The 139,867-nt window shown below is 46.0% G+C and overlaps 19 protein-coding genes across 21 annotated transcripts; 9 read left to right on the forward strand and 10 right to left on the reverse strand.

Moving 5' to 3' along the window:
• Positions 1–25,829: 25,829 nt before the first annotated feature.
• On the reverse strand, positions 25,830–26,195 carry LOC134046940 (scale keratin-like). The gene has a single exon (XM_062497812.1). It carries the CDS (start codon positions 26,193–26,195, stop codon positions 25,830–25,832), a length of 366 nt encoding a protein of 121 aa, XP_062353796.1.
• Positions 26,196–27,593: 1,398 nt separating this feature from the next.
• On the forward strand, positions 27,594–27,959 carry LOC134046945 (scale keratin-like). Its single transcript, XM_062497827.1, has one exon. The coding sequence runs from the start codon at positions 27,594–27,596 to the stop codon at positions 27,957–27,959; it is 366 nt and encodes a 121-aa protein (XP_062353811.1).
• Positions 27,960–30,003: 2,044 nt separating this feature from the next.
• On the reverse strand, positions 30,004–30,369 carry LOC134046951 (scale keratin-like). The gene has a single exon (XM_062497839.1). The coding sequence runs from the start codon at positions 30,367–30,369 to the stop codon at positions 30,004–30,006; it is 366 nt and encodes a 121-aa protein (XP_062353823.1).
• Positions 30,370–31,767: 1,398 nt separating this feature from the next.
• LOC134046958 (scale keratin-like) lies at positions 31,768–32,133 on the forward strand. The gene has a single exon (XM_062497851.1). It carries the CDS (start codon positions 31,768–31,770, stop codon positions 32,131–32,133), a length of 366 nt encoding a protein of 121 aa, XP_062353835.1.
• A 1,329-nt stretch (positions 32,134–33,462) lies between these two features.
• On the reverse strand, positions 33,463–33,828 carry LOC134046965 (scale keratin-like). Its single transcript, XM_062497864.1, has one exon. The coding sequence runs from the start codon at positions 33,826–33,828 to the stop codon at positions 33,463–33,465; it is 366 nt and encodes a 121-aa protein (XP_062353848.1).
• A 1,398-nt stretch (positions 33,829–35,226) lies between these two features.
• On the forward strand, positions 35,227–35,592 carry LOC134046973 (scale keratin-like). Its single transcript, XM_062497877.1, has one exon. It carries the CDS (start codon positions 35,227–35,229, stop codon positions 35,590–35,592), a length of 366 nt encoding a protein of 121 aa, XP_062353861.1.
• A 1,933-nt stretch (positions 35,593–37,525) lies between these two features.
• On the reverse strand, positions 37,526–37,891 carry LOC134046980 (scale keratin-like). Its single transcript, XM_062497889.1, has one exon. The coding sequence runs from the start codon at positions 37,889–37,891 to the stop codon at positions 37,526–37,528; it is 366 nt and encodes a 121-aa protein (XP_062353873.1).
• Positions 37,892–39,289: 1,398 nt separating this feature from the next.
• LOC134046984 (scale keratin-like) lies at positions 39,290–39,655 on the forward strand. Its single transcript, XM_062497904.1, has one exon. It carries the CDS (start codon positions 39,290–39,292, stop codon positions 39,653–39,655), a length of 366 nt encoding a protein of 121 aa, XP_062353888.1.
• A 1,317-nt stretch (positions 39,656–40,972) lies between these two features.
• Positions 40,973–41,338, reverse strand: LOC134046994 (scale keratin-like). The gene has a single exon (XM_062497916.1). The coding sequence runs from the start codon at positions 41,336–41,338 to the stop codon at positions 40,973–40,975; it is 366 nt and encodes a 121-aa protein (XP_062353900.1).
• A 1,398-nt stretch (positions 41,339–42,736) lies between these two features.
• On the forward strand, positions 42,737–43,102 carry LOC134047001 (scale keratin-like). The gene has a single exon (XM_062497929.1). The coding sequence runs from the start codon at positions 42,737–42,739 to the stop codon at positions 43,100–43,102; it is 366 nt and encodes a 121-aa protein (XP_062353913.1).
• A 1,909-nt stretch (positions 43,103–45,011) lies between these two features.
• On the reverse strand, positions 45,012–45,377 carry LOC134047012 (scale keratin-like). Its single transcript, XM_062497940.1, has one exon. It carries the CDS (start codon positions 45,375–45,377, stop codon positions 45,012–45,014), a length of 366 nt encoding a protein of 121 aa, XP_062353924.1.
• A 1,398-nt stretch (positions 45,378–46,775) lies between these two features.
• LOC134047023 (scale keratin-like) lies at positions 46,776–47,141 on the forward strand. Its single transcript, XM_062497949.1, has one exon. It carries the CDS (start codon positions 46,776–46,778, stop codon positions 47,139–47,141), a length of 366 nt encoding a protein of 121 aa, XP_062353933.1.
• A 1,347-nt stretch (positions 47,142–48,488) lies between these two features.
• LOC134047033 (scale keratin-like) lies at positions 48,489–48,854 on the reverse strand. The gene has a single exon (XM_062497960.1). It carries the CDS (start codon positions 48,852–48,854, stop codon positions 48,489–48,491), a length of 366 nt encoding a protein of 121 aa, XP_062353944.1.
• A 1,398-nt stretch (positions 48,855–50,252) lies between these two features.
• LOC134047040 (scale keratin-like) lies at positions 50,253–50,618 on the forward strand. The gene has a single exon (XM_062497974.1). The coding sequence runs from the start codon at positions 50,253–50,255 to the stop codon at positions 50,616–50,618; it is 366 nt and encodes a 121-aa protein (XP_062353958.1).
• Positions 50,619–59,375: 8,757 nt separating this feature from the next.
• LOC134047049 (scale keratin-like) lies at positions 59,376–59,741 on the reverse strand. Its single transcript, XM_062497979.1, has one exon. The coding sequence runs from the start codon at positions 59,739–59,741 to the stop codon at positions 59,376–59,378; it is 366 nt and encodes a 121-aa protein (XP_062353963.1).
• Positions 59,742–61,139: 1,398 nt separating this feature from the next.
• Positions 61,140–61,505, forward strand: LOC134047065 (scale keratin-like). The gene has a single exon (XM_062497982.1). The coding sequence runs from the start codon at positions 61,140–61,142 to the stop codon at positions 61,503–61,505; it is 366 nt and encodes a 121-aa protein (XP_062353966.1).
• A 1,964-nt stretch (positions 61,506–63,469) lies between these two features.
• On the reverse strand, positions 63,470–63,835 carry LOC134047074 (scale keratin-like). Its single transcript, XM_062497995.1, has one exon. It carries the CDS (start codon positions 63,833–63,835, stop codon positions 63,470–63,472), a length of 366 nt encoding a protein of 121 aa, XP_062353979.1.
• Positions 63,836–88,986: 25,151 nt separating this feature from the next.
• On the reverse strand, positions 88,987–122,593 carry BLVRA (biliverdin reductase A). Of its 3 annotated transcripts, none has more exons than XM_062510227.1 (8): positions 122,492–122,593; positions 120,698–120,784; positions 101,559–101,686; positions 99,864–99,983; positions 99,141–99,238; positions 97,587–97,694; positions 97,015–97,186; positions 88,987–92,183 (listed from the first exon to the last, which is right to left on the reverse strand). In XM_062510227.1, exons 3-8 carry the CDS (start codon positions 101,675–101,677, stop codon positions 91,910–91,912), a joined length of 891 nt encoding a protein of 296 aa, XP_062366211.1. In that variant the 5' UTR covers positions 101,678–101,686; positions 120,698–120,784; positions 122,492–122,593; the 3' UTR covers positions 88,987–91,909. The 3 variants fall into 3 exon arrangements, with proteins under 3 accessions (XP_062366211.1, XP_062366221.1, XP_062366229.1); XM_062510237.1 differs by having other exon boundaries at positions 120,698–120,804; positions 122,492–122,531; XM_062510245.1 differs by lacking the exon at positions 120,698–120,784 and having other exon boundaries at positions 122,492–122,584.
• Positions 122,594–126,304: 3,711 nt separating this feature from the next.
• Positions 126,305–127,804, forward strand: LOC134051427 (inositol 1,4,5-trisphosphate receptor-interacting protein-like 1). Its single transcript, XM_062505167.1, has one exon. The coding sequence runs from the start codon at positions 126,305–126,307 to the stop codon at positions 127,802–127,804; it is 1,500 nt and encodes a 499-aa protein (XP_062361151.1).
• Positions 127,805–139,867: the final 12,063 nt, after the last annotated feature.

Consider the following 139,867-nt stretch of genomic DNA (forward strand, 5'->3'; position numbering starts at 1 on the left):
AGCCTTCTAGCACCTAAAGAGGGATTGTAAGAAAGATGAGGAAGGATTTTTTACCTGTAGCAATAGACCAATGGGCAATGATTTGAAGCTGAAAGAGAGTCGATTTAGGTTGTACATGGAAGAAATTTTTTACTATGATTTTGTTGAGACACTGGAACCAGGTTGCCCAAGAAGTTGTGGGTGCCCTATCCCAGGAAGAGTACAAGGCTGGGTTGGATGAGGCTTTGAGTAACCTGGTCTTAAGGGAGGTGTCCCTGTCCATGGAATAATCCTTGAGAGTCCTTTCAAATTCAAATAATTCTGTGGTTCTGTGATTCTATAAGGTGTTCCCTCTGCCAGCCCAGGATGGGAACAGGAGCTGTGTGACTAGGCTTAGCTCCCTTTGCCTATGCGGTAACCTTTGGCATTTCAGAGGAGAGGTCTGGTCCTTCATTTCCTCAGCATGCTTGGTAACAGCCCTGGGACATCTACCTGTAAAGGTTTCATGACAAATCCTAAACTGGAGTGGAGGTACTCTTCAACTCTGGTGCTGATCTCAGCTCAGGTGGCTGGTGTAGTTATGCCTTGGGTGTTTCCTTCACCATGACCATCTTGTCCTGGTGCTTTGAGCCTTCTTTTCCAAGCCCATTGCTCCCTTACCACAGCTGGACCCTGTATGCAGTTGGAGGGAGGCACAGCTCTTCTCTGAGTTGAGGAGGGTTAGCGGTTCCTTGCTCTTGCTTTGTAGGTAAGCTAGCAACTTATTCCTCAGGGAAAAATCAAAATAGATAAGGGGGAGAACTGGCCCGTTTCCCTCTGGATGGCAGATCTTTCCTGTTAGCATTTCTGAAGGAAATACACCTCTCACTATCCTTTTGTGGGCTACCTATTAAAAAAACTACTAGCACATCCTCACAACTGTACAACAACTCACAACTCCTTCATCCACCACTTCCCTGTTGTCATAGTATTCAAGCAGGAAAGTTGCCATCTCCTGATGCCACCTTGCAGCAAAACATCCCCAGGTGGCTATTTTTTCCATACCATGAAATTTGGGTGAGTTTATGAGCATCTTCCAGCTGGCACCATTAATCATATTTACTCTCAGGCCCAGGTCATATGCTTTAAGTAAGAAGTAACTGTATGCATGTTCCCCCATGCTGTATGACACAGTATACTCAGAAGCAGCTTGCACAAGTCCTTCTTGAGGGCAACTATTTTGATACTTATTTTTGTCTCTGTTTGATGCCAGCCAATCTGAAGCTATGAGACTACTTTTTCAGATGAATGCTTACATGTCTAGTTGAATTTGTTAGAAGGTGCCTAAGGAAATGTCATGGCCATCGCTTTGTCCAACAGTGAAGTCTGAATAAGGCAAATATGCACACAGGTGTCTATGTAATCTGAGTTGAAAAGTTATGTTTTCTTACATCTGGCATATTGAGAAAGACACATTCTACACTGGGTATCACCTAAGAGGGATCAGCTTATATTGTCTCAATATAACAATTCAAAGTCAGGCATCACTTCAAAAAGGCTCCAATTTTTAGAAGTTTGAAAAGGATGGTTTTCAGAGCTCTGTCCTGATGTGTGGCTAACCTTAAACTCCCTCCCCATTCCTAATTTCTCTGTTGCACGGCCTAGGAGACAGCATTTTGCAGATACAATGACTCTTCATAGAGATGAAGAAGAACACAGAAGATGTTTAGGGATGTCAAATTCATCTGAATGTCAGTGCTGAGCATGAATGCTCTGTGCCACTGCTGTATTTCCCAGCAAGGATGCTCTGGCAGCCCGGAGACCGACAGAAATCCTGATAGCACAAAATCTGGGGGAGCTGAGAAAGTACTAAGGCATAAATAAAAGTTAGGAAAGAAGTCTGGAGTCTTGCACCCTAAGACACTACCACCCTTGAAGGCTGATCCGGCCAAAACTTTCAGCTGATGGCCCACTATCAAATATGCCTGGGAAAGAACAAGCTCTAAAATACATTTCAGTTAATTATTAACACATACATCACTACTGACTTTAGCTTGAGAACTAATAAAGTGTTAGATTTTTTTTTCTCAAAAAGAGATGTCAGCTAAGGCAAGAAAGGCTAAAATAATTAACAATTTTTAATCAATAAGCAGATTAGCAAGAGTGAGATTGAAGCAGCAGTAGGCTGGAGGAAGAGGAAGCTGCCCAGTGTGGTTCCCAGTCCATAGTTTATTATCCAGCCTAGATAAGGGTATGGATATCCCATGCTATAACATTCTTTCCAGGCTGACATAAGCTGAAAAAGGAAAAACATCTCCTGACCTAGGAATAAACAGTTTCATATTCTTTTTCAATCATGTCAGCTCCCCTTAGTGATGTCTTCTTTCATTTCCACCTAGCTTCAAGAAACCACCCCCAGGGAAAGTCCATTAGCTTTAATGGAGTTCAAATACAAATGAACTTGGCTCAGCACGTGGCATTTTCTCAGCAAAAGTGTGAGTTGCAGCAGAGCCCCTTAGAGCTTGCCTAGGTGAGAAATGAACACTTTCCCTCCACCGTGCTGCAGCTTGGTGGGGAAGCAGCTTGTCACAACAGTGAAACAAGATAAGGCTTTTGTGGGAGGCAAGGTCCCTAGCTAAAAAAAACCGGCCTCGTCCTTCACATCCTGATTCTAGTCTCTCTTCAGTTACTGTGTTCAAAAAGCTTAAAACTCCAGAGCTTCCAGAATCTGTGTATAGAAACAAATAAATATATTTTAAAATAAAATAAAATAGTTTCAGGAGCATTAACACTAACAAAGCTTTATTTTATCTGATTGAGGCATGTACTGCAGATTAAATATTCATAAAATGCTGCTTCTCTGTGGAATCTTAGGTGTTCTTCAATAATATTGCCATAATTCTCTGAGCAGAGGTTGCCAATATTAACATATTTCTTTTACTCAGCTACCTCTTTCCTGTAACATAAAAGCATACATTGTTTTTGAGATAACACTGCCACTCCTTTGTCAAGTTTTCTTTTTAAAACTGAGTAACAGGTATAAAAATTCCCATGGGGGGCACTCACAGTGCATACAGATGCATGTATTTTGTAGACCTTATTTATTTTGAACACTTGAGTATTTTTAAATAAATAAAAAATAAACTGGTTGCATTGAATGCTTTCTTGTTTATGTTGAAACAGTTTTTTCTAATACTATTGAGAAATATTCAATTCCACAAGGACTGTGTGCGAAGCAGGTAACTGCTTTATTATGAACAAACAAATACATTATTTTCATTTACTTCCCTGCATGAAATGTAAATAATTATGTATCTCTACAATTTTGTACTTAAAATATTTCACTACCTTCTTCACAAGTGATATTAAAAATTAGCCAAATCCTTGATTGTTTTCCAAACTCTCTATTTTAAGTGTAGGACCACCTCAAATGTATTTTGAGAGTTTGGAGTGTTTTTTTTTAATTATGTAAATGGCAAAAAGTTTATCAGTAAGTTAAAAGAAGCCCTTTAAAAGTGCATAAAATATTCAGTTAATGTCTAAAGCCTTCAAAAATCCTCACTGGTATCTGTTGAGGACCTACACTAGCATTATGCATTTTAAAAAAGGTAGGAAAAATCTTAATGAATGCAGTAATAGCCAGCCAAGACAAACACATTCTATTTCTGCAGCTTCTGTATCTTGTTCAAAGCAATTTATTTATCCAGGGTGTGTACCACACCATTTTTTTCTAATTATCTAGCAGTTTACATAAAAGTGTAGTCTCTCAGATTAATAGTTATATTATTGTGATTGACTTTAAATGAGCCTTTAAAGGGAATATGACACTGGACTTGATGTTTCAACAACTTACTCTAAATTCAGTAGCATATTGATACCAGTGCCTCTGTCTTCAATAATTATATTTCAGCAAGAGTCTGTGAAGGTTTAGAGAGAGATGATCCAGATGTAGTAGCCCTCTTTCCAATGCTAATGTAAGAGTTTATACCTCCTACAACTTATTTTTTTGTATGGAAGGATATTACTGAACTATGTGGCACTGGCTAAAAAAAATGTGCCAGATTCACATTTTAGTATTCTAATACATCCATTGATCTTCATTAATATCTGAAAACTGCATGAAGAAGTCACTTTTCCATAACTAATGATATTAAGTATACCTCACTGAACTGAAACAGAATGACTGCTTACTGGATTATATCTTTAGACCTCCAAATAAAAGTCCAAAGTAGCCATAGCCACTATTGCACTGGAAGTCTGTATCCACTTGAAAGAAAATACAACATATTTAGCAGATATGCTAAGAAATGAAGGGTTCTCTATAAACTATTCTACCTGGGCTCCCAAAGAACTGTCCCACTGCCACACACTGTGACTTTCAGGCTTTCTTGATGGAGTTGGATATTTGTCCCTCGTATTAAACAAATAATTCTATAGCCAACAGTATTTTGAGAAGCAGAAACTACAAGATAAGCATTAGTATTCTGCAGGGCAAAGCTTATTGATTAAACATACTACCCAATTCAACAAGAAAAGCTGTGTCAATCAGATCAAATGCGTTTTTGTTCAGTTTCTCAATAATGAGTGAAGTTTTATCCCCTCAGCAAAGATATTAATGCTTTGTGTTAGAGAACTCAGGACCTGAGAAGGATTATCTTTTTCCTAGAAGATGGATCATTTGTAAATGCAAACTCTTTGCAGACCACGGTGAAACAACAAACATGCTTGCTGGAAGGATTAAGGAAGGTTAAGTTCATTCAGAGTATTGCTACAGCACCAAAGCTCATCACCAATGAAACATTTAGGCTTTGAATTCCTATCTGGGCTCCTGTTATTGATTTCAGTTAATAGTTGGAAGTCTAAACACATGCTGTTGAATCTAGGTGTAGTGTGCACTGCCTCAGACCTGAACATGGTGAGTACCAAATGCTGTCAAATTAGAGCAGTAACTTTCCAACCTGCCTGCAGATGGTTTGTAAGGACACTGTAGAAAAAGATCTCTGAGCAGGTGGGAAGGACAGCACTGAATTGCACATATAGGAGACATGGAGATCAGATGAAGAAACCTGTCTTTGGCCAGGCAGAATCAGAGACAGAAAACAAGTAAGTTTTTGTCAGGAGGATCTGAAAGCCACAAGAGGATGACAGAGCAGGGTGGGACTCTGAAGAGGAATACGTGGCACAACAGAGCACAGTGAACATAAGACAAGTGGGGCACAAGGGTAGAAATGGACTGAGGCAGAGATTCATAGTGGTGATATGTGTACCACTGATGGCCTCCAAGCCAGAGGGAAGTAGTGGTGTGGGGCAGATAAATGCAGTTTGTGTCCTCCCTTGGGAATGTGAGAGTCTGCTCCAGAGGCAGAGTAGGGGAAGAGGAGATAGTGCTTCTCCCATTATGGCCAAGGACCAAAAGCTACTGCCTGTCATCACTGAGGTAGAATAGGTCAGCTGTAATTTACATATAAATATGTAATATACCAAGCTGCTTTTTGTTCCAGAGTCTTTATCAGGTTGCACAGTAAACTGCAAATGGAAAAAGGGATGGTCTGGCTGAATGTCTATGTGTCCCTATCAGTGCTTGCTTGCCTCCTGCATTGCTCACCACTAATTTCTTCTGCAGTGAAGCCACTTGATTTAAAAACATGGTTATTCTCCCCAAGTGTTAAAGTAAAAGGGATGAGGAGAGAAAAGGGATGTTGGCAGAGACTAAGAACAAGAACTGATCACTGCCAAGAGTATATTGTGCATCTGGACACTGTCAGTGAGCTCTCTTAGCACTCTGGAGAAAACGCCTGGGAAATGCAATTCCAAGAACATGGTAGCTTAATGGAAACGTAAAGCTATCCCCTGTGGCCTGTGAGGACAAGCCCCCTGGAATGAGATCGTCTGAAGCGCTTTATTTTTGTTTTGTCTTACCTCATCTTCCTGTCTGTGCGACAAACAACCTCTCAACTCTTACAGCATCCCCCTAGCTAGAAAATTAAAATCACTACCAGGGCATTGGTTACAGTCCAAAGTAATGAAACCTCAGCAATCCAGTTTTTCTCGTACCAGTGTAAATTAGGATTAATTCCACTAAGTCAATGAGACAAATATAAAACCAGTGCAAATGAAGAATCAGGTTTTAGATTTCAGCTTTAAGTCAAACAAAAAGATGAAGTTGCTTAATAAGGGTTTTCTTTCTTTCTTCATTTAAAATAGTAACCATTTCCTCTTGGATTTTTTCCTCTTCAGTGTGAATTTTTCTGTAGCATTTCTTCATTGCTACAGCCTGGGTATTTCAATGTGAAAAACAGAATCCCATTAAATAAAGATGGAAAAATGCAACAATGGTCTGGGAATTACAGGCAATGGGTTTATTAACTAACGTCTCCCAGGCAATCTCAATTTTCTCATATTGAAATGAGATAGCAAGAGGATTAAGCTGTTGCTGTACTGAAAAAAAATATCAACACTAAATATATTCTAGAAATCACAAGGGATAAAGTGCAATTGATATCAGAATGACAAGAAATCCTAACTATACTAATAGGGCATCTGACCTGTAAAACAAATAGTTTTCAATGTGGAAAACACTAGGACTGTTAAAAGAACTGTGCAATGATGTTGTTCACTTAGTCTGTTGTAGCAACCTTAGAAAGCCTCATGAGGGCCATTATTAAAAGATTATTTAACCTTTCATCAACCTTCTTGGAGATGTGCTGTCTCCATCTGCAGCCACACACACCCACACACCCACCATGGCTAGGCAGGAAATATTTGTCTTTCTGTTACCTCCAGTGCCATCTCCATCCCCCTATTCTCCCATGTTTTACTACTGTTAATTCTATCAGCTCCACTACCACAGTTGCATACAAAACCAAAAGAGGGGATCAAGCATATCTCCTGTCTTCCTGAAAATTCCTCAGGGACTAAAACAGAAAACAGATGGTGGTAGAAGGTGGAAAACATGGTGGTAGATGAGTAACCTTTCCTTCTCACTTGATAGATGGTCTGCAAGCGTTTCTGTGGGGATACCCTGAGCCCTTCAATAATACAAAATCTAACTACCAACCAAAGTTGTAAAGCAGTCTTGACTGCATAGCTTAAATAAAAATGTAGGGCAAACAGCTCTGCAAAGCTGGCTGACATAGACAGCATGAGGTATAACAGAGTCATGACTCATGCTCTTTAAACTCTGTATAGGGTTGTCCACATAAGCTCATGTGAGGTAATAAACTGACAGGCAAGGAAATTTTCAGAAGAGACGATGAGTCAAGGAGGGCAAATGTGGAATTCAGGAGGTTGAATGTAGGCTTTGTCCCTTGGGCAGGGTTTTCAAGCACTTGTCTCAAAGTTTCATAGTGCTAAATCATTCAAGCACAAAATGCAGTACTGATATGAGTGCTGGCATCTGAATGGGTCTCGCTGTCTAAATGGATCCTGAGAGGCTGTGGACAAGAAAGCTTTGGGTTTGCTGGAATATGAACAGTGAGGTGATTTCTGTGTCAAGAGTGAAGAAAGAAACCCAAAAAATAATGGATTCAATAGGTGTAAAATTTCTTCAGTGGAAATACTAGATCGTAGGATTTTTTCACACTTAAAAGGAATAAATAACTCCAACCCGTCTGCTATACCTTCTTCCGGAAACTTCAGGACCAGAGCCAATTCCTCCCTGGCGAAAGTGCAAAAGGGAGTGTGTGTACAGGCACTGAACCTTGTAAGGCTCTGCATGAGGAAACCACCTTGGTTTTCTTAAAGTGTGCCAACTACTTATCACATAAATCAAGACAATTCCTTCAGCTGAGGAGCACCAACTCACTAACTCAAGATGCACTCTGGCAGTCTGGTTCACTGTGTAAATCTAAATGTAAGGACTTAGTAAATAGTAAAGTCTGTTGAAGTCAGTGATTTATTTTTTGCTTGGCCTTAACAAGCTGCTAATGCCATTCAGCACGAGAAACATCTCACACCTGCCTAAACTCCACTACAGCATTTATTATTTCAGACACTCCTTCCTGGCTGTTCTTCCACTGCAGTGTGCTCTGCATTGTTAAATAACTTTCAAGCTGTTCTATTTTCACCTATGTTAGATTTTTCAGCTGCCCAACTTGCCTTGTGTTAGCACACATTTGCCTGATTCTCAGTCAATTTCAAGTCGCCTCATTAAAATCTGTATTTGTGCTCCCATACCCATCTCTTGCAGTACTTCCTCATCCAGCTAGCCCAGCTGAAGAAACCCCTCTATGACACCCCATGCTTCAGGGTGTCTTTATGTTTTATGTCCTTATGATGTCTTTATAATATTTAAGAAGAGGAAGTTTGTGTTCATCTCTAGAAACCAAGCTCTTTCTGGAGCATAGGGGACAGCACTACTGGGATAGGGGGTGGAAACAAAGTGATCCTTCTAAAAGCCAAGGGAAGCTGATAATCTTACCAGGCATGCTATAGCAACCACTCTTACACAATACTGGATGCTAAGAGGGACGAGTATCTCATTAATGCTTTTCTCTGATAGTAAGAACTACATGACATTCACATAGAGATATCCCAGGAGCATAAATTCATGGGACACTTGAGGCAGAAGCCCAAGATGATACATACATAATGCATTGAGAAGCAAAAACTTTCTTCTGCAGCCACACAGAAATGGTACAAACATAAGATCAGTTCCTCCAAAAGAAAAACCAAGAAAAACTATTTCCCTGTTCATTGTCACAAGCCTTCCCATCCTCACTTATCTCATCCCTTTCTCCCTACTCTCTTTTTACAACAGCAGCTGGCCATACACAAGGAAGAAAACAACAGATCTGAAGTAGTGTCCTAATCTACCTTTAAGATGATGTCTATAATGCAACCATAGCCGCAAAAATAACAAAACCATCCCACAAACAATGCAAAAACCATTCTGAGGTGCATTTTTGAGCAATAGATTGAATTCTTAGTAAAAAACAGCATAGTATGCAAAAGAGCAGAAAATAGGTTTAAAACAATAGCAGTTTACACATTGAGAAATGGACCCAAAAGTGAGTCTCTTTGGGCTACAGCTGTGTTAAAAATTGTCTTGATAAGAAAGAGCTGTGGTCTGATACAGAGTTGTGGGGAATTGCTCCCACATATCAGAGAAGTGTTGGCATTCTGCCATTCAGCATAACAATCACTACACACCCATCCATTAAATACTGGAGTGACAGACAGCTGGATATCAACAACCCAAAGAGCAATGCAGCTTTTACCAGAGGAGCCAACCACTCATCTTACCATGCACACAGCAGAGCCATACACAGCATCAAATGGCAATGTCAACATCAATTATTTACTAATAATTATCTATGCATTATTGCTAATAGGCCTAGTTTTGACATTTACAAGGATTCTGCCTGCAAAGAGTGATGCAGTTCCCAGGGTGAAGTGCTTCTGGGCTCCATTCAGGATGAGTATCCATTATCCTCTTGTCCTTTTTTAGCAGTGATGAGAGGTATTTACAGGAACAATAAGACTGACAGGAGACAATATCCTTCTTAAGGAGACATTTTCACTGTACAGAAAACTCCCACAGGTTTAAGGGCAAGCATAAGAACTCTGAGCCAGATGGTATTCCAGCAGTAGCTCAGCATCAAGGTATTTGCACTGTGCCTAGGAAGAGTCAGACTTAAGATGTTTTTGGTAGATGAAGCTGGTAACATTTATCACTCTTCAGATATCTGCTGTATTCATAGCTCATTGACAGAGACCTTGGGCCTATGCTCAGGTATGATCAGCGAGTTATCCACTTCTTGCAATCTCCAAAGCTTGGGATAAGATTTTTTTAATCTCAGGCTTGAGAGTTTTCAGTATAGACAGTCTTAAGAAGGTAAAAATATCCTTGCTATTGCTTTATTACTAACTAGATTCACATGCATTTCAAATGAAATATGAAATCTGATAGCTAAAAATAAAACAAAATTATTATATTTCTATTTGAAATAGCTGATAATTTGGTCTTGTTGCATCCTAATAGGATATCATTAGACTTGCAGTTATAACAATGTAGACCAAGTAGCTCTAATAACTGTTTTCACCCAGCCATTCTTACTGAAAGAAACTAAGACAAGCACAGCATGTTACAGCACTTTTTCAGACCACTAGACCATCCTAATCTAATTTATGCTGGCAACCTTTAATTTTAACTAGGTCAGTTCACTCTCTGAAACCATGGAGAAAAGTATCCTGACAATGCAAAATTAAAAAGTGTTGGAAACAATACAGATCTGAACTTGTAAGAGAACAGCAGTGTTTGAATAAAGGTAGCCACAATGGAAATACTGTATGAAGCTGCCACAGGAAAAAGAAACTCGCTTTAGAAAGAAAAAGGGAATTACTTGCACTGGGTGAGATCCAGCAAGCTGTTGAACTCAGCAGGGAATCTTCGTCTTGATTTCATCGGGCTTTGGCTTGGAGCTGTTGTTTCTCACAATTCAGAGAATCAATTTGGTTCTTTGACTCTTGAGACTGAATTGAATGAGTAATACTTATTTTGATAATCTGGAAAGCCTGCTTGACTGATTTGAGGATGTTTAGAGCATTTGTGTGCACCCTACCTCCAATGTTGTCTTCACTGATCTTTACCGAGTTGAGATCCCTAAGAACTCCTCGCTCCTTCTTCTCCCCCCTGCTCTCTGAGAAGCACAATGCATGGAGGGATAAGGTACCTGATGCTGCTTCTTCCAGAGACTCATTTTAACTGATACTTATTGCAATATTCCTAAATTTCAGATTTTAATTAAGTCAAATGTCAGTGGAATCATATTATTTTCAGCTGGTTAGATTTTAATGATGTTTTAAACTAATCCTTCACTTTAATGAAATTATTATATAATGCAGGGATGTGTGGTAGTATTCATCTGAATTAATAACATGATCACTTTTTGTGCTGTCATTTGTTGCTGAGGAGGGAGAATATCAAGCATCTTTCTCAGTCTGCAGATAAATGAGGCAAAATTTTCCCTGTTTGTGTTTACTGATATGCATTCTCCCTTGCAGACCATGTCTTACTTACCTCGATTATTCTCTTCACACATCTTACACCCAAAACTCATGGAGTCTGTTTTGTTTCTGGCTGAAGATGCCAAGTTAGCATTGTCAGGGCAGATGGCCATTGTCTGACTGCTTGAAGCAATGCAAGCAGAGTACTGAAAACTTACTCAGTTGCAAGGAATGAAAAATGAAACATTAAATCTTTCTGTTGCAGGCAGTCAACAAAAATTATTTTCAAGAAACATTGTGAATTAGGAGAGTTGTTAGGATAAAAAGTTGTTTAAAGGAAGTGGACATTTAATGCTGAGATTAAAGGACAGGTCAGCAGGAAAAGGAGATGGCAGCAGTGTTTTAACTGGTGGCATTTTTTCAAGGGCCTCTATACTTCATTTAGGTGTTCCTTCTTTTCTATAATTATTGTGTAGACAGTAATTAGAAAGATGTTTGGTGCTCTGGTGATGCTTCATAAGGTATTCAGCTCCTGCAATAGTACTGTCTCTGTGAGGGGGGCATACTCTCCCGAGAAATTATGTGGAAACAACATGAGGGGCACCCCGGGGAAAATTTCTCCCTGTCCTGGCAGCCACACATAGTATGTGTCACACTTTTTAGATTTTCATCTCTAACAAAAAACAGAGTAATCAAAAAATAGACAGTTTTGCAGTCTGGGTACACATAGAAAGCACTGTCACCTCATTTCACCTGAACGTGGTTAGCCACTCCATATGCGTGTCAAGGGGATGTACCTGAAGGATCAGATTTTTACCTGACACCAAGCAGAAGTATTCTCAATCTAGTCTTATTGCATCACTGAACGCAAAGATTGCTTTCCAGAGCAAAGCGGAAGTTGCCTCCTCTAGTGAGCTTGGTGTCACAACTGATTATCACTCCATCAGTGCTGAGGCCAAGATATTCTCTCTACTCCTTCTCGAGGTCACGCCTCCCTTGCCCTTTGTTCTCCATCGAACTCACCTGCAGCTAGTCATCCTCCGCCCCAGGCAGCTTTGGTTAGGTCAGCTTTTAGCTGGTATTCTCCCAGCCCCTGCTGGTTTTACTGCACAAAGGGACTTGCTTGGCCCAAAAGAGCAGCCATTTGGCCTCGGGATCTAAGGTCTCCATTGCCACCTCTACATACCCAAATGAGGCAAATGAAGTTGCAGCTCCTACACTTAAAACATCAGCAGACCCACTGACCTCCTTACAGGTCTTCAGGGTACATCATCCACCCAAATGAAGGAACTCTCAAGACAACTCGCTGTCAGGTAAGTTTAGCATGGCTTCAAACATCACCAAAAGACATTTATCTATTTATATTCCATGCTTTATCAATATGTGTGGGCTATAACTGTTAATCTAAAGGGATTTCCTGAATGCTCAAACCTAATTTCTTGCTATATCACTCAGTTCAACCATAAATTTACCAGGAGACATCTTTCCTCTAATCAAATTATGTTGAAAAACAGCGAAGAAATCATCATTTTAAAACATTATACAAACTCATCACTTGATGTTTGTCTGTTAGGAAAGTCACCTCAAATCTTAATTATCTTTCAAAAAAATATCCAGCAACTTTTTGCCATTTGAGCAAGTCTGTGTTTCAGCCAAGGTGGGGATAAGTGGGTGGTAGTCCACAGTCCAGAACATACCTGTATTGGCACTACCCAGTACATTACAGCAGTTACATATAACCTTGCTTCTGATAATGAGAGGAGATGCTTTTCTGCCACGTCCACTATTTTAAGGGTTTCTTTCAGGATTCACTGAAAGAATTCCTAATTATCACGCCTATTTTCAAGCTGAGCTGCCATCGCTGCATTATCAGTTTTCATTTGCAAGAAGCTGAAACATTTTCCATTCTCAGGAAATGTTTGAGGTCTTGAATTGAGATTTTCCACTGTCTGTTAAGTTTTTTTTCTAAATCTTCACTGAGTAGTTTGAAATGTGGGAAAGTTAAAATGAAAACTTTATCAAGAGGCTTTTTTTCACTGTGGTAAATTCTGGGTTCCCTTTTTTTATAACCTATCACAATGTTTTTTGCAATACTGGCAAAGGTCTTACAATGTGAGCCCTGTGTGTATATGATGTGAGTATCTGGGGAGTTGGAATAATTTGTGCATTCTTGCATTTTTTTCTAGCAGTAGAAAGTCTCTCTTTACTGATCATGGTTGATATGCAACTTTTACTGTCCCAGCTCTCACATTTCTGATCTCATTTTCAAGAGAACTCCATACCTTTTTTCACCATTTGTAAATATATCTATTCCTACTCCCAGCTGTAGCCCATGGTAGAATATAGGTACAAAGAAAGCATTTTGGTTTTGCTGTGGAGCCGTTGGCAATGTCCCCTTAAGGACCATTCTTGTATTTATAGAAGCATATCCAAGTGTTGAGTTTGGAAAGGAGAACCAAAAGCTTTTCTGGATGCTGAAAAGAAGTGGAGACCCAATTGCAGTGTCAAAGTATGGGTGAATCAGTATATGGCAAGCAGAAGTGGAAGAACTTGCAAAAGTTTCCTAGGAGGATGGAGGAAAGTGGTTGATCAATGAAGCAGGAGGAGGCCATGTTCCAGAAAGCCAAGAGCAGCGCTTGTAAGTGTATTTTGAATGTACGTATTTTGTGGTTCTAGCTGCATATGACCAACTAACTCTTGGAGTAGAGGATTGTAAGTGCCAAGAATTCTCATTATCTTTATTTCAACTTCTTACCTGACAATCATTTACTGTCTGCTTCTCAGTTGTTCTCTTTCCCGCATTTTTCCAGCAATGGTGTGAAAGGAAGAGCACAATCAGCCTAAGCCATTTTTATGAACTGGCTTGTTCAGACATTTTCCTTTGGCTAGCCAACAAAAAATACTTGCAAATCCATCTGGTAAGAATCTGCAACTGAACTGCATGACACCTGGGTGGGAAACTGAATAAAGTAGTTTGCAGTTACATACATTTCAAGAAGTTCCAACATCAGTCAAAGAACTCTCTAAAATTAAATCCTATTCTTTCTCTTTCAGTTCCTGATGAGTAGCTACACAGACAATCCAGATGTATTCCTGACATCCTTTTGACTGAGCATCATTTTTGTTAATTCAGCAAGTTTATACTCTTAGATTACAGAAAAGGAGAAACAGAGGAAAAAACATGACTTTAATTGTAAGAACCAGTAATAGAACTGGTTTGATACATTTCTATTCTTAGCTGAGAATTATGAAATTCCACTCACTTAAATTTGTATTCTGGATTTAGCCAGAAAATGGCTAAAACGGCCTCTTGATGAGGGCTTCCCCTGTTTTATAGGCTGCAGTATTCTTCTTCCTCCTAATGCCCTGCATCAGGTTGCACGAAGAGAGGAATTCATCATGTGGACAACTGGATACTATTTTCCAAGTGGTGTAAAAAAAAATAATGGTTTGAAGGTGCTAGAGGGCTTGGCCCTGCTTGATTAATTTTTTGAGTCATCCCGCAAGTTAGTTCTTAAGCAATTAAATGCCTTTGCCCATCATCCCTAGGAGATAATCCATAGCTAATCTGGGCAGAGGAGCAAAGGACAAAGACTGAGAGTTGTCTGTCTGTATCAAAATCATATCTTAACAGATTTCTTGTGTTTGAATTCATGGCAAATTTCAGCTATAATTCGTCTGAGACACCTCCAAGATACTTTTGTCTCCTATTGCTGTTGGAGATGACCAATTAATCTCAGCTTGTTACGTACAAGTGAATAAAGGATTTGTTTTCAGATTTGGGTAAGAACCAAGGGAGCTATCACAACTTTCCACAAACCATATGGTTCTCAAGTGCATTTCTGTCTTGTACATTTTTCACTTTTAATGAAGTCCAGATCAATTGTTTGTCTGTCAAGTGTTCTTTCTCACTTGACATGGGCATATAGTCCTAGTACAGTTTCCTTATTTTAAGCAGACTCAAAATCCCCACTCACTCTTTCCCCTTGCAGAGAAATAGGTTGTTTATTTCTTGTTCTCCTAGTATTGTCACATTAATCTATGTGTATAAGTAAGACTCCAAAACTCCTGTGCATTTCATGGCTCCAAGTTCTAACCAGGTTGATATCAAGTTTGTTAGCTGCCTCAGCTTAAGCAAGACCTTACTTTCTGTCTGTCCCATTTTCCACATTATTTTGAAGGACTTTTCCCTAAGTGCTTGTGGTGCTTATTCCAGGCTTACTTTATATTTCAATCAATCCTCCTGACTGTGACTAATTTTGTCACAGTAGAAGCATTTACCTCAATTTCTTATTTCTGCATTTTCTGAGTGCCAGCTTCCTGGTTTTAACCAATTTTAACACTCCTCTCTAGCTGCCTCAGGCACCATAAAACAAATGAGAATCCCTCTTTTCCACCCAGCTTGGCACAGCACTGTGCTTACAGGGTTGACTGTAATGGGGTCCCATACTCCCTCCTTTTACAGGAGTTTCCTCTTCTCTTGCCAGTGCAAATACTGTGATGAATATCCCAGGTTTCTAAAACCAAACTTGTCCTGACTCCCACACTGAGCTCCACAGCCTGTCTCCAGCTACATTTGCCTGTTAAACTACGTGCAATCCCTCTGTCACTCCCTAGACCAATATATCTCAGGCTGGTCTGAAACTGCCCCACTCATCCCTGTACAGAAAAGAACCAGCCATGTCCCATTGTAAGAGGTACTTCTAAAGGCACAGTAAAACACTCAAACAGGTCTCCTCAGAGGCCAAGCCCACAGGGAATCTCTCCCTGACCGTGTGCTTGGTGCATTTGGACACACGTACTGCTGCTCAGTGAAGCCTCGCAAGCAGCATGCACTGAACCTGAGCTGGCTCCTCATGAATCAGAAGAAATTTGCTGCTGATTCTTAAATCCAGCTGAGCATTTATTACATTATATATTATTAGTTGGTCCAATCTGAGATGCCCAATATAGTCTATATAGATATATGTGGGCACATGAAGGGTGCAGGGCTGCTCACATGCCCTGTTGTTGCCAGGGGATCATTCCTCTCTGTTTTAGCAGACTGAAGTTGCTCAGCATTACAGGAACATAACCAACCTATCCCACCTTTGATGTTCAGTCTGAAATGAATGTAAATAAGCATTCATTTTCAAAGAATGAAAAGGAAGTGTCTTTGATTTTCTAATTAAGCATCGATTGCCTAATGTCACTAACATGGAACATAAGTGTGATTTTTCAGCCTTAGAGTGTTCTTTCATTTTTCAAGCATGCAGCTCTAGTTAAAAGATGAACAAACAAAAAATGACAAGTTTTTACTAGGAACAAAATAAAAGACCGTATCATGCATAGTCTGCTAAAAGCTACCTTATTTTTTTTCTCTGTGAGTGGGAATTCTACTTGGAAAATATTTCAGAATTGTATGAATGAGAATTGACTTATTTACCCACATAGCCCTTTCCACACAGGGTCAAATAATTAACAACATAATTTGTCTTTTCTTTGATCAAAGTTTAATCAAACAGTAACCATGGGGATTTGAGGATGTAAAGGCAGAAAAATCAAACAGCATGAATAATACCTCTTAATAGAGTTTCAGCAACCGTAAAAAAATAAATAGACTGTCACTGTTTCTAGGTTCCTTGATCCAAACAGAAGCAAACACAAGATTTTACTTGCATTGCTAATTTCACAAAATTGCAACTAGAATAATACCTGGACATGGGACGTTCTGTGGTAATTATTATTTTTGTCTACTTTCTGTGTTTTTCCGGAAGAGTGAAGGGTGATTTCCATTTTTTATTTCCTGCCCAAGGTCTGTCAAAAATAAATACAATCCTGGTATTAGAGACAGAGAGGTTTGAGTTACACACTCAAAGGCTAAACCCTGCAGTCCTTATTCAAAGGAAAATATTTCCTTATTGCATTGGGAGCTGAATTTAATAAGGTAGTCTCACTTTTGCCACACGAACACATGTAGAAACACAGAAATCCTCAAGCTTTGTCCTGAAAACTGAACCACAGACTCAGCAAACAAACAGCACATAATTATTTGCTCAATTACTCTCAGAGTACAACATCCCATTACCCTTGAGCTGGTGGGGGAAGGACAGTGCTCAGTTCTGATTTTTTAAAATACTTTCTTCCATAGTTTTATAATATTGCCAAATCTTGGCAGATCACCGTGGGACAGCAAATATTACCTGCCCAACTTCTTCAACACATTTTAAAATTTAAAATTTTAGCACAGACAATAGAATGCATGTTCCCCAGGTAATGATTTAAAAAAAACCAACCAAACAAACAAACAAAAAAAACCCAAAAAAACAAAACGGAAAAAACCCTATACACAACAATGTCTTGGAAATATTCCAAACCTACTTGGTCTGAGCCAAGTATCTGGTGTGGAAAATTACAGTCCAAATGGCTAGGAATTGCTAGAAGCAATTGGAAACAGCTTTTCCCAAAGGAAAATGTTGGGCAACCTTACTGATATGCAACCTTAGAAGTTCTGCATGAAATAATAATAAAAAAAGGAATACTGAGTAAATAATGCTTCTGTTTACATTGGTCCTATCTCCTTCTGAGATGATGAATGTTAACTGTTTAATGGCTTGTTACAGCTACTCAAGTAATAAATAAGAACTGATGGCTTTCCCTTGGAGTCAGTTGTGAGATTTCATTGTCCACATGGATGCACCCTCTCTCACTTCACCCTCCTCCAGCATAGCAGAGGGGACACTGTGCAGCTCAGTCTCATTAGCAGCCACATCCTGACAGCAATTTGTACCCTGGCTTTTTGAGGCAGGGGGGAGGATAAAAGAGTCAGGCAATTTAGTTTAATTGCAGTAGGCATGCAGAGGAGCTGCACCCTCCTGTCCCCGCTCATTTTGCCCTGCTCCAGAAAGGGGCTGCTGCCCTGTGCCAGCCTGACACACATCACCCCAGCTGGTTCTTTGCCTTTAATTCTGCTATTTATTAACTGATGCCCGCAGATAATTCCAGTGTACTCTGGCCTCATTATGAGAAGGCAGACTCTCAGTTCAGTAATCTCACAGGATAAAAGAAAGCAAGGAAAGAAGAAGAGAAAGTAATTTATGTTCTTCAGGAGTTGCAGCAAGGCTTGAGAAACAGGGGCTGCTTTCTCAGCTCCTACAAAAAGATCTCCACGGGCAGGAGGATGACTGGCCTTAGTCAAGATGTTCCTCAACCTGCCTTGGTTAATACCTTTGGGGTAGCAAATCCATACTTTTCCTTTCAAGCTGGGCACTGTCTCTGTTGTGCTTGGTCATACCACTGCTACAAAGAGATGGTTTACCACAATGATGGCACCCTAAATTATAAAGAAACTGGATTAGTATTGATTTCAAAGCCAGGATTTTACTTTTACATGAGGGAGGGATGGAGGGAGGGAGGGAGGGAGGCAGGAAGGAAAGGAGGAAGGGAGGAAGGAAGGATTTTACCTTTTCCCAACTTAAAAGTCTTAAAAAATAAAAGTGGGAATATGTTTCCTGGAAAAGCAGCAGCCTTAAACAGTTACCTTTTCCAGTTCAAATCCAGAACAATGAGTTGTAAAAATAAAAGCCGTAGAGCAGAGTGAAACCTGCCATGTTTGCAGAAGCTGAGCTCCCAGCAGAGGCTAAAAGCCAGACCCCACAGCCCCACCTGAAGCAGCTGAGACCATACCCTGCTCTGCAGCATACTTCCTGCCTGCATTTGCGTTCCTGACTTGGTAAAGCTCTCCTGTTAAGCATGAATAATGAACCGATTTGGGTTAAAAATAACTTTTTTTCCCCCTCAGCTATTTTTTTTTAAACCAGATCATCCTCACAAATCCAGTCCACAAAACTTCTCTGCAAATCATTCATCTAGCAGAAAGGTTGCTGCCAAAATGCAAGGGCAGAGCAAGCAGTCCTGGACTTAAGATAGCATTTGCTGGTGATCCTCTTTCAAGAAAATATTACTGCCTGCAAAACCCCACAGGTTAGCTGTATAGAACTACTGTGGGGCACTTGGTCAGAGGAGAAACTGCTCTTTCAACTGCTTATGTTTTCTTTTTTATTATTACTCTTAAATATCCCTCTCTTCATCTAGTTCTGCATCTAAAATGAAAAACAGACTCTCAGTGTTTGTGTACAAATCCTCCTTGCATCCATATTATATAAACAGAGCTGCAGCTTTTGGGGAATGCCAGGTCCCACAGTCACCCTTAGGAAGGACCCAAGGCCATTCTTTTCTGCATGGCACTGCCTGGCAGAGTTGATGGCCATATTTCCCCTTTCAAGACACACATCCACATCCCACTTGCACTTCCATACACTGTAAGGCCTTCCCTAGGAAGGCATAGGGGATGGATTCCCAAACAGAGCCCTGCCTGCCCAGTGTTCCTGTGCTAAGCACAGAAATCTGTGGAGCTCTGCTGGGAGATGTGTTAAGCATGAGGCTGCTTTTTCTGGCTCCTGTGATGATTACAAACATGCCTTCTCATCTCTTCATGCTTATTACTTCCCAGTGCCACATCCTTGTTCCCTCTTGCAGCTTATGAAAGCTCGTGACCATTTTTCAAGAACATCAGTGTGCATATTCTGTAACTATCCTCTGGTTTTATCTGCAGGCAATTATTAAACTGCCTCTTTTTTATCTCTCCTTTCCTCTACTTCTAAATATGTCACCCATCCCAATATCTGCTCTACCTTACTGGCTTACTGCCTCTCTCTCCCTCCTTATAAGCACTATCTGCTCTGTGCAGCAAAATGAGGGGATATCCAGATTATAAGTCCTTTTTTTTTTTTCCCTATTTGCCATTTTCACCTTTACTAAGTCCTTTGCTAAGTCTACTTGCAGGAAATCAAACCCTTTCCCATGGTATAAGCACCTCTTTGCTGGAATAGTCTCTGGGACTGATGGATTCCCTATTGCCTTTGTATAACGCCCTTCTCAGAGCCTGTACAAAGTACTTTGTTCTCCAACGTGAGGCCGATTTAAATATCCTGTGCTGTATAAATAACTGTCACACTTCAAAGGTATGTGGTAGACCTTCAAGCAGAAGTAACTGTACTGTCAACTCAAAACTGATACTGCTTCAGCTAATTTTACAGGAGAACTTCCTTTATAATATGTGCCATTTCTGGCCAGAAAGAATATCCAACATCCAGCACCTGGTACAATTGCTTATTCTTCCCAGCACCAGCACTTCTTCAAGCAGTATTTTCCTTTTCTATTCACACACACTTTATATTTTCCTGAGGTGAGGCAAAATGCAGGACTTCCATCTCAATTTTATAAAAGTCACACTCCTTATTTACCCCTATGCCATAAAACACCAGGCAGCAATGTTATACTGGAAGTCATGAATCCATTACTCTTAGATATGAGCAAATGCACTGACTATGCTATAGGGTAATTGCTCACACTGAAATAGTCTCTCATGTACGTTCAATCTCAGAAATGCATTCAGTTCTAATTCCAACCCTCTCTTTAAAGAAACACAAAGCAAGCACAGTTTAGTAAGCTCTGCCCAGCCACCAAGTTCTGCAAGTGAATGTATTTAGGAAGAAGATATTGATTCATTTCAGCTGGGATTCACAGTGGCTTTATTGCACCCACGGCACCTTAAGCTGCCATCAGTCTTTGGAGTACCTGCAATCAGTGCAGCTCTTTCCATAAATGCCACAGATGCTCCACTTTTACTATTTATCCAAATGCTTTTTTGCCATACTTTTGAAGCACATGTACTTCAAACTCAGATTTGAGGAATTCAGAAATTAGTTTATCTGTATGTGACTGCACTAAATACAGCTCAGCATTTTTCTTTTCTATGTTCCTCATGTCCAGCATATTTGTTTAAATCCAATTTCTATCTCATTACCTTTACCTCTAAATACCCTTGAACATGTTATCCTAGCAGGAAAACTGCTTAAGTTTTGCTTTTTGCTCTGGTGTTGTAAAATTATGCTCATTTACTTTAAGTTTGGCCTAGGGCCTTTGCCCACTGTCTTCTGGATCCTTGAAAGACAAGAGCTTTGTTGCTCCTACATCTGCTTCCATTTTCAGTACCATACTGTGAATCCTCAAGTTAATGACACATAGGCATATTGTCTCTATACACATAGAGCTCCAAGGAGCAATGCTGTACCTTTTCAGCCAAGAAACACTCTTCTGTTATGCATTTATATTTTTGTGTCTTGGCTGAGTAGTAAATAGGGTCAATCCCAAACTTGAGCCAGCTGCTCTACACTGCAGCCTTTCCTAAAAGTGCTATCAAAGCTCTTAAGTGCGAAGCTCCAACTCCTAAATAACATGGTTTCTCCCATTCTTCCAGAGCTCTTAGAATATCTTGACCCATATCCTAATCAACTTTTTTTTGTATATGAAATCCTCTTGCCGAGCCCTTCATGAAACCTATGATATTTCACTGTTGGAGCCTTCTGTGTGTAGCCTCAATCAGAGCTGTCTCCCCACCTTCTGCCAGTGACAGCTTCCTTTTCTATACAGGACACTTAATTGTCTCTCTATTCCAAGTATTTTAGTCCAAACTCCAAATGTCATCTTCCTTAAAAAAAAACAGTAAAAAAAGTTTTAAAAACCACACATGGCTGCTGGCAGGCAGTTTGGTAAGCCTGTCAGAACTAATTCCAGTTTCATGTTGTTTGAGACATTAGTCTTGGGTTGCTATGCGAAAACCTGTATCAGGCACATCAAATATTATACTTCATTATTATATTTTGTTCCACTCCAAATTCACTGTTGTTGACAAAAACATGTTTATAGTTTGAGAAACTTACATTTTCCAGTCCAAATAACAGCTCTTTCTTTGTCTGCATCTTCCATAAGGTGGTTTTCCTCCATCTGCATGCCAGATCCACACTCACAGCTTTTAATCAGTCAGTTATAATCATACCACATTGAGTCAATAGATACCTGCCTCTCTCTGTATCTCTCCCAAATATTGAATATTTCCACCTCACCACCTATTCTTCTAGCATATCCTACTGCAAAACAAGCCCTACCTACATTACATATATATTTTCTTATCCTCTTCATTCTCCTTGTCTTCTTATTGAAAATTTCATGAGCGTTCGTATAAGATGCTAAAATAACTTGACAGGTATTTTGCTCATGTTAAAAGAGAAAGTATTTCTGGTAACCAATCCTATTATTACATTATACCTAGTGGGATAATCGTATAAGCTTTTCAACCTTTTAAGCAATGGGTTTTTTTTTCCCTTCTTTTTCCCTTTTAATCATCTTTTTTACTCAATAAAAGCAGGTGAACTAAAGCCCTCTGTTTTTGTACTGACAAAATGTGATGTCAGGTGAACTTTGCAAAACTTTGCTCCCTCCCCATCCTGGCCAATTTAACTTCAAAAGGATCAATGCAAATCAATCCAAATGCTTGGAAGATCTCTTCTCTAGGTTTTCTACCTACATTGTTTAATACAAAACGTATTTTCTTTTAGGAACCATAAGGAACAAACAATGTTAGATAAATAATTTCATAAATGATGACACAATCTTCCACATTTATTATGTTAGCAGTTTCTCAGGTAAGATCTTAATTTACAATTAATATGTTTCCTTTGGCTGCCAGCATAACAAATGCACTCTGTAATGCAAGAGCAGCCTGACTCTTGGTGGCGATTCTTTTGTCAATAAGATAAAAATGTAGCAGATCAGACTTTGCTTCCAAATGAATTTGTGCATGAGGAGCTTGCTTTCATCCTGCAATTGGCTGTTAGTTGGGTATGTTATAACAAGGAGACCATAAGTCTGAAAGAAAATCTTATAGAAAGTTTGTAATAAATGAAAAAGTTTATTTAAGTCCACAGCTTGAATTAAAATATACACAAGAGAAGGAAAACCTTTCTTTAATAAATTTCACATAAACACTAAGGTAAGTATTTGAATTACTAAGATCTGTGTTTATATTTGGCAACATAGATCCATCATTATTATAACCTTTGGTAGTTTCTAAATTGTTGAAAAATATTTTTGCTACTGTTACGTAGTGCAACAAGAAGAACCTGAAGTTATTTCAAAATAACATATTGCTACCAAGTGAGAATACTATAGAAAATAAAATACCTTTAGAGAACATGGCAAGAGTCTCCAACACAGTAACACAAGTTGGGCATGGGCTCTAAAAAGTACCTCCCCTGTGGGTTGAGTAGCTTCTTATTGCTGGTTTCTACTGCAGGGCTCAAATGAGAGCACCATGTGAAACATGATTTAATTTTTTATCGTCTAAAGTAGAGAAAGGGAAACTATACTGGTGAAATCTGTTCTGGAAGTTATGATAGAAAACACACTACGAAGAAGGTACCTGCAAAGCATAGAGAGGCAAAGATAAGGCAAGTATTAAAGAAAATGGATAAGACAGAGAAGGAAGCAGCATGAGGAATCAAGATTGTTAAAATAAAAAGCATTCATATATTTTTATTACATAAGTATGTTCAACTCACAGTCACATTTCAGTTGTAGTTCCACTGTAAAATAGCAGAGGATTATGGGTTCTGTCAAGGTCTTCATACTGCAGGCAGGGAGCCGTGTTTGCTTGTGCCAGCTGAGCAGATGCAAGCAGAATGTGCTGTATCCTATCCCATGTCTTCCTCCCCACCAGTGAGGTTCCCTCTGCCATTGCTGAGCTGCACTTTCATTGGCTTGTGTGTGCTTGCACAGAGGTACATGTGATGCCAAAGCAACAGAAGACCCCACCACTCCAGCACAAACTTGTCCCTGAATAGTGGCCTGAACTACTATTTTCAAGGTTAGAATAAAATCTTTAGAGAGGGTTATTTTTGAGGAAAAAGTTCTGATTAGTGTAGCATCTAGGTACCAAACATCATAGAAAGTAATTTCAATAATCCAATAGTTTATATTTGTAAACAAGATAGCCCCTCACAAACAGAACAATATACTCTATAGAGTTCAATCTTCAGGATATCAATTACTGTACACATTGCTCCTTTCTTTGTGGGGGTCTTCAGAGCGCTATTTTCCAGGGTGGCACTGAAGGTTTAGCTGGCATACTTACACGATACATAACTCCATGGTTTACCTATCCTATGTGTGGCTCAGAGTTAACTGTCTAAGGGAGAGGTTTAACAAAGTTTAGCAAGTTTTTTCCTCCCATGAGGTTGTGATGCTTGGCAGAAGTCAGGCCTAACCTGGTGATTTACTGTTTATGAACATTTTACATTGCTCACCCCTTCCAGGTCTAGCAAAGCTTGGTGTCCATGTTTTTATGTCTGCCTCTGCAGCCTCCTCACCTCTGGCAGTGACTCCATCCTGACTGCTGGGAAGACCTGGGATTTATTCCCAGACAGGAAAGCTGAGCTAGTGACTGAAGAATTAAGTATTTCCTCTTATTCTAAATTTAGGAGAAATGTTTGGATTTCTGCACCCTGTAAACTGATCATTTCTATATGCCTCATATCTCTGCCTTTTACTTTTCACCTGGTCAATGCACCTCAAACTTCTCCTCAGGTGGCCTCCAATAGAACGAATTGTAGACATTGATCTCAAGGTCTGAGGGGACTTAAAAACACTCATTTATAAAAGGCGCTGTCATTTAAAAAAAAATATTTTTTGCTTCCGTCAAATCATATGAAGGCTACCATCTTCTGTCTCAGGCTCTTTAAGCTGAATTTCTCCTCTGGCTTTAAATTAGTTCAGTGTACATCAGCAGCATATAAGTGATGAAGCCAAATTCCCTTTTTCTTTGCTGCAGCCAGGCGCCAGGCTGCTAGAGAAGCCAGTACTTTGTCAAACTGCTATTTAAAACCTCAGCCCCTACTTCATAGCTGGATCCTAAAACTCATCCTGAAGAAGCTGAGCACCACTGTGCAAACCCTCTGTGAGATAAGGCCTTTGCTGTGCACATCAGAGCAATGCAGTTTCTTTCTCCTACTCCAAAACCTGCAGGTGTTCCTCATACCTGAGGCCACAGAAGGACCCAGCAATCCTGTCACTGGCCACGGCATTGGCAGCTGCACAATTTTTCCAAGTAATCCTTCAATATTCATGAATAGAAAAATGAAAGGGCAACTGCATGTGATTTTTCAAATGAAGAACGCCTGGCAAGTCTTCCTAAAAGCATCAAAACCTAGAAAAATAAATTCAAAATATGTTCATTCTCTCTAGCTTAAAAAACCCAAGACCTTAAATCATCCAGTAGATTCATCTCCCCTTCTTATTTTTGGTATTTCCAGTCAGATTGTATATTTCTCAAATTATCATATTGTCCGTGGTTTTGGACAAATTTAAAGCTTGAATCTTCTAAATTCTGAAACTCATATCACTTAAATCATGAGAGCATCTTTAACAGTGAAAATGGTTTTAATTTGGTATTACGAAGAAAAAAAGTAAATCTCAGCTAACAAGTATGTCATACCATGTCATCCTTCCTGATATGAATGAAAACTCACACAATTATTCAGGACATAAATGTCTGGCAATCAAGCAAATGTCAGGGCACACCCAGCTAACAACCTAAGCAGAATACAATTAAGACTATATTCTACTTCTCCTTCACCATTCCTGATCCATTCCCACTGATGAATTCTCCTTCATATCCTCCCACTCTCCCCTTGATTCAAATTTCTTCTCCACTATAACCTACACTATTCCCTTCTCTTTTCTATTTTACAGTTCTTTTCCAATTTAATTTTCATTTCTGCCATTATGGCAATTTCCCCTCCCTCTCTTGCAAATCCCCCATCCAGACGGTCTTGCTCACATGGGAGAAGGTGACAGAGACAGTCATTCAATGCAGGAAATCTTTATTGGAACAAGAAGGGCAGGAATGGAGGGGAGCAGGAGGATAGAAAGGCCCCAAGCACAGCGGGTGTCACGGGCTGCAGGAGGACGGGGCAGTTCCTGTAGGGCTCAAGTGCCCCATGCTGGGCCAATGTGACCGTGGGGGTTTGGGCTGGGCTGTGGTGGCTCTAGCAGGGCCCGCAGGTGTCCCAGAGCTTCTTGCTGTAGCGGGGCAAGGCACAGGGGTTGTAGGCGGGAGCAGCGCAGGCCCTGCCAAAGGTGCAGAGACCACCCGAGGCCTGGGTGGCACCGGCGCCATAGAGGCCGCCCAGCCCCAGGGAGCCGCCAAAAGCCGGTGCTCCGGAAGAGCCCACCACGGCTTGCTGGGGGAAGGAGGTGAGGATGGGGCCGGGGAAGGTGACCACCACGGGGGGCGGCTGGATCAAGGCCGTCGAGTCGGGGCACTGGCGGGCGCACAGCTCGTTGCAGCTCTCAGCGATGGGCTGGGGCACAGCCACGCTGGTTCTTGGGGGGCACAGGTCGTAGCAGGACATCTTGGCGAGGGATCCGAGGGTGCTTCTGCAAGAGAGGGCAGCCGTGGCAGGAGAGCTGCAGAGGCAGCGCCCGTGCCACAGAGGCTGGGCATGGAGCTGGGAGTCACGAGCAGAAGTGCTCGCACACTTACCCTTGTCTCTGAGGAGGAGAAGGTGGCCAGGCCAGTGTTTGGCCCAGTGTGGCCCAGACAGGGCTTTTATAGCAGCCCCAGCATTGCTCAGCTCCAGCCAGGCCAATCTACAGTGGGGACACTCCCTGCTGCTGCTGCTGACACCAGGGCTGTGCGGCTCCTGGCCCTCCCTGAGTCAACATCCCCTGGGTACCACCTCAGCACCTCGCGCTGCCCAAAACATGTTGTCCATCCTGCCACATCAGATACTTGATACCTGAAATGACACCCAGGAATTTTGCACCAGAGGCACATATGAGAGCTTGGGGGGCCTTGGGCAGTCCTGAAATAACCGTGAACTCTGCTGTGCTTTTTGGGGTTTCTGATCCTTGTGCCATGCATCTCAGGCCTGGCACGAGGGCCCTTTGTCCCCTGTGTCACAGAGCTTCATGGAAGTGCCTGGGGGGGCATAGATGGAATCCAGCTGTGCTGGACTGGCCAGTGCTGCATGGTGCTGGCCGGGCCCCACAGGAGCTGCCTTTCCCTGGGCGTTGGGTCAGCTCTACTCTCTGCCCATTAGGGACAGCAGGTGGCACAGAGCAGGCGCTGCCTGGGCCTGCTGTGGCCCAGGAAGTGGCACTGGCAGCGTCCCAGCAGGGTAATTGCAAGGGCTGATGGTGCAGCTTGAGGCTGGCCAGGAAAGCCAGGAGTCAGCAGAAGAGCCCCGTGGCAGCAGAGCTGAGGCCCGGCCTTGTCCCCGCACACGTGCCACCATCATCGACAGCTCCTGCCCCGCCTCTGCAGCCACCCATAAAAGCGTTGTCCCGGCCCAGGGCTGCATCCACTGCTGCGGTCTCGCTCTGCTCAGCCCAAGGCCAGGTGGGTCCTGCGGGGCTCTGCCTCCTGTCCCCAGGGCTGCCCAGGCCCTCCACAGCCACCAGAGCTGCCAGGGCAACGGCCGTGCTGGCACCAGCTAGGCATGGCTAGGCCTGGCTCATCCTCCTTGGGAGAGCAAGGAACGAGGCGTTTGGCCTGGACAGACAGAGCCAGGCTGGACACAGGGACTCGGGCGGGACGTGTGAGGTCAGGGGGTTTAAGGATCAGGCTTCTGAGGGGGCTGCCGAGCACAGGGCCAGTGCTGGGCAGTGTGGGCAAGGTTGATGACTTTGGCCAGTCTGGGTCTGTGGGAGGTCTGGGAGCAGGGCACTGCTAGATCTGGAGATCCCCATGTCTCTTCTAAGCGCAGGTTTTCTGAATTTACTTTCAGCCTCATCTCTGCCACTGCAAGATGTCCTGCTACGACCTGTGCCCCCCAAGAACCAGCGTGGCTGTGCCCCAGCCCATCGCTGAGAGCTGCAACGAGCTGTGCGCCCGCCAGTGCCCCGACTCGACGGCCTTGATCCAGCCGCCCCCCGTGGTGGTCACCTTCCCCGGCCCCATCCTCACCTCCTTCCCCCAGCAAGCCGTGGTGGGCTCTTCCGGAGCACCGGCTTTTGGCGGCTCCCTGGGGCTGGGCGGCCTCTATGGCGCCGGTGCCACCCAGGCCTCGGGTGGTCTCTGCACCTTTGGCAGGGCCTGCGCTGCTCCCGCCTACAACCCCTGTGCCTTGCCCCGCTACAGCAAGAAGCTCTGGGACACCTGCGGGCCCTGCTAGAGCCACCACAGCCCAGCCCAAACCCCCACGGCCACATCAGCACAGCATGGGGCACTTGAGCCCTACAGGAACTGCCCCGTCCTCCTGCAGCCCGTGACACCCGCTGTGCCTGGGGCCTTTCTATCCTCCTGCTCCCCTCCATTCCTGCCCTTCCTGTTACAATAAAGATTTCCTGCATTGTATTCCTGTCTCTTTGACACCTTTTCCCATGTGAGCAAGACCGTCTGGATGGGGGATTTGCAAGAGAGGGAGGGGAAATTGCCATAATGGCAGAAATGAAAATTAAATTGGAAAAGAACAGTAAAATAGAAGAGGGAAGGGGACAGTGTATGTTAAATTGGAGGAGAAAATGGAATAATATGGGAAGTGGGAGGATATGAAGGAGAGCAGTGGAATGGGCTCTGGGAAAGAGAAGGAGAAGGAGAAGGAGAAGGAGAAGGAGAAGGAGAAGGAGAAGGAGAAGGAGAAGGAGAAGAACAAGGACAAGGACAAGGACAAGGATAAGGACAAGGACAAGGACAAGGACAAGGAGCTCCAAGCATTCTGTCTGAAGACAGAGAGATCCCACTGCTTACCCACTCTGAGACTAATAGCTCTAACACACTTGCCGTAGTGCTGGAAATGGGGTTGGCCTCAGAGCTGGGAGCCCTCCCGGGGCAAAGGCTGCCACAGCTCTAGGCCTTGTGTACCCCCATGGCTCTGCTAAAGGAGCAGGGACAGAAATGAGAGAGAGACTTCCCCATCTCCATGCCATGTACATTGAATTTCATTGTCATCAAGTCCTTCCATTTCCATTACTATGTGTTAATGATTTTATTTATAGCACTCAGTTTTTTTCTCATCTTTTCCTTCTCCATCTCCGTCTCCTTTGTCTGGTCCTTCTTGTTCTCCTTCCTCTTTTAACCTCATTCTCCTTACTCTTTTCCTACTGATTCCATTCCTTCTCCTTCTCCTTCTCCTTCTCCTTCTCCTTCTCCTTCTCCTTCTCCTTCTCCTTCTCCTTCTCCTTCTCCTTCTCCTTCTCCTTCTCCTTCTCCTTCTCCTTCTCCTTCTCCTTCTCCTTCTCCTTCTCCTTCTCCTCCTTCTCCTTCTCCTTCTCCTTCTCCTTCTCCTTCTCCTTCAACCCCTTCCTACCATTCTCTAGCTTTTGATTCAGTTTTTATTTTAATTTCATTTATATCTCCTCATAAACCTCCACTCTACCATTCCTTCTTCTTTTTTTATTTTCCCTATCCCCTTCAAATTTCCATTGCCTTTGGCCATCTCTGCATCGCCATTTCCCCTCCCACACTGACAACACCCCATCATGCCTGGGGTGTTCATGACTTGGGAAGAGAGATTGAAAGGATAGTACAGAAGGCAATCTTTCCTTATGAATTGCACCTTTACAGATTACTGTGGAATGGAAGCATCCGTGCTTGCCCAATTTGTTTTGGTGTTATAAATGAGTTGACTTGCTCCCCACAAGTTACAGTCACTAATTAGAGTTGTAGTTTGAGTTGGGGCTTGAGACTGAGCATCTGCAGCAATTTGAGATGGAGTCTGCTGGCTGTTCTGTGAGGAGGTAAGGGACATGCGGTGATGCAAGAGACACGTAAGCAGATGTATGAGGGACAGTCAGGGTAAGGCAGCCAGGTAAGGGACAGCTTGGGGTATAGCCAGCTATGCAGAGAGGAGAGTAGGGGTCAGAGCTGTGCAGATCTACCTGTAAGTAAAGGAGTCGGAGTTGTCACAAAGAAGTATGCTGAAAAAAGGCTTGAAAAGTTAACAATAAAGGACTGGTGGTGATGCAAGTCCAGTCTGTCTCGACACAATAATTACAAAACTTCATGACATGGGAAAAAGCAGACAAAGAGACAGATGTTGGATGCCAGAAAACTTTATTGTAAAAATAAGAGCAGGAGAGGCCAGGAGAGAGGTGATGAACAGCCCAAGGCACACCGGGTGTCACGTGCTACAGCACGCACGGGCAGCTTGTGCAGAGCTCAACTTCTCCATGCTGGGCTGAGGTGGCCGCGGGGGTTTGGGCTGGGCTGTGGTGGCTCTAGCAGGGCCCGCAGGTGTCCCAGAGCTTCTTGCTGTAGCGGGGCAAGGCACAGGGGTTGTAGGCGGGAGCAGCGCAGGCCCTGCCAAAGGTGCAGAGACCACCCGAGGCCTGGGTGGCACCGGCGCCATAGAGGCCGCCCAGCCCCAGGGAGCCGCCAAAAGCCGGTGCTCCGGAAGAGCCCACCACGGCTTGCTGGGGGAAGGAGGTGAGGATGGGGCCGGGGAAGGTGACCACCACGGGGGGCGGCTGGATCAAGGCCGTCGAGTCGGGGCACTGGCGGGCGCACAGCTCGTTGCAGCTCTCAGCGATGGGCTGGGGCACAGCCACGCTGGTTCTTGGGGGGCACAGGTCGTAGCAGGACATCTTGCAGTGGCAGAGATGAGGCTGAAAGTAAATTCAGAAAACCTGCGCTTAGAAGAGACATGGGGATCTCCAGATCTAGCAGTGCCCTGCTCCCAGACCTCCCACAGACCCAGACTGGCCAAAGTCATCAACCTTGCCCACGCTGCCCAGCACTGGCCCTGTGCTCGGCAGCCCCCTCAGAAGCCTGATCCTTAAACCCCCTGACCTCACACGTCCCGCCCGAGTCCCTGTGTCCAGCCTGGCTCTGTCTGTCCAGGCCAAACGCCTCGTTCCTTGCTCTCCTAAGGAGGATGAGCCAGGCCTTGCCGTGCCAAGCTGGTGCCAGCACGGCCGTTGCCCTGGCAGCTCTGGTGGCTGTGGAGGGCCTGGGCAGCCCTGGGGACAGGAGGCAGAGCCCCGCAGGACCCACCTGGCCTTGGGCTGAGCAGAGCGAGACCGCAGCAGTGGATGCAGCCCTGGGCCAGGACAACGCTTTTATGGGTGGCTGCAGAGGCGGGGCAGGAGCTGTCGATGATGGCGGCACGTGTGCGGGGACAAGGCCGGGCCTCAGCTCTGCTGCCACGGGGCTCTTCTGCTGACTCCTGGCTTTCCTGGCCAGCCTCAAGCTGCACCATCAGCCCTTGCAATTACCCTGCTGGGACGCTGCCAGTGCCACTTCCTGGGCCACAGCAGGCCCAGGCAGCGCCTGCTCTGTGCCACCTGCTGTCCCTGATGGGCAGAGAGTAGAGCTGACCCAACGCCCAGGGAAAGGCAGCTCCTGCGGGGCCCGGCCAGCACCATGCAGCACTGGCCAGTCCAGCAGAGCTGGACTCCATCTATGCCCCCCCAGGCACTTCCATGAAGCTCTGTGACACAGGGGACAAAGGGCCCTCGTGCCAGGCCTGAGATGCATGGCACAAGGATCAGAAACCCCAAAAAGCACAGCAGAGTTCACGGTTATTTCAGGACTGCCCAAGGCCCCCCAAGCTCTCATATGTGCCTCTGGTGCAAAGTTCCTGGGTGTCATTTCAGGTATCAAGTATCTGATGTGGCAGGATGGACAACATGTTTTGGGCAGCGCGAGGTGCTGAGGTGGTACCCAGGGGATGTTGACTCAGGGAGGGCCAGGAGCCGCACAGCCCTGGTGTCAGCAGCAGCAGCAGGGAGTGTCCCCACTGTAGATTGGCCTGGCTGGAGCTGAGCAATGCTGGGGCTGCTATAAAAGCCCTGTCTGGGCCACACTGGGCCAAACACTGGCCTGGCCACCTTCTCCTCCTCAGAGACAAGGGTAAGTGTGCGAGCACTTCTGCTCGTGACTCCCAGCTCCATGCCCGGCCTCTGTGGCACGGGCGCTGCCTCTGCAGCTCTCCTGCCACGGCTGCCCTCTCTTGCAGAAGCACCCTCGGATCCCTCGCCAAGATGTCCTGCTACGACCTGTGCCCCCCAAGAACCAGCGTGGCTGTGCCCCAGCCCATCGCTGAGAGCTGCAACGAGCTGTGCGCCCGCCAGTGCCCCGACTCGACGGCCTTGATCCAGCCGCCCCCCGTGGTGGTCACCTTTCCCGGCCCCATCCTCACCTCCTTCCCCCAGCAAGCCGTGGTGGGCTCTTCCGGAGCACCGGCCTTTGGCGGCTCCCTGGGGCTGGGCGGCCTCTATGGCGCCGGTGCCACCCCGGCCTCGGGTGGTCTCTGCACCTTTGGCAGGGCTTGCGCTGCTCCCGCCTACAACCCCTGTGCCTTGCCCCGCTACAGCAAGAAGCTCTGGGACACCTGCGGGCCCTGCTAGAGCCACCACAGCCCAGCCCAAACCCCCGCGGCCACCTCAGCCCAGCATGGAGAAGTTGAGCTCTGCACAAGCTGCCCGTGCGTGCTGTAGCACGTGACACCCGGTGTGCCTGGCGCCTGCTCACTGTCCCTCTCCCAGCCTCCCCTGCCCTTCTTGGCACAATAAAGTTTTTCTGCATGAAATCCCTGTCCCTTTGCCTCCTTTAGCCAAGTCTGGCGGGCCATGTGGATGGGGATATTCCATGAGTCAGAGGGGAAACGGTGACACTGGCAGAAGAGAAAATGGAAGTGGAACCAAACAGGAATATAGAAGAGGGAAGCAGAGAGTAGAGGATAAAGTGTAGAAGAAAATGGAAACATGAAAAGTGGGAGGATATGAAAGAGAGCTGTGGGACTGGCTTAGTGAAGGAGAAGGAAAAAGCAAAGAAGGAGGAGTCTAAGGAGAAGGAGAATGAAGAGAAGCAGAAGGAATCGAGTAAGGAGAATGAGGTTAAGAAGAGGAAGGAGAAAGGGAAGAAGAAGAATAAGATGAGTGACAAGAACAAGACAGAGAAAATGAGAAACAAAGAGAACGAGAGCTATAAAGAAGAAACACTAAGACATAGAAAGAGAAAGGGAAGGACTTGATGACAATGAAATTCAATGTACATGGCATGGAGATGGGGAAGTCTCTCTCTCATTTCTGTCCCTGCTCCTTTAGCAGAGCCATGGGGGTACACAAGGCCTAGAGCTGTGGCAGCCTTTGCCCCGGGAGGGCTCCCAGCTCTGAGGCCCACCCCATTTCCAGCACTACGGCAAGTGCGTTAGAGCTCCTAGTCTCACAGTGTGCAAGCAGTGGGATCTCTCTGTCTTCAGACAGAATGCTTGGAGCTCCTTGTCCTTGTCCTTGTCCTTGTCCTTGTCCTTGTCCTTCTCCTTCTCTTTCCCAGAGCCCTTTCCACTGCTCTCCTTCATATCCTCCCACTTCCCATATTATTCCATTTTCTCCTCCAATTTAACATACACTGTCCCCTTCCCTCTTCTATTTTACTGTTCTTTTCCAATTTAATTTTCATTTCTGCCATTATGGCAATTTCCCCTCCCTCTCTTGCAAATCCCCCATCCAGACGGTCTTGCTCACATGGGAAAAGGTGTCAAAGAGACAGGAATACAATGCAGGAAATCTTTATTGGAACAAGAAGGGCAGGAATGGAGGGGAGCAGGAGGATAGAAAGGCCCCAGGCACAGCGGGTGTCACGGGCTGCAGGAGGACGGGGCAGTTCCTGTAGGGCTCATGTGCCCCATGCTGTGCTGATGTGGCCGTGGGTGTTTGGGCTGGGCTGTGGTGGCTCTAGCAGGGCCCGCAGGTGTCCCAGAGCTTCTTGCTGTAGCGGGGCAAGGCACAGGGGTTGTAGGCGGGAGCAGCGCAGGCCCTGCCAAAGGTGCAGAGACCACCCGAGGCCTGGGTGGCACCGGCGCCATAGAGGCCGCCCAGCCCCAGGGAGCCGCCAAAGGCCGGTGCTCCGGAAGAGCCCACCACGGCTTGCTGGGGGAAGGAGGTGAGGATGGGGCCGGGGAAGGTGACCACCACGGGGGGCGGCTGGATCAAGGCCGTCGAGTCGGGGCACTGGCGGGCGCACAGCTCGTTGCAGCTCTCAGCGATGGGCTGGAGCACAGCCACGCTGGTTCTTGGGGGGCACAGGTCGTAGCAGGACATCTTGGCGAGGGATCCGAGGGTGCTTCTGCAAGAGAGGGCAGCCGTGGCAGGAGAGCTGCAGAGGCAGCGCCCGTGCCACAGAGGCCGGGCATGGAGCTGGGAGTCACGAGCAGAAGTGCTCGCACACTTACCCTTGTCTCTGAGGAGGAGAAGGTGGCCAGGCCAGTGTTTGGCCCAGTGTGGCCCAGACAGGGCTTTTATAGCAGCCCCAGCATTGCTCAGCTCCAGCCAGGCCAATCTACAGTGGGGACACTCCCTGCTGCTGCTGCTGACACCAGGGCTGTGCTGCTCCTGGCCCTCCCTGAGTCAACATCCCCTGGGTACCACCTCAGCACCTCGCGCTGCCCAAAACATGTTGTCCATCCTGCCACATCAGATACTTGATACCTGAAATGACACCCTGGAATTTTGCACCAGAGGCACATATGAGAGCTTGGGGGGCCTTGGGCAGTCCTGAAATAACCGTGAACTCTGCTGTGCTTTTTGGGGTTTCTGATCCTTGTGCCATGCATCTCAGGCCTGGCACGAGGGCCCTTTGTCCCCTGTGTCACAGAGCTTCATGGAAGTGCCTGGGGGGGCATAGATGGAATCCAGCTGTGCTGGACTGGCCAGTGCTGCATGGTGCTGGCCGGGCCCCACAGGAGCTGCCTTTCCCTGGGCGTTGGGTCAGCTCTACTCTCTGCCCATCAGGGACAGCAGGTGGCACAGAGCAGGCGCTGCCTGGGCCTGCTGTGGCCCAGGAAGTGGCACTGGCAGCGTCCCAGCAGGGTAATTGCAAGGGCTGATGGTGCAGCTTGAGGCTGGCCAGGAAAGCCAGGAGTCAGCAGAAGAGCCCCGTGGCAGCAGAGCTGAGGCCCGGCCTTGTCCCTGCACACGTGCCACCATCATCGACAGCTCCTGCCCCGCCTCTGCAGCCACCCATAAAAGCGTTGTCCCGGCCCAGGGCTGCATCCACTGCTGCGGTCTCGCTCTGCTCAGCCCAAGGCCAGGTGGGTCCTGCGGGGCTCTGCCTCCTGTCCCCGGGGCTGCCCAGGCCCTCCACGGCCACCAGAGCTGCCAGGGCAACGGCCGTGCTGGCACCAGCTAGGCATGGCTAGGCCTGGCTCATCCTCCTTGGGAGAGCAAGGAACGAGGCGTTTGGCCTGGACAGACAGAGCCAGGCTGGACACAGGGACTCGGGCGGGACGTGTGAGGTCAGGGGGTTTAAGGATCAGGCTTCGGAGGGGGCTGCCGAGCACAGGGCCAGTGCTGGGCAGTGTGGGCAAGGTTGATGACTTTGGCCAGTCTGGGTCTGTGGGAGGTCTGGGAGCAGGGCACTGCTAGATCTGGAGATCCCCATGTCTCTTCTAAGCGCAGGTTTTCTGAATTTACTTTCAGCCTCATCTCTGCCACTGCAAGATGTCCTGCTACGACCTGTGCCCCCCAAGAACCAGCGTGGCTGTGCCCCAGCCCATCGCTGAGAGCTGCAACGAGCTGTGCGCCCGCCAGTGCCCCGACTCGACGGCCTTGATCCAGCCGCCCCCCGTGGTGGTCACCTTCCCCGGCCCCATCCTCACCTCCTTCCCCCAGCAAGCCGTGGTGGGCTCTTCCGGAGCACCGGCTTTTGGCGGCTCCCTGGGGCTGGGCGGCCTCTATGGCGCCGGTGCCACCCAGGCCTCGGGTGGTCTCTGCACCTTTGGCAGGGCCTGCGCTGCTCCCGCCTACAACCCCTGTGCCTTGCCCCGCTACAGCAAGAAGCTCTGGGACACCTGCGGGCCCTGCTAGAGCCACCACAGCCCAGCCCAAACCCCCACGGCCACATCAGCACAGCATGGGGCACTTGAGCCCTACAGGAACTGCCCCGTCCTCCTGCAGCCCGTGACACCCGCTGTGCCTGGGGCCTTTCTATCCTCCTGCTCCCCTCCATTCCTGCCCTTCCTGTTACAATAAAGATTTCCTGCATTGTATTCCTGTCTCTTTGACACCTTTTCCCATGTGAGCAAGACCGTCTGGATGGGGGATTTGCAAGAGAGGGAGGGGAAATTGCCATAATGGCAGAAATGAAAATTAAATTGGAAAAGAACAGTAAAATAGAAGAGGGAAGGGGACAGTGTATGTTAAATTGGAGGAGAAAATGGAATAATATGGGAAGTGGGAGGATATGAAGGAGAGCAGTGGAATGGGCTCTGGGAAAGAGAAGGAGAAGGAGAAGGAGAAGAACAAGGACAAGGACAAGGACAAGGATAAGGACAAGGACAAGGACAAGGACAAGGAGCTCCAAGCATTCTGTCTGAAGACAGAGAGATCCCACTGCTTACCCACTCTGAGACTAATAGCTCTAACACACTTGCCGTAGTGCTGGAAATGGGGTTGGCCTCAGAGCTGGGAGCCCTCCCGGGGCAAAGGCTGCCACAGCTCTAGGCCTTGTGTACCCCCATGGCTCTGCTAAAGGAGCAGGGACAGAAATGAGAGAGAGACTTCCCCATCTCCATGCCATGTACATTGAATTTCATTGTCATCAAGTCCTTCCATTTCCATTACTATGTGTTAATGATTTTATTTATAGCACTCAGTTTTTTTCTCATCTTTTCCTTCTCCATCTCCGTCTCCTTTGTCTGGTCCTTCTTGTTCTCCTTCCTCTTTTAACCTCATTCTCCTTACTCTTTTCCTACTGATTCCATTCCTTCTCCTTCTCCTTCTCCTTCTCCTTCTCCTTCTCCTTCTCCTTCTCCTTCTCCTTCTCCTTCTCCTTCTCCTTCTCCTTCTCCTTCTCCTTCTCCTTCTCCTTCTCCTTCAACCCCTTCCTACCATTCTCTAGCTTTTGATTCAGTTTTTATTTTAATTTCATTTATATCTCCTCATAAACCTCCACTCTACCATTCCTTCTTCTTTTTTTATTTTCCCTATCCCCTTCAAATTTCCATTGCCTTTGGCCATCTCTGCATCGCCATTTCCCCTCCCACACTGACAACACCCCATCATGCCTGGGGTGTTCATGACTTGGGAAGAGAGATTGAAAGGATAGTACAGAAGGCAATCTTTCCTTATGAATTGCACCTTTACAGATTACTGTGGAATGGAAGCATCCGTGCTTGCCCAATTTGTTTTGGTGTTATAAATGAGTTGACTTGCTCCCCACAAGTTACAGTCACTAATTAGAGTTGTAGTTTGAGTTGGGGCTTGAGACTGAGCATCTGCAGCAATTTGAGATGGAGTCTGCTGGCTGTTCTGTGAGGAGGTAAGGGACATGCGGTGATGCAAGAGACACGTAAGCAGATGTATGAGGGACAGTCAGGGTAAGGCAGCCAGGTAAGGGACAGCTTGGGGTATAGCCAGCTATGCAGAGAGGAGAGTAGGGGTCAGAGCTGTGCAGATCTACCTGTAAGTAAAGGAGTCGGAGTTGTCACAAAGAAGTATGCTGAAAAAAGGCTTGAAAAGTTAACAATAAAGGACTGGTGGTGATGCAAGTCCAGTCTGTCTCGACACAATAATTACAAAACTTCATGACATGGGAAAAAGCAGACAAAGAGACAGATGTTGGATGCCAGAAAACTTTATTGTAAAAATAAGAGCAGGAGAGGCCAGGAGAGAGGTGATGAACAGCCCAAGGCACACCGGGTGTCACGTGCTACAGCACGCACGGGCAGCTTGTGCAGAGCTCAACTTCTCCATGCTGGGCTGAGGTGGCCGCGGGGGTTTGGGCTGGGCTGTGGTGGCTCTAGCAGGGCCCGCAGGTGTCCCAGAGCTTCTTGCTGTAGCGGGGCAAGGCACAGGGGTTGTAGGCGGGAGCAGCGCAAGCCCTGCCAAAGGTGCAGAGACCACCCGAGGCCTGGGTGGCACCGGCGCCATAGAGGCCGCCCAGCCCCAGGGAGCCGCCAAAGGCCGGTGCTCCGGAAGAGCCCACCACGGCTTGCTGGGGGAAGGAGGTGAGGATGGGGCCGGGAAAGGTGACCACCACGGGGGGCGGCTGGATCAAGGCCGTCGAGTCGGGGCACTGGCGGGCGCACAGCTCGTTGCAGCTCTCAGCGATGGGCTGGGGCACAGCCACGCTGGTTCTTGGGGGGCACAGGTCGTAGCAGGACATCTTGCAGTGGCAGAGATGAGGCTGAAAGTAAATTCAGAAAACCTGCGCTTAGAAGAGACATGGGGATCTCCAGATCTAGCAGTGCCCTGCTCCCAGACCTCCCACAGACCCAGACTGGCCAAAGTCATCAACCTTGCCCACACTGCCCAGCACTGGCCCTGTGCTCGGCAGCCCCCTCAGAAGCCTGATCCTTAAACCCCCTGACCTCACATGTCCCGCCCGAGTCCCTGTGTCCAGCCTGGCTCTGTCTGTCCAGGCCAAAGGCCTCGTTCCTTGCTCTCCCAAGGAGGATGAGCCAGGCCTTGCCATGCCTAGCTGGTGCCAGCACGGCCGTTGCCCTGGCAGCTCTGGTGGCCGTGGAGGGCCTGGGCAGCCCTGGGGACAGGAGGCAGAGCCCCACAGGACCCACCTGGCCTTGGGCTGAGCAGAGCGAGACCGCAGCAGTGGATGCAGCCCTGGGCCAGGACAACGCTTTTATGGGTGGCTGCAGAGGCGGGGCAGGAGCTGTCGATGATGGCGGCACGTGTGCGGGGACAAGGCCGGGCCTCAGCTCTGCTGCCACGGGGCTCTTCTGCTGACTCCTGGCTTTCCTGGCCAGCCTCAAGCTGCACCATCAGCCCTTGCAATTACCCTGCTGGGACGCTGCCAGTGCCACTTCCTGGGCCACAGCAGGCCCAGGCAGCGCCTGCTCTGTGCCACCTGCTGTCCCTGATGGGCAGAGAGTAGAGCTGACCCAACGCCCAGGGAAAGGCAGCTCCTGCGGGGCCCGGCCAGCACCATGCAGCACTGGCCAGTCCAGCAGAGCTGGACTCCATCTATGCCCCCCCAGGCACTTCCATGAAGCTCTGTGACACAGGGGACAAAGGGCCCTCATGCCAGGCCTGAGATGCATGGCACAAGGATCAGAAACCCCAAAAAGCACAGCAGAGTTCACGGTTATTTCAGGACTGCCCAAGGCCCCCCAAGCTCTCATATGTGCCTCTGGTGCAAAATTCCAGGGTGTCATTTCAGGTATCAAGTATCTGATGTGGCAGGATGGACAACATGTTTTGGGCAGCGCGAGGTGCTGAGGTGGTACCCAGGGGATGTTGACTCAGGGAGGGCCAGGAGCCGCACAGCCCTGGTGTCAGCAGCAGCAGCAGGGAGTGTCCCCACTGTAGATTGGCCTGGCTGGAGCTGAGCAATGCTGGGGCTGCTATAAAAGCCCTGTCTGGGCCACACTGGGCCAAACACTGGCCTGGCCACCTTCTCCTCCTCAGAGACAAGGGTAAGTGTGCGAGCACTTCTGCTCGTGACTCCCAGCTCCATGCCCGGCCTCTGTGGCACGGGCGCTGCCTCTGCAGCTCTCCTGCCACGGCTGCCCTCTCTTGCAGAAGCACCCTCGGATCCCTCGCCAAGATGTCCTGCTACGACCTGTGCCCCCCAAGAACCAGCGTGGCTGTGCCCCAGCCCATCGCTGAGAGCTGCAACGAGCTGTGCGCCCGCCAGTGCCCCGACTCGACGGCCTTGATCCAGCCGCCCCCCGTGGTGGTCACCTTCCCCGGCCCCATCCTCACCTCCTTCCCCCAGCAAGCCGTGGTGGGCTCTTCCGGAGCACCGGCCTTTGGCGGCTCCCTGGGGCTGGGCGGCCTCTATGGCGCCGGTGCCACCCAGGCCTCGGGTGGTCTCTGCACCTTTGGCAGGGCTTGCGCTGCTCCCGCCTACAACCCCTGTGCCTTGCCCCGCTACAGCAAGAAGCTCTGGGACACCTGCGGGCCCTGCTAGAGCCACCACAGCCCAGCCCAAACCCCCGCGGCCACCTCAGCCCAGCATGGAGAAGTTGAGCTCTGCACAAGCTGCCCGTGCGTGCTGTAGCACGTGACACCCGGTGTGCCTGGCGCCTGCTCACTGTCCCTCTCCCAGCCTCCCCTGCCCTTCTTGGCACAATAAAGTTTTTCTGCATGAAATCCCTGTCCCTTTGCCTCCTTTAGCCAAGTCTGGCGGGCCATGTGGATGGGGATATTCCATGAGTCAGAGGGGAAACGGTGACACTGGCAGAAGAGAAAATGGAAGTGGAACCAAACAGGAATATAGAAGAGGGAAGCAGAGAGTAGAGGATAAAGTGTAGAAGAAAATGGAAACATGAAAAGTGGGAGGATATGAAAGAGAGCTGTGGGACTGGCTTAGTGAAGGAGAAGGAAAAAGCAAAGAAGGAGGAGTCTAAGGAGAAGGAGAATGAAGAGAAGCAGAAGGAATCGAGTAAGGAGAATGAGGTTAAGAAGAGGAAGGAGAAAGGGAAGAAGAAGAATAAGATGAGTGACAAGAACAAGACAGAGAAAATGAGAAACAAAGAGAACGAGAGCTATAAAGAAGAAACACTAAGACATAGAAAGAGAAAGGGAAGGACTTGATGACAATGAAATTCAATGTACATGGCATGGAGATGGGGAAGTCTCTCTCTCATTTCTGTCCCTGCTCCTTTAGCAGAGCCATGGGGGTACACAGGGCCTAGAGCTGTGGCAGCCTTTGCCCCGGGAGGGCTCCCAGCTCTGAGGCCCACCCCATTTCCAGCACTACGGCAAGTGCGTTAGAGCTCCTAGTCTCACAGTGTGCAAGCAGTGGGATCTCTCTGTCTTCAGACAGAATGCTTGGAGCTCCTTGTCCTTGTCCTTGTCCTTGTCCTTCTCCTTCTCTTTCCCAGAGCCCTTTCCACTGCTCTCCTTCATATCCTCCCACTTCCCATATTATTCCATTTTCTCCTCCAATTTAACATACACTGTCCCCTTCCCTCTTCTATTTTACTGTTCTTTTCCAATTTAATTTTCATTTCTGCCATTATGGCAATTTCCCCTCCCTCTCTTGCAAATCCCCCATCCAGACGGTCTTGCTCACATGGGAAAAGGTGTCAAAGAGACAGGAATACAATGCAGGAAATCTTTATTGGAACAAGAAGGGCAGGAATGGAGGGGAGCAGGAGGATAGAAAGGCCCCAGGCACAGCGGGTGTCACGGGCTGCAGGAGGACGGGGCAGTTCCTGTAGGGCTCATGTGCCCCATGCTGTGCTGATGTGGCCGTGGGTGTTTGGGCTGGGCTGTGGTGGCTCTAGCAGGGCCCGCAGGTGTCCCAGAGCTTCTTGCTGTAGCGGGGCAAGGCACAGGGGTTGTAGGTGGGAGCAGCGCAGGCCCTGCCAAAGGTGCAGAGACCACCCGAGGCCTGGGTGGCACCGGCGCCATAGAGGCCGCCCAGCCCCAGGGAGCCGCCAAAGGCCGGTGCTCCGGAAGAGCCCACCACGGCTTGCTGGGGGAAGGAGGTGAGGATGGGGCCGGGGAAGGTGACCACCACGGGGGGCGGCTGGATCAAGGCCGTCGAGTCGGGGCACTGGCGGGCGCACAGCTCGTTGCAGCTCTCAGCGATGGGCTGGGGCACAGCCACGCTGGTTCTTGGGGGGCACAGGTCGTAGCAGGACATCTTGGCGAGGGATCCGAGGGTGCTTCTGCAAGAGAGGGCAGCCGTGGCAGGAGAGCTGCAGAGGCAGCGCCCGTGCCACAGAGGCTGGGCATGGAGCTGGGAGTCACGAGCAGAAGTGCTCGCACACTTACCCTTGTCTCTGAGGAGGAGAAGGTGGCCAGGCCAGTGTTTGGCCCAGTGTGGCCCAGACAGGGCTTTTATAGCAGCCCCAGCATTGCTCAGCTCCAGCCAGGCCAATCTACAGTGGGGACACTCCCTGCTGCTGCTGCTGACACCAGGGCTGTGCTGCTCCTGGCCCTCCCTGAGTCAACATCCCCTGGGTACCACCTCAGCACCTCGCGCTGCCCAAAACATGTTGTCCATCCTGCCACATCAGATACTTGATACCTGAAATGACACCCTGGAATTTTGCACCAGAGGCACATATGAGAGCTTGGGGGGCCTTGGGCAGTCCTGAAATAACCGTGAACTCTGCTGTGCTTTTTGGGGTTTCTGATCCTTGTGCCATGCATCTCAGGCCTGGCACGAGGGCCCTTTGTCCCCTGTGTCACAGAGCTTCATGGAAGTGCCTGGGGGGGCATAGATGGAATCCAGCTGTGCTGGACTGGCCAGTGCTGCATGGTGCTGGCCGGGCCCCACAGGAGCTGCCTTTCCCTGGGCGTTGGGTCAGCTCTACTCTCTGCCCATCAGGGACAGCAGGTGGCACAGAGCAGGCGCTGCCTGGGCCTGCTGTGGCCCAGGAAGTGGCACTGGCAGCGTCCCAGCAGGGTAATTGCAAGGGCTGATGGTGCAGCTTGAGGCTGGCCAGGAAAGCCAGGAGTCAGCAGAAGAGCCCCGTGGCAGCAGAGCTGAGGCCCGGCCTTGTCCCTGCACACGTGCCACCATCATCGACAGCTCCTGCCCCGCCTCTGCAGCCACCCATAAAAGCGTTGTCCCGGCCCAGGGCTGCATCCACTGCTGCGGTCTCGCTCTGCTCAGCCCAAGGCCAGGTGGGTCCTGCGGGGCTCTGCCTCCTGTCCCCGGGGCTGCCCAGGCCCTCCACGGCCACCAGAGCTGCCAGGGCAACGGCCGTGCTGGCACCAGCTAGGCATGGCTAGGCCTGGCTCATCCTCCTTGGGAGAGCAAGGAACGAGGCGTTTGGCCTGGACAGACAGAGCCAGGCTGGACACAGGGACTCGGGCGGGACGTGTGAGGTCAGGGGGTTTAAGGATCAGGCTTCGGAGGGGGCTGCCGAGCACAGGGCCAGTGCTGGGCAGTGTGGGCAAGGTTGATGACTTTGGCCAGTCTGGGTCTGTGGGAGGTCTGGGAGCAGGGCACTGCTAGATCTGGAGATCCCCATGTCTCTTCTAAGCGCAGGTTTTCTGAATTTACTTTCAGCCTCATCTCTGCCACTGCAAGATGTCCTGCTACGACCTGTGCCCCCCAAGAACCAGCGTGGCTGTGCCCCAGCCCATCGCTGAGAGCTGCAACGAGCTGTGCGCCCGCCAGTGCCCCGACTCGACGGCCTTGATCCAGCCGCCCCCCGTGGTGGTCACCTTCCCCGGCCCCATCCTCACCTCCTTCCCCCAGCAAGCCGTGGTGGGCTCTTCCGGAGCACCGGCTTTTGGCGGCTCCCTGGGGCTGGGCGGCCTCTATGGCGCCGGTGCCACCCAGGCCTCGGGTGGTCTCTGCACCTTTGGCAGGGCCTGCGCTGCTCCCGCCTACAACCCCTGTGCCTTGCCCCGCTACAGCAAGAAGCTCTGGGACACCTGCGGGCCCTGCTAGAGCCACCACAGCCCAGCCCAAACCCCCACGGCCACATCAGCACAGCATGGGGCACTTGAGCCCTACAGGAACTGCCCCGTCCTCCTGCAGCCCGTGACACCCGCTGTGCCTGGGGCCTTTCTATCCTCCTGCTCCCCTCCATTCCTGCCCTTCCTGTTACAATAAAGATTTCCTGCATTGTATTCCTGTCTCTTTGACACCTTTTCCCATGTGAGCAAGACCGTCTGGATGGGGGATTTGCAAGAGAGGGAGGGGAAATTGCCATAATGGCAGAAATGAAAATTAAATTGGAAAAGAACAGTAAAATAGAAGAGGGAAGGGGACAGTGTATGTTAAATTGGAGGAGAAAATGGAATAATATGGGAAGTGGGAGGATATGAAGGAGAGCAGTGGAATGGGCTCTGGGAAAGAGAAGGAGAAGGAGAAGGAGAAGAACAAGGACAAGGACAAGGACAAGGATAAGGACAAGGACAAGGACAAGGACAAGGAGCTCCAAGCATTCTGTCTGAAGACAGAGAGATCCCACTGCTTACCCACTCTGAGACTAATAGCTCTAACACACTTGCCGTAGTGCTGGAAATGGGGTTGGCCTCAGAGCTGGGAGCCCTCCCGGGGCAAAGGCTGCCACAGCTCTAGGCCTTGTGTACCCCCATGGCTCTGCTAAAGGAGCAGGGACAGAAATGAGAGAGAGACTTCCCCATCTCCATGCCATGTACATTGAATTTCATTGTCATCAAGTCCTTCCATTTCCATTACTATGTGTTAATGATTTTATTTATAGCACTCAGTTTTTTTCTCATCTTTTCCTTCTCCATCTCCGTCTCCTTTGTCTGGTCCTTCTTGTTCTCCTTCCTCTTTTAACCTCATTCTCCTTACTCTTTTCCTACTGATTCCATTCCTTCTCCTTCTCCTTCTCCTTCTCCTTCTCCTTCTCCTTCTCCTTCTCCTTCTCCTTCTCCTTCTCCTTCTCCTTCTCCTTCTCCTTCAACCCCTTCCTACCATTCTCTAGCTTTTGATTCAGTTTTTATTTTAATTTCATTTATATCTCCTCATAAACCTCCACTCTACCATTCCTTCTTCTTTTTTTATTTTCCCTATCCCCTTCAAATTTCCATTGCCTTTGGCCATCTCTGCATCGCCATTTCCCCTCCCACACTGACAACACCCCATCATGCCTGGGGTGTTCATGACTTGGGAAGAGAGATTGAAAGGATAGTACAGAAGGCAATCTTTCCTTATGAATTGCACCTTTACAGATTACTGTGGAATGGAAGCATCCGTGCTTGCCCAATTTGTTTTGGTGTTATAAATGAGTTGACTTGCTCCCCACAAGTTACAGTCACTAATTAGAGTTGTAGTTTGAGTTGGGGCTTGAGACTGAGCATCTGCAGCAATTTGAGATGGAGTCTGCTGGCTGTTCTGTGAGGAGGTAAGGGACATGCGGTGATGCAAGAGACACGTAAGCAGATGTATGAGGGACAGTCAGGGTAAGGCAGCCAGGTAAGGGACAGCTTGGGGTATAGCCAGCTATGCAGAGAGGAGAGTAGGGGTCAGAGCTGTGCAGATCTACCTGTAAGTAAAGGAGTCGGAGTTGTCACAAAGAAGTATGCTGAAAAAAGGCTTGAAAAGTTAACAATAAAGGACTGGTGGTGATGCAAGTCCAGTCTGTCTCGACACAATAATTACAAAACTTCATGACATGGGAAAAAGCAGACAAAGAGACAGATGTTGGATGCCAGAAAACTTTATTGTAAAAATAAGAGCAGGAGAGGCCAGGAGAGAGGTGAGGAACAGCCCAAGGCACACCGGGTGTCACGTGCTACAGCACGCACGGGCAGCTTGTGCAGAGCTCAACTTCTCCATGCTGGGCTGAGGTGGCCGCGGGGGTTTGGGCTGGGCTGTGGTGGCTCTAGCAGGGCCCGCAGGTGTCCCAGAGCTTCTTGCTGTAGCGGGGCAAGGCACAGGGGTTGTAGGCGGGAGCAGCGCAGGCCCTGCCAAAGGTGCAGAGACCACCCGAGGCCTGGGTGGCACCGGCGCCATAGAGGCCGCCCAGCCCCAGGGAGCCGCCAAAGGCCGGTGCTCCGGAAGAGCCCACCACGGCTTGCTGGGGGAAGGAGGTGAGGATGGGGCCGGGGAAGGTGACCACCACGGGGGGCGGCTGGATCAAGGCCGTCGAGTCGGGGCACTGGCGGGCGCACAGCTCGTTGCAGCTCTCAGCGATGGGCTGGGGCACAGCCACGCTGGTTCTTGGGGGGCACAGGTCGTAGCAGGACATCTTGCAGTGGCAGAGATGAGGCTGAAAGTAAATTCAGAAAACCTGCGCTTAGAAGAGACATGGGGATCTCCAGATCTAGCAGTGCCCTGCTCCCAGACCTCCCACAGACCCAGACTGGCCAAAGTCATCAACCTTGCCCACGCTGCCCAACACTGGCCCTGTGCTCGGCAGCCCCCTCAGAAGCCTGATCCTTAAACCCCCTGACCTCACATGTCCCGCCCGAGTCCCTGTGTCCAGCCTGGCTCTGTCTGTCCAGGCCAAAGGCCTCGTTCCTTGCTCTCCCAAGGAGGATGAGCCAGGCCTTGCCATGCCTAGCTGGTGCCAGCACGGCCGTTGCCCTGGCAGCTCTGGTGGCCGTGGAGGGCCTGGGCAGCCCCGGGGACAGGAGGCAGAGCCCCACAGGACCCACCTGGCCTTGGGCTGAGCAGAGCGAGACCGCAGCAGTGGATGCAGCCCTGGGCCAGGACAACGCTTTTATGGGTGGCTGCAGAGGCGGGGCAGGAGCTGTCGATGATGGCGGCACGTGTGCGGGGACAAGGCCGGGCCTCAGCTCTGCTGCCACGGGGCTCTTCTGCTGACTCCTGGCTTTCCTGGCCAGCCTCAAGCTGCACCATCAGCCCTTGCAATTACCCTGCTGGGACGCTGCCAGTGCCACTTCCTGGGCCACAGCAGGCCCAGGCAGCGCCTGCTCTGTGCCACCTGCTGTCCCTGATGGGCAGAGAGTAGAGCTGACCCAACGCCCAGGGAAAGGCAGCTCCTGCGGGGCCCGGCCAGCACCATGCAGCACTGGCCAGTCCAGCAGAGCTGGACTCCATCTATGCCCCCCCAGGCACTTCCATGAAGCTCTGTGACACAGGGGACAAAGGGCCCTCGTGCCAGGCCTGAGATGCATGGCACAAGGATCAGAAACCCCAAAAAGCACAGCAGAGTTCACGGTTATTTCAGGACTGCCCAAGGCCCCCCAAGCTCTCATATGTGCCTCTGGTGCAAAATTCCTGGGTGTCATTTCAGGTATCAAGTATCTGATGTGGCAGGATGGACAACATGTTTTGGGCAGCGCGAGGTGCTGAGGTGGTACCCAGGGGATGTTGACTCAGGGAGGGCCAGGAGCCGCACAGCCCTGGTGTCAGCAGCAGCAGCAGGGAGTGTCCCCACTGTAGATTGGCCTGGCTGGAGCTGAGCAATGCTGGGGCTGCTATAAAAGCCCTGTCTGGGCCACACTGGGCCAAACACTGGCCTGGCCACCTTCTCCTCCTCAGAGACAAGGGTAAGTGTGCGAGCACTTCTGCTCGTGACTCCCAGCTCCATGCCCGGCCTCTGTGGCACGGGCGCTGCCTCTGCAGCTCTCCTGCCACGGCTGCCCTCTCTTGCAGAAGCACCCTCGGATCCCTCGCCAAGATGTCCTGCTACGACCTGTGCCCCCCAAGAACCAGCGTGGCTGTGCCCCAGCCCATCGCTGAGAGCTGCAACGAGCTGTGCGCCCGCCAGTGCCCCGACTCGACGGCCTTGATCCAGCCGCCCCCCGTGGTGGTCACCTTCCCCGGCCCCATCCTCACCTCCTTCCCCCAGCAAGCCGTGGTGGGCTCTTCCGGAGCACCGGCCTTTGGCGGCTCCCTGGGGCTGGGCGGCCTCTATGGCGCCGGTGCCACCCAGGCCTCGGGTGGTCTCTGCACCTTTGGCAGGGCCTGCGCTGCTCCCGCCTACAACCCCTGTGCCTTGCCCCGCTACAGCAAGAAGCTCTGGGACACCTGCGGGCCCTGCTAGAGCCACCACAGCCCAGCCCAAACCCCCGCGGCCACCTCAGCCCAGCATGGAGAAGTTGAGCTCTGCACAAGCTGCCCGTGCGTGCTGTAGCACGTGACACCCGGTGTGCCTGGCGCCTGCTCACTGTCCCTCTCCCAGCCTCCCCTGCCCTTCTTGGCACAATAAAGTTTTTCTGCATGAAATCCCTGTCCCTTTGCCTCCTTTAGCCAAGTCTGGCGGGCCATGTGGATGGGGATATTCCATGAGTCGGAGGGGAAACGGTGACACTGGCAGAAGAGAAAATGGAAGTGGAACCAAACAGGAATATAGAAGAGGGAAGCAGAGAGTAGAGGATAAAGTGTAGAAGAAAATGGAAACATGAAAAGTGGGAGGATATGAAAGAGAGCTGTGGGACTGGCTTAGTGAAGGAGAAGGAAAAAGCAAAGAAGGAGGAGTCTAAGGAGAAGGAGAATGAAGAGAAGCAGAAGGAATCGAGTAAGGAGAATGAGGTTAAGAAGAGGAAGGAGAAAGGGAAGAAGAAGAATAAGATGAGTGACAAGAACAAGACAGAGAAAATGAGAAACAAAGAGAACGAGAGCTATAAAGAAGAAACACTAAGACATAGAAAGAGAAAGGGAAGGACTTGATGACAATGAAATTCAATGTACATGGCATGGAGATGGGGAAGTCTCTCTCTCATTTCTGTCCCTGCTCCTTTAGCAGAGCCATGGGGGTACACAGGGCCTAGAGCTGTGGCAGCCTTTGCCCCGGGAGGGCTCCCAGCTCTGAGGCCCACCCCATTTCCAGCACTACGGCAAGTGCGTTAGAGCTCCTAGTCTCACAGTGTGCAAGCAGTGGGATCTCTCTGTCTTCAGACAGAATGCTTGGAGCTCCTTGTCCTTGTCCTTGTCCTTGTCCTTGTCCTTGTCCTTGTCCTTGTCCTTCTCCTTGTCCTTCTCTTTCCCAGAGCCCTTTCCACTGCTCTCCTTCATATCCTCCCACTTCCCATATTATTCCATTTTCTCCTCCAATTTAACATACACTGTCCCCTTCCCTCTTCTATTTTACTGTTCTTTTCCAATTTAATTTTCATTTCTGCCATTATGGCAATTTCCCCTCCCTCTCTTGCAAATCCCCCATCCAGACGGTCTTGCTCACATGGGAAAAGGTGTCAAGGAGACAGGAATACAATGCAGGAAATCTTTATTGGAACAAGAAGGGCAGGAATGGAGGGGAGCAGGAGGATAGAAAGGCCCCAGGCACAGCGGGTGTCACGGGCTGCAGGAGGACGGGGCAGTTCCTGTAGGGCTCAAGTGCCCCATGCTGTGCTGATGTGGCCGTGGGTGTTTGGGCTGGGCTGTGGTGGCTCTAGCAGGGCCCGCAGGTGTCCCAGAGCTTCTTGCTGTAGCGGGGCAAGGCACAGGGGTTGTAGGCGGGAGCAGCGCAGGCCCTGCCAAAGGTGCAGAGACCACCTGAGGCCTGGGTGGCACCGGCGCCATAGAGGCCGCCCAGCCCCAGGGAGCCGCCAAAGGCCGGTGCTCCGGAAGAGCCCACCACGGCTTGCTGGGGGAAGGAGGTGAGGATGGGGCCGGGGAAGGTGACCACCACGGGGGGCGGCTGGATCAAGGCCGTCGAGTCGGGGCACTGGCGGGCGCACAGCTCGTTGCAGCTCTCAGCGATGGGCTGGGGCACAGCCACGCTGGTTCTTGGGGGGCACAGGTCGTAGCAGGACATCTTGGCGAGGGATCCGAGGGTGCTTCTGCAAGAGAGGGCAGCCGTGGCAGGAGAGCTGCAGAGGCAGCGCCCGTGCCACAGAGGCCGGGCATGGAGCTGGGAGTCACGAGCAGAAGTGCTCGCACACTTACCCTTGTCTCTGAGGAGGAGAAGGTGGCCAGGCCAGTGTTTGGCCCAGTGTGGCCCAGACAGGGCTTTTATAGCAGCCCCAGCATTGCTCAGCTCCAGCCAGGCCAATCTACAGTGGGGACACTCCCTGCTGCTGCTGCTGACACCAGGGCTGTGCGGCTCCTGGCCCTCCCTGAGTCAACATCCCCTGGGTACCACCTCAGCACCTCGCGCTGCCCAAAACATGTTGTCCATCCTGCCACATCAGATACTTGATACCTGAAATGACACCCAGGAATTTTGCACCAGAGGCACATATGAGAGCTTGGGGGGCCTTGGGCAGTCCTGAAATAACCGTGAACTCTGCTGTGCTTTTTGGGGTTTCTGATCCTTGTGCCATGCATCTCAGGCCTGGCACGAGGGCCCTTTGTCCCCTGTGTCACAGAGCTTCATGGAAGTGCCTGGGGGGGCATAGATGGAGTCCAGCTCTGCTGGACTGGCCAGTGCTGCATGGTGCTGGCCGGGCCCCGCAGGAGCTGCCTTTCCCTGGGCGTTGGGTCAGCTCTACTCTCTGCCCATCAGGGACAGCAGGTGGCACAGAGCAGGCGCTGCCTGGGCCTGCTGTGGCCCAGGAAGTGGCACTGGCAGCGTCCCAGCAGGGTAATTGCAAGGGCTGATGGTGCAGCTTGAGGCTGGCCAGGAAAGCCAGGAGTCAGCAGAAGAGCCCCGTGGCAGCAGAGCTGAGGCCCGGCCTTGTCCCCGCACACGTGCCGCCATCATCGACAGCTCCTGCCCCGCCTCTGCAGCCACCCATAAAAGCGTTGTCCTGGCCCAGGGCTGCATCCACTGCTGCGGTCTCGCTCTGCTCAGCCCAAGGCCAGGTGGGTCCTGCGGGGCTCTGCCTCCTGTCCCCAGGGCTGCCCAGGCCCTCCACGGCCACCAGAGCTGCCAGGGCAACGGCCGTGCTGGCACCAGCTAGGCATGGCAAGGCCTGGCTCATCCTCCTTGGGAGAGCAAGGAACGAGGCCTTTGGCCTGGACAGACAGAGCCAGGCTGGACACAGGGACTCGGGCGGGACATGTGAGGTCAGGGGGTTTAAGGATCAGGCTTCTGAGGGGGCTGCCGAGCACAGGGCCAGTGTTGGGCAGCGTGGGCAAGGTTGATGACTTTGGCCAGTCTGGGTCTGTGGGAGGTCTGGGAGCAGGGCACTGCTAGATCTGGAGATCCCCATGTCTCATCTAAGCCCAGGTTTTCTGAATTTACTTTCAGCCTCATCTCTGCCACTGCAAGATGTCCTACTACGACCTGTGCCCCCCAAGAACCAGCGTGGCTGTGCCCCAGCCCATCGCTGAGAGCTGCAACGAGCTGTGCGCCCGCCAGTGCCCCGACTCGACGGCCTTGATCCAGCCGCCCCCCGTGGTGGTCACCTTCCCCGGCCCCATCCTCACCTCCTTCCCCCAGCAAGCCGTGGTGGGCTCTTCCGGAGCACCGGCCTTTGGCGGCTCCCTGGGGCTGGGCGGCCTCTATGGCGCCGGTGCCACCCAGGCCTCGGGTGGTCTCTGCACCTTTGGCAGGGCCTGCGCTGCTCCCGCCTACAACCCCTGTGCCTTGCCCCGCTACAGCAAGAAGCTCTGGGACACCTGCGGGCCCTGCTAGAGCCACCACAGCCCAGCCCAAACCCCCGCGGCCACCTCAGCCCAGCATGGAGAAGTTGAGCTCTGCACAAGCTGCCCGTGCGTGCTGTAGCACGTGACACCCGGTGTGCCTTGGGCTGTTCCTCACCTCTCTCCTGGCCTCTCCTGCTCTTATTTTTACAATAAAGTTTTCTGGCATCCAACATCTGTCTCTTTGTCTGCTTTTTCCCATGTCGTGAAGTTTTGTAATTATTGTGTCGAGACAGACTGGACTTGCATCACCACCAGTCCTTTATTGTTAACTTTTCAAGCCTTTTTTCAGCATACTTCTTTGTGACAACTCCGACTCCTTTACTTACAGGTAGATCTGCACAGCTCTGACCCCTACTCTCCTCTCTGCATAGCTGGCTATACCCCAAGCTGTCCCTTACCTGGCTGCCTTACCCTGACTGTCCCTCATACATCTGCTTACGTGTCTCTTGCATCACCGCATGTCCCTTACCTCCTCACAGAACAGCCAGCAGACTCCATCTCAAATTGCTGCAGATGCTCAGTCTCAAGCCCCAACTCAAACTACAACTCTAATTAGTGACTGTAACTTGTGGGGAGCAAGTCAACTCATTTATAACACCAAAACAAATTGGGCAAGCACGGATGCTTCCATTCCACAGTAATCTGTAAAGGTGCAATTCATAAGGAAAGATTGCCTTCTGTACTATCCTTTCAATCTCTCTTCCCAAGTCATGAACACCCCAGGCATGATGGGGTGTTGTCAGTGTGGGAGGGGAAATGGCGATGCAGAGATGGCCAGAGGCAATGGAAATTTGAAGGGGATTGGGAAAATAAAAAAGAAGAAGGAATGGTAGAGTGGAGGTTTATGAGGAGATGTCCTGGGTTGAAGGACAGTTGTTTGCCAAGGAAAGCAGAAGCTTCCCCTTGGACTGAAAGAAAATGTGATTCTTCCGATTATTATAATTTTGGAATTAAGAGAGCTCTCAGGCAAAGATATGGGGGTAGGAATAACAGTTCTTTACTAGTGTATCTAACAAGACAAACAAGAACAACAACAGCTATGAAATTACCCACAAACAGAACAGTGACTCAGTCCCAGTGTTTTTTGGCTGCAGGCACCTTTTCCCTGAGCTGCAGTTTCCGGTGCTGGGGGCGGGCAGGTCCCGCAGAGCAGCAGGAGGGCTGGGGGTGATGGCAGCGCTGTCCCAGGGGGAGAGAGAGATGGAGAGAGAGCCCTCCGCTCACGGTGTCGGTCCCGATGCTCAGCAGAATGCTGGATGGTGGTAGTTCACAGCGAGAAGACAGCCGGGCAGGGTCCGATGGTGGTTTCCCGACGCTGGGATGGCGGAGATGGAGGAGAGGCGGCGATCGTCCTTCTCGTCCGAACTCCGCGGGGGAAATGGGCCGAGGCCCAGCCTTCCACTTCCTCTTCTGGATGTTTGAATCTCGCGGGGCTTGCTTCTTCCTTCCCGTCCCCTCCCCCTTGTCACCAGGGCCCAGTCAACAGGTATCTTAGCATGACAATGGGGAAAATTCCACAGAGGGAAAAAAAAAGAAAGAACTAACCCTCAACATTATCCACCCCGAATTTTCCCCTACCATCATGCCAAATCAAATTAAAAATCTTCAAATTATAGACATCCATACAGTTACAGATACAGGCACAGTATTGTAGGTAGTTGATCCTAAAACAAGGTCTCCTTGGGGTATGCATCTGGTCTTTCCATCCCTTTGCATGATCCACCAGGTACAACCTGGCCCTTGAGCAAAAACCACCCCCCGAATTGGATTGTCTTTGCTGGAGGCAGGGTTCACCCAAACAGTTTTTCCTAGCATGCCTCTCATATGCACCACTGGAACCTTGTCCCCATCTGGTGTTCTCAAGGGCTCAGACTGGGCAGGGCCTGCTCGATTAGTGGAACCTCGGGTGTTCACTAACCATGTGGCCTTTGGTAGATTAATCTCCCAGTTCTTGAAAGTCCCCCCACCCAGTGCCTTCAAGGTGGTTTTAAGCAGCCCATTGCACCGTTCCACTTTCCCAGCCGCTGGTGCGTGATAACGAATGTGGTACACCCACTCGATGCCGTGTTCTCTGGCCCAGGTGTTTATGAGGCTGTTCTTGAAATGAGTCCTATTGTCTGACTCAATTCTCTCAGGGGTACCATGTCTCCAAAGGACTTGTTTTTCCAGGCCCAGGATGGTGTTGCGGGCAGTGGCATGAGGCACAGGGTAGGTCTCCAACCATCCAGTGGTGGCTTCTACCATGGTCAGCACGTAGCGCTTGCCTTGGCATGTCTGAGGCAGTGTGATGTAGTCAATCTGCCAGGCCTCCCCATACTTATATTTGGACCACCGCCCCCCATACCAGAGGGGCTTCACTCGCTTGGCTTGCTTGATGGCAGCACATGTCTCACAGTCATGGATAACCTGGGAAATACTGTCCATGGTGAGATCCACCCCTCAGTCTCGTGCCCACTTATAGGTAGCATCTCTGCCCTGATGACCTGAGGCATCGTGGGCCCATCGAGCCAGGAACAACTCTCCCTTGTGTTGCCAGTCTAAGTCTATCTGTGACACCTCTATCCTTGCAGCCTGATCTACTTGCTCATTGTGTTGGTGCTCCTCATTAGCCCGAGTCTTGGGGACATGGGCATCTACATGACGGACCTTTACGGGTAGCTTCTTTACTCGACTGGCAATGTCTTTCCACTCATCAGCAGCCCAGATTGGTTTTCCCCTACGTTGCCAGTTAGCTTTTTTCCATCTTTCCAGCCAGCCCCACAGAGCATTGGCTACCATCCATGAATCAGTGTAAAGGTAAAGCTTTGGCCACTTCTCTCTTTCAGCAATGTCCAGGGCCAGCTGAACGGCTTTGAGTTCAGCAAGTTGACTTGATCCACCTTCTCCTTCAGTAGCTTGTGCAACATGTCGTGTGGGGCTCCATACGGCTGCTTTCCACTTGCGGTTCATCCCCACGATGCGACAGGAACCGTCAGTGAAAAGAGCGTAGTGAGTTTCATCTGCTGGCAGTTGGTTGTATGGCGGGGCTTCATCAGCCCGGGTCACTTGTTCTTGCTCCTCTTCATCGGCAAGACCAAAATTTTCACCTTCTGGCCAGTTTGTAATTATTTCCAAAATCCCAGGGCGATTTGGGTTTCCGATACGGGCGCGCTGTGTGATGAGGGCAATCCATTTGCTCCATGTGGCATCGGTGGCGTGGTGGGTAGAGGGGACCTTCCCTTTAAACATCCACCCCAGCCCTGGTAGTTGGGGTGCCAGGAGGAGCTGTGCTTCTGTGCCAATCACCTCTGAGGCAGCTTGAACTCCTTCATAAGCAGCCAAGATCTCCTTCTCTGTTGGGGTGTAGTTGGCTTCAGACCCTCTGTAACTTCGGCTCCAGAATCCCAGAAGTCGGCCTCGGGTCTCACCAGGTACCTTCTGCCAAAGGCTCCAGAACAAGCCCTTGTTCCCGGCTGAAGAGTAGAGCACATTCTTCACCTCTGGTCCCGTCCTGACTGGGCCGAGGGCTACAGCATGAGCGATCTCCTGCTTGATCTGGGCAAAGGCTTGCTGCTGCTCAGGGCCCCAGTGGAATTTGTTCTTCTTCCAGGTGACCAGGTGGAGAGGGCTCACAATCTGGCTGTACTCAGGAATGTGCATTCTCCAAAAGCCTATGGCATCTAGGAAAGCTTGTGTTTCCTTCTTGTTGGTTGGTTGAGACATCGCGGTGATCTTATTGATGACCTCAGTGGGGATTTGGCGCCGCCCGTCTTGCCACTTTACTCCCAGGAACTAGATCTCTCGGGCAGGACCTTTGACTTTGCTCCTCTTGATGGCAAAACCGGCTCCCAGCAGAATCTGGATGATCTTTTCTCCTTTCTCAAATACTTCCATTGGCGTGTTCCCCCACACAATGATGTCATCAATGTATTGCAGATGTTCTGGAGCTTCACCCTTTTCCAGTGCAGCCTGGATCAGTCCATGGCAGATGGTGGGGCTGTGTTTCCACCCCTGGGGCAGTCGGTTCCAGGTGTACTGCACGCCCCTCCAGGTGAAAGCAAACTGAGGCCTGCACTCTGCTGCCAGAGGAATGGAGAAAAATGCATTGGCAATGTCAATGGTGGTGTACCACTTTGCTGCCTTGGACTCCAGCTTGTACTGGAGTTCCAGCATGTCCGGCACGGCAGCGCTCAGTGGTGGAGTCACTTCATTCAATGCACGATAGTCCACAGTCAATCTCCATTCTCCGTCAGACTTACGCACAGGCCAGATGGGGCTGTTGAAGGGTGAGTGGGTTTTGCTGACCACCCCTTGGCCCTCCAGCTCACGGATCATCTTGTGGATGGGGATCACGGCATCTCGATTTGTCCTGTACTGCTGGTGGTGCACTGTGGAGGTGGCAATTGGAACTTGCTGCTCCTTCACCTTCAGGAGTCCCACTACAGATGGGTTCTCTGACAGTCCAAGCAAGGTGTTCAATTGCTTAATGTTTTCTGCCTCTACAGCAGCTATTCCAAAAGCCCACCTGAGTCCCTTTGGGTCTTTGTAATAGCCATTCCTCAGGAAGTCTATGCCTAGAATACACGGTGCCTCTGGGCCAGTCACAATTGGATGCTTCTGCCACTCCTTCCCAGTCAGGCTCACCTCAGCCTCCAGCAAAGTCAATTCCTGTGATCCCCCTGTCACCCCAGCAATAGAAACAGGCTCTTCCCCAACATGTTCTGATGGTATTAGGGTGACCTGTGAACCAGTGTCAACTAATGCCCTATGTTTTTGTGGCTCTGATGTGCCAGGCCATCGGATCCACACCGTCCAAAAGACCCGGTTTTCCCGTGCCTCTCCCTAGCTAGAGGCAGGGCCCCTCTAGCACTGGTTATTATTTCCTTCCTGGGCATACATGTTGGAGGTTCCCTCAAGGAGATCTGACAAATCATCCTCCCTTTTGTAATACCCTGCATCTTGGTTATGGGAAGTTGAGGCTACCTTCACTTTAGTGGAGCTCCCTTGGTTAGTGTTTCCCTCCTTGAATTGACGCACCCGCGCTGCCAGGGCAGAAGTGGGTTTCCCATCCCACCTCCTCATGTCTTCCCCATGGTCACGCAGAAAGAACCACAGGTCAGCTCGTGGGGTGTATCCTCTCTCCCTAGCTGGGGGAAGTTGGGCTCTAACTCTGGGATCTGTGACTCGCACTGGTGCTGCATTGACCTTCCTCATCTCCTCCCTCACCCCTCTTATCTCCTCCTTGAACTCCTCTCTGAGTTCCCTAATCACGGCAGAGACCTGAGCCTGCATTGGGCCATTCATTATACTCTCAAAATTTCTGAGCTTATCGGCAACAGAACCCACTGTCTCGTGGTTGGTGTCAGCATTAATGGCTGCAATGAATGTGGTGTATTGAGATGGCCCCAGGTGTGCCAGATTCCACAACATCTGCCCTGTGCACCTGACCTTGTCGGGGTCATTGTCATGTTGTCCCCCCCTCCCAAAGAGTACTTCCAGTATTGCTACTTCTCTCAGCTGTTGGATCCCCTCCTCAGCGGTTTTCCAGCGCATTCTATGGTGGTGCTCTTGCATTCTCTCTCTATGGACAAACCTCTCTCTTACACTCATTAAAAGCCACTCCCAGAGGGAAAGGGGGCCTCGTTCCCTTACGAATATGTGATCCACACCTGAGTCCTGGGTTAGGGGTCCCAAATTCCTTGCCTCAGTACCATCCAGCTGCACACCTGTACCCATAAGGTCCCAGACCCGCAGTAACCACGTTGTAAAAGCCTCACGGCCCCTTCGTACAACATCTTTACGCAGATTACGGAGACTCTCGTATGACAGGGACTCTGTGACGATCTCAACCTCTGGCTCCCCTGCTGGTTGTGAGGGCCCTGCTTTCTGATCATTATTATCAAGGTGCTTTGTTTTCACCTTAGACTTTCTAGTTTCCACGGGGGCAACTGCTGCTGGCTGTGAGTGCCCTTGCAGTTCAGCTGGAGCCTGGAGAGATGTAACATTTGTGGGTTCCACTGCTGCACCATCAGGTTCTCCCTCTTTAAGGCAGAGGGAGAGTTTCTCAAGAGCTGGGGAAAGGTACTGCATTTGGCCCATCTCCTTCACTAGAAACCCCACCCACTCTGGATGGTTCCTTTCTGAGGTGAGCTCTGGGGCAGAATCAGGCTCAGGGGCAACATCCTTAACCTCTGGGGCAGAATCCTTAGTCTCTGGGGCAGAATCCTTAGTCTCTGGGGCAGGGGCAGAGTCAGGCTCTGGGACAGAATCCTTAGTCTCTGGGGGAGAATCCTTAGTCTCTGGAGCAGGGGCAGGGTCAGGCTCTGGGGCAGAGCCAGGCTCTGGGGCAGGGCCAGGCTCTGGGGCAGGATCCCTATTCCTTGGGGGACATATCAGGGTTGTCATCCAAGTCAATCTCCCCTCATCTCGGAATGTTAAATAGAACAGGTTTACAAGGCCTATTAGCAATGTCAGCCACTGTATGATATCATTACTGCTTAGAAGAGATTTGAACCCCTCAAAAGCTGGTGGAGCAGACCCAAAAAACTGTGTAAGGGGTTGGGACAAAATTTTCCCTGGTGTCATATCCTCACAGTATGTACCATTATTAAAGTAGCCCCAAAAACATACAGTTAGAGTGTGATAGCTCCGAATCCATGTGCCCACCTTCCAGAGGAAGTTAAAAATCCATGAATTTCTCACGTTATCAGCCCACAAAAGGAACTGGATAATAGTTACAGCAGCCTGAGTTATAGGACCCATGTTCAAGTAAGGGATTGCAAATGGGAGAGATAAAGCTGTGGCCACATGGAGCCCAAACCACGGTAAGCTGGACAACATGATGCCACCTAACACAAAACTGAGGTAACTCAAGAACTGTTATTCCTTTTTCACCCTTTTCTCTCAATGCCCTCGGGCCCCAAGTTGGGTGGCCAAAATCTGTCCTGGATTGAAGGACAGGCGTTTGCCAAGGAAAGCAGAAGCTTCCCCTTAGATTGAAAGAAAATGTGATTCTTCCGATTATTATAATTTTGGAATTAAGAGAGCTCTCAGGCAAAGATATGGGGGTAGGAATAACAGTTCTTTACTAGTATATTTAACAAGACAAACAAGAACAACAACAGCTATGAAATTACCCACAAACAGAACAGTGACTCAGTCCCAGTGTTTTTTGGCTGCAGGCACCTTTTCCCTGAGCTGCAGTTCCCAGTGCTGGAGGCGGGCGGGTCCCGCAGAGCCGCAGGAGGGCTGGGGGGTGATGGCAGCGCTGTCCCAGGGGGAGAGAGAGATGGAGAGAGAGCTCTCCGCTCACGGTGTCGGTCCCGATGCTCAGCAGAATGCTGGATGGTGGTAGTTCACAGCGAGAAGACAGCCGGGCAGGGTCCGATGGTGGTTTCCCGACGCTGGGATGGCGGAGATGGAGGAGAGGCGGCGATCGTCCTTCTCGTCCGAACTCCGCGGGGGAAATGGGCCGAGGCCCAGCCTTCCACTTCCTCTTCTGGATGTTTGAATCTCGCGGGGCTTGCTTCTTCCCTCGTGTCCCCTCCCCCTTGTCACCAGGGCCCAGTCAACAGGTATCTTAGCATGACAATGGGGAAAATTCCACAGAGGGAAAAAAAAAGAAAGAACTAACCCTCAACAGGAGATATAAATGAAATTAAAATAAAAACTGAATCAAAAGCTAGAGAATGGTAGGAAGGGGTTGAAGGAGAAGGAGAAGGAGAAGGAGAAGGAGAAGGAGAAGGAGAAGGAGAAGGAGAAGGAGAAGGAGAAGGAGAAGGAGAAGGAGAAGGAATGGAATCAGTAAGAAAAGAGTAAGGAGAATGAGGTTAAAAGAGGAAGGAGAACAAGAAGGACCAGACAAAGGAGACGGAGATGGAGAAGGAAAAGATGAGAAAAAAACTGAGTGCTATAAATAAAAACATTAACACATAGTAATAGAAATGGAAGGACTTGATGACAATGAAATTCAATGTACCTGGCATGGAGATGGGGAAGTCTCTCTCTCATTTCTGTCCCTGCTCCTTTAGCAGAGCCATGGGGGTACACAGGGCCTAGAGCTGTGGCAGCCTTTGCCCGGAAGGGCTCCCAGCTCTGAGGCCAACCCCATTTCCAGCACTACAGCAAGTGTGTTAGAGCTCCTAGTCTCACAGTGTGTAAGGAGTGGGATCTCTCTGTCTTCAGACAGAATGCTTGGAGCTCCTTGTCCTTGTCCTTGCCCTTGTCTTTGTCCTTGTCCTTGTCCTTGTCCTTGTCCTTGTCCTTGTCCTTGTCCTTGTCCTTGTCCTTGTCCTTGTCCTTCTCCTTCTCCTTCTCCTTCTCCTTCTCCTTCTCCTTCTCCTTCTCCTTCTCCTTCTCCTTCCCAGAGCCCTTTCCACTGCTCTCCTTCATATCCTCCCACTTCCCATATTATTCCATTTTCTCCTCCAATTTAACATACACTGTCCCCTTCCCTCTTCTATTTTACTGTTCTTTTCCAATTTAATTTTCATTTCTGCCATTATGGCAATTTCCCCTCCCTCTCTTGCAAATCCCCCATCCAGACGGTCTTGCTCACATGGGAAAAGGTGTCAAAGAGACAGGAATACAATGCAGGAAATCTTTATTGGAACAAGAAGGGCAGGAATGGAGGGGAGCAGGAGGATAGAAAGGCCCCAGGCACAGCGGGTGTCACGGGCTGCAGGAGGACGGGGCAGTTCCTGTAGGGCTCAAGTGCCCCATGCTGTGCTGATGTGGCTGTGGGTGTTTGGGCTGGGCTGTGGTGGCTCTAGCAGGGCCCGCAGGTGTCCCAGAGCTTCTTGCTGTAGCGGGGCAAGGCACAGGGGTTGTAGGCGGGAGCAGCGCAGGCCCTGCCAAAGGTGCAGAGACCACCCGAGGCCTGGGTGGCACCGGCGCCATAGAGGCCGCCCAGCCCCAGGGAGCCGCCAAAGGCCGGTGCTCCGGAAGAGCCCACCACGGCTTGCTGGGGGAAGGAGGTGAGGATGGGGCCGGGGAAGGTGACCACCACGGGGGGCGGCTGGATCAAGGCCGTCGAGTCGGGGCACTGGCGGGCGCACAGCTCGTTGCAGCTCTCAGCGATGGGCTGGGGCACAGCCACGCTGGTTCTTGGGGGGCACAGGTCGTAGCAGGACATCTTGGCGAGGGATCCGAGGGTGCTTCTGCAAGAGAGGGCAGCCGTGGCAGGAGAGCTGCAGAGGCAGCGCCCGTGCCACAGAGGCCGGGCATGGAGCTGGGAGTCACGAGCAGAAGTGCTCGCACACTTACCCTTGTCTCTGAGGAGGAGAAGGTGGCCAGGCCAGTGTTTGGCCCAGTGTGGCCCAGACAGGGCTTTTATAGCAGCCCCAGCATTGCTCAGCTCCAGCCAGGCCAATCTACAGTGGGGACACTCCCTGCTGCTGCTGCTGACACCAGGGCTGTGCGGCTCCTGGCCCTCCCTGAGTCAACATCCCCTGGGTACCACCTCAGCACCTCGCGCTGCCCAAAACATGTTGTCCATCCTGCCACATCAGATACTTGATACCTGAAATGACACCCAGGAATTTTGCATCAGAGGCACATATGAGAGCTTGGGGGGCCTTGGGCAGTCCTGAAATAACCGTGAACTCTGCTGTGCTTTTTGGGGTTTCTGATCCTTGTGCCATGCATCTCAGGCCTGGCATGAGGGCCCTTTGTCCCCTAAGTCACAGAGCTTCATGGAAGTGCCTGGGGGGGCATAGATGGAGTCCAGCTCTGCTGGACTGGCCAGTGCTGCATGGTGCTGGCCGGGCCCCACAGGAGCTGCCTTTCCCTGGGCGTTGGGTCAGCTCTACTCTCTGCCCATTAGGGACAGCAGGTGGCACAGAGCAGGCGCTGCCTGGGCCTGCTGTGGCCCAGGAAGTGGCACTGGCAGCGTCCCAGCAGGGTAATTGCAAGGGCTGATGGTGCAGCTTGAGGCTGGCCAGGAAAGCCAGGAGTCAGCAGAAGAGCCCCGTGGCAGCAGAGCTGAGGCCCGGCCTTGTCCCCGCACACGTGCCGCCATCATCGACAGCTCCTGCCCCGCCTCTGCAGCCACCCATAAAAGCGTTGTCCTGGCCCAGGGCTGCATCCACTGCTGCGGTCTCGCTCTGCTCAGCCCAAGGCCAGGTGGGTCCTGTGGGGCTCTGCCTCCTGTCCCCAGGGCTGCCCAGGCCCTCCACGGCCACTAGAGCTGCCAGGGCAACGGCCGTGCTGGCACCAGCTAGGCACGGCAAGGCCTGGCTCATCCTCCTTGGGAGAGCAAGGAACGAGGCCTTTGGCCTGGACAGACAGAGCCAGGCTGGACACAGGGACTCGGGCGGGACATGTGAGGTCAGGGGGTTTAAGGATCAGGCTTCTGAGGGGGCTGCCGAGCACAGGGCCAGTGCTGGGCAGTGTGGGCAAGGTTGATGACTTTGGCCAGTCTGGGTCTGTGGGAGGTCTGGGAGCAGGGCACTGCTAGATCTGGAGATCCCCATGTCTCTTCTAAGCGCAGGTTTTCTGAATTTACTTTCGGCCTCATCTCTGCCACTGCAAGATGTCCTGCTACGACCTGTGCCCCCCAAGAACCAGCGTGGCTGTGCCCCAGCCCATCGCTGAGAGCTGCAACGAGCTGTGCGCCCGCCAGTGCCCCGACTCGACGGCCTTGATCCAGCCGCCCCCCGTGGTGGTCACCTTCCCCGGCCCCATCCTCACCTCCTTCCCCCAGCAAGCCGTGGTGGGCTCTTCCGGAGCACCGGCCTTTGGCGGCTCCCTGGGGCTGGGCGGCCTCTATGGCGCCGGTGCCACCCAGGCCTCGGGTGGTCTCTGCACCTTTGGCAGGGCCTGCGCTGCTCCCGCCTACAACCCCTGTGCCTTGCCCCGCTACAGCAAGAAGCTCTGGGACACCTGCGGGCCCTGCTAGAGCCACCACAGCCCAGCCCAAACCCCCGCGGCCACCTCAGCCCAGCATGGAGAAGTTGAGCTCTGCACAAGCTGCCCGTGCGTGCTGTAGCACGTGACACCCGGTGTGCCTTGGGCTGTTCCTCACCTCTCTCCTGGCCTCTCCTGCTCTTATTTTTACAATAAAGTTTTCTGGCATCCAACATCTGTCTCTTTGTCTGCTTTTTCCCATGTCATGAAGTTTTGTAATTATTGTGTCGAGACAGACTGGACTTGCATCACCACCAGTCCTTTATTGTTAACTTTTCAAGCCTTTTTTCAGCATACTTCTTTGTGACAACTCCGACTCCTTTACTTACAGGTAGATCTGCACAGCTCTGACCCCTACTCTCCTCTCTGCATAGCTGGCTATACCCCAAGCTGTCCCTTACCTGGCTGCCTTACCCTGACTGTCCCTCATACATCTGCTTACGTGTCTCTTGCATCACCGCATGTCCCTTACCTCCTCACAGAACAGCCAGCAGACTCCATCTCAAATTGCTGCAGATGCTCAGTCTCAAGCCCCAACTCAAACTACAACTCTAATTAGTGACTGTAACTTGTGGGGAGCAAGTCAACTCATTTATAACACCAAAACAAATTGGGCAAGCACGGATGCTTCCATTCCACAGTAATCTGTAAAGGTGCAATTCATAAGGAAAGATTGCCTTCTGTACTATCCTTTCAATCTCTCTTCCCAAGTCATGAACACCCCAGGCATGATGGGGTGTTGTCAGTGTGGGAGGGGAAATGGCGATGCAGAGATGGCCAGAGGCAATGGAAATTTGAAGGGGATAGGGAAAATAAAAAAGAAGAAGGAATGGTAGAGTGGAGGATTATGAGGAGATATAAATGAAATTAAAATAAAAACTGAATCAAAAGCTAGAGAATGGTAGGAAGGGGTTGAAGGAGAAGGAGAAGGAGAAGGAGAAGGAGAAGGAGAAGGAGAAGAAGGAGAAGGAGAAGGAGAAGGAGAAGGAGAAGGAGAAGGAGAAGGAGAAGGAGAAGGAGAAGGAGAAGGAGAAGGAGAAGGAGAAGGAGAAGGAGAAGGAGAAGGAGAAGGAGAAGGAGAAGGAGAAGGAATGGAATCAGTAGGAAAAGAGTAAGGAGAATGAGGTTAAAAGAGGAAGGAGAACAAGAAGGACCAGACAAAGGAGACGGAGATGGAGAAGGAAAAGATGAGAAAAAAACTGAGTGCTATAAATAAAAATATTAACACATAGTAATGGAAATGGAAGGACTTGATGACAATGAAATTCAATGTACATGGCATGGAGATGGGGAAGTCTCTCTCTCATTTCTGTCCCTGCTCCTTTAGCAGAGCCATGGGGGTACACAGGGCCTAGAGCTGTGGCAGCCTTTGCCCGGAAGGGCTCCCAGCTCTGAGGCCCACCCCATTTCCAGCACTACGGCAAGTGTGTTAGAGCTATTAGTCTCACAGTGTGTAAGGAGTGGGATCTCTCTGTCTTCAGACAGAATGCTTGGAGCTCCTTGTCCTTGTCCTTGTCCTTGTCCTTGTCCTTGTCCTTCTCCTTCTCTTTCCCAGAGCCCTTTCCACTGCTCTCCTTCATATCCTCCCACTTCCCATATTATTCCATTTTCTCCTCCAATTTAACATACACTGTCCCCTTCCCTCTTCTATTTTACTGTTCTTTTCCAATTTAATTTTCATTTCTGCCATTATGGCAATTTCCCCTCCCTCTCTTGCAAATCCCCCATCCAGACGGTCTTGCTCACATGGGAAAAGGTGTCAAAGAGACAGGAATACAATGCAGGAAATCTTTATTGGAACAAGAAGGGCAGGAATGGAGGGGAGCAGGAGGATAGAAAGGCCCCAGGCACAGCAGGTGTCACGGGCTGCAGGAGGACGGGGCAGTTCCTGTAGGGCTCAAGTGCCCCATGCTGTGCTGATGTGGCCGTGGGGGTTTGGGCTGGGCTGTGGTGGCTCTAGCAGGGCCCGCAGGTGTCCCAGAGCTTCTTGCTGTAGCGGGGCAAGGCACAGGGGTTGTAGGCGGGAGCAGCGCAGGCCCTGCCAAAGGTGCAGAGACCACCCGAGGCCTGGGTGGCACCGGCGCCATAGAGGCCGCCCAGCCCCAGGGAGCCGCCAAAGGCCGGTGCTCCGGAAGAGCCCACCACGGCTTGCTGGGGGAAGGAGGTGAGGATGGGGCCGGGGAAGGTGACCACCACGGGGGGCGGCTGGATCAAGGCCGTCGAGTCGGGGCACTGGCGGGCGCACAGCTCGTTGCAGCTCTCAGCGATGGGCTGGGGCACAGCCACGCTGGTTCTTGGGGGGCACAGGTCGTAGCAGGACATCTTGCAGTGGCAGAGATGAGGCTGAAAGTAAATTCAGAAAACCTGCGCTTAGAAGAGACATGGGGATCTCCAGATCTAGCAGTGCCCTGCTCCCAGACCTCCCACAGACCCAGACTGGCCAAAGTCATCAACCTTGCCCACGCTGCCCAGCACTGGCCCTGTGCTCGGCAGCCCCCTCAGAAGCCTGATCCTTAAACCCCCTGACCTCACACGTCCCGCCCGAGTCCCTGTGTCCAGCCTGGCTCTGTCTGTCCAGGCCAAACGCCTCGTTCCTTGCTCTCCAAAGGAGGATGAGCCAGGCCTTGCCGTGCCTAGCTGGTGCCAGCACGGCCGTTGCCCTGGCAGCTCTGGTGGCCGTGGAGGGCCTGGGCAGCCCTGGGGACAGGAGGCAGAGCCCCGCAGGACCCACCTGGCCTTGGGCTGAGCAGAGCGAGACCGCAGCAGTGGATGCAGCCCTGGGCCAGGACAACGCTTTTATGGGTGGCTGCAGAGGCGGGGCAGGAGCTGTCGATGATGGCGGCACGTGTGCGGGGACAAGGCCGGGCCTCAGCTCTGCTGCCACGGGGCTCTTCTGCTGACTCCTGGCTTTCCTGGCCAGCCTCAAGCTGCACCATCAGCCCTTGCAATTACCCTGCTGGGACGCTGCCAGTGCCACTTCCTGGGCCACAGCAGGCCCAGGCAGCGCCTGCTCTGTGCCACCTGCTGTCCCTGATGGGCAGAGAGTAGAGCTGACCCAACGCCCAGGGAAAGGCAGCTCCTGCGGGGCCCGGCCAGCACCATGCAGCACTGGCCAGTCCAGCAGAGCTGGACTCCATCTATGCCCCCCCAGGCACTTCCATGAAGCTCTGTGACACAGGGGACAAAGGGCCCTCGTGCCAGGCCTGAGATGCATGGCACAAGGATCAGAAACCCCAAAAAGCACAGCAGAGTTCACGGTTATTTCAGGACTGCCCAAGGCCCCCCAAGCTCTCATATGTGCCTCTGGTGCAAAATTCCTGGGTGTCATTTCAGGTATCAAGTATCTGATGTGGCAGGATGGACAACATGTTTTGGGCAGCGCGAGGTGCTGAGGTGGTACCCAGGGGATGTTGACTCAGGGAGGGCCAGGAGCCGCACAGCCCTGGTGTCAGCAGCAGCAGCAGGGAGTGTCCCCACTGTAGATTGGCCTGGCTGGAGCTGAGCAATGCTGGGGCTGCTATAAAAGCCCTGTCTGGGCCACACTGGGCCAAACACTGGCCTGGCCACCTTCTCCTCCTCAGAGACAAGGGTAAGTGTGCGAGCACTTCTGCTCGTGACTCCCAGCTCCATGCCCGGCCTCTGTGGCACGGGCGCTGCCTCTGCAGCTCTCCTGCCATGGCTGCCCTCTCTTGCAGAAGCACCCTCGGATCCCTCGCCAAGATGTCCTGCTACGACCTGTGCCCCCCAAGAACCAGCGTGGCTGTGCCCCAGCCCATCGCTGAGAGCTGCAACGAGCTGTGCGCCCGCCAGTGCCCCGACTCGACGGCCTTGATCCAGCCGCCCCCCGTGGTGGTCACCTTCCCCGGCCCCATCCTCAGCATCTCCTCTCAGGGTAATAAGTCTTTTCCCAGTATTTCCTGGCAACTCCCATGCTGTTGTAGGTCATCGAAGCACTTCAATCACATATGAAAAGGAGAAGGAATCCCTTCATACCTATATGGGGTCTTACTAGTTTTGGAGAAATGCAGTGGCCTAAATAATTTGACAAACTCAGGATAATTGGCCTCTCCTGTGGGAAGCATTTTACAATGAACTTTCCCTTTATAAAAAGGAATTACTTAACAAAAGGCACAAATATTCTGGTAAAGCAGACTTCCTTAGTTCTCCTTTTCTTAGAACAACTTCTATTTAACACTGGGCAATTATCCACCCAATAATGGCACTTGTGCTCAACAAAAGTCTAAGATGAAGATAGGGCAGGTTTAGAGGCTGTTTAGTTACATCTGATCCGACAAGTAAAATCATTCTCTACAACAATTTTTCATATTTGGGTAATTTTAACTTGCTGATGAATAGAAAAACCCAAAATATACCTTTGGTAAAGAAATCAGCTGTGAAAGTGAGGAAAATAATTGCCTTTCAAAGGTCTGAAAGAGAAAAATATGGCCATTTTAACAGTTTCTATTGATCAGCTGAGTTGGTACTTTTTTTTTCTTTTTTTCCTGTAAAGATCATTCACAGAATATGCAATAAAATAAGTGCTATTTCTCACAACTTTCTTAATTTTCTTTGGCCTTAAACTATTTTATTTGCTGGCTTTTTTTTCAAATTGGTGGAAATAATTAGTGAGGCCTTTAAAAGACTTCTGTTGCTTTTGGTGGATTTCAACCTTAGCTTTTTGTTGATAGAAAAAAAACCAATACTTGCTAAAACCTAATAAATTATGTTGTTTTTTTTTTATCCCCCTGAAAATATGATTAAAGAACATCTAGGGAACCATTTTTTGTGATGGTTCTTGGAGGTCAGTGGAAATCTTGCAACAGTGCTGCTATGTAAATTGCCAGGCTGCTTTGCAGCATGGTCTCATCTTGCTAAGGGCACACACTCCTCCTCTGTCAAACCTCCTTACGTAAAACAGGGAAGAGGTACAACCAAGAGCAACTTCCATGAGTGAGCTCTGTCAGACAAACTGTTTGCAATGGATTCGTGTATTGAATCTGTATGGAGCCTCTCCCAATGCCCTGAAGCAAGAAATGTCATTTATATTCATATCCCAGAAAAGAGGAGAAAATTATTCTAAAATAATTAAGGGCTGCTGAGCATGGAAGAATGCCAGGCTTTCAGGCAAACTCTATGTTGCTGAGCGTAGGCATGAGACAGGTATCATGCCTCTACTCAAAGCCATTTGTTTCTACATGGATTCTCTTTCTCATCAATACCATCAGGTTTCTGGATGCTGCACATCCATAGTATTATAACTTTTCCTGTAGGGTGAGCAATTTCAATGAGATGCTGCAGTGCATGAGAGGAGGAAGAACAATTGGTATGCTATAGGCTTGTCCTCACTACATCCCTTAGCATTGGCCGTTGTCCTCATGGATTGTTCTGGACCATCAGGTGTATTTCTTGGATAGTGCATCCACCAGTTCTCCCCAACTGCCTGCAGCTGTGGCAGAGTGCCCTGGAGAGATCTGATGCAGAGCTAGGTCAGGCCTCAGTAAGCCTGCTGCTCTTTCAGCCTTCTTGTGGTCTCAACAGAGATCTTGTTATATGTTCTGCAAAGATTAACGCACCAGATCTGTTCTTTTGGCCTAAATCATTTATTATTTGCATTATGCATGTTTCCACCTCCTCTGAGTTATGCTGTTTTCCTGCAGAGCCCTGAATAACTGAGAGTAATCCTATCCTGCTATCCTGCTGATAGGGTCAAGAGTATTTTGTTTAAAACCTGCAGATATGCATCTCACCACTCTAAGGGGTCCAGGATCACCTTAACTAGCACCAGGAATGTGCTCAGTTTGAGACAGACAGGAGCAAATCTCCAGCTGCACAGACTAGTGAAGGCTTCACATGCTGATCTGAGATTGTCCAAATGACACTTTACTCAGCTGAGAGTTCAAGACTTGTGCTTTAGCTGTCTCACAGAGGAACACAGAGAGAGGCCACTGAGACTAGCACTATCCTGCCTGGCATCTTTGGAGGTGCAAAGAAAGCTATGGACACTTACAGGATTCCCTAGCATTCAGGATGTTGTTCTGATTCTCTCATCAGCCCAGAAATAACCTCACAGATTTTCTAGATCACTGCTGATTTCAAAACACTTTGCCACACTTTGAATTACAACATTACATAGGAGAAAGCAAGGAAATACCTCAGAGGTTTTTTGCATACAGTTGGCTTTTCAAAAATGTTTTCTGATTTCTGCACTTTGGAGACTTAGGTATTGAACACATTGAGAAGAGAAAAATGCACCTGTGAAATGTTGCATTGATAGTAAAGAGAGAAAGCTGCTGGTTTTCCTGCATTGTGCAGCTCCTCTGATTCCCCTTCTCTTCCCCACATTAAAAAAAAAAAAAAAAGAACAAGCTAACTGGGACAAGAGGGTCATTTAAGTAGCACCTGAAGTCAGCAGCAATCCAAGAAGTCTGCTCCATGTGTACACACGATATCTGTCTGAAACAACTAAGAGAGCAGAACTGGTCACCAGTTTTTAGTAATAATGATTTTTTTTCCATTAATCTCAGTTATAAATTGCAGTGAGATGGAACCATCTGGGGTCCCACACTGCAGCACCTTTGTTTTCTACATGCCAATTCATCTGCATAAATGTCATCTGCCAGCCCTAAAATTGTTGTTTTTTTTTTTTTTAATGGGTTTTTATGCATCAGAATCTGAACTCCTGCAGATTTAAGAGGAGATTCAGGGCCATATTCGCCCACAGTCTAAACTGAGGATGCAAAGCATAAGGCAGTGAGGGCTGTTCTGTGTCTGAAGCCTGCTAGTACACCTGGCCTTGAATGTCAGAATTCTACCATTCTACAGGCCAAAAATTTTGGGGGCTGATAGAATAGTTGTTGCTGATCATTGCAAAGTCAAGTCACTGGTTTAGCCTAGGATTTGTGCTCCGTGGGATCTGTTAGATGCCATGCTCTTAATTAATATTTTTCTTTCTACAGTGGTACCAAGCTGGTAAATTAGGCCACAAGAGAAGGAAAATATAAAAAATTTCCAGGTTTGCCTTTAATCTGATTTTATCCATAAATGCAGCCTCTGTGTTGCCCTTCTTTCCCTATTCCCTATCCTTTCAGATCCCCTTGACTCTGGGCCTTTACCCCTCTGTCTTATTTTAAACCTCACTAATGCAAAATACCAGTCAGAAGGAGGAGGGTTGGTTGCCTGGGGGAAAAAGAGCCAAAGAAGACATTTCCATCTTTTTCACAGAGACCGATGAATGGAAAGGTGAGTGGCTCTTGCAGCAATGTTGCTTTTTTCTGCCTCTCTTAAAACAGACATTAAGAAATAAACGTCATAATTTGAATCACTTGCCTATATAAATCCTCCTACTACTTCAAACCCCTTTCTCACAGAAAACAAAGTTAAATTTGCACCCATTGAGCAAAAACTGCCTGAATAACATTTTTACTCTTCTCTGTTTTTCTGTATTTTTTTGATAGATAAACAAGAGCAATAGTTTCTTGAGATCAAAAAAGAAACAGGGCACTGACATAGAAAAAAACTGCTGTTTTATTAAAATTGCTTTCTGTGGGAAAAAGAAACTGGCTACTGGCGCTACTTCTAAGCAACCAGATTATCTTGAGGTTCAGAAATACATATCTGGAGAAAATATGCATCCCAAGAACAGCTGAATAGGAGAGGTCCAGATGTCATTCTTTTTCCATTCCAGGAAAGGGGGAAAGGTTTCCTACAAAAACATATTTTTTCTCTATCTCAGGAAAAGCTGTATTAATAAATAAGCATCATGGTATGAATCTCTGCCCTGGCTCCATCTGTTAAGCTTATACAAGACTCCGGAGAGAGTCTTCACACAAATAGCACTAAATAGAAATGAAGAGTGGCCTGAAATTTATTTCTCAGTGCCAGAAACCTAGGGAAAGAAGCTCAGTCCATGCTGCCAGGGTAAAAAACGTACCCTAAATTGTTACATTTCCCTTGGTTCCTTCACTGGTAGCTGCTAGTGTACAAACAGAAATTACTGAGCTTTGGTCAGATTTTTGACTGAGCAGGTCATGTTTTTCATGTTTTTTTCCATTAACGGGTGAACCACCAAGGAGTCACAAAGCAGTTTCTGCCTCTCCCAGAGGAGCAAAGATATTATCTTTGAGGCACTCTTTCCCCTTGGAATATGCGAGACAGATAGCATGGAGGAGACCCAAGGCTGATAAAGCCTCCCTATGTAAATTTCTCTCCAAATGCTCTCCCAGCAGTGTTTTTCTGTAGCACTGTCCCGATGCACTAAGGTGTGGATGTTGCACTTACACAACATGAGGGTGCTGAGGCATAATAAGTGGATACAACCCTGCTGAGCTTCTTTGGAGGTAAAACAGCCAGCTGCAACTGGAAGACAAACTTGGGTGAACTTGGCCTGTGAAAAGAAACTATGCTTTGGCAAGCCTGCAAGTTGCTATTTCAAGAGCAGGAGGGATGCTTTTTGGAATAAAGTTTACTTCAAAAAGGAGTTATGAGTAACATTTTAATTGATTAGGTAAAGTAACCCAAAAGTACAAGCTGACAGCAGGAGCACAATCCTCTGGGATCAGTCCCAGGGATTCCCTCTGTAACTGATACCTCCTTAATATCCCAGCCCTTCTTTATACCTCCTTTCTTTAAATCCCTTATTTCCTTTTTTTTTTCTCTTCTTCTTTGTTAATTAAAAATCCTTGCAGTTTGCATCAGTCTTCACCTAACTTTCCAAGTTTTCCTCCTGAGTCTTCTATCTTTTCTTCATTCCCACCTCTATGATCCACTTTCTCTCTGTACATCAGTCTTCTGAAACCTTGTTAATATTCATTCCTGCTTTTTCATAACTGTCTAACAAGCTCTTTTAACAATGCTCAGTGTTTTGGAACTTCCAGATCCTTTCAGGGGACTCAAGATCTCTGCTTTCCATACATTTCTTCAATTAGAAGTTTTCTTCTAAGCCTTCAGCTTTGTGCATGAGAATGACCAACAATATTATAATGCCATTTAATTAGAAAAAGCTGACTACATGACTGCACACAGTAGATACTCTGAGCATGTATGGAGTAGCTCTAGCCAAGCAGAATTTTCTAGCATAACTATATCTCTGTGGAGATGTAGACTCCTTAGGCTACCAGCTGCTTTAGCTATCTGCTCATTAACTTGTCACATCCTAGAGATTAAGTGAGCAGAATTCACTTCTGCTGGCCTGCAGCTTCCACAGCAGCAATAGCAGAAGGTCAACAGCTGAACGCTGTGGGCCTTGTGACCAAGGACTCTGTCTACCACTCTGTCTACTTCGTGTCACTTATTTGATTGCTAAACAAAACCCCCAGCAACCATGTCTGCAGGTTTATGCTGCATGTTGGACATGCTCTGCACCCCAGGTTACCTTGTTCTTGCCTTCTTCAACCCCTGTAGGCTGGGCATCACCCTGCCTCCAGAAGATGCCTTTGGGGCCTCTTCACCTGCCGTCAATGCACTCTCCAGCATCCTACAGTACCACGTCCAGGCACCACCCCTCTGTGAATACAAAGTATCCAGGGTTTCTCAAACTCCATGGTGCATTTCTGCTCTTACCTGTGGAGCACATAACCTGTACAACACAGCCTGGATGCACTTCCACAGCGTCTGCAAACATAGAGTATCCGGCACTGTCATGTGATGAGTCCTGCATGGTGATGAGTCCTTGGGCTCATCTTCCTCCTCGGTAGGGTGGACCACCAAGCACTCCTATTTCCTCCCTCCTAATTCATGTTAATTATTTTGCCTGGTTTCAGCCTCTTGTGGTTTATGGTCTCAAATGCTTTCCTCTCTCCTCCCCCATCTCCATGCTGGGTTTCTCTATATTCTGTTTGTTATCATGGGACCGAGTTATGCGCTGCATAATGCGCAGGAACTGTTCACATGAATTGGCCTGGCACACAATGCTCCTAGAAACTACTTAATGCTTCTTGATGGGATGTCTTGCTACTTTCATTCTGAACAGCTTTTAAACCTTCTTCTACGTCCTCCCACTGAGAACTATTATTGTCTATCCATAACCTCTGCTTCTCGGCCCTTGCTTGCTGCTTCTCCTCCCACCAGCCCCTCCAGCACAGAGGCCCCAGGCTGACATCCTCTCCAGCATCCCAAATCTCTTTCTTTCCCTCCATTTTGTAACATTTTCCCTTTTGGTTGCCAGATTGTCTCCCTGTCCCCAATGCCATCTCATCTACTGATTACTTAAAACTCATACATCACTTCTATCATCATATCTATATGAAAGCGTACAGTTTCTGTGACAAAGCTGTCACAGCAACTTGAAATTTGTCAGGTTTTCACATTATACATAACCTACAAACCTGCATATTATTAAACATGTTCTGATGCTCCCAATTACTTAAAAATAATTCAATTGTCAAATCCCACTGCTTTATTCAGTCAACATTTATCATCTGGAAGAAAACTTCCACATCAAATTGCTGTTGCTTCAGGGCACTGATGAAGGAGGGTGCTCCTCTGTCATGCCTGCAGCAGACCTGGAGTAGACCAAAGCCTCTAGTGGTTTTCTGGCAGCTGGTGGATGAATTTAAGAGCTACAGTAGGATGGGCTACAAGGGAACACAATTACTTCTGCACAACTCTGAAAAAATAGCTTAAAGTTGTCATACAATAGCTGTTGTCAACATTTTTGAAGGGAATTCCTTATTAACATTCACATTTTGGTCAGCTACAGTCAAATAAATGTATGCTGATGACAGATCTAAACATAAATCAGATAATCCATAAAACCAACATGAAACTTAGATAGGTGCTATCAAACCTGTGTTCCCCTCCTTGGAGCACACAGAATTGCTGCGGAAGCCTGGCAGAGCCAGCTATTTCATACACATCTGTGCTGCTGTAGAGACATTTCATTCACTAATTTCAACTCCCATTTCATCCAACTTACAATCACCTATTCTGAATCTGGCTCAGCCTCCCATTAGTGGCAGATGGGTTTTCCTTATTTTTTATTAGGCAATGATGCTTAGGTGTGGGGAGAACATTTTATTTCTTTTCTGATTTTAAGTTCAAGTGCAAGCACGTGCAAGTATTTTTCTATCTGTTATGTGACTTTCTTCTTCATAAGCCTCAGGCATCACTGTAACTACTTCATCTTGCAAAAACCTTCTTGCTCTAAGAAAGAATACTGAGGCTACTGAGGCTGCTGAGGCTTTTCCCTACGGAAAGATAAAAGGTTTAATCAGGTATAATGCATTGACTGATTTCCAAATTTTTAAATTTCCCTGCCAAGAAACCTTTTTACTGTACAAAACCAATATTAAGAAATTAGTAATTAATGAACAAATTTTAAAGAATGAAAATTAAAAATTGCTTAATAAATAGTTTAATAAAGTAATATATCAGCTTGCTTTTTCTCCTTTATATGCACAGTGACTTCCAGTTTATTCCTTTTTTTGATGAAAAATCACATTTGCTTTGCATTTTCTGGACAATTTTAGCCATTGTACTTTGTATTTGAACCTATTGGGACATTCTGGGATAAAATGCTCATAAGAAAGAAAAAATGTGTTGAAAATTTTGTACCTCTTTCTAGATTTGAGTCAGGCAGTACAACATACATTGCCTTCCCATAACCATTCAATCTCCACCAAGCTCAGCAGGATCCTGAGGTTCTTCTTTGGCATTATCAAGGAGACATTACTATAATTTTCTCCATCATTTCTCAGGAGTTGTCATTATTTTGGGGTATCTGCAGGATATCCACTGTGATATGTTACAAATGTATTCCTGTGTTTGTGGATTTTGAATGCAAGAGTAGCTGTGGATATATTATTTCCCAGACATGATTATCTGACCTGAATCTTACCCCTCTAATGAAATCAGAAAGTCAGTTTTTAATCTTCACTGTGTTTAAATACTCCACAAGAAACTCCACGGCCTCATCCCAGTGACAGTACCCATGCCTCCCCTATACGCTCACATTTTACCCTCTGATTTTACCAAGTGAATAGGAAAATAGTGATGGCAGTTCTGACTAACTACTGAAGAAGTTATTGCTTGACAAATATCAGTTTCCTGGGTGAATGCCTTTACTTTCTAGGACTTCTACCTTGTAACAATTTCCATTAACATTCCACCCTCCACATACTCTCCAGTAATCCCAAATTACCCACCTCCTTCTTTGAGTCAGTGTTTCTCAACTTTTCCTGCCAGGATATCAGAAGCTGTGTCATGTATCAGCTTTTATTTCTGTGATCTTTTGCTTGAGTTTCTGATTTTCATCTTGTCTCCTTATCTTTATGGTGAGCTTTTCACATCCTCTTTCAAGGCCTCCTTTGACTCTGCTATAGCTATAGTTAGCATCTGTCAAACCCTGAACAACTGAAGCTGTGGTCTTTTCTTTTCAGTGCTCTGTTTAAAAAAAAAAAAAAAACAACAAAAAAACCCCCGCCCCAAACTGCCAACCCACACTCAAATACACAAACACATATACACAGACACAGACACACACACACACATGCACGCACACATACACAAAATATATAGGGATTTCCAAACCTCTTTTAAATTCTTCTGATTCATTTATATAATTTTTTTTTCTGAATGATTCAATGCCTGGTGTTGGCAAATACTTACCCATACATCTTTCCAGAAGACCTAGTATCTCACATCTTGTACCTACTGCTCCCAGTAACTATTTCATATTTTCGAGATCAGTAAGAGGCCAGTCTGAAAACTGGATGCAAATAGCACTGTATGTGTCCCTCTGGGATCATCAGTCTTGACCTCCTTGTGTCTTGCTAACTTTATCAACTCTTGCAAAATCCATTCCTACATCAACAATAGTAATGTCTAGTTTTAACCCTTTCAGTGTCAGAGTAGGTCCCATTAACTTCAGTCAGTTATGATTACTTTGCATTGCAAAGGCTTTTCTAGGAAAAGTTGTGGTATGGTTTAGTATGGTTTTCCAGTGTAAGTGGCATTCTCACTCAGTGGTTTGCTTTAGCCTTTCCCCCTTCTTTCATTATACAGTTTCCTCTCACTTACTACAATTGCATTCAGATCTATTGATCATTGTACTCAAATGGTCTCTTTTTATTAAACATGATAGTGACTGAAGAGGTTTCCCCCAACACAGAAGGACTTCCAGTTCTTTGTAAATATTGTAAAGAGACGCTGGGGAAAGAATTCAAGAATCCAGCATTTTTTTTGGAAGAGAAGCACCTGTCTCAAGGGAAGAGGCAGACATTTCCCAGGAAGTAAACAAAACATTATGGCCAATAGGAAAGCAGAGTGCTTCATCTACAACTTACCAGAAGTCAAAATATCTGCTGAATGTTTGTCTAAAATATCTGTTGAATTCTACCTGAGGGCAACATTACACAGGGAAGGTACCTTCTGAACTTCCTCATCAGTGAGGATGGAGGGAGGGAGGGAGGGAGGGAGGGAGGGAGGGAGCAAATGACAAAAAACAAACATGGAAAACAATGAAGACAACAAGAAAACAGGTACCAATAGGATGGCAGAAGAGAAGTTCTTTTGAGAAGTTCAGGAGTTGTTCTCTCCCCTAAAAACCCATCCTCCTCTGAACTCTGCTACATTATTCTTTATTTTATGCCTTTGCTCCTTTCTGCTCCCTGGATGATCCTGTCTCTGCTGCAACAGGTATATCCTGTCCTTGTATTCTGCAAGCCCATTTTGCCTCTGAGATGAAAGCCCCTTCCTCCTTTCCCTGCATTGTTTTAGTTCCCTAAAATTCCATCTGTCATCAACATTTCCAAGCCCATTTTACTTCCTATTCTTCCCACAGGACTTTCTTCCTTTCTCTGTAAAAGTTGCTTCTTTGGAGGATGACAAATTTGCTTTTTCCCACTTCCCACCAAAACACATAATCTTTCCCACTTTTACTTGATTGCTATTTTTATGTAAATCATTCCAACTTCAGTTTTTCCATCTTAAAATTATTTGCTTCTTCCATTTCCTGGGTAGAATCACAAAACAATTTGGATTGGAAGGGATCATAAAGATTATCTAGTTCTCATCCCCCACCACAGGCAGGGACATCTTCCATTAGACAAGGTTACTCAAAGACCCATCCAGCCTGGCCTTGAACAATTCCAGGGACTGGGTATCTACAACTTCTCTCTACAACCTGTTCCTGTGTCTCACCACCCTTAGAGAAAATAATTTCTTCCTTATGTCTTATCTAAAGTCATTCCCCCTTGTCCTTCCACTATAGACCCTTGTAAAAAGTCTCCAGCTATCTTTTAGCTCCCTTTAGGTACAGGAAGGCTGTTTTAAAGTCTCCCTGGAACGTTCTCCAGGCTGAACAAGCCCAGCTCCCTTAGCTGTGTTCAGAGGAGAGAGGCTCCAGCCCTCTGAGTTTTGTGGCCCTGCTTTGGATGTGCTCCAGCAAGTCCATGTCCTTCTTATGTTGGGGGCCTGAGAGCTGCATGCAGCATCCAGAGTGGGGTCTCACAAGAGCAGAGGAACAAAATTACCTCCCTCACCCTGCTGGCCATGCTGCTTTGGATGCAGCCCAGGACACGGCTGGATTTCTGGGCTGCAAGTGCACATTGGGTCACGTCAACATTTTTGGCAACCAAATCCCCCAACTCCTTGTCCCCAGGGCTGCTCTCAATCCATTTTCTGCCCAGCCTATTTGTGCTTTGGATTGCCCAAGCCAGGGGTAGGACATGGCACTTGGCCTTGCACTTCATGAAGTTCACACAGGTCCACCTCTCAGGTCCAGGTCCCTCTGGATGGCATTATTCCCTCTCTCCAGTATGTCTTCTGCACCACACAGCTCAGTGTCATCAGCAAATTTGCTGAGGGTGTGCTTGATCCCACTGTATGTGTCACTGACAAAGGTGTTAAACAGTCCCAATATCTGGTCCCTGAGGAACACCACTCATCACTGTTCTCCACACAAAATTTCACTCTCCTGCCCAGCCATGCCATCCATACTTTCACTCTCTCAGGCTCCCTCTCCTCTTCCAAACCCAGCCCAAGGTTCTCCTTTCTACATTCTCCTTTCTTCTCTGAGATACCCTCTAAGGCTTGCTTTCCCTAGCTTTCCCACAGAGGTTTTTCTCTCTGTCAAAACCCTAAATCTACCTGCAAATCTCATCTTGAATTTATCAGTTCCTTGAGCCCTTTCCTCACTCTCAGTCAGCTCTTTTCAAGACTTTTGCTGCTGAAAAGCCAACCAGGAACATTCAGTAGCTCATATTCAGAAGCATCCACTTCATCAGTCTCAAAAAGCTGTTGACCACAGTTTCTCAAAGGCTGAGTCACTGTTTCACTGGCACTATTTTATCCCTGCCCACTCTTGGATAGCTCATTTAACAAATAAGTGACCATATCAGGGGATTTGCTCTACTGACACCAAAAGAGAGCTACAGGGTACAACCAACAGAAGAAGGTATTCTGATAGTAATATCAGCTCAGTACAGCATTCTGCAGCTCTTTTCCTTTTGATTTAGAAACCAAATATGTTCTAACAGCACTGAATGCTTCATGTGTTTTGTTGGTCCTGTTTCATCTCTAAGTCCTTCCCGCAAACTCTAAACATTGTGCTTCAACAAACAACACTAAGAGGGATACTAGAAGTCAGTCCAACTTGAACTTACATATTGCTGCAGCAATTACAATGAATATTGCACAAATTTAATTCTATTGTAAGACAAATATAACAAGCAAAATGACACCAGCAAGAGGAAGCAGTATGCCAATTTAAGATATAAAGGATGCTTGGAGGACATGCCACCTATATTAAAAAGAAACTGGATTCAAAAGTCTAAAAAAAATTGGGTAAAAATAAACCTAATTCAGTTGATTAAACCAGACTACTCTGTTGTTGTCTTGGTTTTGGAAAGACAGGTGTGTGCTAGGGAAGAGCAGGGCCTTCCTTCTGAATTAGTATAATTTCGGAATTAAGGGGGCTCTGAGGCAAAGATATGGGGATAGGCCTATCAGTTTGATATATATACGTATATGTATATACAACAAGGCAAACAAAACAACAACTATGAAATTAACAACAAACAGAACAGGAACCCAGTAACATTTCTTTCAGTTGGGGACACCTTTCCCCTGTGGTGCAGTTCCCATCCCAGCTGGCAGTCAGTGCCAGCAGCTCCTGGTGGACAGAGGCAGATGCAGAGATCCCACGGGGCTGCAGGAGTGTTGGGGGTGATGGAGGCTGCGTCCCAATGGGAAGGGTGGAGGAAAGGCTCTGCTCATGGATCCTCAGGGACAGTGTCGGTCCTGGTGTTCAAACAGGATGCTTGGAGGTGGCAGGCTGAGGAAGGAGAGCGTCCAAGCATGGGTGCGGGGTCCCACAGCCGAGAAAAGACAGCTCCCGGTGTTGGGATGGCAAGGAGAGGTTTTCCAGAGGCAGTCCTCCTCTGAGCCAAACGAGCGAGAGCAAGCAATTGCCCCAACTCTCCTTCACCTGCCCCTGATCTCGAGGTGTTTCCCCTCTTCCTGCCCTTCGAGAGAAACTCCAAAAAGGGACAGGGAGCCTCCCCATATCACTAACAATCTTAGCATGTCAATGGGAATAAATTCCAGACAGAGAGGAGAGGGGAAAAAAAGAAAAAAACAACCCCAACGGTTGTATTAGCATTCCTAGGTTGTTTCCATTCAACAAAGAGATTTAATCCAGTTGTCGTCTGCGTGTGTTAAAGATACAGATATTACCTGTTTGAAGTGTCAGAGCAGAATGTGGTGTCCACAGCACTAAACACTAGCAATTGCTATTCCAAACCTAGGATGATTCCAGGATTTGCATGTAACTTGAAAGAGGATCAATAATTTCAGACTTACATACTGCAGGGGATGTGCGCTGGACTGTATGAAAAACTTTCTTTTCATGTGACAAGTGAAACAAATTGAGTTTGCCAATCCGTGATGTTCTTGTTTTCCATGGAACTTTGAGAAGTCACCTTTACAGCCAGTCAGGGTCAAGGTGAAGCATGAGTGTGTCTCTGAGGATGGATGTTCAGACTGTGGTCTGCATTCCCAATAAGGCTGATACAGTAAAATCAAATTAAGTCAGCAGGCAGGAAACATGGCTACCATACCTAAATTCTGACATTGCCTAAGGCCGAAATAGTACAGTTCAGGAGGTGAGGAGGATTTAGTAACACTGGACACATCTCTTATCCCAAGAAAAACAACTTAACACCGTCCCTGTTCACCTAGATTTGGACAGATGATTTCTAGTGGCATGCTGGTAATATCAGTCACAAAAAACATGCTTCAAGGGAAGATTAATTCCCTTCTGGTCTCTGCTGATGGAGATTGCAACATCCCTAAGGCACCATCAAGTTGCTTCTTGCTCTTCTAATCTCTCCCCAGCCACATGCTCTTCCAGTTTCTCTGAAGCTCTGCTGATTCAGAGTAGCAATGCAGATGGAGGAATACCTCCCTGGGGAGAAGTGTCTGCTCCCAGCTTGGAAACAGGGCTAATTTTCAGATGTCCTTTTTCCCACACAAAGAATGAGCATCCATTTTGCCCCTTCCTCCTCCCTTGCTTCTGTATAACAAAATAAGCATTAATAAATAAAGATAATGAATTTAACCTTTGTTCTGTCTGAATCTTCTTTTAAAACACAGTGAACTGTTGAACTCAGTAAAATCAATGGCAGATTTGTATGTCAAATAATATTATAGATGTCAATTCTCCTATTTTTTCCTTTGTTTTACAAATGTTACATTTGCTTGTTTTAAACAAAACAATTTTGACATTTAGGAAAAAAAAATAACATCTGTTTGGACTTCCATTTTCAAAAACGGCCTTTTCATAGGAACCCACCTGAATGCCACAGCTACATAGGAAGTTTATACTATTTAGGTGACTCTTCAGGTTTCCTGTCCTTCTACCTCCATTCCTCAGGAAAAATGTGCTCGTAAATGAAAATCCTGAAGATTTTAATGTGAGCCCCCACACTGAGTCTTGTTTCAAAACTAGGGACTCCTCCCACACAAAATAATTACAGCTGAGGCTTCTTTACTTAACACAAAACCACAAGTATGAGGAACTACAGGTAAGCCAGCACCACTCCTACAATCTAACATTACGAGCCATTTGGAAGGTATTGCATAGCTCCAGCCAGCCCCAGTCTACAGAGGCAATCTTTTTCTCACAATTGCCAGAGGACTTGCTTTCTGTGCTGGGTGGTTTTCTGCCCTTCCCTTCAGTGCAGCTTTGGCACAAGAAATGCTTCTTCACTAAACAGGTGTTCAGAGGAAGGCACCTAAATATGTCCTGGACTTGACCTGACTGACTGAAGAGGGGGCAAACCTTTCCTACCTTTCCCAAGTTCTCTGCTGGCTGCTTTCTTTGTTAGGATAGAAAGGAATCTGTGGCAGCTGGCCCATGTTAGCCACGGGGGGGGGCGGGGGAGGGGTGGTGGATGGGAACAGCTGGACACAACCCATGGGGTGATGTCGAGCATGGACAGGACAGGAGGGAAGGACTTGGCAAATGGAGTTAAAAGAGGCAGAAGTCTGAATGAAAGAAGTCAGCTTGATCTCAGAAGCAGAAGGGCAGGAAAGTTAGAAATCCTTGATGTCACTTAACAGTATGGTTAACAGGAGATCTATCTTTAGTCATGAAGGAATACATAGGTCACATATATATATTTAAAAGCATGTACTGCCAGTTTCCAAAACAAGATGAATGATCCCCCTGCTTTCCACATTTGCTTGGCCTGGGTGATAAAGGCAGGAAATATTTTATGTTCCTTCCCTCTGCCAGATTCTAGCTACCATTTCTTTTGATTACAACCAGAAAGAGGCTGTGAAGCCTATTAGGAGCCCATGCCTTCCCTATATCCTGGCCACACTCACTGCTTGGCTCCTCCCCTCCTCCCTCAGGTGAGCAATAGGAAAGTTGTCATACTTTAAGAACAGCAACTCCTTCAAAAAAAGAATAATAAATGCAGTTTTCCATGCACTTACCCAACCCTTCACTTACTGTCTACATTTTCCCACTGCATAAACCTGGACCACTACTGCAGTCAAAGCCAGCTAGGTAAACACCTCACTGTCCAGCTCCACACTCAGCTCCTTACCAGCATCAGATTAATTGTCATGTCCCAGTTCTGGTTTCCATCAAGATGAACTTCCTTATGGGGCTGAAGGAACCTTGAATTAATTGTTCACTTGTGGTTAAGAGGGAAGAGACCAAAGTTATGTTTCATCTGTGATGGTGCCTTTCTTTCCTGCCATGCAGGATGCGTTCATTTTCTCCAGATAAATATTTACATGTGTTGGCTGTGTGGGCATCATGCACAGAACCTCTAAAATACAACTTCTCTGGAAGCAGTGGAAAAATCCCAAATACACCAAGACCTTGATATCTCACTTGGGGGTTCAGGAACACAAGGAAAAATAAAATGAGGCCACAATTCAGAGTTTGAGCTATCACTGAGGTGACTCTTCTGAAGAATTTTCCATCTCTTTGCATAGCTGGAAACCAGTCAGATATTAAACACATGACAGGCTACTATCACAGAATGATTTGAGTTGTCAGGGAACATAAAATATCATCTATTTTTTGTATATATTGATCAAGTTACAAATTAATCACATATTGATATCAAAGTAATTTAAAACTCTGGAAATCTGGATTTAATTCAGTAAGGCAAATAATTTCAGTGTAAATAGCACATTTTAAAAACCTGTTGAATATGTACTTTTTGCCTACTTTTGAAACCATAATTGAACTGCATCAATGAAGAACCACTGATAAGAATACAAATAACTTTTGTGTAAAACTTACATTTCACTTTTACTTATCATCTGTTACTCTGGACGATAGAATACAAGGAGTGTTCTTATGCCTAGAGTGTATGTGCTCAGACTCCCATTAATAGTATTTTATTATTTTAGAACAAATGGAATTTCTTATTTACTAATCTATTAATACTTTGCTTGTGATTTGCTTTGGATGGCACGTGGGCAATTCTAATTTATAAGAGCAGTAATATAAAACTCTATTTCGTTTGTAAACCCAGGCCTAGAGAACCAAGCAAGTATTTCTGCTTTTTAAATTTCCAGCCTGTTTGTTAGTTACTGCTTAGTCATTCTTTGGAGGCAACTATACTGGAATAAATACAGTAAAATGAAAAAAGCTTTCTGTGGGAAGTTAGGGCTATAGAAATCTATTTTACTAATTTGGAAAATTCTGGCCCTAGTCATTTTGCCAAGAGCTTTCCCCAGTTTCAGCAACTTCATCATAAACTTAGGTGGAGAATAAGCATTTATTTTTTGACGATTTTTTTCACATTATATTATTTTATTTACATAATAACTACAGGCATTGCATTGTAATTTCAAATGCAATTTTAGCCAGATCTGAATTCTAAGTTTTTGTTATGTTTGAGGTTTTCTTTTCAATTTAAAATCTGACTTTAGTAATTTAACTATTTTTGTCTACCACCCCTGAAACTCATGCAATAAGCTGGCTTGAAAAAATGACATCTCATGTGGTGTTGCTCAGTCCCAGAAAAGCACTTTTCAATTTCCAAATAGAGCCTTTTTTCTATTTTCTGTTTCATTTAATATTTCCTGACAGTCATAAAGTCTATATTGAAAGGCAAAAAACCTGTCCTGTGAGATGTTTGTTCTGCGTGACTCTGAGTGGTCTGAGAAAAAGAAGAAAAACCCCCAGATCTGTTGTAAATGAGGCAAAGTATTACTTTTCAGTTTAGAGATCTCAATCACTATTCAAATTCACTTTCCAAGTCTGCAAAAATTTGTCAGAAATTCTGCTTTCTCCCAGTCTGGAAAAAAAAAAAATCACTTCTGGCACCACAAAATGGAATTACACTGTTGCCAGCTCTGCCCCAGACATGCTCAGGTTGGCCTTTATTCACTGTGTGTTTACTCTGTGACAGCCAGACAAATGACATGATTCTACTTCTGCACCCACACGCTACCACTGAACGCATCCCTTGAATAAATCCCACTTCTTCATGCTGCTGGGACCAATTTTGTTGCACCTCCAATCAACAGATGTCCCTCCAGCTTAGCTTTTCTTTTTTCCTGTGACAAGTCAATGGCACAGCTTCTCTGAGAGGGTCTTAAAAAGAGCTCAAATAGACAAGTACCAATTCAAGAGGCTCTCTGTTGTTTTGCATTTTGAAGAAAGTGGTTGAGATGTAGTACATCTTGATGTTTTTACCCTTTGTATTCTTTTTGCACAGGTAAGGATTACTATATGAGGCTTTCACCATGCGAAAACTGTTTGCTTTAGTCTGAATAAACTGAACAGTCAGAAAGAAAATAGCTGCAAGACATCATTTAAAACAAATCTGTTCCCTGACATGAATAGCCAAAAGCAGACAGGCAGATTGAACTGTGATTATTTAATGCACTAAGAACCAGTGGGATATGTTCACAGGATTGAGTCTGATTTGTTGATAAATCTTAGTTTGTGTCCTGAATTCCCAAAAGATCAGAGCTGCATTAATAGCAAGATATTACACTGCCAGTAATAGCTACCTGACTATGATTTACTGCAGTTTTCTGCCTAATAAACAAGCCTGAATGTACTCAATGACCAGAGCATTGTGAGTGACATCTTATTATAAGCTGTTGCAAACTGAATATTAATGCAGAAAAAAAATCCTTCCAGCTGCATGTGCAGAGGATAAATCAACCTTGCAGAGCATCATACTGCTGTGACTAAGAGTAGAGATAAAAACTTGCCTACCCTTTCTTTATTGGAATTATGTTGTTTTCACTTTTTTAATCCTTTTCCATACATCTGTGTTGTAGCAACTTATCACTCTCCAGAACCCCTGGTTTCACCTTTGTATGGGGCTGGCAACATCAATCTGTACAAAATACTTGTGAAGAGAGGAGAGAGGTCTCCATACAATGGAGAAAGAAATTAGTGAGGTTTACGTTCATCACTTGGTTGTATTTGTGATGCTACAGATTAAATTCCCATGCTTCCCCAAGGGAGATATGAGAATCTAGGACTTTCCTGAGGGGGCAGCACAGCTGTCCAAGTTAATGCAGCCTGTCAAAGCATCGCTGCTTCCTTCAGAAGGTGACTTTAGCAGAGCTATGCGAAAGAGAAGGTACCAATCCTGCTGCTCAAAGGGTGATAAGAAGAAGCCAAATTGACTGTGACCCGCCAATCCTATACCGTGGAGCTTCACTCCATGTGGAAATTTCTAAGTTCTCTCACTCCAGGATTTCCAAAGCCCTTACTACTGCAGACCACACGGTAGGAATTTAGCGGGCAGAAAAAGAGAGCACCGTGTTCAGGTGAAACCCTGCTCCTGAGTGGGTTTCCTGCATCACTGTCCTTGCCTTCACAGTGAGGCACAACTCCCAAGTAGAGCACCAAAGGCAGGAGTGGTGCTGGCTCTCACTTTGTGCTTCTCTCCTATCTCATTTCCTTTTCAAAACCCAGATGGTGCTGTGGGCTGGCAAGAAGGAAACAGAATGAAACAGATGCTAAAAGGAATTTGGCTCTTTGCTACAATTCAAAAGAAAATAAGGTATATTTGAGGAAGGTGTGTATGAGGTAAGAGACAAAGGGAGCCTTCCTCTACCAGGTTTCCTTTGTGACTGGTGTCCACCTTCATGGACACTTGGCCCCTTTGAAACCACTTCTGGTAGGACATCAAGGAATATGAGGGTGCCTCACTGAGTCCACTTTTCTACCTTGTTGTGGGGGTGCTGGTGAAGTGGTGACTGAGAGTGACTGCTCAGCCTTCTCCTCCTCTCCCGATAGTAGGCTCCATCCTTCCCACTGTTGGCCACATTTTTGATGGATAATTACTGCTGCCTGTTCCTTTCTTTATAGTCCTCTATTGATCCTCTTACTAATCACCTCAGGGTCTCACCTTCAAATACTGGAAAAGGGGTTGCAGCAATGGCAGCAGCACAGCACATCTGAAGGAACCTCAACAGGTAAAGCAGTAGAAGATGGAAGTGCCACAGGTGCATAGAGGCAGCTTGGCAGGGACAAGCAGTGGGTGCTTGTGGTCTTGCCCAAATAAATGGGTGCCAAATTGCACCCTGTAACACCACAGCTACACTCTCTCAGACACAGGGCTAAATTTCTGAGAGCATTGTGCCTGCAAAAGGATTTGGAAGCAACAAAAATAAGGCGTAGAATGGGAAAAAAAAAAGCTTGGGTCCACTTCTTGAGCTACACAAAGCCCATTATTTTCAAGCTGATGAGTGAAATCAAGGACATTCCAAAATGATTCATGAGCATGTAACCTGGCTACAGCTGACAATGACTGTGCCTTGGCAGGCTGGGATGGCACACTGCAAGTTTAGCTCCTAATAAAATCAAGCTCAAAAGCAAATGTAGAGGAAGTTCTAATGGCTGATAATTTAATACAGAAAAACAAGACATAAACAGCACACAGGAGTGCTCTGGTGTGCAGCTATGACCTACATGGTCATGTAATAAATCAGGTATCTGTAATAAAGCAGATATGAGCAACAGTCTCATGAGCCCACAGAGGTGAGGGTACAGCAGCAGGATGTGCTATTACAAGAGAAGCAAATGTTAGAACACAGCAGGTTTGCAGCAGAGGTGGATTGCACTGTGCAAAGCAAAAAACATGCCTGGTGAGAGGCAAGGTGTGCACAAAGGCCAACATATAAACCCATCCTGCCTGAGTTCAATGCAGCTGGACTAGCAGGCAACATCAAGCCATACAAGTAGAAACAGGAACATAGTTTGGATTTTGTCACAGGTCTAAATAAGATAAAGATGATGATAAGTAATTTGTAACTCCCCATCTTAAGAGTTCTTAAAGAAATTTCTGTAACATTTGAAGTCTGGAGAAAAATAAGTTTCAGCATAGTGAAAGAAAAGGGCTAAACATGAACACTGTGAGAAAAATTAGGAATTAAAACAGTCCCCATATGCAAAAATACAGTATTAAAATGCATGTACAGTCAACGACAGGATAATGTCAGCATCCAGGCCTTTTTTATAAAAAATGGGTATTTTGCCTCAGTACTAGAAAGAAGAGGCTTAAAACTACTGAACTCAATAACAAATCCACCAGTGGTGGAGTTCATAAAATGAAAACTCACATCAGAGGAAACTGAGAAAAGGAATACTGATTAATTTTAAAACTCACCAAGTCTTTGCAAAGCCATGTTATCTACAAGTACTGCTTATAATAAGAGCCAGAATAAAGCAGAGATGACAACTTCCAAGGGAATTGCATGGTTTCTAAAAGGTGGAGGAGCCCTTGATGTAGGTGAGAGGAAGAGAAAGACATCAGGTATAAAGAGCTCCTTGAAGAATCACACAGAAGGAGGATACTGCTGCCTACTCAGACTGGGACACCAGCAATAAATCCTGGCATCATATTAATAAACCAAATGCTGCCAGAGTGCTGCTTCCCAAATAATTGGAAGAGACTATTTTAATTAGGACTATATTTGAGTTGCAGACAACATTTTAATTATGTAAGAAAAAATAAGAGCTAATGGTTCACTCACTGCTTTCTACTAATATAGACCTTTATCCTATCTGTCTCTGGGGTGTTTTAGAACTCCCAAAAGACAGAATATTCACAAAGAGACAACATTATTATTATTGCTGTTATTATTATTATTACTGCTATTGCTATTACTGTTATTGCTATTACTGTTATTGCTATTACTGTTATTATTGTTAATCTGTCAAGCTTGTATTGACTTTCTGCTAATAATTAACTTAGCATTTTAAAATTATTTTACTTATCTGTTTCTTGAATAACACCCATGCACAAAACAACAGAAACCCCTAATTTGTGAATTACTTGTTCACTATCTTGAGGTAATCTATCTGTTTTAGAGATATGTTATTATTGGATTCTCTGTAGGTTGGCTTTTATCAGGGAAAAGGGATGACTAACTGGAGGTCAGGCAGGATGGCACAATATACCAGGTGAGGTAAATATGAACTCTGAAGGCAGGTTGTAACAGCAGCAGCAGCTAAATCAAAAAGTCAGCTTACACAACATCTAAGATTCCCTGAGTAAGAAGATTTAGAGAAGTGTTTTGAAGTAGTAACCCAGACAAAGTGATTTTTATTAGATCAGGACATATCTATTTTCATAAGTTCTAGCATGCATACCTGCAGGCTACTATTCAGAGCTTCTGATGATGGTAATTTCACTTAAATTGTTAGTTTGAAATTTCTCTGCTTATTGACCTGCATGCAGCTGGGCTCCAGTAAGGTGTTATTCTGGTAGTCACCCCAAGACAGGTGTGTTTATTGCCAAGATGTGGAAGACAAGCACTAAACCTGGAGCTTTGTAGCTGGTATCACCACAATGGTCCCTGCAGCTTTGCTACCATCATAAAGCAGCAGCCCTGACACTTATATCTTGTTCAAGGGTGAGAAAAAAGCTGTCTGTTTCAATCAGGTTGGTCAGGAAGAAAGTAGAAAACACAGGCTGGAAGCTGTGTGTCAGTTCCCTTTGCAGCCCAAAAGATAAATGTAACGCAGAGGAAGTTACTGTTGATGCAAGTAAAGCCAGGAGCCAAAGGGATGCTTCAGGCCGAGCTGTAGTTGTGTTTACATGGCCTGATGAGTTAGCCCAGTGCTCCACTTGGGCTCCCCAGCTCTGATGGGAAGCTGTGCACATCTGGTCAGATGAATTTACATTGCAAGCCAGCCCTTGTGGTAGCAGAGGTAGCTTGGAGAGAGCTGGCTCCTGTGTTTTGTATTGAACCAAATTGTACTACATGGACATCTGTCTTCCTACCTCAGGGCTTGGTTCTCCTGGATAAGGCATGAAGTCTGCTACTGGTAATACCTCTGCTACATCCCTTCTTTAAACAAAAATTCTGATGGGCTTCTCAACAGAGAAACCTGTAACCTTATCTAATTCAGCCTCTACAAATACCAGCTTACAGCACTTAAGGCTAACCAAGTATTTCTGTCTGTGTCAAAAACCTGGAGTTATTATTTTACTGGAGATCCTTAGCTTCCTGGTGTTGTGTTTAATTACTGTTGCACATGCCTTGGAGAGCAGTAAGTGCTACTGCATAAATTACATCAGCACACAGTGCTGCCAGTTTCCCTTTAGTGCATCACTCACCAGCAAACTGTGGGGATATCCAAGGCCCTGGATCATACTGCCAACCTGAAGGAAGCAAACATCTTGAATGACAGCTAAAAATAGATGTACAGTTCGGTCTTTACCACTGTGACCCCTCTGCAAACTGCTGGAGGAGCTGAAATCCCAACTCAGCCCTGCAGTTGTACTCAGATGTCATGCATGATACTCATTTTACAAAGCAGTTTTAGACGAAGTAGGACCATTTGAAAAGCAGCCCGTCTGCACAGCTGCCAATCCTTGCTTTCCTTGTCTTCTGATCTGCTCAGGGAAAGGTTCCAATGATGTCTTCCTCACAAATAATCCCAGCTCAAGCAGCTCCTGTGGTGTCCCCTGGTACTCTGCCTTACCCCTGATCCTGCCTCCCGTGTTCCCATACTGTTCCTGATAACCCTAAGTAATCACACAGGTACATTAGACTCTGTTCCCAGGACCCACAGAACAAGCTCTCAGGTTGATTCCAGAATGATACCCATCTCTCCACCTCAGCCAGATCTTCTCACACAGCTTTCCAGCTCTTCATAACAATGTCTAATTTCTTTACTTTTTGGAAATTTTCCATTCCCATGACCTCTAGCCCTCTGAGAAGGGTATTGGATCAAACTTTTTCCAGGTGTCAGCTAGCTTGCTACAGTTAGTGACTCTACACCTCTCATCTGCCAGAGTCGATCTCCAGCCTCTGTCAGGAAAGGAACATCTCTCCTCCTTGTTGGAGCATTGTGTATCATAGCACTTACCAGGAAAACTCATAGCATCAGGCAGTTAATAAAGTTCCTGCAAAAGAATTCCTAGACTGTTCCACAGGAGTAAGGTGATTTCCAGCAGAATGAGTATAAAATCAGCTACATCTAAAGAAAAAAATATATTAACTGCTCATGTCACATCTTATACTTGCCTTTCCATATCGCTAAAACTTACTGGGTTCAAGCGACACCAATTGTTATCTGAAAAACTCTTGTCATTTCTGCTAATAGAAAGCAGTTTATTAAAAACCTAAGAAAACCCATTTCAATACTTGTTTTAGATTCTACCTAGCACATTCAATAAGGTTGCTCAAATAAACTAGGTTGTTGTGAATGGGAAACTGGAAGTGTACAATAAGATTTAGACTTGCCAGTACTCTTGGGTAAGTGTCAGATGGCACAGAAAGGGCAGGAATTTTGTGGGAAGAGCTCATGAGGTGAGGTAAGGTCACAGATCCTACCACACCTGTATTCAGAATTTTAAAACAGGAGAAGGAGGCAGCTGAGGTCTTCAGGATATATCACAGCCTGTAGATCCTGGCAGGATTTCACAGGCCTTGAGGAGTGAAAAGGGGGAAAAAAGCAGTTGGAACAGACTCACTTTCAGCACAGGCAATGGGAACTGCTAATGAAGGACAAAGGGAACAAAAAAGAATGATTGAGAATTCCAGTATTTTATTGGTGAGTTTCACACCTGGTTCAACAATACATTTCAAACTGGACATCCAGTAGCTCCCATACACAAACGATCATGACACCTTGGCAAATTCACAAGGCAGAAGGAAAAGCCATTTAAATGATGCAGGCTCCCAGGAGCAGGACAGACAGTAGTAGGTAAGCAGGTTAGCTGGAAGGAATGGGAGGGGAATGAAAGAGAGAGTGGGATATCCAAGCTCTAAGCATCTGCCTTCCCTAGCTCAATTTAACCAGCTAATTTCCCCAGGTGCTCTCTATAGAAACAAGCTTTTCCAGAGGACAATTCACTGCACAATATTATACTGCTGCTCTACACAACTCCCATGAATTTATTCCCTGTTTCCTAGGGAAATACTGCTCTCACCAGCAATTGCAGAGCATGCTCAGGGAGATGGGCTGACTAATTCTGATGCCTAGAGATGTGTGAATCTCCTCTTTCCCCCCCTTCCACAGCTACCCAGCTACATTATGAGTTAGCATGTAAACAAGTGGCATTCACCCCACATTCAGAGATCAGGAGTTTGTCAAGGAACAGGACCTTTCACTGGCTGTCATACCTAGCAGACACACACAGAAGATTCTTTTTCCTCCTCATAGAACATCAGATCTGCCCATGTCATGTCCACCACAGTGGCACAACAGTCCCTGTGAATGCTCAGTAAGGCATTCACATGCGTGGACAAGTACAGGATCTGCCTGCACAAATCTGCTGCCAACTCACATGGCAATCCACTGAAAGCAACAAAATTTTCACTGATTTTAAAAGACAGAGTAGATTTAAACAAATGCTACGTGCAGAATTCATTCACACATCAAGCTCCAGTCACTGCTAAAATCCGACTGATTTGGGAGAAAATTGTAAACTTTTCTTTCTTGTTTCCAGCAGACTGAATTGTGTTCAACTTCTGAATGAACACTTACCCAAAGGAAAATTTTTAACTGTCAATATTGACTGGCTGCAATTATGTATACATTCACAACATATAGGCTCCCTTATTAAAAAGTTGTCCAAATGACAAAATAAAAAAAAAACAAGTTTATTTGGATCTGAAAGAACAATTGCACAAACTGAAGTCTGCTTCTATATTAATATAGCACCAACAGATGCTGTAATTAGAAAGTAAAAGGCAACCAGTGGAATTGTTAATAGCATTGTGCAGTACTTAGACTCCTAAAACTAAAATGCTTCTTTAGGGAAGTGATAATGTTTTCATATGTGATCCTGTGACTACAGTAAAAATGCTAAAGGTCCATTCTCACAGGTGCCACATGCTATAACCTGGGCTGGTTTTAGCTGGGCTAGAATTAACTTGGTTCAGAGTAGCTAATACAGGGCTGTGCTATGGATTTTGCTGGAAACAGCACTATTAACACAGGGATGTTTTAGTTATTGCTAAGCCCTGTTTGCACAGCCACAAGGCCTTTTCTGCTTCTCACCCCCTCCCATCAGCAAGTGGGCTGGGAGTGCACAAGAATTTGGGAGGGGACACAGCCAGAACAGCTGACCACAAAGAAATATTCCACACCATATTGCATATAAAGCTGGGGAAGGAGAATGGAGGGGGGGACATACGGTGTGATGGTGCTTGCTTTCCCAAGCTGTTGTGTGTAATGTAGCCCTGATTTCCTGGGTGTGGCCAAACACCTGCCTGCTCATGGGAAGCAGTGAATTAATTCCTTGTTTTGCTTTGCTTGCTTTTTTTGCAGCTTTTGCTTTATCTGTAAAACTCTCATCATCTCAACCCACCTTTGTTCCCCTCACTATTACCTTTCTGATTCTCTCCTCCATCCTACTGAGGTACAATAAGCAAGAAGCTGCCTGATGCTTAGTTGTCAGCTGGGGTTGAACCTCAACATAAGCACATGGATATATTTCCAAATTGCTCTGCTTTCTACAATACTATTCTAAATTTATCACTATTCCTAATGATTTTTTTCTGTTTCTAGGAGTGCATTAGTGATTTTCTTTTCTTAAATGGAAGATACTTGTTTGTTATGGGAAATCCACTCACATGCTGAATTAGAACACAAATGAAGGAGAATATGCTACTTTCAGTGCAAAATCAAAAATATTTAGGTTCAGTAGAGAGCAGGCAGGTAATGTATTAGTTCAATGCATGTTTCTCATTTCTGCCAGGAAAAGATTTGTATGTTGCCCCAGGGCACCAGAGAAACTGAATGAAATCAACATCTCTCTATCAAGAGACAAGATTCTTCTTCTATTCTGGTTTGAAACCAATACAGATTTAATCTGATGGTAGTCAACCTCCAGCACAAAAACCAGTCACCCCCCAGAAAAAACAAAAACCATGTCCCCTGCCCATACTTAACAGGCAAAACTACTAATTAGAGCAAACACACAGAACAATTCAGGGCAATTGGAAGAAAAGGTCAGGACTGTGGTGGCACAAGTTCTGCATTGCAAGTAAAGAGATGGAAAACAGAACTAGAATTTCATTCTAGGAAACAGTACATGAATACTATTGAGACACATTCATTTCCAGACATATCTGGAATGGGTGGACAGACCCTGGGACAGAGTATATATATATATATATATATATATATGTAGTATTTACAGTCCTGCAGGACCTATTCTCAGGGATATTCCCTGCTGAATCACAGGAAAGCTTGTTGTTGCTAGGTTCCTAACCATCTGAAAGGACAGGGATGCATCAGAGCAGGTGAATTGCTTTGGTCTGGGGCACACCAGAAGGCACAAGGTACATACCAGACTCTTCCAGAATACCTGAAGAGCCCAGGAATCACAAGTAGTCAAAAAGAAGGTAATGAAACAGAAATAGCAACTGCTTGATGGCAACAGTGAGTTCTAGCCCTACAGCTTTTCCATCTGCCATTTTCTTCCTTCCCTAAGAGCACTCTCAGGAATAGATTTTCTCTGGCTCTTCACAGTACTGTTGGATCACCTCGGCAAGGTCAAGACACCGCAAAATTCGCCATTTCTCAGCAGCCAGCTCCTCCTTGGAGACCTGGCCCAGCAGTTTCTTGGCAAAGAGGTTCTGATCCTGCATGAAAAGGCCCACAGAAGACCTGGGAGCTTCAGGGAAGTTTTCCAGGCAACCACTTGTGAAGCAGAAGTTGATTTTCTTTTCACGTCTCATCCCTGGTCCCCTTTCTTCAATCCAAGTCAAGGGTCTAGTGTGAAGGAGCAGACAAAAAGTATTAATGAAGAAGTTGAATCAACAATTCCAATTTGTTTGGGTTTTTTCCTCAGCATTGGTAGAAAAATGCTCTAATAAATACATTTTTGAATATCAGTCATTGCATACTTAGGCAATGTGTTCCAACCAACATGCCTTGTGGTTATAGAGCTCAGGAGGTAATAGTCTTAACTCTGCCACTGTTTCATGCCATGACTTTCAGTACATCATCTAAACTCTGCCCAGCTTTGTTTTCACTATGCACAAAGTGAAGCAAGCAACATTAAGTCACGTCATAAGGAAGAGGGAAGTTCGTGGGCTGTTTGTTTATGGATTTGGATGCAAACTGCAGTTAAATGTCCAAAAGTTTTGTACATAATTCAGTCACAACTAAACTCAAAAGGCCCTCAATATCTAATCAGTCTAGTCATTCCTCCAGCAAGAAAAGATTTAAGTCACACAGGTACATAATGATGACCCAGGTGCTACTATGTGAGCTGAACCTCATCCTTTTGGGATGAGCTGGACAAATTCACTGACCCAGACACAAGTGTTCATACCCTCTGAACTTTTAGAATGTTTCATTCTCATCACTGGGAGCATCACAGGGGCACTGTACAGATCCTAAAAATTATACCTACACAGACTCTCAGGCAGATCTTTCTTAATCAGAGTAGAGTCCTGTCTTATGCCAACATGATAGCACAGTCTCCAAACCAAGCCTGGTGGTATTGGCTATTGACTTCCATAGATCACACCTTCCTTCCCAACTTCCCATCTTGGCTGAGGGGAAAGGAGTCATAGGACATGCTGTACCACTTCAGGGGTCTTAACAAACTCCTTGACCCAACACTGCAATGCCTTTGAGGAATGGTCCTCAACACCAGCCACAGTCACGATGCTCCCTTCCTGCTCTTTTGTCAACTGCCTGAACCATACCATTGCCTTTCTGCAGTTCATTCATGCATCATACTCACTACTGACTGTGTTTAGAGGATGCACATTATTTTTCTTACTTGGTTATTGATGGCACCTCCACAGTCCTTTATGGCCCACTTTAGTCTGCCACTCACAAATTATGAAGGCATCAGTAGCCTGGAAGAATAAATTCTTTCTCCAAGTACAGTCCATTAAATCTTCAGTGTCATTAGATCTGGAAAGAAAGTCCTTGCCAATCTGCCCTGAACACATTCTGCAGAGGACTCAGCTTAACGTTTCTGCACCTGTCACCTTTTATGATCTAGGATTCAGTTTCTATATTTACGCCATTGTAGCAATTATTCTTTGCTCACCTGTACTTCCACATCCCCACCACTCCCCCTACAAATGAAGTACAGACAAATGAACTGATTGAACAGAATGAAACAACTGGAGGGGGAAAAAAATACCCAAATCACAGTGTGCAAACACCAAAAAAATTCTCAGAGGACCAATAAATGCAAAGGCATCATGCATTTTAGGAAGGCCCGGGGCTACATGTCGCTGCAAGCCAGAAGGGTGTTTGGGGGCCATACTGCTCAGTGTTTTCCCTGTTTCCATCTCCTTCCCTGAGGTAAAGCCTGTTGATCTGGGTCAGAGGCAAGCTGTTGAGCAAGCTGGGCTTTGCTCTGACTTGACAGAGCCAGTTTTATATTCCTATGATAGTAAACAGTCACAGAGGGCTCAGGGCACTGTTATTCAAAGCTGCTCTATCTCATGTAGGTAGGCACGAAGAAACCACTGGGCAGGCATAGGCAAAGATCTCCATCTTGTAATAGCAAGGAGCTCGATATGATCCAAAAAAGGCCCTGTTGGTGCAGGATCACCTCCCTGGGGTGATTTAGAGCAGATGCACACCAGTGATCAGGCTCAAGTGTATGCCTTCTGCTCTAGCTTGGGAAGCCACTGAACCAGAAGCACAAACATGCAGAACAGGCAGAATTTAATCAAAGTGATTGGAATGACTGATTTAGATCAGTGAGCAGGAAAATGTTGGACTTACTAATAGATTTATCTTCTCCTGAAATTGGATTTTTAGTCATTTTCCTAAAGAAAGGTTGATTCCACTTGATTGTTAAAGCAAAATGTATTCATTTTTAATTAACAAGTACTTCTAGTCTGAAATAACCCTCTTGTTTTGCTACAAAGATAAATATGTTGCAAGTCCACACATTACTTAAGCAACTTTGTAGCTTAAGAAACAGATTCATATTTTATGTCAGAAAATTGTGAAGGGCTGTAACTTTTTTCACTGACAATTTACCCATATTCATTAAAGATTTGTATCAAATTATTATCTAGCTACAGAAACATTTATCTGTTTAGAAGTGTTAGCAGAGTTACTTACAAGCAACAAATCCAACATTTTTGATATCTGAATTAAAGCCAGGTCACATGTTGGGCAGTTAAAGAAAACGAAAATTTAATCAAGCACTAACAAACCACCTTTATATTGACTATTTGCAAAGCAAACAGTCTGTAGTGAAGAAAACACCCAGCCTTTCTATGGTCATTGTGTCTTTCCAAATTGTAAAGGGATAACATTTCCCCAGCTACACTGAGAAAGTATTTTTACTTTTTTCATTTCCTTTTTCCTCAAATAATGAGCAGCCCTTGCTAGATGGCAATAGCTCAATAAACCAATATGAAGCAAACACTATCTGTACCTCCAAAAGAATTAAGCTTGAAAGAATTCTGGGTCCACTCAGCTTAAAATTTTATGCAGCAACTTCTGCAGAAAGCATGTATTATGTCATTTTCAATAAATGTTCAATTTGAAGATATTTTATTAGATTCTGTAAGCTTAGCTCTCCATAAAAACATAACTTCAAATGTTTCTTGTCAGAATATGTTTAGAAAATGACTTTGATTTCTTTTAAACATTTTCCTTTTAAATCTTTGAAAATCCCAATATTTTTAATTTATCATTAAATCAATGAGAGGCTCCCTTGGCTTGGATGGGAATGAGACAATTGGACCCTATCCCTAGTTAACATCAAAAGAGATGCTGCCCAAATCATTATCTCTCCAGCTTGCACTAGAAATTGATTTCTGACATTTACTGAATCCAAGCTCTGTAATCCCGGGACAGGAACTGCAGTCCCAAACCAGACGTGCTGTCAGTAGAGGTTTGGCTTTTCCTGTATTGCTCAATGCTGTATCACAGAGAGGCTGTCAGCTCAGCTGTCTTGGACACACAACAGAGGCAGACGTCATCTCTCAAATAGCTGGGTGCAGGAATTAACACACACCTCCAAAATCCACCCAGAGCCAGAAGAGCAGCCAGGGTGGGCTGTGCAGTGGAGACAGACTACACCCTTTGCACAAATCCCTGCTTAACAAGCAGAACACAGGCTCCTGCATTCTGCACCTGCTGTATTTTCCAAGGCAGAAAATAGGATGAATTAACCTGATTTCTCAAGGTTACTGTATTCATGCCTTTCAAAAAAAGGACAGGATAGCTCTCATGAAAAGTACAGACCTTTCCCATTCTTCTGCAAAATAAAGGTTGGGCAAATTAGATCCATAACACCTCCACCATTACTGCTGGGCCATAACTTCATTTGACAGAGACTGGGCCAAATTCCCCACTGCAGTAACTCCACTGACGTCAGTGGTGGAAGGTCAGCAGGAAATATGGCCCCAACACTGAACACAATACAGGAACACTATGTAATTTTCCACCCACCCTGAATTATCCCAGAGGAATAAAACTGACTGTCCCCAAAGTTATTAAAACACTTATGGTGAGAAAACACTGATCCATACAAATAGTAGTGGCCAAGAGGAGCAAATACTGGTTAGTGCTGAGGAGCAGGAAAAAAAAGTAATCTAGAGACAACTCTGTACCCAGCAAATATCATACATAACAGCTAAGGATACCCAGGAGACAGAACAGCCAGGGAAACATTTAAACCACCCGCTAGTTCCATCTGCTGGAATTAGTTCAAAATCTCACCCTATCTAGATCTTTACAGCTACTTATGTTACTAGCAAATTGCTAAGAGGGTAAACAGAGCTTGTATACAGAGTTCTGTCCTCTCACAACTGCATTTCAACAGGAATTGGGAATGGTGTTTTATTTAAAGAGAGAGGAAGATTGCTAATACAAGATGATAATCCCATGATAAACTGCAATGGGGTTTGTAGGAGTTGTTGGTGAAATGCTTAACCAGACCTGTGGTGAAATTAAGAGTTTAATGGAGCACTGATTACTCACTCATTCTTCACTCCCCAAATAGCCAGTCCTTCAGGTTACTACCTTAACTAAACATTTATCTGAAATGCTGGGTTAGGTTTGGTCTTTTTAAATGCTCTATCAACAAATCTGCAACCATAAAAAAAAAAAAAAGGAAAAGAGAAACAAGGAGTTCTATCACCACTGGATCATTCCTCTCTATCTTTTCATGTCAGATATTTCTCAAATTGTATCTTGTTGCTTTAAACTGATGCTGCAAGTAACTTCAACTTATTTGAAAGGACATGAATGCTGCCCAGATGGTCCACAATGACCAAACCTGAGAGTTTCCACCACTCTCTGGACCCAGCTGAGCAGTCAAGTGACAGTGTGAAATACTGGTGACCTACTCTGTAGTTATAATACACCACTTTTTAGCGAGGCTATTAAAAATATCCTAGTTGATAGGAAGGATATTGTCATCACCTAATAATAAAAGGGAGATAAAACTCAATATTGTAAAATGCATCTTCAAAAGACATGTAACTTTCATGCCAGCCTCCACCCATTCTGTTTCCACAAAAGGAGAAGAGGATGCACAACTCCTGCAGGCAGAAGTCCCGCATGTGATGAGGAGCCTGGCTCACATGTTGCCATAGGCATTACTCACTTCTTGTTTGATGTCTGGAAGTGAACAGTCATTCTGGAATAATTCTTATCCTTCTGCTTCTCTCTGGTGGCAGAGGTAACAGTGAGGTCTCCAAAGAGGTCAATCAGCCACGTCAGACGGGCAATTCCACTGAAAGCTGGGAATCCTGATTTGTTTTCATCGAGGACACTACCTGGTGGATTAGAAACTCTTGAGGAATAGGAAACACAATAATGCCTTCTGTATAGCAAAGGATGAAGAAACTGCAGTGTTGCAGGCTTAAAGATCGGGGTGTAGAAAGGTCAGTGGATGGACTGAGTACAAAAGTCAAAAAACACATTTAATGTCAAAACAGATCAGTTGATGAACTGTGGCAGAGAGGGCTGCACAAAGCACATATACAACAAACCCTTCTGGACATGTTGAGGACAGGAGGGTGTATGTGAATTCAACAAGGGAACTATCCAGAACCAGAATCTGTGTCTACTCAGATTATAGACAGAGCTGTGTGAAAAGACTGAATGAAGCCTGGAAGCACTGGCATCCCTGGGGAGCAAATCCAGATGGACTTCGATTTCTTCAGAGCTACTGACCTGTGAAATGCAATGTTCCCTTCACCAGGTCTTTCCCAGCCACCTCTTTTTTCAGCTGCTTGTACTCTTCAGTAAGAAGTTCAATGTGCTCAACATGGAGTACTTTACCTGCCATTAAGAAAACAAAACAAAACAAAAGCACGCACACACACACACACACACACAAAGGCAAAAAGCAGGATAGATTAAATGGAAGTTTTCTGTGTGAATCAAAGTCCTGTCTAAACAGTAAAGGCTTCACTAGCCAGTGGGAACTCAGGCAGAAATATTCTAATGCATGCCTCACAAAGTGATGTTAGGAAGAAAATCAGACATGGAAACATGGGTCCTGATCTGAAGCATCAATCTGGGCTAAGGATTTTCAGAAGACAACAAATACAGAGACTACAGGAACAGTAGTCACTATGTTTAACAGAAACTCTGTAATGAAAGTCAGTACCCAGCTAAGGCTGAAGCATCAGTCTTCAGAGTAACGGATGGATTAATTCTTGGCCTCTTTCCCCTCACATTTCCTACATTTCCTTGTTCTGCATTTTTCCTCCCAGGGTAGTAGGAAAGAAAAAGGAAGGGGAAAAAATAGCATAATGCCCAGACCCAGATTGAAACAATATGTTAAGGAGTATCTCCTCCAATGCAATTAAATTACTGCTTTGAAATAGAGTGAAATATCGAATACAAGTTGAATGTGTCCTTCATTCAGTATGTGTTTTTCTGGAAGATTTCCAGGAGAGTCATTGTAAGCTGCTGATACTAACTGCTGCTGCTTCAAGAAAAGAGCCATAAATTCTGCTCAATGGGAAACCATTTGGTGAGCAACAAGGCAGTAATTTGTGTTGGTACAGGGAAACAGCAAAGCAGAAATCCTACACCTCCAGCATCTCAGGACAAAAGTCACAAAGGAGATCTTTAAGAAGCAGTGGTATAAAAAGTGCAGCTTGTCCAAATGATTTGCACTCCACTTCTGCCCAGCACTGCTCTTTTCCTTGCAGACCCATTCATCCTCACTGGCCCCAGCTGAACTGCCTGTTTCTGACTCTTTGCACCACTGGGATGGGACAACACACTTTCTGGAAATAAAGAGATTTTGCTTAGAGACAAGCTGTCTTTCAGACAGGGATGCCTTGCTGGCCTACAGTAGCATGAGCAGCTCTGTGTGGCCAGCAGATCACAAATGGAAGAAGCTAGGAGAGCTGCATACAGTTTCATTTCCAGGGAGAGAGAAGACATGGAATTGCACAAGTCCAATAGCTGCACTCATCAAGTGCTTTACTATCACAGTGACACAAGTTTTCCCCTTTAACTGCATTCTAAGTGTCACAAATAGAGGCTAGAGTTTTTGTGAGGGCAAACATACCTTACTCTTAGCATTGACATTTGTGTGCTTGTTCCCCTATTGGCACAAGTCTTGCATCCTAGACTGGCACATCTCTAAGACAGTCATACTCCCTTGCATGTGATGACTAAAAGCAGGCTGGAGATTTGCCTTTGAGATTGGTACTTTTGGTGCTACCCAACAGATAAGACTGCTTACACTCTTGAAAACAAATGTGTTACCTTTCTGCTCTGCCATCTCCCAGAGCTCATGGGCTGCCTTAGCAGACAAAGTCATGGGGTACTCAACAAGGACATGTTTCCCAGCTTCTAAGAACATTCTGAAAGGGATAAAGCCATTAAAGAGGGTATTACCCTAATCCTCTCTCACCACAGTGCAACCTGCTTCTCATTCCCACACCCAGCTTCACATGGAGAGATGCACAACATGAAGTAAGAGAAATAAATGACAACTTTCCTAGCAAGGATGGTGTGGTGGCTACACAACACATTTAAACAGCAGGAGAACAGGGTTTTAATTCTTCTTTTGCCACAGAATTCCCTCACTCACCTACATCAAATTGCTAAAATGCTACAGCATTGAGCACTGCAATTTCTCATTTACAGACATGTAAGTAATTGGAGTGGGGCACCGGACTACCCTTCCACAATATAATCTGTGAGGAAAGGCTTTAAATCCTGTTTTAAGATACCTGTCCATCAAACACAGGCCTAGAGGTGCGGAAATAGAATTACTTGGGAAATTAATGCTTCTTAAATCCTACTCTCTTCCAGGGCTTACTGGTGCTCTAGGGAACTCACTGTCATTCACTTCAGGCCCCTAGTCTGGCAGTCTTTCCTCAGTGTTCATATCTTCTCCTGCAACAGTTTTACACAGCTCGTCTATGCTTCTAAAATACAGGAGGGAAAGGTGGAAAAGAAGGGTGGGGGGAACCCCCAAAATACCTGATGGTTTCTTCATGGCTTCTGTTTTCTGTGCTGATGAAGGCTGCCTGGATGTCTTTGCTGCTCAGAGCATCTTCCAGGCTAATCTGCTTAGCCTCATTAATATTGCCAAAACTCCTCCTGCATATTTAGCATAAATACAACCAGAGTATAATTGTCACAGTCCATTCTTCCCAACCATATATTGTGCAGCAGTACTTAAAAATTGTTCCCATGGACCACTGCCTCACTGAGTTCAACCAGGGTATAACAACCAGTTTCTTATCCAGGAAGAGGACGAGCACTTACAGAAGTGGAATGGAGAAGGTTGTTGTATCAGTCCAGAAACTGGCCTGCTATTGAACTGTCAAGTCCTTTTTTGGTTTTGGTGTTTTGGTTTTTAATAAGCATTATTTCCAAAGAGATGTTGTAAAAGAGTGACTTGAAAGAGGACAGTGCTCCTATGGGAGAACTTCTCCCCATCATCCTGGACAACGTGGACAAAAGCACTTGAGATAGCAGGGACACACACAGCTACAAGTACAGACAAGCAGGAGAGGGACAAAGCAGATGCTTGGCTATGATGGCTCACCTTGCAACACACACAGCATGTCAGTGCTAAGGGAAAAGCTCTCTTGGGCAGCAAGCTGAGCACAGCTCCAACTGAAAATGAAAAACACACAATGCCTCCAAAAGCCCTTTGCATTACTACTGACTGCAGCAGGCAGTGACAGTGTTAGGATAGGTGACAGAGAGTAGGAAGGCAGGCCACAAGCAGGACTTGAAAACAAGGACAGGTGATGTTTGCATGTGATGGGAATCCAAGGAATATTACTGTGAATCATGCATTTCAACACCATTGCCTCTCAAAAAAATCAGTGGTGGAAACCCTATCTACAGTGCTCTTCAAAGGCTACCTGTAGCACTGACAGAGGCATCAGAGAACCAAAAGAGTATTTGGCAGGAAGATAAAGTGGGTGACTTAATCGGTCCTTTCCATCTCAAACAACCCTGCATGATTTAAATATAGCTGGAAAAATACACTCACAATCTGAGATCCATAAAGGTACTCCCTAACTATTTCAAACTTTTATGCTCCACTGTAATGGGCCAGACAGTCCATCAGGAATGCTCAGAGGAAGGTACACACCAAATTTCCACAGTTCCAAACTAGTGAGAAAAACTGTTCTTTAAGAAGCATAGGAAGGATAAGAAGCAACCTGATTGCATGTAGCAAATCATGGGATATTCTTTGGAAATCTACGGGTTCCATACCTGGTTTAAAAAACAGAATTTTATTATGAAGTTGGAGTATTGGGGGCATTAAAACACGATTTTGCAAATTTAGAACCCTGTAAAACTCACTTTTTTAACATTTCTAGAAGTGCAGACACTAGAACACGCAGACACTAGATCATTAGAGTACTTATTGTTTGCACTACCTTAAATATACAGGAAATTCCAGTCAGACAACTTCTTTTTATCCCACAGATTCTACAGCAAGAACATCTCTCAGTTTTTATTTTAATAATTTCTGAAAGATCTCACTAAGGTAATCTATTTGTTCCCTCTTGCAAAACTTTCTGTACTCACTTCTGAGTTGCCACTCAGAATGACAGGCATCTTTGCATGAACTTTCCCTTTTTGGCTTGAAAAGGAATAAAAAAACCCCCACTGTATTATGGGTATTAGACATGATAAGATGAAATTTCTAACCTGGATACAAATCCAAAGAGTTTCAGGTGCTCAGAAGGGCTGGAAGGCATCGGATTCATCAAGTCTCGGATTCGTGCTAAGCCAGCAATTCCAGCTCCAACTACCACTGCCCCAAACATTTTGCTAATCTGTCAAATAAAAGAAAAAAAAGAAAAAGGTAACTTTTTTTTTCTTGTAACAGGGACAAGTGCAACTGGGAGGGAAGGTGGGAGAATGGTTACTCTTGAACCCTGTTTTAATAGCACCAAACCTTATTCAAGTGTCAGAAACCAGCTAACAGAGATATGATGCTATAGGCTACTAAGCTCACTCATATCCCATTGAAATGGGATCAAGCAGTTCAGCCTCTCACAGGACTGGTCTTGAGATTTGTATTTAACAGCTATTAAATCACAGCTCCAGCAAAGTTCTTCCTTTCTATGAATAGAAAGCAGACTTCAAAAGTGAGACATCATTCTATTTATATGGCTACTTCCAAGCTGGAAAGGAGCCAAAAGGTTCTGCAAACCCAGCAGAGCTTTATATAAACCCTGCTGACTTCCTGAGCGTCTGCAGCATGGTGCCACACAGCCAGTCCCAGTACTCAGCAGCATAGCTGGAATATTTTGGGATAGGAAGCAAAGAGTATCTCTTCGTTCCCCATGTAACCACCAGCACATCCTACAATGTCAAGCTGTAACCAACCATCTAATTTGATCAAGATGCTTGCTTGGCATTTCCATGCACAAAGAAAGTTCTGTCATCTCTTTAATGACAAGCAGGCATGTCTTTAAGATTTACATCTCCCAAATGCAATTGCTGACACAACTGCATAACATGGAGGGTGAGACAGGTATTGATTCCACTCACTGGCTGGGCTGCTGGGCCTCTGGCAATAAATCCTTCTGTAGGTTTTATGATTTGCTGTTGATCTGCAACAGCACTTGGCAACTGATGAAACTTTTCAAACCTGCTCTGTTCCAGCACCCTGAGGACTAGCAATGCTTTGTAAATTAATTGAAGATTTACAGGAAAGTGGCCTAAAATGACTAAGGTCAGATCACACCCTCTTCGTATTTTGTTCCTTCCACCACATGAAAGCATCCCTTCAATCTCTATTTCTTCTGTTTCAGTCTTCTTCCTTCCACTGCCAATCCCTGCAGTTGAGTGAACTCTTTAGATTGTTTACACTGCTTGACTGCAGCCCTTCACATCTTTCTGAGATTGAGATGGGTAAATGGACAACCTCACTTAACTCCACCTTCTGCCTCTTGTCTGACAAGATCACAGTGCAGCAGCAAAGACGAGTGACTGTTCTGGCAGTGCTAGAGGTTGACAGCTGCTGGCACAAAGGAAAAAAGATCCCCTCTCCAGTCACATGCCATGTCTGTATTTTGTTTTCCTTTAGGCTCCTGCTTATGGCACTGAATGCCACTCACTTTATATATGATAAAAAGATACAAAGGTAAAACATGGAGAAAGCATGTTCAGTGTAAGAAAATAAATTAGTGATATGTCAAAGAGTTCTCTAGGGGAATTACAGTGACATTTTATTACCAAGAATTTGAGGTATGGCATGGTGATGCTATTCTCCAGGGAAGTGTGTAGGGCTAAGAGAGGAGGGGGGAAAGGAGGGCAACATAACCACAAAACTCATTTTCAATACCACCCACAGGCAGAGTCCTGGTCTGAGCTCTCCATAACATTTGATTTTCTCTATGGCCAAAGAGAAAAAGACAGACTTGCAGAATGACCTCTGCTGGAAGGAGCCCCAGAAGTTCACCCAATCCAAACCCCCTTCAGTTGCACCAGGGCCATGCTGAGTTCTGACTGCCCCCATGGCTGGCAATCCTTCAATGTCCCATGCCCCTGCTACAGTGTTTGACCACTGTCATAGCAAGAATCTTTTTAGTATTTTAAGGTTCCAAATAACATTGATCAATGAGACTTTCAAAAGGGTTTACAGTTGTTCATGTACTCTGAGTTAGATGGACAGGAGAAGTACCAAGAAGATATTCTCAAGAGGTCAAAACAACAAAAAAGATTTTACTAGCAAATTTAGAAAACCAGAGAAACCTGGCAAGCTTAGCGCAACATTCAATCAACAGAAAACCCTTTCCAAAGCATTAAGTTGGCTCATTCAACTTTGCAAATTCTAAGACAGTTCAATTTTAAGTTACTCAAAAATTCAAAAAGAGGGAAATAGAAGAAGAGAGAGCAAGAAAGAAAGAGAAACAGAAAATATATAGAAAAAAAAACAAATATAGCTACCAGCTCCTGGGTTCCAGCAGTGTACAGACAGACATTCCAAGAGGAGGTACAGTCAAGACATCTGCCTGCCTTGTGTTCAGTCTTAAATACCCCCTGGTATTCCTGGGCCATTCCCACCAGGTAGGACTTCTGGTCATTTGGCCACTCAGAAGCTGAGCTAGGGGCTCCAGAGGCAGGCATGGAGCATTGCCTCTGGTGTGCCAAGGATTGGCAGACACTGCCAGGCTGGAATACAGGCTCTAGGGTGGGGGTGTAGAGGGCAGGGCACTGCTTTGCCAGAGCAAGGCCTGACCTGCCCCTTCCTCCACACGCATGCAGTCCACAACATCTCAAGACATCAATCTTTCCAGTCTCTCACAAGTCCAGCTTGAAAAGAGCTGATCATGAGCTTACTTTAAGTTCAGAATTTTTCAAGGTTAGTGGAGTGTTAAGCGGTTAATATTTTCCCATTGTCTTCAGTGAGATTTGGAGTCATACAGCAAAAAATTCCTACAATCATGTTATTTCCAAGAACCATTTATAACTTTTTTTTTCTTTTCTTTTTTTGTTTTTTTTTTTTTTTTTTTTTTTGCTGGTGAGCTGCTTACCTCTGCTTCAACGAAGTGAAAAAAGTGGGGGAGCTGACTTCCATCTTCAGGGAACAAAGAATGTTTCTGCAGATGCTCAGGTAGCTGAACATCAATATTTTTGCCTCTCCTTTAAAAAAAAATTTCCTAGTTTCTTCTGATCTCCTCAAAACTAACTTTTGAGAGAAGCAAGATGATTTTAACCTAAGAACAGAATGTGCAACCGGTTGCCATAGCAACCAGCCATTTGGTCCAGGTCAAGGGTTTGGTGGCTAATATACCAAACGAGACAGCTACTAAATGTATGTTCCGGAACTTTTGCTTACGCATGTAGCTAAGAGAAAAACTGCTATGTTTGCATCCCTGCTGTGGCTTTTTATTACCCTCATTTTGCTCACACACCAAAATCTGCAGCTGCTCAGGCAGAAAAGTAAATTAGGTGGTTTTCAGGACTGTTACAAACCAGGTAAGAGCAGAATAGACAATTCTCATCTGGGAGTTCAGATGAATATATAAAAATTTGCTTCTTCTTTCAAACCTTTACAAGAGGATAACAGCTACAATAATCCCAAATCACAAACTGCTCTGCCTGCCCTTCACGCCTTTTTCTTAAAATCAGTGATCGCTGTTAAAGCTTTAACAAAAAGGATTTCAGAGGCATTTTCAAGGCTGCTGAACTTCGGTTCCCATCATACTGGAAAAAAGTCATACTGTAAATGATATAACAGTATACTGGCCACTGTCCAAAAGCATTTTCTCTACCTTTTCCTAATCGGCTGTAAGAAAGCAGAGAGAGCTGATGAGAAGAATAGGAGAAGTTTTTCATGCTCTCATGCTGTGACTAAGGAATGCCTCCCATATTGCAGGAGCACCCACCTTGGCTGGGTTGCAGGCAGCCCTGCCAGGCTCACCACAGGTCCCCTCTGAACTGGGACAAGGGGGATGGTGGCTGCCACCAACTGCTAAGGGAGCTCTTCCCCACTGACAGCCAGCACAAGTGGCTCCTCTTACCAAGGGAGATGAATCCTGCATGACACAGAAGGAGCTGAGAAAGGCAAATAGCTGAAGAGGATAATTTATTCTATACCAATATATCATCATACCATCACTCCTCTGCTCTTGAGCTTTCTGTGCTACTGCTGCGTATTTCCTGCATTAAATCCAGGGTACTCTTTAGCAATTAACAAAAAAAAATTAAAAAGGCTCTATACCCAAATATTCTTGCAAAATTTAGCAGCAAAGCAGGAATATTTAGCAGCAAAACAAACAATGGAGTAAGTCCAAAGAAACCCGTCACCCAGCAACAGTGTTCCTCCCCAGCGCAGTAACAAGTGTGACACTACATCTCAAAACTGCTAACACTCACTGAGATAAGCCTGAGGGAAGTGAGGCTTACCTCTGCTTTGTGCAACATCACTAAGGCCAAGCAAAGTAGTGCAGAAGCAAGCTAAAAGGCAGAAATTAGGAATTATCTTCCCTTCAAGAAAATTTCTCATGGCATGTCTAGGCATTGCAGAATGAGTACAAACACCTTCTCCCGTGATTTATAAAGAATTTCAGTAAGCCTTCTGCATTTTCCCTGAAGTTTTCAAACTCTCGTTATCACAAATATGAATGACTCACATCAAAAATTAAAATATTTTGTAGTTAATGTCGCAGGTAATAGCATAACAGATGCAGGAGGCTTTCCTGAAGCAATCTCAGCCTGGTGTTTTAAAGTGTACTGCCTGAAGTGCCACCTATACCTTAAGAGTAGCAGAAACCTCACAGGTAAGTATTTAATCTGAAAATACTGTTGTCAAGGTTAGTTCACTTTTGCATACTCAGCAGTTGAACCATGAGTGTCTATGAGCCTGGCTGCTGGAAGAATCCCCCTTGTACACATGAACATACATACACACCCTCACCAGCAGACCTTCACCCTGCTCAGTGAGAGAGGTGAGCACAAGGAGACTGCTGGTGCCGTCTGTGTTTCTGTGAGTGTTCTGTCTGTGATCTGTACATCTGGACATGTACCATATGCACATACATATACATGGTGTGTATGTCTGCCCTGCATGTATGTGCTGGGAATACATTTTAAGCCTAAACACTGATCAGGACTATGGAAGTCTTGCCTCTTTCAGGCTGTTGCATTCAGCTTGATCTTTTCCTCTAACAAAAAACTTGGCTGGACTTGTTGCCAGATGAAAAAATTGTCTGCACCTGGTGAGTTAACACAATGTTTATTCTTCAAAAACCATTGGCCTATGGAACTGCATACCCATTCTGTAAGAAGAACTGGAAAGCAACCATCCCAGCTGTGCCAAATTTTAGCAGTTTACTAGGCAGTCAGGTATGACTTTGGGGTCGCTGACCATCAGGGACCACCAAAAAGACCCCAGGACAAAAGAACATATATGTAAAGGGGAGAAAAAATACGTTAATGATTTCTGGGAAAATATTATAGTATGTATGTTTATTCTGGGAAAATCAATGAATATATGTAAATAATACATATATATATATGCATAAAATACAGTATATAAACAGGACCTTTTCTGTATAAAGAATGACATCTTAATGCTATACTGTCATTTAAGAGTTGTTATTTTTGCTGATATTTGGTAACAGACTGAGGAAGTTTTCCAAAGCTCCCTTCAAATGGATTTGTTCTTTAGATATCATACAAAATATTTTCTCTCTTACTGCAGCAGAGCCCTGAGATGAGGGTTGCAGAACCTTTCTCAACAAAAGTTTACTGGGAAGTACCAGATAGACAACAGCAGTCACTGTAAAACCATCAAGCTGAAAACTGGAGGCTTCTCTCAGCCCTAACTTTCTGATTTCAAATATCCAGAGATCTGGTGGATGCTGTACTCAGGGTGTTGGTACATGCTACAACCTGTGCCACCACATCTTGCTCTCATCATCTCCCCTTAGCAGGAAACATATGCCTAGAGCACAGTGAGCAGAAGCTGAACAGAGTGGATTCTGTTAGTGTCATTATTTAAAAAGGAAAAACTCACAAATACTCCATTTTTGGCAGCCTATTCAAAAGCATAAATACATTTTTTTCTGCAGGAAACTAGTTATGTGCTTTAATTTCTCTGTATGCTGAAGTAACCCCAGAAGGAGGCCCTGCACAGTTTCCCAATTGAAGATCTTAAATAAAAAGGCAAAAAAAATATTGTTTGAATTCAGTTAGCATGATGGATTATTTTTGCTCTGCTTTTACTCCAATATAGAGAGAAAAGTAAAGTTTCTGCAAGAAAAAGACAGTCAGAAAGGTAACCCCTAACACTCTTTGTCACTTTTCTTCAAAACATTAATTGAACATAAAATGAGAATCAGAAATTTTCTCAAAGACCTGCCAAGACCATTTACAGTTTCCACATTTCAGAGGAAAACAGCAGCACATGGAAGTAATAGAGCAATTTGCAAATGTACATTTTCCTTGAGAGCTGTTTGTTATAGACCTAATTATCTACCCTGATCAGCACACCTCTTCATCTGTCCCACCTATCTCTCTGGCTATCACAACCCAGGCCACAGCCTTCTGACAGGCACATCGGCTCTGCTGAGTGAGTTATAACTTCAAGGTACCAACTCTCACAGAGGTTTGCCAGCACAAAACAATCTCTCATCCTGACTGGCACCGCTGTACTTTGGAAATAGCCAGAGGGGGACTTTTGTTCCTGGCTTTTAAATGCCACTTGGAACAATATGCCTGCATTGTTTTACATTTATATGCAGGTTCACCAATTAAATTATGGTTTTCCAGCTGACTGCCAAAGTTGAAGTTGATATAGTTACATTGATATATGGACAGATGCTGTGTTAAGCTGCCAAACAAGCACCTTTACTCTAACCAGCAGATGGCTGATAATAAAGAACTGCAGTTGTAACAGATATGCTGCCTCCAGCATTAATACCTGAGCAGGAGGAAAACTTTTATTTAAACACAGTTCTGCTAACCCTGGAGTCTGCCCTGGTCCCAACACCCATCACATGGCAGCTTTCCAGAGCCTGCAAATCCATACTTGAAGCAAAATCATCTCACAAAAGTAATATAAAACCATGAGAAGTACTGAAAAAATCTGAAGATCTGGTTTTAATATGTGACATGTTCCACACTATGGAGGATTGAAACAGAAGTTCCGTGATGTACATGCGCAGCTAAGAATGACCACTTCATCCTGTTCTCTTGCCTGTAGTTGCCCTTTGTGATTTGGTTGCTAGTCTGAAGAGGAAAAACACTTTTAAAATAGCTTCTCTACATATCTCTGGGTCCTGTCTTCAGCCAGACCCATTTTGTTTGAAACTCAAATTACATTTCAATATACCTATGCTGCTAAGTTTCAAACTATCCAAGAAAGTAGCCTGCTTAGGGGCACCTGAAAAATTAACTAGAGATGGATATGAAGGACTCCCGTTTTATAAAAAAAAATATTAAACCCTTACTTATAAAAAGTTTCCAGGGACTGCTCTGGACTGATTTACAGAATGTCTTGTGAAACTTCTGGTAGGTAAATAAATAATTGCATATAACTGCAGCCTCATTGCTGTTACTATTTAAGCAGAAGGCTGCTTATATGTGGCTAATTAGCATACGCCTAAAGCAGAGAGAGCCACAAAATGTCCCCAGAATTTCTTTCAGGCTTTAATGTTCTGTAAGTTTTTGAAAGTAGATTTGACACAGAGAGAAGGGAGAGGGGGGAAAAGGGGGAGAGGGGAGATTTTAACAAGCAACAAGTCAATTAATTTGGAGTCAAGTCCATTCAGGAGAACAAACTGTTTTGGAGCTATCGGTGATTCACAGATTCTCATTTTCCAGGTGACCAAACAACAGTACTGCTACACTACCAATCTGTGCCTGAGAAAAATAATCCCGAATAAAGCTAAAAATGGTACTAACTCAAAAAAGAAAAAAAAAAAAGCATGAAACATCCTCCACCACATTTTTGACTTAACATCTGCATAAACACTAAAGCTATAATGAAGCTGAACTCTGCCAGGTCCCTGGGGACCATGAACCATGTCCCCTAGCTTCCCTGCAGAGCAGTAAAGCCCCCAAAGTAAAGTCTCTGTGCAGCTAAGTGTATGAACACTAATTACTGAGACTCTGCTTAAAAACCTATTTCTTACAAAGGAATTGCTGTTTTGTGCTGACTCTTACATTGCTTAAAATTGACAGCTTTCTGTGTCTTTTAAAAAAATAACAATTGGAGAACTACTTATCCGTACCTTCATTTCTGGGAAAACTGCTCAGAGCTAATCAAAAGAGGTGTAGATGACAGGACAGCACATTAGACATGCCCAAGAATCTCAGCCCATTCCCTTCCCTCACTTAGGCTGGCCATTTTGTTTTTTGCTGTGTCACCTACTGAGAGAAGAGGCTTCTCCACCTCACTTGATAGACTGATATCTAAATTCTAATTTAGAATTAATTAGGATAAATCCTAATGCCAGAAGAGGTTTCCAACCTTTTGCTATAACATGACTTCAAGTGATTAATGAACAATTATAGAAAAATGTTCTGAAACATTTTCTCAATTACTGCATTTGACCCTGCATTTTCCTGCCAATTACTGCAGTCCTTTCTACAAGCTCTTTCTTCTTCAGAGGGCAGAGCTGGGCTGGGCAGAAGCAGGAAAGCTGTGTTTACAGGCTATATTCTTACTTTCCCACAGAAGTTCACTGGCTGACCCAAGGCAATTATGCCCTTTTCCTATCAGTCCCAGTTCCAGAACAGTGGGAACCTCACTCTTCTGTAAAGCACTATCAGACCTACTGACAATAAGTGCAATGGAAGAAACAGGTATTATGACAACCTTTCTTCTTCACTACAGGACATCCCACACAGATCAGACATCTAGAAAATATGACTATAACTAAAGTTTGCACTGAAATATCTATATAAAACAATACCCTACCATAAACAACAAAACAATAGGTTTTTTCTTTTCCTTCTCTTGTTAATTTAATCTGAAACTAAAATCTTAAAAGAATTCTATGCTTGCCTAGCTTTAATTGCAAGTAATCCCATTTATCTCAGTGAGAATAGTCCTACAAGCCCATTAAGAAAGAAGAGCTCTTGCTGTTGACTGTAATATTAGTATGCACAAGAACAAAACACATATCCAGCTACAAGTATGTTTTTTTAATATCCTAATGGACTCAACCCAACAGACGATACCTATCTTCCGGTGCACTAAAGGTCACTGCATCCCAGATCTCTAACAGGCTGACCTATTTTGAGAATTCCCCAAAAGAAAAAAGCACTCCTACTACACACTGCAGTCACTATAAAGATACTGCTTACCATGGCTGATGAAACCCTCTGCCTGCACTGCTAGCATGACAGCAACTCAACACTGAAGGCCTGCCTCATACTCTCTTCAAAGAAAACAATATACACACAGAATTTAGCTACTCAGACAAGTGTCCTTTTTTCAGCTGATTTTCTCCCTTCTAAAACAAATTGAGGGTGATATAAAACTGTTTTTTTCATTAATAACTAGATTGACATAACTTCGGAAATAGATAGACTTTTGCATAATGTAGTAATCTTAAAAATTATGCCCTATCACCTTCGTAATTTTATCAGTCTACCACTCACTAGGGCCTGAAAAATGCAATGGTTGCTATCCATTCCATTATCTTTTGGAAATCTATCAATGTCATAAATTGCTTGAGAGCAAGGAAAAACAAAAGGTTTTGAAAGAGAAGTAATGATATCAGTTACTCCCTCCTAACTTTAGAGCTCAGTAGTTTTCATCTTAATGAGCAACACAACACTCAAGAATCACAGAGGCCAGCCTCTCTCTCCTGAAGAGTTAGTTTGCAATTCAGTGTGCTTTAGCAGTCAAATAATTGCGAAGTGCTACTCATCTGTTAAAACTGTCCTAAGAAAGCAAACACTTTTTCTGAGGCATAAGCCACTAGAGACAGTATTCGGTATCATACCTAAAACCTGAATAAAAAGTAAAAAAAAAACAAAAAAATTAAGAAGGTTACAGAAAACCTCTAAAAGCATATTTCCCGCAGTACTGCAACTGCACATTAGGTTCTGTGCAAAGTTCTTTAGGAAGAACAATGCTTTATTTGTGTATAACCGAATACAATGCAAAAGCAAACCCCACGTCTCCCAGTTCCCAGGTTTACCCACATCAGATCCTGTGATTCCTTCAAGAAGACATGTCATTTTATACACCAAGAAGACAGCTAAAATACCACTAGTTTTGATTTAACAGTACAGTCGGTCAGATCTGAGCATGCCAAAACATAAACCTTCAAGCATGCCAAGGTACAAGGCTCACACTCAGGGTTAATAAACAAGTAAAAGAACGACGTACAAATTGGCTCCTGTTTACAATTGCCCCTTTACAGATTCACCATCACCAGATCTATTGCTGCATAAAGTCTCCAAAAGGACCCCAAGAAACTGTCATCAGGTCGGTCCAACTTCAAGCAAAGTAGAAGATTCTACTTGGCTAAAGCCACTCCAAAGCTGCCTATATTAAAAACATGTCTGAAGAAAGATGAACATATATTTCAACTCCTGAAGATGAATGTGCAATGGGTACAAAACTCATAATAAATTACAAACCAACTTGATGACTGAGTTCACACAGTGTCACTAGCTGCAGAGGGTACAGGATGGATTGTGCCAGGATATTAATGGCATCATGGCTTCTACATACTTTGTTAAATCTCATCCATTTGGGACCAGTGAAGCTGTTGGCAACTTTAAAGACCCTCTCCAAAAATCTATGTAAAAATAACTATAATTGGGTAATAAACTTAAGCACCACCGCTGCCTTCTTTATTTCTGTTTTGGTTTGAAAAAGACAGGTGTGTGCTAGGGAAGAGTAGGGCCTTCCCTCGAAATGGAGCCAATAAATTTCTCCTTCTGAATTAGCATAATTTTGGAATTAAGGGGGCTCTGAGGCAAAGATATGGGGATAGGCCTATCAGTTTGATATATATACGTATATGTATATACAACAAGGCAAACAAAACAACAACAGCTATGAAATTAACAACAAACAGAACAGGAACCCAGTAACATTTCTTTCAGTTGGGGACACCTTTCCCCTGTGGTGCAGTTCCCATCCCAGCTGGCAGTCAGTGCCAGCAGCTCCCGGTGGACAGAGGCAGATGCAGAGATCCCACGGGGCTGCAGGAGTGTTGGGGGTGATGGAGGCTGCGTCCCAATGGGAAGGGTGGAGGAAAGGCTCTGCTCATGGATCCTCAGGGACAGTGTCGGTCCTGGTGTTCAAACAGGATGCTTGGAGGTGGCAGGCTGAGGAAGGAGAGCGTCCAAGCAGGGATGCGGGGTCCCACACCAGAAGAGGCAGCTCCCTGGCATTGGGATGGCAGGGCAAGGTTTTCCAGCAGTTTTCTTCTGAGAGCCAAAACAAGTGAGAGAGCGAGCAACTGTCCCCAACTCTCCTTTACTTGCTTCTGATTTCACAGTGTTCCCCCTCTTCCCCCCACCTCGCTGTTCAAGAGAAACTCCAAAAAAGAACAGGGAGCGTCCCCCTATCACTAGCCATCAGTACTTCTTAGCATGTTGATGGGAAAAAATTCCACAGACAGAGAGGGGAGGAAAAAAACCTAACCCCCACCATTGTCCACCCAAATTTTTCCCATACCAACATGCTACATCAAGTTAAAACTTTTAAACTATATACATACATGCAGTTACAGATACAAGCACAGTATTATAGGTAGTTCCCCCTAAAACAAGGTCTCCTTGGGGTATGCATCAGGTTTCTCCATCTTTTGTATCACCTACCAGACATAACCTTAAGCGAAAACAATCCTACAGATTGGATTGTCTTTGCTGGAGGCAGAGTTTACCCAATAAGTTTTTCCTAGCATACTTCTCATGTGCACCACTGGAACCTTATCTCCATCTGGTGTTCTCAAGGGCTCAGACTGGGCAGGGCCTGCTCGATTAGTGGAACCTCGGGTGTTCACTAACCATGTGGCCTTTGGTAAAATGATTTCCCAGTTCCTGAAAGTCCCCCCACCCAGTGCCTTCAAGGTGGTTTTAAGTAGCCCATTGCACCGTTCCACTTTCCCAGCCGCTGGTGCGTGATAAGGAATGTGGTACACCCACTCGATGCCGTGTTCTCTGGCCCAGGTGTTTATGAGGCTGTTCTTGAAATGAGTTTTATTGTTTGACTCAATTCTCTCAGGGGTACCATGTCTCCAAAGGACTTGTTTTTCCAGGCCCAGGATGGTGTTGCGGGCAGTAGCATGAGGCACAGGGTAGGTCTCCAACCATCCAGTGGTGGCTACTACCATGGTCAGCACGTAGCGCTTCCCTTGGTGTGTCTGAGGCAGTGTGATGTAGTCAATCTGCCAGGCCTCCCCATACTTATATTTGGACCACCGCCCCCCATACCAGAGGGGCTTCACTCGCTTGGCTTGCTTGATGGCAGCACATGTCTCACAGTCATGGATAACCTGGGAAATACTGTCCATGGTGAGATCCACCCCTCAGTCTCGTGCCCACTTATAGGTAGCATCTCTGCCTTGATGACCTGAGGCATTGTGGGCCCATCGAGCCAGGAACAACTCTCCCTTGTGTTGCCAGTCTAAGTCTATCTGTGACACCTCTATCCTTGCAGCCTGATCTACTTGCTCATTGTGTCGGTGCTCCTCATTAGCCCAAGTCTTGGGGACATGGGCATCTACATGACGGACCTTTACGGGTAGCTTCTCTACCCAACTGGCAATGTCTTTCCACTCATCAGCAGCCCAGATTGGTTTTCCCCTACGTTGCCAGTTAGCTTTTTTCCATCTTTCCAGCCAGCCCCACAGAGCATTGGCTACCATCCATGAATCAGTGTAAAGGTAAAGCTTTGGCCACTTCTCTCTTTCAGCAATGTCCAGGGCCAGCTGAACGGCTTTGAGTTCAGCAAGTTGACTTGATCCACCTTCTCCTTCAGTAGCTTGTGCAACCTGTCGTGTGGGGCTCCATACGGCTGCTTTCCACTTGCAGTTCATCCCCACGATGCGACAGGAACCGTCAGTGAAAAGAGCGTAGTGAGTTTCATCTGCTGGCAGTTGGTTGTATGGCGGGGCTTCGTCAGCCCAGGTCACTTGTTCTTGCTCCTCTTCATCGGCAAGACCAAAATTTTCACCTTCTGGACACTTTTTAATTATTTCCAACATCCCAGGGCGATTTGGGTTTCCGATACGGGCGTGCTGCATGATGACAGCGATCCACTTGCTCCATGTGGCATCGGTGGCATGGTGGGTAGAGGGGACCTTCCCTTTAAACATCCACCCCAGCACTGGTAGTCGGGGTGCCAGGAGGAGCTGTGCTTCTGTGCCAATCAACTCTGAGGCAGCTTGAACTCCTTCATAAGCAGCCAAGATCTCCTTCTCTGTTGGGGTGTAGTTGGCTTCAGACCCTCTGTAACTTTGGCTCCAGAATCCCAGAGGTCAGCCCTGGGTCTTACCAGGTACCTTCTGCCAAAGGCTCCAGGACAAGCCCTTGTTCCCGGCTGCAGAGTAGAGCACATTCTTCACCTCTGGTCCCATCCTGACTGGGGCGAGGGCTACAGCATGAGCAATCTCCTGCTTGATCTGGGCAAAGGCTTGCTGCTGCTCAGGGCCCCAGTGGAATTCGTTCTTCCAGGTGACGAGGTAGAGAGGGCTGACGATCTGGCTGCACTCAGGAATGTGCATTCTCCAAAAGCCTATGGCACCTAGGAAAGCTTGTGTTTCCTTCTTGTTGGTTGGTGGAGACATCACTGTGATCTTATTGATGACCTCAGTGGGGATTTGGCGCCGCCCGTCTTGCCACTTTACTCCCAGGAACTGGATCTCTCGGGCAGGACCTTTGACTTTGCTCCTCTTGATGGCAAAACCGGCTCCCAGCAGAATCTGGATGATCTTTTCTCCTTTCTCAAATACTTCCATTGCCGTGTTCCCCCACACAATGATGTCATCAATGTATTGCAGATGTTCTGGAGCTTCACCCTTTTCCAGTGCAGCCTGGATCAGTCCATGGCAGATGGTGGGGCTATGTTTCCACCCTTGGGGCAGTCGGTTCCAGGTGTACTGCACGCCCCTCCAGGTGAAAGCAAACTGAGGCCTGCACTCTGCTGCCAGAGGAATGGAGAAAAATGCATTGGCAATGTCAATGGTGGCGTACCACTTTGCTGCCTTGGACTCCAGCTTGTACTGGAGTTCCAGCATGTCCGGCACGGCAGCGCTCAGCGGTGGAGTCACTTCATTCAATGCATGATAGTCCACAGTCAATCTCCATTTTCCATCAGACTTACGCACAGGCCAGATGGGGCTGTTGAAGGGTGAGTGGGTTTTGCTGACCACCCCTTGGCCCTCCAGCTCACGGATCATCTTGTGGATGGGGATCACGGCATCTCGATTTGTCCTGTACTGCCTGTGGTGCACTGTCGAGGTGGCAATTGGCACTTGCTGCTCCTTCACCTTCAGGAGTCCCACTACAGATGGGTTCTCTGACAGTCCAAGCAAGGTGTTCAATTGCTTAATGCTTTCTGCCTCTACAGCAGCTATTCCAAAAGCCCACCTGAGTCCCTTTGGGTCTTTGTAATAGCCATTCCTGAGGAAGTCTATGCCTAGAATACACGGTGCCTCTGGGCCAGTCACAATTGGATGTTTCTGCAACTCTCTCCTAGTCAGGCTCACCTCAGCCTCCAGCAGAGTCAATTCCTGCGATCCCCCGTCACCCCGGCAATGGAAACATAAACGCAATTCTAAAATGACACAGCAGCCCTGTTCATTACTTTTTTCAGCCTTGCCCCTTTTTAAAATGTCTGTCTAAATACCTTCTTCTCTCCTTACCTTCTTTCTGGTAACTCAAGAAAGCATTTTGAGGTTCTAGGAAAGGAGACTGTAAGATTAATATTCATTATTTAACCCCTCCATATCTCAGGAATGACTGTGGCCCCTCCACAAAACACACTGTTTCAAACACAAAATTTCTTTATATATCACTATAAATGTAAAACACAAGGCACCTTACATTAATATGATAAACACAAACAATACAGGTGGGCATCTGTGAGATGTCACTGCTTTATGGATGCCCATCTAAGACATTAGATACCAAATTTCTGTTCTTCCATCCCATGGTCAGACTTGAGTACATAAAGGCAGAAGCAGAACCTTAGCAGGTCAGAAAATGTGAATGACAACTGTCTTCAACAATCCCATCTCAAATCCACTGTTTTTTGTTTAGGATCAAACTGAATTGGACAAAGAATGAAATAGTGTCGCCAAATGACAGTTTGAGTCAAACTTAGAGATCACAAGCCATTTGGCTACATTTGCTATAAGGCTGGATGGCTTTTCCTACTGATGGATTTGTTCTGTAGTCTGGAATAGAAAAGTTTACTCCAGACAGGCATATAAGCAAAAATAAGATAATGTAGGAGCTGGATATTTGAAATAATAATCACGAGCATGCAGCAAAGGAATGCACTTTGTAATTCTTTTTCTTAGAACAGCAGAATGATTTGGCTTGGAAGAAACCTTTAAAGATTATCTAGTCCAATCCCCTGCTACGAGTGTGATGTTTCCCTTTTTCCAGTCACTGGGGCCTTCACCTGATTACCATTGTCCCGGTTTACAATACAAGATACATATTCTATTACCATCTGAGAAGGGTGATCATCCTTATCTCTGTGGGAAATGTCTTCTGTTGATGGGCCATAACTGATAAGGGTGATCATCCTTATCTCTGTGGGAAGTATCTTCTGTTAATGGGCCATTGAGTCCTACTGTATAACTGATAAGATTACATCATCCCACTGGGAGATGCTCCACCCAGGAGGACTAGCCAAGCCTTTCCTACCTAGATAAAAAACTGAGGTTTAGAATGCCAAAGGCAGCCTTTTTCCACTGGATTCCAGAGGAAGAACCAGGCTTTTATCCACATCATCGCTGGACCCTTTGGAGGAAAACTTCACCAGCACCCTGACTGACAGGGTATCAGGTTGTATTCTGACTCTGTCAGTGGTTTTATTTTTATTATTGCATGTATTTTGTTTTTTTCCTTTTCTTTTATCTTTCCTATTAAAAATTGTATTACTGACTTGAAGTCTCACTGGTTTTGCTTTTCAAACCAGTACAGCCATGACTTTCCAAATATGAGGGAGAGTGACTTGGCAACTGCATTAGTTCTTCCTGTTCATAAAGATTCTCTTGATGAAAAAGGCCACCTGTCAGTATGGCTGTATGAGATCCTATGGGGAAAAGAAGAAGAGTTGACATCTCATTTAGCAGTCATTTAACCAAAAGAAACTTGGACTCTGGGGTTATCTGCACCTTCATGCTTCCCTAGAAGTTGAAAACTTTAAGCACAGGAGGGGAAGTCCTCCTATCCTAGGTGCTCTAAAGTGAATAATTTTTTTTTCTGATATTACAAGCCCTTTGATGGTGGGAAGCTCCAGCCATCCTAAGTGACAGGGATGGGTGACATAAAGCAGACTAGCAGCTGTTTGTGAAAGGTGCTCTCTGCCTGAGTACATGAACACGAAAAAGAAAAAAAGGTGCCTCATACATCTCCCCGGTGCAAAATTTGGCCTTCTTCTTCAGGGAATTAGGACTGTGTCCATCAGTATCCTTTCTGATGAAGCCTTATCAAAAAAACTGGGCTCAGAGCAGCCACAGAATTACATGGCCACATTCCCTACTTGCAGGACAAGAGGAGAAAGAAAGCTCTTATCTACCCTAAAACAAAGGACCAGCCACTTTAACCCCTGTTTAAATTACCATATAATACAGCTATTTTTATGGTTAATTTGCTATAGTCTTCATTCTATATTGTGAATATTACTAAGTCAGGTTGTCACCAGGACCTATTCAAGAAGGACTGGGTTGGAAACACACGGCAGAATACTATTATTTTTAAACAGTAAGTAGAGTCAGGCAGATGACATATTTATTTTGAAAATATTTATTCAAGAACCCTCAGCCTTAAGGTCTCATTTCAGATGCCAGGCACATAACTGTTTCAATTAACAATTAAGTACATCTTAATTTGTAAATATTGGGCTAAACGCATGGATAGCTATTTCTCTTCTCTAAGAAAGTAAGTAAATATAAATATAACACAGACTTTTAAAAAAATTCTAAATGAGAAACATTTCCTAGGGCAAACATTTCCAATAACTGCTGGGATTAATCATCCTGAGTTCTGGATGATGAACCTGAGACATCTCAGATGCCTCTGGACTGTTTTTAACAAATACTGCACTCCAGGACTGCGAATCCAAGTACTCCATACTTACCAAAAACAGGCCTACCTCTGTCTTACACTGAACAAGAATGAAAGTAGACAAAGCTTAACTGTGAATTATAAACAGTACAGAATTCCTCTTTATCCACATTGCAATTATCTGAGTTCTTCACAGATTTTTGCCACTAAAGAATCAAAGCTTTAGAGGAAGACAAAATCAGGAATTAATTTGCTGTCTTCATCCAAATGTTATTAATCTCGTTTACTGGCAACAACAAAACCAAAACAAATAAACAAAGCACAAGTCCTCCACCTCAATCCTTCATATACGTGTATCTTCTGTCACCAAGACCAAACACTAAGCACAGAGAGATCTCTAACGTGCTGATCCTGCTTCCAGCTGCACACAATTGTGCTATGTCTGAGAAAAATCAGCTAATTATTCCAAAGACAAGTATGAGCAAGCCACCAAGATCTCTATGTTCATCACCAAGTAACAGACGAACCAGACTGTTGCTAATCAGTGTCAGAGCCTGCAAAAGACAGTAAATACTAAGGACTACTTTCCCTAGCAACAGAAAGGGAAATATCACTTCTAGCAGAGCAAAGAAACATCCATGATGTTTTAATTAGAGTGACTGTGGTCTCAACTCACCCCTCACTACCTCTTCCTTTTTGTTACTTGGGGATTATTCAATAATCCATGTTCTTTCTGGCAGCTTTTCTCTCCTCACATTCACAGAACAGAGGTAATGACTAGATGACAAAGATGCCTCTATACCTACACATTTCAGAGAGGGAAAGTTAATAAATGTGGTAACATTACTTGAGCCATGAGAACTTCTTACTTTATAAGTCAGCGTTGTGCAGCCTTTAATTTAGCATTTAGGTTAGTTACTATAACAGGAACATCAGCTGCCACAAACAGGCTCCTTTTAACTGGTTAATAAAGCTATGCTGAGGAAAAAAAACAACTTATTTTATGCTAATGTTCAACTCATGTTGTTAAAGTGGTGGGTTTTACTCATCTGGAGGAACATGATTAGCAAATGCATTTCATTATCTTTCCCAGTCAGGTGGGTTTTCTGCAATGTTTTCTAATTAGCACAGCAGATCTTGGTCTGAGTTGTAAACATTGGTCTAAGGAACACTTAAGTTCAGTTAGACAAGGAGCCAAAGCTCTTTTTGCCTAGAGAGTAGAGAGGAAACAAGTCAAATGTACATTTATCTTTTTATCATAGTCACACTTATTTTATCAAGTTTTAAGATAGCAGTCCCACACTTTGGCTTTAGAGGCATGAGAACACTTGCCACAGTTCAAGGCCAGCTCCAGAGGCATGACACAGCTCCCCAACAAACTTTGTTCCGCTAAGTTACAACAGGGATATATCCAGAGTGGGCTTTTGTTGATTTTGTTTTTCTTTTTTTAAACTACAGGATTAAACTGCAAGAGTGCCTTGGCTTTCAGACTGTTTTTCTTTCCTAAGCCCTATTGCTTCCCCACTCAGTGAAGAAACCTTTTTAATGCCTCACTTAATAAGGTGCACTATGAGCATAATGTAAGTTATATTAACACACTGAGCACTCTACCTGCAAGTTTCAGAAAGATCTATGGTTGCCTGAAACTTCAAGGTGAAAGCTATCCACAATCCTGCATACGTTGATGTGCTGTACTGCTGTGTAAAACACAGGAACTCCTTCCTCATGGCATTAGTCTCCCACTATCACGTCCATCCAAATCTCTGTTAGTGCCTCTATTTCTTCCCAATTTTAATTGTATCTTCTGTTGCCTGACTCTGCTTACTTCACCAAGGATGGCAGTGCAGAGAGAGCTTCAATGGACCACAGAAGTGTTAATGTCAAATACCCTCTGAAGCTTCCTGCAACTAATCTGCACAACACAGAGTACAGTATTCCCACTACAAGATGGATGAAACTCAGGTGCCTTTAGAGTCATCATTAAAAAGCAAAAATGCCAATGTACGTTCCAGTCCCGCATCTTACTAACATCCTGACACCATGGTGTAAGATGGAAAACAATTCCCATTTTAATTTGACAACTCCATAATTATTATTCAGTTAATTGATCCACTTACCTTCACTTGTTTTGACAAGGCCAGTTAATTTTTAGTGCAGAGAGCAAAGCGGTCCTGTTCTCATCAGCTGAGCTTAGTTTTCCAAGTCTGTGGATACAGCAGATACTCTTCATGACCAAAAAAAAAATCAGATCTGACCTCTGACATTTAAAATGAAGTTTCTTACAGCTGAATGTGGTGGTCTTTTTGACTCATTGGGTTTGGGGGGCGAGGAGTGGGTGTTATTTTTCCAGTTAGCACAACTGGGAAAACAAGGACACTAAGAATAAGAAGTTGAAAACTACAAAGACTGAGTCTCCTTTTTAGCTCTACAAAATAAGCACTGCCAGTCCTTTAAGAATAACACAAACTATACTTCATTGAATTAAACTCCAGTTCTTTAGAAATGGTAACTCAGTTCACTCTTTGAAGAAACAGATTTGTATGAGAAAAAAAGTTTCTTGATCATGTGAACGAAAACCCAGGAAGAGGAGTCCAGAAAAATCAGCACTTCAGAATAAGGGAAGTTTCCCAATCCAACAGCAAGAAATTTTAAAGTATGTTACTAAAAATTATCATTATATTAATAATATTTAATTATAATTTAACTACTAATAATTATTCTCTAAGTGGTATGCAGTGCTTGTGACAGTTTTTAGTAAGACTAACTAAGGCTTTCTTATATATGCTGAAAATAATTTAAAATATTAACCCATTGCTCTTCATATTATGAAGATTAAACTTCAAGTTGGATTTGCATTATTTAAACATATTTGTCTTCATTTTCTCATTTATCGACACAAATGACAGAAAGATGTTCAAATACTGTGTTACTGATTTTTTGGCACAATGTCATTCTGTGTTCACATCTGTAACCATAGATAAAACAGCTGAAAGACTACCTTTATTCCACACATTTTGGCAAATTAATGCAAAGAATTGGAAAAAAAAAATTGGTTTCACACAAAATCAGTTCATTAAACTGTTGCCCTAATTAACACTGGTTGTTTAGGGTTTTTTAACAAGCTCCAACACAAAAGTTCAGCAGGATGCCAGGAGTTATATAAAGGCTGAGCTTGCGTTTTCACTGTGTGTAGATTGAGCCTTGATGCATCTTTTTTCTTTTTTTTACCTAGAGGTGAGAGCTATGACTAGAACATAAAGTAATTAAGTGTTAAGGCGCTTTATACACGGATTCTGTACCACATCTGAGAACATAAGAATCACCTTTCTCCCACCAAAAGCTGCCTGAAATATGGCCCCACCACATCTCTTTAGGAAAGGAAAATATTCTCGTTCTCTTTACACATGGGTAAGCTGAGGCACAGCCTGCTTGATGGTCCGGTGCTTCAGAAGGGAGTATCAAATGGCTACAGTAAACACGAATTTTCACAGGATTGGAAGGAAGCTCAGCACTTCTAAAAAGAAGTCCAATTCGTAGTAAAGGTTCTATATGATCTCTCACCATGCAGTGCCCTGGCCACTCGAAGATGCTACTTGGCTAATTCCACATCATTTACAGGCTAGTACTCTGCTCCGCCGCAACCTGGACATTATTCCAAACAAAGGGCTTTTCCCTTTTTTCTCTTTCTCTTCTCTTCGCTTCCCCTTCCCCAGGTGGTGGCCCGCCCCCTCTGGTGTGGAGGGTGTCTTTGGAGCAGCTAGGACAGCGTGACTCGCAGGACTCCCCCAACCCTCCACAACCGAGGGGGGAACGCCGGTGGCGAGCAATCCTGGGGAGGCGAGGAACAGAAAACGAAAGACCTCTTCCAAATCCTAATTACAGCTAGCAGGGATTAAGTAAGAGCCACTAACCTCTTCAGCTCGCAGAGGAGAAACGTGGTCCTGTTTAACTATCTTCCGCTCCCTGCAGCTCCTTCTTACACAACGCTCCGCAGCTCCGGCATATCACCGCCCGCACGCCCCGCCGCCGTCGCGGCAGCAACTCCCCCTCGGCCGGGAATCCAATAAGGCACTGCAGGGGCGGGCTGAAGCCAGAGGCAGCTGGTGCAGGCGCTGAGACTGGGAGCTTTCTCCCGGCAAGCGCCCAGGAAGATGCACGTGGCTAGCCAGGGGGTGGCACGTCCCCGGGGACCTGGGCAAGATTCCCCCGGTTAAGCGCAGTGGTCCCTCTGATGTAGAGTTTCCACGCTGATAAACTACAAGTCAATCAACCCTGTTTATACACTTCATATGCCTCAGTAGCTGCAGCCGTTGAGAAAGAGCGGGGGGGCGGGGAAAAAGGAATTTAGGATTATATATGTATTGAAACCAACCACAATAGAATGCTGATCTAGCAGACCACAAGGATGCTTGGTAGAACCCCCAGGATAGGGCCAGAAGGAGGAATAAACAGGAGCAACTCATGAGTCTAAAGTGCCAGCTGGGTGAAAGGTGATTTTGGCAGGGGGAGAGTGGTAACACTGACTCACAGCCCACGAAGTCTAGAAACCCACTGACTAAAGAGGAGGAGGAGACTGAACATGTGGAGTAATTAACATAAGTGAGAGAAATCAGATAGCCACTACAATTACAAAATATTCAGAGTTGGAAAGGACCCACAAGGATCAAGAGATACAATGCTGAAGTGAACCACACATATAGGGATTGAGCCTATAACCTTGGTGTTATTATCACCATGCTCTGACCAAACTGAGCTAAGAAGATACAACACTAATTAATGAGAGAACTATGCAACTTGTAGCCCATGAATACTGCTACTTTCATTTGCTAAAACATATAAATAAAGTTTTGATGATTAGGGAGCTGGCATTTTGTGGGCTACCACCTAGCTGCTTACTTTGCATAAACTAGAGTAAAGAAATAGAGATTCTTGTCCTCTGTGTGTGGTTTGGCATTTCACACCAGGTAAGGAGCCCGTCTTAGGGGAAACAACCCCAGTCATGCACTCAAAGACCCCACTTGTGCAATGGTTTTCAGACACTGGTACATCAGCAGTGCTTGTGTCTGCCCAGCTGCAGCCATAGGGTTTACGTTTCAGGATGTATCTGTGCTCAGGAAATTGGGAGTTTCAAGAATGCCAAGTGGGAAAGAAATCGCTCTGTGCCTGGCTTTGCCCAAGCAGGAGGCATGCAGAAAGCAGCTGCTAGGACAGCCCAGGCCAGGTGTTTGACAAAAGCTCTTACTCAAGACTATTTTCCTCCTTTTCTACTGGGATTGCTTCCTGGCAGACAACATGGTGTGGGTAAGCATTACATTTTCCTAGGAGAGACACCTTTTACCCAGATCTTACTCCCAGACTCTTTATTTGCCCTTTCTTATCTACATGCAACAGGACTTTCAGCTGCTCTTTTTGGGGCTTGGAAGTTAAAAGCCTGTGAGGGTACAGCTATTTTCCCCCAGGGCAGTAGTTCCTGCAATGAACAATGTATGAAATGAGGCTGGTCTGAATTCCACGAATCTTTCTACACCATGCTGATGATGGGCTTTCATACAGTAGAACCTAAAACTGTGTTACACTGGGACTACAGGTACAAAGGATAAAATTCTGTACCGTTATCTCAAACATATAGTAGAAATACCTCTGGAGAACCTTTCTTTGTTTTGCACACAAGTGTGCTCAAGTCAACATGTTTCTGGTAAATCTTGGAGTGTGCTGTGTAAAGTATCATACCAAAAGAAGCCCATCTTCTTCCTACAGAAATTAAAAATCCAGTGCATCTCTAGATTCTTTAGAGTCTTCTGCAGGCTGGGATTTGGAGAGTGACACATCATTCTTTCCATATTTTATTATTTCTGACCTGTGGCCTTCCTCATCAGAAAAATTACAGGAACTCAGCCTCCCCCAGCTGTATTTTGTTTGCCAGAGTCACATTTTCTAAGCCAGTTACAAAGTTTTAACTACTGCAAAACTTTTGTGATGTAACATAACTTCAACTGCACATAGGGTTTGTGATGACATTACTACATTGGTTGTTTCAAGTAAGTTATAGGATGTTTCAAAACTCTTTCTATCACCTCTCAAACACATCATATTACCACAGGCTAAAGCACTAATTATGTCTCAGCAGCTTTAATTTCAGTTGTTACACAAATTAAATAAGGAGGAGCTCCACAAAGTACCTGAAAAATCATACACAAAACTAATGACAAGGAAGTTTAAAGTCTGAAGATCTTCAACAGATGTGGCACCTTGCTGAGCTTGTCTGTCCTCTGGCATCCTTCAGGGCAGCCAGTGTAAATCTGAGCTGCTTTCTTAGGGAATTCAGGCTTTGCCCAAACTGGGGCCTTGCTGAAGGCAAAGGCTGAGGAAGGGCTCTCACTTTTGCTGCCAGTGCCGTGGAAGGCCCCAGAGCAAGAGGGCATTTCTTGGTTGCTGGGATCCCATCTTCACAGTCTGGCCTTGCAGGTTAGCAAAATACACACAGATATCCTGGCACATTCCAGCACTGACTTTCACTCCAATCCTTCACATTTTCTACAAGGAGAGTTCTGATTTTTCCTTCTGCTTGGAAGGGGATGGATTCCCTTGGAAGATGTACTTGGCAGAAAGGTTCTCCTCACATGGAAATGCTTCCTGGCAGCCTGAAATTCTTCTGCCCACCAACAACCCATTTTGTCCCCCTGGCTTATGATAACCACAGTGTAAAACCAGCACCTTTCTCTTCTCTGGGAGGAGCTGGTTTCACAGACCAGCCATCTGCACCTGACACGATGCGGATGGCCCCTGGAGAGAGGTTGTAGCTAAGTGGGGAGTCGTTATATTAGCCCCGGGTACAAACAACATGACCAGAGGAAATGACCTCAAATTGCACCACAGGAGGTTTAGATTGGATCTCTAGGAAATATTCCTTCAACAAAAAGGATATGAAGCTTGGGAACAAGCTGCCCATGGCAATGGCTGAGTCACCACCTCAGGTTTAAAAGTCATGTGCATGTGCCATTTGAGGACCTGACTGATTGGTGGAGTAGGCAATGTTAAGTTTGCAGTTGAACTGTGATCTTCAGGGACTTTTTCAACCTCAATGATGCAGAGTGTAGCATCAAGTGTAGCTCAACCAGTGTGGAGTCAAGGCTTACACTCAATAATCCCCAAGGGTGCCTTCCAACATGGATATCTATGAGATTGCCAATGGAGGTAGCTGATAAGAAAGACAAAAGAAAGACCAAGGGAAGTTCTTTGGAGAAGATTCAATCAAAAGCATCCTTAACCAGTACACCAGGGCCACTCTGAATGGCTGAGTTGGGGTGGGGCCAAAGAGTGGAGTTGGCTGGGTTGTGACATGCTATGGCACCTGTGACATGAGGGGGGATATGTCACAGTGGGAGCAGCTATAAAAGGCCCCATCAGGTACCAATGGTCCTGTATTACTTAGGCAAGTGGTGAGTGCACATGTAGTGGGGAGGCCACGCTGGGGACAAGGACTGAGGCAGAAACGCTGCACACAAGGCTAGGTTCTCCTCCTGCGTGCAAGGACAGCTCCTCAAGGCAGAGCTTTGGCCAGGGTACAGTGCTGCTGGGGCAGTGGGATAGACCTTCCTGCCCCCTGTCTTGGGGCCTGTCCTTCCTGCCCCCAGATTCCTGGGATTCCCATCCCTGCTGCCCCTACTGCCAGTTGCCTCCCTCCCCATCCCACTCAAGGCCTTCTCTCCATCCTTCTGCAGACCATGGATTCCTGGGTATTCTGGTTCTCGTTCTTGCTCTTTCAAAGCATGGTCCAGTACCCACAGCCTGTGGGTGATGGTTTGGATAAGGTGACACGTCTGCGAATGGAGGCACGTGCGAAGCTCCAAGAACAGGAGAAGATTCGGCTGGAGCAGGAGGTGGAGCAGCTTGCGCTGATGCAGAGTGGTGCATCCTGGGGAGACCTGCTCTGGTCTGCCTTGCAGCCCTGGCAGGTCTGGGCATTTGCTGGGCTCTTGGTTCTTCTCTTGACCATATGGTTTATGTGGAGGAAAAGAAGCCGTGAGGCAAAGATCAGTGTCAAGAAGGAGAAGAAAAAGGAGAAGGAGGAAGAGGAAGAGGACGAGACATGGGTGTATGATCTGAGATGGCTTCTAGATGAGCGCATACAGTGGCCTGTACAGGACCTGCAGACAGGTTGCAGCAGGACAATGGCCCTGATAGACAACTTCATAAGTGTCATTGGGCATGCCTTGACTGGGACCTTCTACCCGGTGCTGCAACAAGCCATTGGTTTTGGCAGTGCCTTTGAAGGTTGGACTGCTCGTGAGAAGGAAGTTGCGTACCATGTGCTCATACCCCTGACTCCTCCCCTAGGCCACACCTTCCACCTGGAGCGTGACACTGACCAGCAGAAGCCGGGCAGGAACTTCCGTGTCCGCGTGGAGCTGGAGTGCAGCTGCCCACGGGAGCATCAGGGTGTGAACCTACTGTGTTTCCTGCACCACCCTGATGTGGTTAGGAGGAGGACTCGGCAGCCCAACCTCCTAGACAGCCTGTGCACCGGCTTCTACCTCGATGTGCAGAAAATTGTCATCTGGTTCTGCACACTATTGAGAGCAAGCTGGCGGCATTTGCCCCAGTCACGCAGTTGGCATTTAGTGCTGCTGGCCTCCACACGCTCCTGCAACCTCAGGCTGAACAATGACCAAGAAAGCTTCCTGGTTAAGGTGCTGTTTGGGGTACGGCGACACACCTCAGACATCTTTATCACCAGCCGGCCTCAAGGGGCTCAGACGCCAAGCACAATGTGGCCTGAGACCTACGCCGTGGCAGAGACGAAGTTCTTCAGGCACATGGCCAGGCAGATGCCCCAGGACAGCTCGCACCTCAAATGCCTGCAGCTCCTTGCCTGTGTTCTTGTGCGCAAGGACTTTTCCATCCATTCTGTCAAGACCATCATCATGCACCTGCTGAACACTGTACCAGTTTCACGGTGGCACAGGAGATATTTCCTGCTTCAGCTGTCGGATGCCCTGGAGCAGCTGCGTTTATCTCTAGAAGAGGAACACCTGGAGCATTTTATTTTGGGCAACCAGAGGCTGCCAGAGGAGATCAGGTTGCCCCAAGATGTACAAAGAGCTAAGCCACCCAACCTCTTCCATGGCCTGGTTCAGGATCCAGCCGCCCACTCCCAAGCGATGCAAGCCTACCTTGATCTGCAGCGCTGCCTGGCAAGAGTCCTGGCCTATGGCCACTTTTAGTGGGGCTTGTAGGAACACAGAATCACTAGGTTGGAAGAGACATTTAAGACCATCAAATACAACCCATGCCCTAACACCAGCTCAACTAAACCATGACACTTAGTGCCATATCCAATCTTTTTTTAAACACATCCAGGGATGCTGACTCCAGAACCTCCCCCAGGCAGATAATTCCGGTTCTTTATCACTCTTTCCACAACAAACTTTTTCTAACATCCAACCTAAATTTTGCTTGGCACAGCTGAAGACTATGTTTACTCATTCTGTCAGTTATTGCCTGGAAAAAGAGATCAACCCCCACCTGACTACAACCATCTTTCACGTAGTTGTAGGGAGTGATAAGGTCACCTCTGAGTCCCCTTTTCTCCAGGCTAAACAACTCCGGCTCTGTCAGCTGTTCCTCACAGGCCTTGTGTTCCAAGCCCTTCACCAGCCTTGTTGCCCTCCTTTGGATATGTGTGCTCGCGGGGCTTGCAGCTGGTGGCAGAGAACCAGCTTTTAGTGGCATGACAAAGACAGGAATGAATGGGATACATAGACAAATAGATATATGCATATATACCTATGGTGTATATATATAACTGCAAAGATTTTTATTAACATATGTTTTTAATAGATCCATATTACAGTGTTAGTTTATCAATTATCATATTGTTTTATATATATAAAAAATATAGTACATATATAATGTCATTACCTGTTGTGATATATTAATACTCTCTAGTTACTGCATTTATAAGAGGCAAGATTTTTATTACTTAGATATACTCATAATATATATATTATACACAAATTGTATTTAATACAAAACAATTTAATAAATATAATGGAAATGAAATAAAAACTATTGTATAAAATTCCTAAGAAATTAAACAGAATAATATAAATTTAGAATTACATATTTATTAAATACATAAAATGTTATATAATAAAAATCATCATAATAAATATGATAATAAAACTATAGAAATTCAGTATGTATATAATGTCACTATCTATAGTGACACTGTACATATTAATGCTGTAGTTATTAATTGACAATATATTTATGACAGGAAAGTTTTCTATTACATAAATGTATTTTAGAAAGATATATAATGCATATCCCATATACAATATTTTTGTACAGAAATATGGCCATATACATATATGTTTGGACACTGTCCTGGTTTAGGGCAAATTTGGGAGAAAATCTCCAAACGGCCCCCCACAGGAAGTAAACCCAAGCGGTCCCTTCCCCAACCAGTTCTGGCCGAATTTTCCTAGGAGAGAACTGGAAAAAACCTGTTTATTCAACAGGCAAAGCACTGCCCAGCACAAAAAACAAACAATACGGAATAACAAAACCTTAAACCTCTTGCCGCTCTGAAGAGATGACAAATTCAGAAAGTCTCTCTCCTGTGGGTGCTAGCTCAGCTCAGTCTGTTATCAGTCCCTCCTGTGATGGAAAATGCTGCTGCCCAGCCAAGGCCCCTGTGGGCTGCAGCTCCTGGTGATCCCCCTGGATCCCCAGTCCAGAGCAGGTTCAAATAATATCAGGAAAAAAAGGAAAAAATGCTCCGGGGAACTTCTCTGCTTCAATTAGTCAAAAACTAACTAAAAGCAAAGGAGAGCTCTCTCCCACTGTCCACCACAGCAACACAGTCCAGGAGACAAAGTGATGAAGCTCCTATCTCTGTTTTGAAAACAACTGCCTCAGACATTCCACTGCTTCTCCTTCCCCCTCTTCACTCTCAAGTCGAACAAAACTTATTTCTGGGATAAGCAGACGAATGGGGATACAATTCATCATCACAAAGTCACCCCAGGAAAGACACATACTAATGCTCCATAGTTAGTGTCGGTATGACTGGCAAGCATAAAGCTGCTTTGCTGTTGTTTCAATAAAATGCAATCTTGCAGAATCGGAAGCATGTAAGACTTTCTTGATCTTGGCCAGACCTATAGTACTGCTAATTGCCACACACTGGGAATCTGGGCTCGTGAGCAGTCTCTTTGAACTCAGCCAAACTTACAGTGCTGAATTGGTTCTAATTAGAAATTAAGCCTAGGTGCGTCTGGCCCCTCTGATCCCAGAATCATAGAATGGCTTGGCTTGGAAGGGTCCTTAGGAATTGTTGCAACCCTGCTGCCAAGCTGTCCCTGCTGCAGGGACACCTTCCACCAGGCCATGTTGGAAGCCTCCAAGCCTCATCCAGCCTAGCCTGGAATACTGACAGGGATGGGGCAGCCACAGCTTCTGTGGGCAGTGTGGCCCAGGGCCTCATCAGCCTCAGAGGCCAGAATTTCTTCCACATCTCCAGCCTAAGGCCACCCTGTGTCAGTGGGAAGCCATTGCCCTTGGTGCTGTCCCTCTAGGCCCTTGTACACAGCAATTCTGCAGGTCTCTGGTGGGCCTCGCGCAGGGACTGAAAGGCTGCAGGCAGGTGCCCTAGGAGAAGCCCTCAGAGACCACTGGGGGCCAGGAGTGCCACCATCGGGGCAGCAAGCGGGGCCTGGCACGGCCATCGGGGCAGGAGGGCACAGGGTGGGCGCTGAGCCCCTGCCAGTGGGCTCCCGCAGCTCTGCATCCGTCATGGCTGAGGCAGCTTCCCAGGCACAGCTGGCCGGGGACATGTGGCCAGCCCGGTGCCACCCTCAGGGGCATTCCTGTTCTGGGGCCAGAGTCATTTGTGGCTGTGAGATGAGTGGCCATCATGACTTGGGTCCCCAGGATGGTGACAAGTGTGCGGGAGAAAATGCCAGACTGGGAAGAAGCAACAGTAAATAGCACACAGCATGGCCATAATAATACTGGTGTCTTACACTGGCTGTCTCTCTTTCCATGCGGAAATAGCAGAGGGGGTATCTATAAATAATAAGTACCTTTCAGTACCAATAAACCTTCACCAATACTGGATGGGTATTGCACAGCTTTCATCGTTGCAAAATTATGAGGAAAAAGGCCCAGCAGGGGTAGGTAGGCCAACACAGGCACAGCTGAGAACTGAAGACAAGTTTTTGGCACAAAATCTTTCTTCAGGTCTGAAATGTATGAAATAGATTTTTCAGAGAGTAATTAGATATGTAGGAGTCAGACCCCCCTGAAAGTAAAGGCAACTGATTTCCACAAAGAAGGGACAGAAGCAGAAAGGCAGTATGAGAGGAAGAACTAAAAAAAAACTGCAGCTTTGCATACAGAACAAGTCTCTTAACAGGGCTTCTTAGGAATGTAAGAAGAGGCTGGGCCATTCACTCTCTTTTTGTTCTCTATTTCTCATTGTCTCTTTTTTGGTCTTCATGTCCTTTTGTTCTGCTGATTGTCTTTCCATACCATGTTTCTCCCTACTCTCACCTTCCACAATTCCAGCAGTGTTACAAGTCCTAGCAAGTAGATATATTAATTAACTCAGCTACAGTGTAGAAACCTCTCACTTTTAAATTTTTTTTTTGTCAGGAAAGATTAAGCAATGCAATGATGTAATCATCTCCTGATGGTAGAAGTTGACTAGAAACTGCTAGAAACCTGCCACGGGAAGAAACAGTTTTATTTTGGAAAATGAAACAGCAGATAGTATTCCACTAAATCACAACAGTAAGGCAAAAGTTGTAAATAAGAAGCTGGAAGCTACTTGTGTAAGAGAACAGACTGGCTCGGCAACACTCTGAGAATAATGCCCAACTCAACTCAGCCAGGAAGCACATTCAATAAATATCAAAGCAGGCAGGATGCACTAAGGAACAGCAGCAGAACACACTCTGACGTTATTGGTACACTCATCATTTAATTTCAGATGAATCAAAGCCATGAGCCAAGGTTTGGGCTTGTGTAATTCAGCACTGCTAACACACACACTTTAGAAACACCACAGCCTAAGTGCTGAGCTCAGGGACAGTGCTGGACAGCTTTCTTAAATAAACTCCAACAGGAACATCAGCTTATACAGAACAATGGAGAGGGATAAATCTGGAATGAAGAAGATGAGCTAAAGACAGCAGTGATTAAATTAAATATTAGTATCACTGTGTGGAATCAGCCAGCCAGATTAGATCCAGAATTTTCTTTGGGGACTGCTGGACAGAAACTTGTTTTTTTCAGTTTTATTTGACTGCACAAGAGTGGTTTTATGGTGTCCCTTGTCCTGGAAAAATAATAATAAAGCACCACAAAAGAGAGCAGATCCCAGGCAGCAAGTTCAGGTGTGGTCTGGATGACCAGCACGGAGCTGAGGGGATGTGGGCTGTGGGCTGTGGGGAAGCCTGTGCAGCAATGCTGGCAAGCTGTTAAAGAGTGTCCAAAGGAGGGCAACCAAGAAGATGAAGGGCCGCGAGGGGAAGCCATATCAGGAGTGGCTGAGGTCACTTGGTCTGTCCAACCTGGAGGAGACTGAGGGGACACCTCATCAGAGTCTACAATTTCTTCCTGAAGGGAAGAGGAGGGACAGGCCCTGATTTCTTTTCTCTGGTGACACGACTAGAGGCACTGGCCTGGACTTGTATCAGGAGAGGTTAAGGTTGGATATTAGGATAAAATTCTTCCCCCAGAGGGTGGCTGGGCACTGGAACAGTCTCCCCAAGGCAGTGGTCACAGTACCAAGCGTGACACTGTTCAAGAACGCTCTCAGGCACATGGACTCTTGGGGCTGCCCTATGCAGGGGCAGGAGTTGGACTCGATGATCCCTGTGTGTCCCTTCCGAGTCAGGAGCTGCTCTGACACCCTCCCCTCCCCGTCCCTGTCCATCCGCCGTTCGCAGCGCCTCCCGCCATCGCCCCCTGCCGCGCCCCGCCGGCTCCGCAGCAATGGCGGCCCCCACGGCGCCCGCGTGAGCCCGATACCGACCGCGGCTGCCGTGAGTAGGGACGGGCGGCCGAGCCCGGGGCGCGGCCAGGGCGGGCCCCGCCGCCGCTCCCGCCGGCACCGCCGCACCCGAGCCAGACCGTCCGGCCCTCCCAGCGGGCTCGGCCAGGCGCAAAATGGCGGCGGGGGGCGGCTGGGGCCCCGCGGGGGCGGAAGAGGCGCGGGAGGGGGTTTGCACCGGGGCAATCCCGTCGGGGCCCCGGCCACAGCAGCTCCGCAGCGACTGCGGGGAGCGGCGGGCAAGGGCCTGCAAGGGCAGCGGGGATCAGCCCAGGGGCGCGGAGCGGTGGCATCACTACGAGTGGCATCACGTTCAGTGACCCCGAGAGCCTGAATACATTTCTCCTCCGGCCCTGTTAATGGTATTTGCACTTAAGATACCTCTCGGCCGCCTTGAGAAGAGGAGTGCGAGGCAAATTTATCTTGCAAGCTACAAAGAAAGCTTGATACACACAGAGTAATCAGAACTGCGGCTGAAAACATCTCTTGTAGCTTAAAGCAGGCACAGGCCCACAGTGCCCTGCATTGTGGGGAATTTGGTGGCAGGAGTACAGCCAGAGGAAATATGGAGAGGTAGGGCGAACATAAAGCAAACTGGTTGCAGTGACTCATCCATGTGGTAAGGAATCTGCAGTCAAATTTACCTTGTTATTCAGGTACAGCTGGTGAAGCAATCAGGTTGTCTTAAGCAGGTTAAAGTTCAAACACTACAAAGAAAGGGACTGCTATGTTTCTCTATAAAAATCGGAACTTCCCTGTTTAAGTCTGCTCTGATCACTGAAGCAAACAAGATTTCCCCTATCCCTTCTTACTGGTGAGGCTGGTTGCTCCTGCTTTCCAATCTAGTTGGTTTCTTTCTGCTCATTCACATGAGCTCTTTAAGTGCAAGAAGAGAGTGTGTAACTTGAAGAGTGGCCTGAGTTGCTTCTTTCAGAGCCAGTTTTTGATGAATTGAAATGTTAAAACTAATTTCAAAAATCCCTAGTACAGTCTCAAAGGCTGGAGTAATAGCAGGCTGCGACGGCAAGGTGGCCCTGTTCCACCGCCCAGCTTAATTCAACATCGTGCTGTACCTCTTGCATCAGGCTTAGGGATCAGTTGGCTTTTTCAAACTTGGTTTTTCCAGTGCATCAAGGCTTTCTGGACATGGCATGCACTGCAGCTGTACAGTCCAGCAGTAAGATGGGAAAAGTGGCATGAGCATCTCCATTCCAGCAGCAACTCCTGAGGTCTGCATTTAAATCCAGTGTTAAACTGGAACTACTCTTTGTTTTGAGTCTAAACTTTGACTCAAACTTGAACAGTAAACCAGTATTTCATATCACGCAGTAGCCTTTGTCAAGGGTTCTCAAATTTGACTGGGGTGTGGCAGAGAAAGGTGCATGTATGTTGACAGATAACAAAATACTGCCTTTCTGCCTAGAGATCCTTTTGCTATTTAAGACTTGGCAAAAATTACTGCACTCAGTATCTCAGTTATTTAAGTGCTGCAATACCCCAGATCAGCCAAATTCCATTAAACACAAAGTGCAAAGGAAAGTTATCTTAAACAAGCAATGTACCAATTGCAAAGTTGTTATGTTTACTCCCCAAGGAAGAAAGGATTCTCATCAAGAGGGAGGTGAAGACGTTAGCCAAACTTAATGTGTCATTCTTTTATTAGATGATCTTTTGCTTAGACTACTGTAAATTGAATGAAAAAACATGGAGAAGGGAGATAAGGAGCTTTTGGGATTAAAAGTAAAAATAAACCCCAAAGCCTCCATTACTATCTTACAGCTTTTTCTAAGTAGTATTTTGCTGTTGCAGTTCTGAAATTAATGAAGTTTGCATGGATTATTGGTGAGTGTGTTTCACTTCAAAGCTGGTTATTCCCCAGAAGTCAGAGACTTTGCATGTCTGTTAATATAGTACTTTCCAGGCCACTTTTCAAATATGAACTTCTGGGTTTTGACTCAATGCCACAGGAGCAAAATAACATCCTTACCTTTGCAGCTGTGACCACAACATAAAATCAAGCAGGAAGAATAGCTGATGCTGGGGGTTGTTTTCACTACACTTAAGGCACCTTGAGAGTTGGACCTCACACAAAGAGACAGCCCACTCACACCCTCCCTAAGCAACGTGGCTGTTAGGGCACTTGGCCTTTCTTTTTTACCTGCCCCAGTTTAGCCAGCACAGGTGAATGCATCTTGTCTATTCAACAGCCCAGCTCCCTCTGTGTGAGCATCGCTGTTGCACAGCACCTCCCCCCATTTGCCTGTGCTGCCTTACCCAGGCTTCAGCACACCCCTCGGAGCAGCTGCAAGGATGGTTCGGTGGAAGCCCAGCTTGTGGTTGTTCTGGGAACTAAGAGGAGGCTCTGGGCACCGATCTGAAAGGTGGCTGCATCAGCTCTAGACAGCTGTCCTGTGTAGAACTCTCTGCTTGTCCAGCTCCCAGCTGTACAAATGCTGCTAAAACAGAAGTTGACAAGTGATGTGTGTGAATACCTACCTTGAAATACTTGCATATTCAAGCAAGTGGGAGGGAGGTGTGTAAGAAAAGCACTTAGCTGGATTTTTCTTTTTCTCTGTACAGCTGCTAGTGACTCAGTCTACAGTTTCGAGCCACGATTTTGCATAACTGAGGAGGTTGCAGGAAATGGCTATATTATATCTCAGTTTCTGTGAGGAGCAGTTATATGACCATCAGGCTAGTGTGGGAGCTAACTTCTTGAAGATGCAGTTTTACGTTTTTCTAGTCAGTATATTGTAAGGAATAGAAGGTCCTTGAGAGTGTACTTTTGAAAAGCTACCTGATACACAAGAATATTGTAATATGTTAGTAAAATTTCAAGTTATCAGTTCAGCATTACTTCTTACTCTTTTTCCCTGTTGTGAGCAGCTAGGAAAAGCACCACCCGGTACTTTATTCTGACATTTGTCTTTTAGCATGTTTTGGGATCCTTTCTGGTATTAGAATGTAAGTGACAGAATCCTTTCATCTGCTGTGGTGCAGTGGTGGTTTTTTAACAATTGCAAAGCAGTAATAGCAGTTGAATTTAACCACCCCAACCCCCTTCCCCCAGGGCAGAGTAATTTGCTTTTCTTGGTGTTTAAGTGCTTTCACTAAATGTTTTCGAAATACATAGTCCCTATTTCCAGAGTTGTCTGAGGGTACTCTGCATATCCTTGGTACACAGCAGGTCATAGGGGCTTTGTCCTGCCTTTCTTACTCCTCCCTACACCAAATAAAAAGTCAGTCCTGGTATTAATTTGATCGCTACATTAAACATAGTAAACCAAATTATCCATTGCATCAAAATGTATTCTGCCATCATGTTGTTAGACCTCTTATAGATCAAACTGGAGGCAAGTGAAAAGGGAATGTTTTCTTTTTCCTGTCTGTAGCTGTATCTGCTTTGAAGATTGGCTTTGTAAGCTTCTCCCATTAACTAACAAAGAGATAGAAATCTGCCACATCCCTATGTGCCTTCTCCAGATGTGGATTAAGCTCATTAATGGCAACAGTGATCTCCCAGACTGTCTGACAGGTGTTGATCTGTGCACCAGCACTAGTGAAGATTCTCACATTGATGATGTTAAATGAGGGAGAGCCAAGAGCATGGGCTTGAAGCAGATTGTCTCCATGTACTGCACTTTGACTTGAACATGACGTTCTCAGATGGATCACCAGAGGCTGCACCACCAGCTCAACACTCTTCACAACTCACAGGTGGGAAAGGCCATGAGGGCAGGCAAGAGTTAACCTAAACCAAACACAACCCTCAGCATTAGGTATTTTCATTTGAAGACTTATGCTTGTTCCTGATACAGCCATAGCCAGCAGTAATTATAAGAATCCAGTCTAACATTAAAATAATTAAAATTGACATATTGAACACCCCAAGAAGGAAGACCCATAAGTAATGGGAATATCTATAAGGAAATTTGATCCAACAGAAGTCTAGAACAGTTCCAAAGACTTCACACCACTCCTGTTCAGTCTTTTAGAACTCTACAGAAGCCTCTACAAATGGTTGCATGGTATTGGTAAACAACAGAAATTGAAGGTGTAAACACAGGGTGATACACCAAGATCTGGACTTCTTGAAAAGACATGGTCATCTGAACAACATTCATTTTAGTTGAATATGAGGGATCCATCACATGAGGCTAGGAAAGGTATGTGGGGCACCCGAGAGGTAGGACAAACTAAAAAGATACTCAGAGTAAAGAGGCGTTTGTGGATACAGATAGTTTGTTTTGGCAGGTTATAAGTAAGTAGAAGGAATTCAGGTCTTGTCAGAGATAAAAATAAATGGATTTGTCCTGTTTATGGCATAAGAGAATCACAAAAGAAGTTTTAACATTAAGCCCAGGCTCAGATGCAAAAGTTAAAAGGTTAGAGAACTGCAAAAACCTGCTCTGGAAAGTGTGTGAGATAAGAGTGATAAGGATTCATTTGATAGGCTTAGAGGAAATTCAGATACTTTCCATATGGGTGTGGTTTTATCAGAGATTGCTGCTGGGCTGCTATTCATCCTGCTGGGGGAAAAAGTGTAAGCCAGTAGGGGAAAGACAGGCCTTGTAAAGAGTCAAGGATAATTTAGATGGACACACAGTGAGGAAAACAAGCCAGGAAATACCTTATTTAGAAGGATGGTGTTTTTTTCCTGAGGTCTGAAAATGAGGAACACTGTTATCTTTAAAATCCTTCATATCTTGTCAACTCAATGCAAAAAATCCCTAAGTTCTACATATAGCCTTTCTTACTCTGATTTCTGGTATAATTTTTGTCTGGGCTCTCCACAAAATTAAAACCTCTTCAAAATATGTAATTAGCATTCCTTCAGTGGCCTTTTCTGTCAGTACCCATGCCAAGTAGTTGACAGAATGATTTTTCCCCTGTACTACCTGTGCATCATTATCTCCAGCCATAATAAAGGCAGAACTTGGAGAAATATTTGCCATATATGCTGCTACTGGTTGTCCAGTAAGTGTCTTATGAAGATAATGAGCCTACCTGTTTACACGAGTGACACAGCACTCTTTTTGCATGGCTTAAGTATCACAGATTTAACTTCCAGTCAATAAAATCTTTAGGCTTGAATTTTTGCCTTGGCACCTTAATACTGTCTCTCCTTAGGATCCTGAGAACAGTAACATGATGTACTTCATACACCAACACATTTTGACTACTGAGTTTAGATGGAAGAATGATGTTGCTTATTCCAGTAGGATTGAAAAGCAACTGTCAGCACTTAGAACTACAATGTGAATTGCATGTTAAGTTACTGGAACTGCAGCGATCTAAGATTAATCCTGGCATCCAGGAATATTTCCTTGGATTTTACTGGACACATACATTTGTGGACACAGCTGTACAAGCACTGAGAGAGAAAGTTACAAGCCTACATACTTCAGAGCCTGCAGTACAGTTAAAAACATACAGCATGCTAGCACAAGTGAAAGGGAGAGCTACTATGTGCAACTTGATCATTACATTTGGTCTAGCAGTTTCATGGAAACAAAACTGCTCTACAAGTACTGGTTTGCTGTGGCACAACATTTCTACACGTAGCATGGTTAGAGAGCCCATCTTTAACAGATGCTTTAGAATAAATAGTACTGCTAAGATTTCTTGTGCTGAATAGGAGTACATTAAGAAGATGGAAGCCATCACACACCACTTAGAAAATGGTAATTAGTTGCTTACCAAGACCCCCATATACACCACATAACAGTCTTCAATCCTTGTCAAAAATAAAAATATTTCAAAATTTGAAGCCTAGAACATTTTCACTTGGTTTCCTACCTAAAGTAGCTGTAGGCTCCTGCTTTAAAGTGGCTCATCATAATACTAGAAGCTCACAGATACCTTCTTTCAAATTTTGGTGTCTCTCCCTTGCTACTTTTTTCTTAACCCTTCTTCTTTGAGCTTCACAGGTGCAAAGCTTTCAGTTGAATTAACTCAGCCTTATCCAGAAGTGGTGAAGAATGTGTTTCTCTGAATATTAATCTTGCTACGTATGAAGGGCAAATGCTTAAAAAAATAAATTGCCTGAATTTCTGTTACTTTGGGAGTTTGGCGATTTGTTTGTTTGGTTTGGTTTGATTTGTTTTTCCAGTCAGAATTACACAGGCTTCTGAGTAAATTAGTTAACTCCATGGGTATACATTGTTAAACACAGAATGTTTGCTTCCCATGTTTATTACAAAATCTACAGTGATCTCCACAGAGCTTTCATTTAATTGGAGTTTTGCCACCAACTTAAATAGGTAGCTCAGGTCCAAGTTCATTAACAGAATGGAAAGATTTACTCCAAGTGTGGGATGTAGTAGAAAGATTAGAAGCTGAGCAGTTGCCTTTACATGGTGAGCATGCCTGAGCTTGATGAGGTTATTTCCTGAACCTAAACTATAAACAAGGAACCGTGCAAAGTTGCAAAACTGCATATGGGATGCATCTGCTGGAAATTATAACAAAAACTAACAACCTTCACCTCACTGAAGTCAGTGAAACATTTTCCGTGTATTTAATTGGAGCCAGGCTTTTGCTGTAGGCACTTACACTTTTGTTTTGAGGGAATTAATGCACCTCACACAGTAAATACCTCTGAGAAATGTTTTAGCTCCTCTGCTTCCCAGTTCTCCCTTTTTCTTTAGGGTGAGTTTTAAATTGCTTTCCTAAACCTTTTCCATCTCCATTCCCCCTTTTAAGTCAGAAACTAGATATCCTTTCAGCATTCTGCTTGAGCAACACCAATGACATCACTTTTACACTGTATTAATCATGATGCACAACAGTATGATGTCTTCCATCAGAATTGCAAAGCACTTAACAAATATTAATTAAAAAGTACTGCGTCTCTGCAAGGTGTGTAAGTAATTAATTTTATAAGCCAATGCCGTTTAAAGGAGAGAGAAGGGTGTATTCTCATCTTAGTGCAGAGCCTCTTTACAGTTATTTTCTTCCTGGGTGTCTAGACCTGAAGTAAGTTCTTTTTGCAGCTTTTGTAATGACATCAGTAACAGGCACATTTGTGAAGCTGAAGGGCAAGACATCTCTTGTATTTCCATTATGTAAAAGCACATCCTCTCAAATTCATTGTCAGTTATAACTGTGGTAAATCATGTCATTAGAGAAGATGGGAAAAATTTGAGACTTAAGCTCCAGCCCTGCCTTCACTTCATTAGGAACAGGTGTTCCTAAACTTTTGGTGTCCTATGTTTGCATTTGT

This window comes from Cinclus cinclus, chromosome 1 (genome assembly GCF_963662255.1).
Source record: "Cinclus cinclus chromosome 1, bCinCin1.1, whole genome shotgun sequence".
In the NCBI taxonomy this organism is placed as follows: Eukaryota; Metazoa; Chordata; class Aves; order Passeriformes; family Cinclidae; genus Cinclus; species Cinclus cinclus.

Bases quoted from the DNA above. Each gene is read 5' to 3' on its own strand.
- LOC134046940 (XM_062497812.1), bottom strand. From the start codon at position 26,195: ATGTCCTGCTACGACCTGTGCCCCCCAAGAACCAGCGTGGCTGTGCCC.
- LOC134046945 (XM_062497827.1), top strand. From the start codon at position 27,594: ATGTCCTGCTACGACCTGTGCCCCCCAAGAACCAGCGTGGCTGTGCCC.
- LOC134046951 (XM_062497839.1), bottom strand. From the start codon at position 30,369: ATGTCCTGCTACGACCTGTGCCCCCCAAGAACCAGCGTGGCTGTGCCC.
- LOC134046958 (XM_062497851.1), top strand. From the start codon at position 31,768: ATGTCCTGCTACGACCTGTGCCCCCCAAGAACCAGCGTGGCTGTGCCC.
- LOC134046965 (XM_062497864.1), bottom strand. From the start codon at position 33,828: ATGTCCTGCTACGACCTGTGCCCCCCAAGAACCAGCGTGGCTGTGCTC.
- LOC134046973 (XM_062497877.1), top strand. From the start codon at position 35,227: ATGTCCTGCTACGACCTGTGCCCCCCAAGAACCAGCGTGGCTGTGCCC.
- LOC134046980 (XM_062497889.1), bottom strand. From the start codon at position 37,891: ATGTCCTGCTACGACCTGTGCCCCCCAAGAACCAGCGTGGCTGTGCCC.
- LOC134046984 (XM_062497904.1), top strand. From the start codon at position 39,290: ATGTCCTGCTACGACCTGTGCCCCCCAAGAACCAGCGTGGCTGTGCCC.
- LOC134046994 (XM_062497916.1), bottom strand. From the start codon at position 41,338: ATGTCCTGCTACGACCTGTGCCCCCCAAGAACCAGCGTGGCTGTGCCC.
- LOC134047001 (XM_062497929.1), top strand. From the start codon at position 42,737: ATGTCCTGCTACGACCTGTGCCCCCCAAGAACCAGCGTGGCTGTGCCC.
- LOC134047012 (XM_062497940.1), bottom strand. From the start codon at position 45,377: ATGTCCTGCTACGACCTGTGCCCCCCAAGAACCAGCGTGGCTGTGCCC.
- LOC134047023 (XM_062497949.1), top strand. From the start codon at position 46,776: ATGTCCTGCTACGACCTGTGCCCCCCAAGAACCAGCGTGGCTGTGCCC.
- LOC134047033 (XM_062497960.1), bottom strand. From the start codon at position 48,854: ATGTCCTGCTACGACCTGTGCCCCCCAAGAACCAGCGTGGCTGTGCCC.
- LOC134047040 (XM_062497974.1), top strand. From the start codon at position 50,253: ATGTCCTACTACGACCTGTGCCCCCCAAGAACCAGCGTGGCTGTGCCC.
- LOC134047049 (XM_062497979.1), bottom strand. From the start codon at position 59,741: ATGTCCTGCTACGACCTGTGCCCCCCAAGAACCAGCGTGGCTGTGCCC.
- LOC134047065 (XM_062497982.1), top strand. From the start codon at position 61,140: ATGTCCTGCTACGACCTGTGCCCCCCAAGAACCAGCGTGGCTGTGCCC.
- LOC134047074 (XM_062497995.1), bottom strand. From the start codon at position 63,835: ATGTCCTGCTACGACCTGTGCCCCCCAAGAACCAGCGTGGCTGTGCCC.
- BLVRA (XM_062510227.1), bottom strand. From the start codon at position 101,677: ATGTTTGGGGCAGTGGTAGTTGGAGCTGGAATTGCTGGCTTAGCACGA. The intron at 99,239-99,863 runs GTATTTTGGGGG...TATCCCTTTCAG, and splicing joins AGCCATGAAGAAACCATCAG to AATGTTCTTAGAAGCTGGGA. The intron at 97,187-97,586 runs GTCAGTAGCTCT...CTAATCCACCAG, and splicing joins GGGAACATTGCATTTCACAG to GTAGTGTCCTCGATGAAAAC.
- LOC134051427 (XM_062505167.1), top strand. From the start codon at position 126,305: ATGGATTCCTGGGTATTCTGGTTCTCGTTCTTGCTCTTTCAAAGCATG.